The 124,297-nt window shown below is 41.0% G+C and overlaps 1 protein-coding gene across 2 annotated transcripts; it reads left to right on the plus strand.

Moving 5' to 3' along the window:
- Positions 1-22,567: 22,567 nt before the first annotated feature.
- On the plus strand, positions 22,568-114,178 carry DPY19L1 (dpy-19 like C-mannosyltransferase 1). Of its 2 annotated transcripts, XM_084619551.1 has the most exons (23): positions 22,568-23,112; positions 24,138-24,206; positions 31,353-31,377; positions 32,828-32,915; positions 33,568-33,705; positions 38,009-38,129; positions 39,991-40,084; positions 57,581-57,638; positions 64,946-65,037; positions 69,337-69,436; positions 71,220-71,297; positions 77,080-77,166; positions 79,061-79,120; positions 81,606-81,686; positions 85,977-86,078; positions 86,915-86,986; positions 87,754-87,803; positions 90,691-90,715; positions 92,381-92,500; positions 101,875-102,049; positions 104,879-104,978; positions 106,900-107,025; positions 112,171-114,178. In XM_084619551.1, exons 1-23 carry the CDS (start codon positions 22,803-22,805, stop codon positions 112,325-112,327), a joined length of 2,328 nt encoding a protein of 775 aa, XP_084475677.1. In that variant the 5' UTR covers positions 22,568-22,802; the 3' UTR covers positions 112,328-114,178. The 2 variants fall into 2 exon arrangements, with proteins under 2 accessions (XP_084475677.1, XP_084475678.1); XM_084619552.1 differs by lacking the exons at positions 64,946-65,037; positions 69,337-69,436; positions 71,220-71,297.
- Positions 114,179-124,297: the final 10,119 nt, after the last annotated feature.

The following is a 124,297-nucleotide window of genomic DNA, read 5'->3' on the forward strand; positions in this document are numbered from 1 at the left end:
AACTTTTTAGGGTCACCGTAGCATTTTGCTTTTTAAAAACCTCGCTCTCTCAAGGAACATAGGTGCAGCTTGATGACCACCTTGCTGAGGTGAAATGAGATGTGTCTGTTCTGATAGGTCTTCACTTCCCTGTCAGTAATCACCACACAGACACCACTACCACTGAAATAATGTGGTTATTGTAGGTGATGGTCACAAACTTGTTCCTGCCTCAGATGGGGAAGCAGTATAACAGGGGAACAGAAAAGTCCCCCATTAACTCATATTTTACAATATCTGTCTATAGATTCAAAGTGGAAACCCCCTTGTAATGTCTGATGAGAAGAGGATTTTTTGGACACTGTGATTGGGGCCCAAATCCAAAATATTACTGAGTTCCCTGCCGGTAGAAAACGTATAAGTAGCATCGGGGGATTTAAGTCTAACTTTTATAACCACAGGGTCATAGTTCATGATCACCTCAGGCGGTCCAGGATGACTAGCCATGGCACTGTTCATATGATCCAGTAATTTGGGTATGGACAAGTAATGGCCCTTGTGACAGAAATTCCTCACTTTTACAAGACTATGATAAATGTTGTACAAAGTATGCCTTGTATCATTTGAAAACTCATAATCTACTGGAATGGTAAAATGTGTATAGCAACATTGTATGTAAAGCTATAAGATTTTACTATATGACATTGCTGAGACATGCTCCAAGTTTAGAAAAGCAGCCGAGATCAGTTCCTCAGAGACAAAAGGATAGCCAGCACCTCAGCTAGGTGTCAACATAATCAAGTGGACTATTACTGGATTGAGTGGCCATTCTTTGGTAGGAGGAAGGGTGTGAGCAAGAAATTCACATCTTGGCAGACAGACTTGCTGTCACCTGAACCCCAGCTGGAGATGATTCTCAAAGAAGAGAAATGTTATAAGAAAGGAGAACAGAGGACATAAATCACCTCTCTCCCCTCATCTCTACTCACAATATCAACAATGTTTGAAAGGCAAAGGAAGCATCAGTGAACTGGGGGAGTGGTCCTGACTGAAGGAATTCAGCCAGTAAAAGCATGTGGTAAGAAAAACCTTTGCTTTGAATTCATTTAGCTTGTTAAGTTAGTATTAGTTTGCATTTTACCTTTTATTTCTTTGTAACCAGTTCTGACTTTTATGCCTTATTACTTGTAATCACTTAAAATCTATCTTTCTGTAGTTAATAAACTTGTTTTATTTAAACCACTGTGTGTTTGGACTGAAGTGTTTGGGAACCTCCATTTGAGATAACAGGGGTGTGTATATAATTTTCTATTAATGAAATGATGGACTTTCTATGGGCTTGTGTTGTCTAGAAGGAAAGAGCTGAGCAGTACAAGATGCACATTTCTGGGGACAAGTCTGGGACTGGGAATTTGCTGGTGTCATTCTTGAATACAATTCAGGAGTAGCTGGCTAGGAACACTCATATATATTCAGCTGGGTGTGATATTGCATGCTAGAGGCTGTGTAAGAACAGACCAGGAGTGGTTGTTCTCACAGCAAAGCAGTGTAAAGGCACCCCAGATTGGAGAACACAGCTGTCTGTCAGTTCAGATTGTATCATAGGGAACGTCATGACCTTGTTGTAGGATGAAACTGCATTTCTTAGCTCCAAAGGTGATTTTGAAAGGGGTGTCTTCATTGATACTGTGTGGGTATTGTATTTCCACTAACCCCACGTCCCAAGCCCCCAGGAGATCCAGGGGCTTAATGAGCTGAATTGTGAAGTTTGAGCTGATGTTTTGGGGAAAATCCCAGAGCTGGCATTGCTGGGCAAAGTGATGTAAAAGCTGCCATCGCTCTTTTCTTTTCATTCTCTCTTTGCAGAAGTAATCGTTTTCTTTCACATCTAAATTTCACAGAGTTGAGAAGCTTCCACCCAGCTGTTGAACTTATTGGGCCACCCCAACCATTTCACGAGTAGTCGATTTTTATTTCCTTTTCCTTTCTCAGCTAGAACTTTTTCAATCCTGTAAATCCTGTCCTGTTTAGGGTTAACCTTCTGTAATTCTTCAGGGTAAAAAGATCCAGTAACTGTCTGACCCCTGTAATCTTTTAATTGGTAATAGAGGTCTCTGGCCCTTGGTTAAGGCTTCATCCACTATGAATATCTCATCAGTAAACATTTGTTCATAAATGTTTTCGAAAGCTCCTTGATTTTAAATAGGCTCACATGACCACCTTTTCTAAAAGGAGCAACGACCAGGTTTATTTTAAAACTGTCTCAGTACACCATTTTCCATATTGTTATGAGGTGTATGTACCCCAGGCTACCCCAGCAACCAAAGGGTTAATACACGCACCACCAGCCAATGCTGATTGGCAGCTGCACAGCAGCTGGGAGGATCAAAGGACTGGGGAGCAGAAGGGCGGGGAGGCTACAAGAGTGAGCAGGCAGAAGAAAGGAACTCCTGTCAGCAGACTGCTAGAGAGCCACCCAGGGACAACACCCCAGAAAGGGACAAACAGGCCAAGAGACTGAAGAGCCTGCAGAGGCCTGAGGGAAAGTAGGAAGGAGCTCAGGACGCTGTCAGAGTTGGCAAACCCTGACTCTCCTTGTCTAGCTTGAGAGCCCTGAACTGAAGTGGGTAGGCCTGGGTTCCCCATTAACCCCCTGATGGACTTGAGAACAGTGTTTCCAGATTCCTGGACATGAGGTATGGACTGACAGTCACGCTGAGTTGAGTGACTTGGAGCCCTGTTTGGCCACCGGTGAGGGGCACCGTTGCACTGACTCACACGTACCTTCAGAGAATTTGAGGGATTAAAATCTGCAGGTGTGGTACACGTAGTTCTGTGAAAGCCCTGGTTGTAACTCTTTATAAGTTCAGGTAGCACATCAACATAGTGAAAGGTGTTGTGCGATGTGAAATATCTCCATATCATAGATTTTAAAGTTCTGTTAAATCGCTTCACAACCCTCACCTTGACTTCATTATTAGTTACAAAATGGTGAACATCATGCTGCTTTAACAATCTGCTTAAAGGTTTGTTTAAAAATTCTTTCCCCCCACTGATTTGTAATTTTTGAGGTACCCCTTTTACAACTCACATATTAGTAATACTGAGGAGATACATGGGCCTGACTATTTACTCATTCCCATTTATGTAGCCACTCCAAGCAGTGAATTTTGAGATTATTAGACTTTTCAGATGGTTAAAATGTTTGGCCTTCTTCACTCTTTCACTTCACAACACACCAGAAATGCCATGCATTATTGTATGCAACTATTAAAGTCTAACATTTGTGCCCCTGTAATTTACTTTACAAGGTTTTAATCATTTTTAGTTGTCTTTAAATGAATTAGTATGTACCATATGAATTAGTATGTACCTTACCTAGCACTCAAGACATCTTGGCATGGTTTCCAGTACTGCTGGACAGGCAGCTACTTGAGTTTTCAGTCAGTGAAAATGTCTTCTGGCTCAGATGCCCTCTGAGGGAAAAGACTAACAGATATATAGGCTAAAAGATATATAGATGAGTGAGATCATATCTTTTATTGGACTGACTCCTATTGGTGAAAGAGACAAGCTTACACAGAGCCAGAGGCTTATGGCTGGAGCACCCACAGAAAAAAATGAGTGAGTGCTTGGCACCCACTGGGAGCCAGCTCCCCTCCAGTGCCTCCCACCCACTGGCATCCCCACAGATCAACTCCTTCCCCTCACTCCCAGAGCCTACTACCCTCTGCAATCAGCTGTTTTGTGGTGTGCAGGAGGCTCTGGGAGGAAGGGGGAGGAGTGGGGATGCGGCACACTTGGGGAAGGGGGCAGAACTGGACAGGAAGAGGAGGGACAGGGGTGGGAAGGGGAGGAGTAGGGGGTGGGGACTTGGGAAGTGGGGTGGGGGCAGGGCCTGGGGTGGAGCAGGGGAGGGAAGAGGTGGATGGGGGTGGCATCTTGGGGGAAAGGGAGGTTGGGGGCGGGATCTGTAGTGGAGTGGGGAAGAGTTGAGCACCCCCTGGGCCCAGAAGAAGCTGGTGCCTATGCACAGAGCTCTTCTTCAGGTCTTCTTCAGCTCTGTGTAAGCTCAAAAGCTTGTCTTATTCACCAACAGAAGTTGGTCCAATAGAAGATAGTACCTCACCCACCTTGTCTCTCTAATAGCCTGGCACAAACGCCGCCAACAGATATATAGACTGACTTTTTCAAAACCATCTAGGGCAGTAGTTCTCCAACTAGGGTCGCCGCTTGTTCAGGGAAAGCCCCTGGTGGGCCAGGCCGGTTTGTTTACCTGCTGCGACCACAGGTTCGGTCAATTGCTGCTGCCACTGGCAGCGGTTTGCCTCTCCAGGCCAATGGGGGCTGCAGGAAGCAGCATGGGCCGAGGGATGTGCTGGCCACCCTTCCCGCAGCCCCCTTGGCCTGGAGTGGTAACCGTGGCCAGTGGTAGCCGCGATCGGCTGAACCTGTGGACGCGGCAGGTAAACAAACTGGCCCAGTCCGCCAGGGGCTTTCTCTGAACAAGCACCGGCCCCAGGTTGAGAACCACTGATCTAGGGAATTTAGATGCACAGCTTCCACTTATTTCAATGGGAATTGTGCATCTAAATCCTCTAGGGCAGCTTTGAAAATGTCAACCATAATATTTTTCAAGGGACTGCTATGTAGTTTTCTGGTTATAAAAGCAATGTTGGGAAATTGGTGGAGTTATGTTAAGGTGTAGTCAATCATTGTAGTGCTGTCTTATTTATAAAGTGGATCTAATGCAGAGTAGATCCAGCAATGTTAAAGGTCCAGCAATCACACAGCAATCATTTCTTGAAACTAGCATTTTGTTCCCCATTTTCAGTCATTAGAACATAGGAATGGCCAAGCTGGGTCAGACCAATGGTCCATCTATCCCAGTATCCTATCATCTGACAGTGGCCAGTGCCTCAGAGGGAATGAACAGAAGAGGGCATGGGTGATGGGTATCGTAGGCAAGGGGAGGCCATGCCTTCCCAAACAGCCTACGGTGGCCCTGCCCCCAGGCCAGCTTGCCTCCTGCAAGGACTCGGGCTGCCAGGGCAACTGGTGGTGGGCCATGCTGCCTGCCCGGCACTCTGGGGCTAGCCACCTGAGCACCGGGACTGGAGGCCTCCTGGAGCCCCGGGGCTTGGGGTGCAGCAACCGTGCTGCCCACCTGCCTGAGCGCCAGGGCTGGGAGAGCTATGGCCACGCTGCCCAGGGGCTATGGGCGCTGAGACTGCGGTGCACCGATGCTGGGGCCTTGCCTCCCCACCCCCAGCCGTCTGGTGCTGGGGCTGGGGTGGGGGGGCGCAGTGGGGTTGCTTGGGGCTCTTGTGGGGGAGGGGGAGGGAGGAAAGTGGGCAGAAGGGGAGGGGCCGGGGGTTAGCTTCCCCAGGCGGCGGGGTCACCAGCTGCCCATGGAAGAGGGCAATAATTGAGTGATCCATCCTATGTTGTCCAGTCCTGGCTTCTAGCATTCAGAGTTTTAGGGACACCCAGAGCATGAGGTTGTGTGTCTCACCATCTTGGCTAGTCGCCATTGATGAACCTATCCTCCATAAATGTATCTAATGCTTTTTTGAACTCAGTTATGCTTTTGCTCTTCACAGCACGTTTGGCAACATGTTTCACAGGTTGACTCTGCATTGTGTGAAGAGATTTTTGTTTTGTTTTAAACTTGCTGTCTATTCATTTCTTTGGGTGATCCCTGGTCCTTGTGCTATGTAAATGGGTAAATAACACTCTCCAATTCATGTTCTGCACATCATGGCAGGGATACCCACCTGGGAGTCGACCTCCTTACCTTTCTCTCCTATGCCACATACAAAGTTCCTATTGGAGATTCTGGCTGAATGGTTAGGAGATAATGTTGAGGCGTCCAGACCATGGATGCTTTGAAAACCCACACCTAACCCCTACAATGGAAGGTGCCAGCTAACATGACCAGCAACAAGGAAATATGAATAGGAGCAACTTTTCCCCAAATTTTATGAAATTTTCAGTGTTTCACAAGAAGCTTCTCATGTTTCTTCCTGCAGCAAAACTACTACAAGATTTTGTTAGCCTCAACAGGAGATACACACCACCTTTGTGTCACGTAACCCAGCCCCATAGAGGATCCCATGCAGGCATTCAACAGCTATTTGAGGACCTGGGTAGGCAAGTGGCTGTGCCCGTGGACCTATTATTGCACTTGGAGAGCTCCTGTGCAGTTGAGCTTCAGTGGAAAGAGCAGGCTTTGCCCTTAATGCAAAGAATCAGCATATAGTCCAGACACTGAAGATTATTTTAATTATTCTTTGGTTCTTTGGGCCATTTCATAATTTCTATCTGAGGTTTCTAGAGTCAGCTAGATACTCACCAAAATCACCTTCATGTACCAGGGCATCTGTGGATTTTCAGGTTGGTTTATTTTTTTAAGACACCATTTGCACCTGACTCACCAAAGTACAGCTATAGAAAAAATATTTAATAACTACACGTAATAACATTTTAAAAAAAGGAAAGAAGTGCAATGGATCAGTCGTGAACTCTATATTCAAGTCCTGAGTCAGTGAATCACTTAATCATGCCTCAGGGCTTAATGTGAGCCATACTCCTTCCTCAGACAAAACTCACACTGAAGATATGGGAAGAGTTTCAATCATATTGGTTCTTTTTTAAAATCTAAACTTCAGAGCAAATTTGTTAAAGCAATATTTCACAAAAAGGGAAGTCTTGTTTGTAAAAGAAGATGTGAAAAAATGAATTGTGAGTTTTTTAAACTTGAGTTACTGGAAAAATGAGTCACCAATGTGAATCTCACGAATGGAGACTTTCACCAAAATGGAAAAAATAGGCAAAAGTCCCCAACTGAGAGAAGGAAAAACCCAGATTTTTACCATACCACTATGGAAATAAATCAGAAACACAGCATCAGAGCCAGTGTTTAGTGTGAATGTAGGTGTAGATACTAAATTAAGCAAATAACATGCCATTCCCACAGGAATACTTTTGCATGCCAACAGCACATAAATGTGTACTCAGGGAAACTGGAAGGCAATGGAGACATTTATGTAACAGAGTCATAAGAAAACAGTGGGAAGAAGAAAAATTACAGAAGCCACATGATTATAAACAAATTGTAAGTTGTCTAAAGAAGACAACAGTAGCCCAGCAAGAAGACTTTTATAATAATGTAACCTGAGAAGAACCAGGGCATGCAACAAAATTTTAGTTGCACCAGTTATCATGGCTCTGATTCAGCAAAGTACTTAGGTTCATGCTTAAGCTGACTCAAGACTCAAAGGCAGGAAAAACTAACCTTTACGAACCTGATTCTGAAAGTTACAGTGTGCTGGTGGATCCCTATTGATTTCATTGGGATGCTGCACAGATGCAGGGGTCTGCCTGCATGGAGTTATTTGCAGGACTGCAGCCGAAATCAATGATTCAAACACACAAAGATAATTAATGGGGCCAAAATAATGGCTTTCTATCACATCCATGTTTCACAACATGAGATGAGCACGCATCCAGTGGAGAGATCATTCATACAGATAGAAATACAAAGAGCCCCAGAAAAGGAAGTAGAGAACTGTATATCATCTTAGTTTAAATAATGAAAACCATAAGAATTAATAAGTGCAACAAGATGTTGCAGATATGCAGAGAAAAGAAACAGACCCCTGCAAAACATCCACTAGCAGAGTACATGAAATAAATAAGTTTAAAACAAATAATGACTTCACTTTTGTTCTGTTCTAAATGTCACTGATGTTGAATTAATGGCATATTTTTGTAAATAGATTTCTCACGTGAAATGACTTTGCAAACACAGTGCTTACAAGAGCATATGGAAGTAGTGAGGAGATTCTAAGTGTTTTGTAAAAATCTTACAGACCATGCTGCACTTAATTAGGGAAAATAATTCTTAAAGAATAAAGACACTTTGACAGAGAAGACAGCAACCTGATTCTCAATGAAGAAATTGTTCTTTGTTTATGTAAGACAAAAGTACAGCTTAAAAGGTCTCTCAGTGTCTTTTCTGCAGCAAGGAAACCAGTTCATGAAAAGTAAGTGTAGCTTCAGCTCTTCTTACTGGGCTTCCAGCATAACAATTCAAAGAGCATATGAGTTGGTTGATTTACTTTGCTTGACCCATGGTCACATGACTCTGTGATCCTCTATAGTTCTGAACTGTTGTGACACAGGAAGCTAATTTTAAATCTGAATTTGAGATGGCTACAATAATCTAAATCTAATCTATAAACCAAAACGTTTCATTTCAGAATTAAAGCAACATTTTCAAAAGCACCCAGTGTTTCCAACTCTTGTGATTTTTTTCCCAAGTCTTGTGATATTTGGTATGTTTTCTTAAAGCTGCAGCTGCTGGAACCAAGACTTTCAGTTTTCATTAAAAACTAAATTTCTAGCCTCACAGGTGCAGAGAAACGCTGAAAAATGTGGACCACATGCACCCTAAATGTTCAGAAATGAGAAGGCAAATAAAAGTACCCCCAATTTATTATTTTTTAAATCTTGTAATTAAGATAATCTCATGATTTTTGGGGGCCCCTGACTCATAAGTTTTGAATGCTTGGGATGCCAGTGCTGAAGTAGAAAGGGTTTGCTGATATAGTTCAAACCAGTTTCCTGAACAAAATAAGCTGTATCAGCAAAAGAATTTTTTCTCTTACATGTCTACATCACTTTTGAAAATGGGGTGGTAAGCTCCTAAGTCACTTAGCCAAGTTTGAAAATTTTGCGTGTAGTCTGCATAGTAACAGTTTCTTTATAATATTGCAATATACAATATAATACAAAAATTATACTAAACTACAATTTTGTTTTTTGCAATATGTGTCACAATAAATGACTGTTTTAGTGTTCTTGTTTGTAATTCTAAAACTTATAAACAGTAGGAAATAAAATCTTGGTATGGCATTTTTCCTTGCCTACTAATGTTTTCAAATTAACAAGTGCCCCCTGAAAAAGAATGAATACATCCTTTTAAATTACTATATTGTGTTTATGCAGTGTAATTGTAGCTGTGTCAGTCCCTGGATATTAGAGAGACAAGCTGGATGAGGTAGTAGTATCTATTATTGGACTAACTTCTGTTGGTGAGAGAGAGAAGCTTAGAGCTCTTCTTCAGGACTATTTATTTAACAGACTCCCAGTGCCATCTGCTGGTTGCATAATGCCATTTTCACATGTAATGATTACTGACAGACCTACAGAGGCAGTGGAGCATATATTATGTGAGCTCCATGCACAGGGGATTAGGTGTGCAACTCCTATTTTTATTTTAAATTTTATTGTACACTGTTCAAGGAGGAGAGTGGGTAAAATGTGTGCAAATAGGGGTGTTCCTGCACCTGAGCTCACCAGTTTATTACTTTAAAGACTAACAGATTTATTTGGGCATAAGATTTTGTGAGTAAAAAACCCACTGCTTCAGATGTATGGTACCATGCAAGGCACCGAATTTAGCCGTATGAAGTGGAAATCCATCAACTTCATGAAAAAACTCACACAGATACAGACAGACATGTTTTGGAGACTGTAAACAGGCAAAGAAGGCAAAACATTTTTTTCCAGACAAAGGGGAAGGCAAAGACCACTTTGACTCAGGTGTAAACCGAGCCAGGTGTGACCAGACACAGAAAATGGGCTATTCATTTGTATCAGAGACTTCAGGATGATCATTTGCATCGAAGACTGCAGGACAATCATTTGCCATGTAAATCACAGGAGACTGCAATATTAACATGGCGTCAGCTCCCTGGTGGGCAGAGCAAGCTGAGCTGAGCTGAGTCCCCAGGAGAGCGTCCTGATTTTGAAGTCAAAGATAAACTTTGGGCGTATAAGGAACTTTGGGGCTCCATCTCCTGAGGGAACAAAGAAATCAGCTCTTTGATTTTGTGATGGCTGGATCCTGGCTGGAATAGCCAGTCATGCTGGAGAATGCTAGTGACTTGGTATGAGAAAGCAGTTATGTTAGATAAAGCTATATCGTGCTATAATTGTTTTAGGCTCTGGAAAGTGTGTTTGATGCTGGTGATCAGGTGCCAGCTCATGTGCTTCTAAGCCCCCTGAGTTTAGGTAGTGACTGATCACTGTTCCTAGCTCTAAGGGTCTCAGGCTCACTCCCAGCTGCAGGCCCCATGCCTGACACCTTTGTTGGGCAGGGGGACCATGCAGTCCAGCCAGCTAGACCTGGTACCCATGCCTCAGCCTTCCTAAGACCCCCAGTTGATTAAAGCCATTCTCCCAGAGTGATGGAAAGTGGGTCAAGTTGTTTTCAATAATGAATGTAATAAATGGGGGCAAGAAAACCAGACAAAGAAACTAAATTAGTCCAAACAAAAAGACACATTGATATAATTCAAGGACTATGCTGAAATCATGCTTAGCAAAAACAGAAGATGTGGAACCAGCAATTAATGAATGAAAATTGGTGTGTCAAATATGAGGCCTAATTGATGAACAAAATAATAAGAGAATGGGCTATTGAAACCATCACTCCCGTTTTTGGGTCCTTACAGAAGGAGACTTTGGGGGGATTATTCAGAAGAACACATGGAGACTAGTAGAGCGAGTTTCACCCTCAGGGCTGCCACCCTCACCATTTCCTGGGACTCCAGACCTTCTTCTTCTTAATCCAGAGAGATATCCTGACCAGACCAAGCTAGAAAGAGAGACCCAGATGACATCACCACCCTTATCAGCTCCCGCTGAATCCCAAACAGCACCTGAAATGAACTGGGATCAGACTTTAACAACAGCAGCAACAACAGCTTCAGCTCATCTCAACTAACTTCTCTTTTACCCAAAAGGAGAGTTATTACCGTCTTTGACACCATCTAAGAGACTGTCTAACAAGGGGGCTTTTTCCTTCTAAAATTCTCTGAGCAGTGTAGTTAAGCCAACTTAAGTCCCTGTGCAGACAGTGGTAGGCTGACAGAAGAATTCTTCTGTAGGCCTAGCTACTGCCTCTCAGGGAGATGGATTACCTACATCAACAGGAGAATCCCTTCTGTCAGCATAGGTAGTGTCTATACTGAAGTGCTGTAGCATTTTAAGTGTAGATAACACCTAAGTAAATGAGATGTAGGTCTGACATATTTGAGATCTGACTTCTATCCCAGCAGTGCTTTATATAATGTCTCAGCTATTTTCTTTATAAAAGCTGTACAATGTTAATTCCCTGCCATTGAAGTTGAGGTATGAAGTTTAGTCAATTATAATTGCTATGAGTGAGGTGCGTACAAATACTCAAAGAAGTCAGATGAGTATTTTCCTTAAATATTTTCCTTTGTTGGTTTAATTTAAAGTAGCTGCAATTCTGGCAAAGCATTCTTACTAGGTAGCAAATAATCTCCCCCCCAACATCCCATTTTCTGGACAGTAAAAAATCGATAATGCTCTTCAAGTCAGGTACATAGTCGCATGTAAATGTGTCTTGAGACAGATATGGATGTTTTGTCCTAGAAAATTTTGTATGCTCCTACCTGATTTTCTTTATTGAGTACATTGTCTCAAAAGCTGCAGCACTCTGTTTTACTTGTAAAATGATGTATAACACAGTCTCAGAAATAAAGAGGATGCCTTTATCAGGAAAGGGCACTCTAACTTCAAAAGAGCTCCTAGAAAGCAGCCAAAAGGCTCTTTGTGATAGTTTAACAGTTCTGTCTGTCAGAGCTCATCTGCTGAGGCATTGACAGAGATTATCTCTGCTAAAAGAAAACAATAGATGTTTGGTTCCCTGTGGTTCAAGAAATTGCTTTATTGGTGGGAGAAAAAGAGAAAAGGCTGAATAGGCAGTAAATTGGCAGACATTTGGACTTCATAAGGATAATAAGTAAGCTAATTGTTCCATTTAGATACCATAATGAAAGTGACAAAAGTGAAAATAGAAATGTTGTTCAGACAGCTTTTTAAGTATATGGGCATAATAATTTTTGCAACCTGGCTCTAAGGGTTTGAATTTTTCAGGTCATGGGACTCATAATGAAATAATCAGCAAGACAATCCAGACACAGACTACCAGACTAGTGAAAAAGATAGAGGGTATTTGTGGTGATGATGGATGAAACTGCTGACATTAATCATCAAGAACAAGAGTTCAATGTGTGTTTGATTTGCAAATAATGAATGGAAGGTAGAAAAAGTATTGTCTGTAGTCATAGTAACTGAGGCAAAAGCAGCTGCACTTTGCAATGCCTGGATCAATGTTCTTGGAAGGCCAAGATTATGATAGAATCATAGAAATATAGGGCTGGAAGGGAGATTGAGGGGTCATCTCATCCTTCTCCCCATGCTGAGGCAGGACCAAGTATACCCAGAGCATCCCTAACAGGTGTTTGTCTAACCTAGTTTTAAAACCCTCCAATGCCACAGGGATGCCACAGTCTCCCTTACTAACCTATTTTAGTAATTAAGTATCCTTATAGTTAGAAAGTTTTTCTTAATATCAAACCTCAATCTCCTTTGTTGCAGATTATGATGATTACTTCTTATCCTACCTTCAGTGGACATAAAGAACATTAGACCATGGTTCTCTGTATAACAGACCTTAACATAGCCAAAGACTGTTATCAGTCCCACTTCAGTCTTCTCTTCTCAAGACTGAAAATGTCCAGATTTTTTAACCTTTCCTCATTGGTCAGGTTTTTAAATTTTTTTAAATCATTTTTGTTGCTCTCCATTGGACTCTCTCCAATTTGTCCACATCTTTCCTAAAGTGTGTTGCCCAGAACTGGACACAATATTCCATCTGAGGCCTCACAAGTGCTGCGTAGAGTGAAATAATTACTGCTTACTTATGACATTCCTGTTGATATACCCCAGAATGATGATAACCTTTTTTGCAACTGTATCACATTGTGCTGCAATGAAAGAACAATGTGCAACTTTTAAAAGTTGCATATACAGCATAGAAAATAAGAATACATAACAAATGTATATAACAGTTGTACAGATTTGGATTGTTTCCCCCTACTCTGTCCTTAATTTGTTGATTGTCTTAGCTGCCACTCAGTTCTCCCCCACAAACAAATGGAATTGAGAGTACTGGTGCCTATTCATCTCCCTGTGATGGTCTGACAATATCCTGAATAAATTTTACTGAATTAAGTTAAACCTTATTGAATTAAGTTTAATACCTTTGGGGTCCATTGTATTAAAAATGTAATTGTGTATGTGTTATCATATGTACCTTCTCTAGCAAGCGGGGATGCTAATATAATTTCTCCAGTATGAACACTTTGAGGCTACTACCCACCCATGGAGAGGTGTGCATATATTAGTTCAAACTGGATTCTCCAGGGACCAACAGATAAAGAAAGGATATTTGGATAAATAGCAAGGTATTAAACTGGTTCAGAGCTGCCTTCTTGACCCAGCAAATGGACAAGACCCCTAATCCTTAGAGAAGGATTGGAAGGATTTGCCCTACAGAGGCCCATAAGACTGGGTGTTTTTTCTGAGCTGTGGCTATGATGAACTTGTGACCACAAAAGAAACCTCTTGAAAGGGGTTTGGAAGGACTGTTCCAGCCAGAGCCCATGTTAGGGTTGGCGTGATCTCTGGTAGGCTTATTAGCATGTAGGTCTTTTACTGTTTTTAATATGTTTTCTCTGGAGAGATTTTACCTTAATAAAATAGGCTTGTATAGAAGAACTGTGTGGTATTTATAACTGTTGACAATCCCTCTGTTACCAGTTTATGAAGAGAAAGCAAGCAGGTGTGCTTGCTTAGCCTGTCTCTCTGCTGGGAATGACACGATGAAGACCGGGAACTGTGCAGGATGGAAATACTCTGGCTGGAAGGGAGTGAGGTGCCAAGAAAGGTAACAGTTGAGGAGCTGGAAGCCTGGAGCGGGTGCCCTTGCTGGCCCACCAAGGGGAAATACAGGTGCAGTTGCCCTGAACTGTGATACTCCCAAACTACTTTACTTGTGTGTTGTATCCTACTCTGCATCTTTTTGTTGGTTCCTTGTTCGTTGTAGATTGTAAGCCCTTTGGGGTATGGACTATGCCTTATGATGTACTGTGCCTAGCACATTGGAACCCCAATCTTAATTAGGGTCACCAGTAACCCCCACAGTTCAGATAAATAATATCTTCTTATCTTTTGTATCCATGGAGCTTCAATGAAGCTCAGTGAAGCTACTCGATGACTTAAATGAAGTTCCTCCTGATTTGTACTGGTGTATGTGAGTGAAGGGACAAGTGTGTTCCCCCTTATTCTAGGTATGTCGTTGGATTTTTATAGTTTAAATTGTTTTGAAATCAGTTTAGCTAAAGGACCATGTGGCTCTTATTAGCCTTTTGGACCATTTGTATTTGCTAGAATCACTATTTTTAAAAAATCAACTTTGGATTAAAAAAAAAATAAAGAGGTTCCATCCAACATTACTTCTTGGGAATCCCAGAAAAAACATGTAATGATTGGTAAGCCGTCTCAAGACAATAAGATGCAGCGGGCATTGGATCAGGTACAGGAGCAGTACAGTACAGGTGCTTCTCAATTTCGACTGTATAGAAGAATGACAAAAATGTCATCTTGCTCAGATCTCTAGAGTCTAGCTGTTGTAACTTGCACAGTTCCCCACTGTAGATTATTATATACAATGGCCTTGAGTCTGCTGGTTATATCTGCTTAATGTGAATACAATTTTAGCAAGCTGACTATTACTAAGACCAGGTTTTAATGGTGTCAGTCGAGCATTAGAAAGACAAAGTGGGTGAGGTAATAAATTTTATTGGACCAACTTCTGTTGGCGAAAGAGATAAGCTTTAGAGCTACACAGAGCTCTTCTTTAGGCTAGTAGAGCATGACATTTCTACAAATTTGGATACTTAATGCACTCACAGATCCATTCAAACCCTGAAAACCTGACGCTAAATAATATTTTAATATATAAAGAGCTTAAATGTAGAAAATTCATTGACATGTATTTCAGTCAGTTTCATTTCCAGCTTTCATCCATTAGATTTGATTTACTACTGCAGGTTAGGGTGCAAATTACACCTGCAGTAGTAAATCAAGAGGGGGATTCACCCTCCAGGGAAAGATGCTAATACAGGGAAATACAGTAAGTGGCATTTTCCCCAGTTACTCTTTTCTTGACTACAATGGGCTGAATTCATTCCTGGTATAACTCTCCATTGATCAGTGTGGTTGCACCTGGGAAGAATTTGACCTAAATTCTATAATAGCTGGAAAATCTGTGACTCAGTGGATTTTCATGCTAAAGGTTAAGCCTGTTTTATTTACTCATTAATTGAGAAAAACATCAGCTGCAACCCACAGATGAATTGTTCTTGCAGCTCCGGTTTCAAAAAGGTTGGAAGTCTGGATCAGGAAGAGCACAGCTGGGTGGAGGATCCCCACACAGAAGAACTAGGGACCACTCAACTTCTAAGCCAGGTAAAATCAGTACAGCCATCTTTGTTATTATTATTAAGGATATTACAAGATAATTGGGTAGGTTTAGCCTATCACTCATAGATTCATAGAATTTAAGGCCAAAAGGGACTATCAGATCATCTGGTCTGATCACCTGTATATCACAGGCAATTAAATTTCACCCTGTTACTCCTGTATTAAGCCCAAGAACTTGTATGACTAAAGCAAATTTTCCAGAAAGGCATCCAGTTTTGATATGAAGACATCAAGATATGGAGAATCCACCATTTCCCTTGGTAGTTTCTTCCAATGGTTAATCACCCTCACTGTTAACATTTAGTGCAGTGATATGCAAACTGAGGCTCAGGAGTTGCAAGTGATTCTTAAATGTGTCTCCTGCAGCTCATGATATTAAAACACTGATTTAATTATTAGCTAATCTAAGTTATTAACCATCTACTATGTTATTAAGCAACTGTAGAATTTTTGGTCTGTCATTTTGCTGTGAGAATATATATATGTATGTAAATGAAGCAATGAATTCCTGAGACTATGGCTCTTTTAGGTAATGTTGATAGCTAGTTTGGCTCCTGAACCACTGAGGTCTGAGTATCACTGATTTAGTGCCTTATTTTCAATTTGAATTTGTCTGGCTTCAGCTTCCAGTGATAGGCTCTTGTTATGCCTTTCTCTGCTAGGTTAAAGAGACCCTATAGTACCTGGTATTTTCACTTTGTTAAGGTACTTATACACTGTAATTAAGTCACCTACAAATTTTCTTTTTGATAAGCTAAACAGATCAAACTCATGAAGTCTCCTTTCTCCAACTCTCATTTGTGACTCTTTCCTGCACCTTCTCCAATTTTCAACATTGCTCCTTAAACCATAGACAACAGAACTGTACATCATGTGCCAGTATCAGTCTCTCCAAAGCTGGATATAGAAGTAAAATTACCTCCCTCCACCTGCCCTTTTTGCCACAGCATTGGATTGGGAGCACATATTGATTTACTTGTCCACTATGATCCTGTGGGACAGTGCATCAGTGCAATGACTCTCCCTCTGGACAAGCATGGCACAGCCCTTAGGCTCACATAGCCTAGCAGGACTGTCAGTCTATTCGTGGTTCTCAGGAATCTAAAAACCCGTTCTTCACTCCCAAGTCCATCAGGGGGTTAGATGAGGAACTCAGGCCCACCCACTCCATTGCCTTCCAGTTCAAGACCCTCAAGCTAGATAAGTAGGTTCAGTGTTCTTCGACTCTGACAGTGCCCTAAGCATCTTTCTACATTCCCCTGAGTTTCTGCAGACTCTCCAGCCTGTCTGTCAGTTCACTCCCTTCTGGGCAGCTCTTTAGTAGCTTGCTGGCAGGGGCTCCTTTCTCAAACCTGCTCACTCCTCTGGTAGCCACCCATAGATGGCCGGTGACCCAGCGGTTGAGGGAGGCTAGCCCCTGTCCCCACTCCTTGTATCCGATGCTCTGCCCCTTCCCCTCCCATTCTGTCCCCCTCACCCGCAGGAGCCCAGAGCACCCTCCAGCCCCAGTCCAGCGCTGGGCAGCCAGGTAGTGCGGTGTAGCACCCCCAGCCCTGGTGCACCGGGTGGCCAGCTCCAGAGCACCGGGCAGTAGCCCCGGAGTGCCAGGTGGCAGCGCCCCCACCCCCAAAGCACCAGGCAGCATGGTACGAGTGCTGGGCGGGCAGTGCGGCCCCGAGTTCCTGAGGGAGGCAGACCAGCCAGCCCAGCCCCAGCCAGCCTGGGCCAGGGCAGAACGCCAGGAACTACAGGAGGAGGTCTGGGGGCGGAGTGTGGGCAGGGCCACACCAGGCTGTTTGGGGAGGCACAGCCTCCCCCAGCCTATGATACCCGCTGCCCACGTAGCCACCCCATCTGTCTGCTTCCCAGCCCTTTTTTTTCCCTCCCAGCTGCTGTGAGACTGCCAATCGGCAGTGTCTCACAATGCCTGTATTAACTCTTTGGTTGGCAGTGTCTCACAATGCCTGTATTAACTCTTTGGTTGCTGGGCTAATGTAGGGTACATACACCCCCTGACAGACCCCTTAAAAGCTTTTTAGAATCGCTGCTTTCTGGATACACTCCCCCTACTCTGTAGATGTATAATTTTGTAATTTGTCTATATTAAACACATTTTGTTTGAATTAGTCCAACTTAACAAATGATCCAGATTGCTCTGTGTAACTCATCCTCATCATTATTTATCATTCTGACAATCTTTGTGTCATTTACAAAATTTATTAGCGGTGATTTTATCTTTATTTCCAGATAATGTTGTACAGTGTGAGGCCTGGTACTGATCCCTGTGAAACCCCATTAGAAACAGCCCCATCTTATAAGGATTCCCTAATGACCGCTACTTTGGGATGTCATTTAATGTTTGCTTTATTGCTATTGTATAGTGCTAATTTTAAAATCAGAATATTGTGCATTGCTAAGACAAACACCTTACAAAAGTCTATTGCATCTAAGTAATTTCCTTTATCATCCAAACTTGTAACCTCAAAGAATGAAATCAGTAATTGACAAGACCTATTTTCCATAAAATTATATTGACCAAAATTAATTATATACCGTTCTTTTAATTCTTTATCAACTGAATCCTATATCAGCATTTGAGTACTTTGATGTCAGGACTGATTTGAGACTGATGTCAGGCTAACCAGCTCATAGTTACTTGGGTCATCCTACTCTTCCTTTTTGAATATTTGCACATTACATGCTTCCAGTCTACTGGAATTTCCCCCAGTATTCAAAGATTTATTAACAATTAACACCAGCAGGCCAGCGATCTCTTCAGCCAACTCTTAGGTCTTGCATGTAAGCAGGGGTGATGGATTCTTCCTAAAAGTGTGTGTGTGTGGGGGGGATGTATCCTGCTCCCTCTGTGGCCCCACACCTGTCCTGCCTCTTCCATGGAGGCCCATCCTCCAGCCAAGCCAGAAGGCAGACCTGGAGCCAGGTCATGCAGTCCAGGCCCCTCCACCTGCCTGGGGGGGCCAAAGACCAGCCCCCACCCCTCCCAGGACAGGTGAAGTGTCTGCAGCTCCCCACAGCTGCCTGCACGGCTCTTACCTTGACCTGGCTCCAGCTTATGGCCTGGGAGTGGGGCCTTGGGGGCCAAAGAGCCATAGCTGGGCCATGGTAAGAGCTGCCGGAGCAACTGTGGGGAGCTGCAGATCTCCACCTGCCCTGTGTGGGGACTTGGGGGGTGGAGACATGGGCTGGGGGGCTGCTTTTGGGCCAGTTCACTCCCTTCAGGATATGAACAATTCCAACTGATTTAAAGAGGAGTTATTTGTATCCTGAAGGGGAGAATTGAACCCCAGGTGAATATGTAAGAGATCTCTGCTGTCACAAATATACGTAAAAATTGCATCTCTCTCCTATCACTTTTTAAATAATAATTGTGGTTAGATCTATCGACAGATGGCTATTACTTTATTTTAAAAAAATCTGGCTCCCATTAGAAGCTGATGGAATAGTGAGAGTGAGTGTATGCCAGCAGGCTGACTCAGAACACCCTCCAGCTAGAGGATTCCAGGCCTCTTTTTATCATGACTTCAATTTTAATTCTTCAGAATAGCACAATGTCAATTGTATCAGACATGTCCTTTTCCCTTCGACCTAGTCAGTCTTATATAAACTGGGTTCTATCCCCTGACCTAGGAACTCCCGCAGGAGTTTGCTCCTCCCTACAGTTCAACTGAGCTACTTGCTGGTTTTTATGAGGACCAGGTGATCTGGTCAATAGACAAACATAGCTATGGTTTAAGGCAAACCAGGATGACAAAAATCAGATGACAGGAAGAGTAGAATAGAATTTCACAATATTCTTTTTAGCTGTTTGGTCTCATAAATAGCCTTGTTTTTATTTCAGACAAATCAAAATGCTTTAATTATTTTTCTTTTGTATAAGCTTCATATCTAATAAGATGCAGCCAAAGGGCAGAGAAATCTATCTTTTGTGTTTGATTACCACAAGTACAATTTGGAGAAGAGTTTATTTAAAATCTTAGGCTTTAAATAAGAGAAATCATTTAAAAGTCCTGGATTCCCATTTCTTGTTCCCCATCTCCTATGGTACACACTGCATAGCATATAACCCATATTAGTAGTTATCAATGGACAGATAAATGCATGTACGCAGAGCTAAGACTACTAGAATAAACAAGAAGTGGACAGAGATATAGGGAAGAAAGGACACAAGGATTGCTGCAATCGTCCAGGAGGATTTTTACCCCCTCTTCGGATACCCCTTACGGCACAAGAAACGTAAGTCCTTAGCACTATCTAGGTACAAATTTAAGAATAAAGAGCCAGGTTGTTATTCTGGGATCTACTATGGCCCCATAGACTGCTGTGGCAGTACATAGGAGCTGTAAAGGGCCTGGAGCGAGCAAACAGAGAGTTACCCCAGGACAGACATTGCATACGGAAGCTGCAGTGTTCTCTATGTTGCCTTTCCCGTAAGCTCCAGTGATAGGTTTGTTGGGGGCCACAACTCTAAGGTAATTCTGGGTCGTACTGTTGCTCCTAGGCTGGGCTGCTTAAGTTACATTGTGGGCCTAGAGAAGTCCAGAATTGGATGTGCATATATCCGCCTTTGGTGCCTCTTCCCTTTGGGCAGGAAAGTTCATGTTGTGCCTCTAAATGCTGCAGCAGAAAACTGCACTCCCAGCTGGTAAGTAAACTGGTGGTCTCCAATGGTAGGGTCTGACATAGTGTATGGCTGGAGTTGGGGTGAGGGTGTGAAAACAGGTTGCATGGGAGAATGGAATGATGGGAGGGAGGGAATGGAGTGGAGCTGAGGCTGGAGGCCCAGGTGTGGGGGACTGAAGCAGACAAGAGAGCTAGAAACACCACAGAGCTAGGCAGGAGGTCCAGAGTCTGACATGGAGAGGCATGGGTTAGATCAAAGAGTTGCAGAGCAGAGTGAATTACTGCACCCCTTTGATGTTCAGATGAGCGAGGGGTCCAGGAGGGCCCAACACAGGGAAGACTCCAGTTGGCATTTGCCCACTATTAAATCTGCTGCTGCCCATACTCCATCTTTTCCTTCTCTTTGAGTCAGACCCACTGTCTTTTCAATTGTCATGGAAACCTCTGGTCCCATGTTCCTTTACTTATTAAAAAAACATTGCTACCCTCCCTCTCCCAAATATTTTCCTGCTATACAAGAAAAGAGTTGTTCAAAGTGTGGATGCAGGGAGTGTGTGATTTTGAAATTGAAACACAGGACTACGAACCAGGAGAGCTGGAGTTCTGGCTCTGTGATGGATTTCCTGTTTGACCTTGTGTAAATCACATAACTTCCTGAGGCCTCACTTCACCCAACTTCTCATCTTAATCTTTTTACTATTTTTATTGTCTTATATATTTTTTTAACTTACATTATCATTGTATCTTTTATAATTTACCCTTTACCTTGGTAGCTGAGCCTGAGATGCAATTGTTTACTCATGCTGCTGCTATTATCATGCATTGATGGAACTTATTGATGAACAATATGATGTTGAAACTCTGAATTCCAACATTAAGATTCCTAAAAGATACTCAGGAAACAGGAGAAGCACATGAAAATTGCAACTGTTTTGGTAGTTTTAGGTTGCAAAGCTGCTGATGTGGAAGGAGAGACGTGCAGGAACCCATGAACAATGTAGGAAGAGAATCAAGAGGAAAGACAAATGCAGAGAAAATGTAGAAAACCCAGAAGCAGAAGGATATAGTAGAGAGAGAAAGAGGGGACCGGAAGATAGACTGAACAGAGATAACATACAGAACAGGACCAAGGAGTGTAAGTGGTTGGAGTAGACGTAAGTTACAGGACAGACAATAATCAGGGACCAGAGAAAAACAATGAAAGGAATCTGGGGGAGAAGCTACAGTAAAGGAATATGTATTCGTGGGTGGGGGCCCTGCCCCGTGTTCTAATTAATTATTCTAAAAATGTAAATTAAACAATATAGATTTTAACATTGTTTTCAGATCTGATACTATTTGGCCTCAGTAGTCCCCTGGTCAGATAAGCACAGTTGGGATGTAGAAGGAGAGTTATGCTGCAACACAGTCTCCTATGACAGTAGTGCCATATTTGCGCCTCTAGAGAAAGAGGAATTGTAATTCTTCCTAATTGTAATTATTGGTGTAGGAGGTGCAGTGATAGCTGTTGTGATTTACTTAAGAAGACTGATTTAGAAAGCTGTGAAATAGTATTTCAGGTTCCAGAGGTACACATACACAACAACCAGACAGACATTATGTGGGATTATCCCTGTTTCCATGCAATCAGTTATACTGTGTGCCGCTGTTATGCTACTCTCGCCATCCCCTACAAAATGAAGGAGTCAGAGTGCTTAGTAAAAAAGCCTAGAACTCAGATATTCTTTAATACAGTCTTCTGGTACCCCAACAAGTGTCCCAGTCCTACAGCACAGTACAGGCTATAAAGCGTTCTCTAGATGTGACAATTTGCATGAGTAAGATTTTTTTTAAAGAGAGTGAAGCTTAAAATGACTCACTGAAACCCATTTGAAAAAAAAAATCCTTTGCCATGAAAGCCAGAGACTTTAAATCCTGGTCCAAACTCTTAGCTGGTGTAGCTCTACTGATTTCTTTGGAGCTGTGCATATTTACACCAGTTGAGCCTTTGGCCCTCAGAAACAGCACAAAGATCTCAAAGCTGTGGGAGGACATAACTAGGCTGTTGCAATCGCTGTAACAAATGATCACGTAAACCACAGCCAGCCACGCAGCGGAGGGCCAGGGGAGCCATCTCCGTTGGCTGGGGGGCAATTGACAATTTAGCTCCGGCGAACAAAGCGAGACTGCCCGCCCCCAGGTGACATTTAAAAGCAACCTAAAGCCTAAACCGTCCCAGTTTATTGAATCAAAGAAAAGGGTTTAACGAAATCCACCAAGCAAGAGGGAGCCAGGAAGAGGGGTGGGGCAGGAGGAGAGGGGCAGCCCCGAGGAGGGGCTCATGGCAGCCAGGGGACCCGGAGAGGCTTCCCAGCAGCCCGAGTGAGGCAGGAGGCTCAGGGGAGCAGAAGGGGCAAAGGCAGGAAGAGCCGCGCGGGCTGTCAGGGTCAGAGCAGCGGGGGGGTGGAGCGAGAGGAAGGCGGGGCAGAGCCGTTGGCCTCGAGGGCGGCGCGCGGGCGGGCGGGCCCGGCGTCCGGCCGTTGCGGTGACAGTTCCCCGCAGAACGCCCGCTGCCCGTTGCCGGGGAGGGAGGGAGCGAGCGAGCGAGACTCGGCCCCGGCGCCCCGCCTGCTCCACGTGGCCTCCGGGGCGGAGCCGGCGGCGCGGCCCGGGCCAGCGCCAGCGATTGAGATTCGGCAGGGCAGGAGCGGCGGGTGACCGCCCCGGGGCGTCGCCCGTAGCCCGTCCCGCCCCCCGCTCGCGGGGACTATGCCGAGATGGTCGTGCAAACCCGAGGCAGACACAAAGAGTCGCCGCTCAAGCCGCCCGGCGCTCAGCCGCCCCCGCCCCAAGCCGCTGGGGCGCCCCAGCCCGGAGCGAGCCCCAGGAGCGGCCGCGGGCTGCAGCAAAAGCAGCCAGGCAGGCAGCTGTCCTACGGGGCCGGCGCTATGCGGAAGGGAGGAGCCGGGAGGAAAGGGGCCAAGAGCGAGCCCCAGAAGCCCAGCCGCCCCCTGGCCCAGAGGGTGAGGGCGATGCTGGGCCTGGGCCAAGAGGGGTCGCTCCGGGACTGGAGACACGGGCTCCAAGGTGAGCGGGATCGCGGGCGGGGCGGGGCGGGGGGCTGTGCACAAAGCCGCTTCCATCTTGTGCCCCCGTTGGGAAGCGGGGTTAACGGGATTTGCTCCCCTCAGGGGGCATCAGCCTCGGGGCCCCTCTCCCAGCCACGTCTCTGTGCTCCTGTCCCCAGCACACTGGGGTGCTGCTGGGCCGCTGCTGCCACAGCCACCCTCCCCGACAGGCAGCGCAGCCCCTGGGGCAGGAGAGGCTTTAACCCCCCCCCCCACTTCACATGCCCTGCTCGGGGAGCGCTCCCCGCTGCCCAAGGGCCGCTGGCAGGGTGGAAACCAGTTTGCCTGACAATTGTGTTTCAGGGTAACCCTCTAATTGAAAAAGTAGGGGGGAAACGTTTCTATCCCCCGCCCCCCTCCGTATATTTAACGGGAGTTGACAGCAGTCAGAGGTGTGTGGTCAGTTTCACTGTTCCAGCTCTAGAGTCAATTGCCCAAGGAGAAAGGACCCTGAAAGTAGTCGTGAGGAAGCAGGAGGAAAAAAACCGTATAATGTTGAAGGTTTTTATGAAAACAATACAGGACATCACACACCATTTATACAGCATCAGAAACTACATCTTTTTTAAAAAAAACGTTAATTTTATTTAGCCTCATTGCTGTTGGGATAATCTACCTGGCACTTGACTGTGCCTTGATGAAGGACTGGGGGGTTGGTTGGTTCAAAAGAAAAAAAGTCAAAACTTTATGCTAGAAAGTTGTACAATTCAAATGTAAAGCTATTTTGTTAAGTATTCTCTCTTTTGTCCAAAGTGTTTTTAAGGCACTCTGTAGAAATAAAATATTTATTGTAGTCTTGATTTTTGTTTTTAAATAGGTTTAGTCACTCTGCATCCAGTTTATCTCAGCTCTTTTGAAGCTAAGTCAAGGTGGCTGTAGAATATTAATGGTGCAGCCTGAGAACAGTCTCTTTAAATGAGCTTGCTTTTCATTGTTTGAAGTTTAAAACTAAATACTGCTAAGACAGTTATTTTCTTTTTACAGTATTTATTGAAGGAAAAGGGGCCTTCATCATGAGAGCAGATAGCAAGATATGGTTCACTTTTATCCTAGGTAAGGAGGCAAACATACCAGTTCTTAAGGTCTCACTGCTTTATAAAAATGTACTATATCAGAGTTTGTCTGGAATGTAATTTAGGGGGGAAACCTCATGCTTCTTTGCATGTTAGTTACCATTCCTATTGCATTGTATCTCTGGTGCCTGTGCACGCACAACCACTCACTCTCACAAATAAACATCTAGGATGGGATTTGCAATAATGTTTAGTGGTAAAGAGTCCTGTGGCACCTTATAGACTAACAGATGTATTGGAGCATAAGCTTTTGTGGGTGAATACGCGCTTCGTAGGATGCCACAGGACTCTTTACCGCTTCTGCAGATCCAGACTAACACAGCTACCTCTCTGATGCTTGACAGTAATGTTTAGTGTTGACTTAAATGAGAGCACAGTTAAGCCAATAATAAAATCCTTTATGCAAGCTAAAATACAAATTAAAAAAAATGTATTTGTATTTGACTGATACTTGTTACTTTTTATTAGGTGTGCATATATATATGAACATGTGCATATGTGTGTACACTTCTGATTTTTCATAATTCCCTAGAAATGCACCTGGAACTTGTAATATATTACTAATTATTCAGTCAGTTAGGTCTTTTGATTCTTAACATACAAACATTCTCTTCCTCTAACAACTTACACAAATTATTACTCTGTTAGTGTACAAGTTCAGTATGTAACTTTGGAAAAGGAGGGGGAAATAGCCCCATATTTTTCAAATTTTTTAATTTAATTTATTTATAACGCCATTGTTCCAGGACACTTGTGGGAGAAATTAATAACTGGCTGAGGTTAATGGTCTAAGATGGAAGTTTAGGGTGATCAGCTTTCTTTTAGCCAGTCATTATTTTCCAAGAAATGCCCTGGCTTGTGACCTTTATTGCTTCAATACTGTAATCTGTGGAACACTTTGTTAGTTAGCATTATTAGCTTAAGAGCATTTAAATATATGTGGATATAATATCAAACTTATTATATTTTGGGGGAGGAGAGGAAGATGATTCCTTGACATACTATGCTTGTGAGACAAAAATTAAATTTATTGCCACACTACTGGAAATCATTGTAAAATACCTGTTTGCTATGTTAAATGAAAATGCTGGATCTTAAAGTTAAAGTAAAATCAACAAACATCAAATTATTTATCTGTTAAATATCTTTTAATCTTATTTTAACACCAAATAACTTCAATGTATTGTAAAATTTTGGGTGATATTTACTGATATCTCCTAAACCTGGCTAGATTCTAGAAGAAATTGTATCAGAGAAATAGGAAGAAATTTGCTATTTTTATAAGTTATTACGACGTAATTTAAGTAAATTGTCAATAAATCGTTTCATTCACCAATGACATACAGCATCCTCTTAGACTGAAACACAACTGTTGTTTAAAAGGCTAAACAACGCTAAACAACCAGTTTCAGGCAGGAATCGAATACTTTGTTCAGCTGAAATTTCAGAGGGGATTTAGGTAGGCAGAATATTATTTCCAGAGCTGAAATTTGGCCGTGACGCCAGTGCTAACAAGTGAATGGGTCCAAGTATAAATGTCATACCCATTTATTCCTACAGAATATAAATCCATACTAATGTAAATATGTGAGGTCTACTTCAAAATCTGATTTAAAATGTGAACATTTGACAAAAGCTTGGTTTACAGTTTTGTTGGTTTAATTTTGTAATCTTAATCTTGAAAGGGCCAGACTTTCAAAAGTACTGAGCACCGACTATTGGAGTGAGATTTTTCACAAGAGCTCAGCTCCTATTTAGGCACCTAAATGAAGTTGCAGGACTTCTAAAAGTGCTCAGCGTCCTGCAGCTTCAATTGTCCTTTCTTTGGAAAATCTGGTCATTTCATTTAGATGCCTCACTGGGAGCTGAACTCTTGGAAAACCTCACCCAGTTGAATTTTCAATAAATCTTTATATAGTGAGCCTGAAAAATAGTTCACCCTTATTCTTTTGTCATAATTAAGTTTCAAGACAGAATATAACAAATTACAATATGATTGCTATTCCTTCTTGAGTTCTTGAAAGCATAAGTCATTTACCAGTACATTTTGACACTTGTATGAAGAAATCTCAGCCTCTGTTCTGGAGGCAGATCTGTGCCAAATGTTGTGACTTAAGAATGGCTTCCCTTTTCAATAGTACTTCATTCCCAAATCATATTTATGCTTGGATGCTAACATGTTTATGCTTGAATGCTAGTATGCCATTCAAGTTCTGCTGCAATAGAGTCCTTTTACATAATTATTTCTAAATCTTGAAAAAATGTGTATATGTGCTTACCGTTAAGCATGGATGTTGTCCCATTAAGCAACCAAATAGTTCTGTTGAGCTCAAAGATTTAGTATGTGCATAAATCTTTGAAGAATGGAGCATTGGGTGTTTTTTTAATATTCCAAATAAGAGCATTAAAAGCACTACAACAGGAGAACAGAAAAATGGCCATACTGGGTCAGACCAAAGTCCATCTAGCCCAGTATCCGGTCTTCCAACAGCGGCCCATGCCAGGTGCTTCAGAGGGAATGAACAGAACAGGTAATCATTAATGGTTTACCCCTATCACCTATTTGCAGCTTCTGGCAAAACAGAAACTAGGGACAGCATCCCTGCCCATCCTGGCTAGTACCCACTGATGGACCTATCCCCCATGAACTTCTTTCTTTTTTTTAACCCAATTATAGTTTTGGCCTTCACAACATCCTCTGGCAAAGAGTTCCACAAGTTGACTGCATTGTGTGAACAAATACTTTCTTTTGTTTGATTTAAACCTGCTGCCTATTAATTTCATTTGGTGACCCCTAGTTCTTGTGTTATGAGAAGGAATAAATAACACTTCCTTATTTACTTTCTCCACACCATTCACTATTTTATAGATCTCTATCTTATCCCCCCTTAGTCGTCTCTTTTCCAAGCTGAAAAGTCCCAGTCTTAAATCTTTTCTCATATGGAAGCTGTTCCATATCCCTAATATTTTTGTTGCCCTTTTCTTATCCCATGACAGCTTACTTTGCTTAAGAGCCTTTGATGAGGGACCTTGTCAAAGGCTTTCTGAAAATCCCCACACACTATATCCAGTGGATCACCCTTGTCCATATGCTTGTTGACCCACTCAAAGAATTCTAGTAGATTGATGGGGCACGATTTCTCTTTACAAAAACCATATTAACTCTTCACCAACAAATAGTATCAGAGCGGTAGCCGTGTTAGTCTGGATCTGTAAAAGCGGCAGAGTCCTGTGGCACCTTATAGACTAACAGACGTATTGGAGCGTAAGCTTCTGTGGGTGAATACCCACTTCGTCAAATGCAACAAATAGTGTTCATCTATGTGTCTGATAATTCTGTTCTTTACTATAGTTTCAACAAGTTTTCCTGGTATTGAAGTTAGGCTTACTGGCCTGTAATGGCAGGGATTGCCTCTAGAGCTTTTTTTAAAAAAAATTGGCAACACATTAGCTATGCTCCGCTGATCTGCTACAGAAGCAGATTTAAATGATAGGTTACATACCACAATTAGTAGTTCTGAAGGAACTCAAATGTGAAATTGTAGAACTCTTAGGTGAATACCATCAGATATTGGTCACTTATTACTGTTTAATTTATCCAGTTGTTCCAAAACCACCTCTAATGACACCTCAATCTTGGACAGTTCCTCATATTTGTCACCTAAAACGAATGGCTCCGGTTGAGGAATCTCCCTTACATCTTAAGCTGTGAAGACCAATGCAAAAAATTCCTTTAGTTTCTCCGTAATGGCTCTTCAGTGCTCCTTTAGCATCTCGATCGTCCAGTGGCCCCACTGGTTGTTTAGCAGGCTTCCTGCTTCTGATGTATTTAATTTTTTTTGCTGTTACTTTTTGAGTCTTTGGCTAACTGTTCTTCAAATTCTTTTTTGGCCTTCTTAATTATATATTTACACTTCATTTGTTAGAGTTTATGCTCCTTTCTATTTTCCTCGAGAGGATTCCACTTTTTAAAGGATGCCTTTTTGCCTCTAACTACTTCTTTTACTTCATTGTTTAGCCACAGTGACACTTTTTTTGGTCCTCATATTCTGCTTTTTAATTTGAGGTATACATTTAATTTCAACCTCTATTAGGGTGTGTAGAGAGGTTAGCCAGGGCTTGTCTCTCTCCGGAGCGGCAGGGAACCCCACCGCCTCACCAAATTGGGGAATAGGTCTTGCCGGGAATTAGTCCGACTACATGAGCCTTCCTCCGTGGCCTTTGTGAAGGTGGAAATACAACAGTAAGCCCAGGCCCTGGGTCAGGGCAGGGCACTGGTGAGTCAGGCGCTCAGGCAGGGCTGAGCAACAACAGTATATAAACAGTAGGCCCAGGCCCTAGGTTCCAAAGGGCCTGGGAGAAGGGGAGACTGCCACCCACGAGTTGGGTGGCCGGGGGACACAGGCCCTCCCACTCCACTGCATCCCAGCCCGGTGCCCTAGCAGCGGCAGAAGACCCGCTGGTGTGTCAGTGGGGATCCTGGCCACAACACACTGACATGGGTTCTGGCAGTGCTGCAGCCAGACTAGGGTCGGCTGTCCCCAGGCTACTTCCAGACTCCCCCTCTTGAGGTACCTGGGTCAGGGTGAGGTCCTCAGGGGGGTCCAGCACCATGGGATCCTCGGGATAGCTGGCCAGGGGTAGACTTGGCAACTCCTCTGGGTAGCTGGCGTGGGGCAGGTTGGGCCAGTCCTTGGGCTTTCTGCAGGCCGCTGGGCTTTCCCATTTGCGAGCTAGGCTGGAGGTGTCTGGCCTCCCTGCCAGCTGCCTCCCCAGTGAGCCCTGAGGTCGGGCTTTTATCTTTCCGGGGCAACGCCTGACCCTCTGGGGTGTGGGTTCAGAGCTCCCTGGCTCCACCCACTCTGGTGTCTGGAGGGGCTTGTTTCTCTCCGGGGCGGCAGGGAACCACACCACCTCACCACATGGTGTCTTTAAAAAGTTTCCGTGCAGCTTCCAGGGATTTCACTTTTGGCACTGTACCTTTTAATTTCTGTTGAGCTAGTTTCCTCATTTTTGTGTAGTTCCCCTTTCTGAAATTAAACGCTACCATGGTGGACTGGTGTGGTGTTTCCCCCCTCGACAGGTATGGTAAATTTTATTATGTTATGGTCACTATTACCAAGTGGTTCAGCTATATTCACCTCTTGGGTCAGATCCTGTGCTCCACTTAGGACTAAATCAAGAATTGCTTCTCATCTTGTGGGTTCCAGGACAAGCTGCTTCAAGAAGCAGTCATTTAAGGCATCAAGAAACTTGTCTCTATATCCTGCCCTGAGCCTGAGGTGACATGTACCCAGTCAATATGGGGATAGTTGAAATCTCCCATTGTTGAGTTTTTTATTTTTATAGCCTCTCTAATCTCCTTGAACTTCTCACAAGTTACACTAAGGTGACCTTTTTTATAAATATACTAAGTATATATTTCTGATGTAATTTAAAATATCCTGGGCCAGATCTGTCAATGGAAAACATTTGTGTAAATCTGGAATAATTCCACTAAAGTCAAGGAAGCTACTCAAGTTACAATGGTGTAAGAGAGCAAAATTGCTCTCACCACCTTTTGAAATGCAGATATGGAGGTAATGACTGCAAGCAAGCATGATATTATTGACATAGTTTCATCATAAACACACAATAAAGAATGGCATTTGTGAAGTTGAAAAAAAGAGCTATAAGAAATTATTGTAAAACCTAATGTGAGTGAATGTATTTTTTCTGCTGAATTAAAGAATATGCTTCTGTATGAAATATATATAGTACCTTTGATGGAAGTGAAACACAATTTCAGTGCTTTGTTTTAATATGTAATTAATTTCAGTTTTAAAATTGAAATACTGTAAAATTGGCTTTAATGCATTGTGAAAAACAATTACAGGATGTATGTAACTATGTGAATCTCTTCTCTTTACACTGCTCATTGTAGATGTATGTAAGGTTAAGTTAGTGGGTCTAATTATATTCAAAAACCTTTGCATTCTGCAGCGTCACGGAATCTACTCTTTGTAATAGCTTAGATTCTGAAACAAAATTTTCTTGCCATCATGGTTGAGGAGAAAACATGTTAAGGTTAACTGAATATACAATAATGCAGTGTTGTCTTACTGAGTTTGCAAACAGACTGATGTAGTAGCTTGTGGATTTTGAACTGCCCCATTCCTCTCAGCATAATTAACTCTAAAACATACTGTTGGTGATTTAAATATTAGCTGTTACATTGCTGACACACCTTATGTATAGCTTCCCTTGCAATCAAAACTTCCAGTTTTCCACTAGAATGCATGTAAACATTGTCAGTACAAAAATCTGTGACAAGCTAAAACTGTAAAATTGAATTTAATTCAAAAATAAGACCGGGACTAATAGATTACCCTTATATGTAATTTATTCCAGAAGTATTTGTAAAAATATTCTAAATTTAAGGATGGAGTGTAAATTTTATATGAGCAAACAAATATTTAAGTTTTTATTAAAAGCTGCATGTAACGTCATTGTCAGATAAATGTTTTTTCAGCTGCATTTTGTTTGCTGGGGAAGGAATGTTTTTCTGTGACATTTATATTACAGATTTTCATAGTAATTGTAAGTAACATTTTTCTTCAACATAAAACAAGCACAATGTATATGTATTTTCCTTTAGTCATACAGACTGTTTTGCATCTAGTTTTTGTTCAATGCAAGGTATTTTGTGACATACAAGATGCTAACGGTAGAATATATTACTTTAAAAAAATCTGACTAGTATTGCTGTCTTAGATGTATAAAGTGTACTGTGTCAGCAAGTTAGATGTGACATTTGGCTTTTACAGCTTATTATTTTTCTTTCTTGCCTTTTGAAGTTAAATGGCTTGAATTCTAATTGGTCCATTTGAATGATCCATGGTATGTATTGAAGTATTATGTATTAATACTGTCCATTTAATTCCAGATGCTTAAGTGTTGGCCAAAAAAGTTCATCTCAAAAGCAGCACAGGTTACTCCTATCCTTCCTTCTCCTAGAAGCCGAGTTGAGCACAGTGTGCAAGCCCATGATAACTGTTCTGTAATTATTTTAAAGAACATTTTTTAAGTTTAAATGTTTGATAATGAAGACACTTACCTCCCTTTTTTTTTTTTTTTTTTAAAACAGCTGCTTTAGCAGGAGTTTTACACTGGTAAGATTATTTTTATTGGCTTAAGGTTGATATAAGTAATTAGAAATATTACCGTTTTAAAACAACGGGAAGCATCATATATATGGATGGATGGATAGATAGATAAGCCACTGGGGTGACTAATTTATCCATTATCGTCATATCTTTCAGTGAAAGTCATCATCTTTAACATAGAGTTGTTCTGTTTTTGTGATTCTGGACTTGAAAGATTTCCCCCTAAACTTTTTGCCCAAGGGCGAAGTCTACTGTCTGGGTGAAAAATACCTATATGGCTGTGACCCTCAAAGCCATGCATATTTTCACTGGTACTCCTTCCTATCCTCCAGTCAGTTATGAGGGCCCCCAAATAAATCCTTTCTGTTCCCTATTTAATTCTGCCCATTAATAAATGTACTAATTCTGTATCCCATTTTGCCTCTTGTCAGGGCTTCTCTGCTTCTTCTTGCTCTCTTGTGTGCACAGTAGGCTCTTGGCCTCCCAGTTACTACTGTTTTTCCTAAGACCTCAGCTCCAGGTCTCACTCCCCACTTTTAAAAGGAGCAATATCTGTGAAAGGATCAGTGACTGCTTTTCTACGTATCTGTGGAAAAAAATTTAGCAACTCCAGCCATTCTGCTCCCCTAGCCCTCCTTCTTCCCTCCTCCAAAAAAAACCAAAACAAAAAAAACAGTCCACCAAAACCCATAACAAACCCCCCGAAACTAACAGTATCTAGTGCTGTGTTTCTTGCAACCCCCCTCCTCCTAATAAAGGGATAGAGTCACTTGGCTGTTCTGTTCCTTTCTTCTCCCCTCTCTTCCAGAGAAGGAGCCAACCCTACTCAGCATGCTTGCAGAGGCAAAATATATATTTCCTCTGGCAAGTGGGGGTTTTTTTTTCCCCCCTCACGATCTGTATCCTTTTTTAAGATTAAAATCACCATTTGATATCCTCATACTGGTACATAATTGTACTTTAGTAAAAAGCATTGAGCAGGGAAAACTTCCCTGGGCAAATATAAAGTACTTCCATTTAATTGCAGCATTTGCTCCACTTTTTTAATCTTTCACTGATTTGGTAGGCATACATCAGAATTTCCTTCCCTGAAGTCAGATTTGCTCATTCTAAGAGCACTTAGCTTTCGATCCACGTGTCTCTTGCACTTTATTATAAAATATTTTTTATATATGCATTTGATTTTTTAAAAAAAATCCCTTTTTAATGGTATTGCAAGAGACCCTTGTAGATTCACATTCTCTTTATTTTAGTTAACTCACTTAAAATGGATAGTGTGAAGAGAGGAGACTGGAAAGTAATCATCAGTACAACAGCAGACTGAATTACAAGTAGCTGCATTAGGTCTGCTGTGTTTTCTGATGTGAAAATATTTACTAAAAGTTTCCTAGTGTGTATAAATCAGTACTGGTTTCAAAACCTGAAAATTGAAACTGAATAGGTTTTGTTCATGCAGGTGTCATATTACAACTCTTTTTGAAAATGACCGTCATTTTTCTCACCTTTCAACGCTGGAAAGAGAGATGGCTTTTCGCACTGAAATGGTTAGATCTTTTTTTCTTCTAAATAATTTAAATAAAAAGCGACACTGCAGTCTTTAAAACTTGTCTGGAATAATTGATCTTATAATTTCCAAAATTCCACAGCAAGAAAAAATAACACATACAAATACTTTATAAGTAACATATATTTATATGTTAATTTTGAGGTACCAATTTCATATATAAATTGAGTTCCCTTTCAAATGGGTTTCAAATATATTTTATTTTAAACATGATATTGTGACCTAATATACAATAAAATATGTAAAATTTTAAATACCCTATTTCATAACTTTATAAAGTTATTAATTTAATGAAGCACACATTTAAAAAGTGAACATTTACCCCCATTTACCGGTTTCTCTGTCACTTTGTTAATGAAACATATGTCCTAACTGCATGGAATATTTTTAACTACCTTTCTCTATAGTATTTCATGCTTCTTTTGAGACAAAATGGAAGTTCTCTGGGTGTTTTGCCCAACTGAGTTTCGAAATGGTACTAACATGAAGAAACTTGGAAAATTGTGTAGTTGTGCTTACTAGCTTTGTCTGAGTCTTATAATAATGAATTCCGCTTAAAAGAAGGAATCTTATGTAGGACAATACAAATGGTACTACCTGATTAATTTCTGCTAAATTATGCATCCTTTTAGGGCCTTTATTATTCCTATTTCAAGACGATTGTTGAAGCACCATCATTTTGGAATGGAATGTGGATGATTATGAATGATAAACTAACTGAATATCCTCTGGTGATTAACACGTTAAAAAGGTTCAATCTTTATCCAGAGGTAAGCCATATTTTGAAAGGAGTACCTGTTTCTGTGAAAACTCTGGTTAATGTCCTAGTGATCAGCAACCTTTGGCATGCGGCCTGCCAGGGTAAGCTCCCGGCGAGCCGGGCTGGTTTGTTTACGTGCCGCGTCCGCATGTTCAGCCAATTGCGGCTCCCACTAGCCGCAGTTTGCCACTCCAGGCCAATGGGGGCTGCGGGAAGCGGCGGCCAGCACATCCCTCAGCCTGCGCCACTTTCTGCAGCCCCCATTGGCCTGGCACGGCGAACCGCGGACAGTGGAAGCTGTGATCGGCTGAACCTGTAGAAACGGCAAGTAAACAAACTGGCCCAGCCTGCCAGGGGGCTTACCCTGGCGGGCCGCATGCCAAAGGTTGCCGATCCCTGTCCTAGTGTTTTATTTAGAAAGTAAAAATTTTGCTGAAAAGAGTGATACTGCTATAGGGCAGAAAGAAATCTTCCCTGAAATATACATTTAATTATATTGTAACTGAATTTAAGTATTGTATGGTAACTTCTTTGTTTAAATTAGGTAGCTATTATATGTTTCTATGATTTGGTTTCCTCTGGGGTGTACCCCCTAACTGATTTCAAGCAGGCAGCAGTCAATCAAACTGTAGGCATTTTTCACACCTTAATTTTCCACTCTTCAGTTGCAATCTGTTTTCATTCTTCCCTTGTTTTCTTCCCTCTCCTGAAGACTGGCAGGTTGGTGATGCTGCTTAACTTCAGGGTAACCTGTTTCTTTCACATCACCAACAGTTTCTTTAAGAAACCGTTTAGGAGGCACCGTTGGTGAGCAGGTTGTGCATGTGAACAACATATCTCAAAGGACCACAGTTACTATAGAGTAAATAACAATTCTTTATTGGCTTGATGCAGAGATCACCGAGTGAGGATTTTTGGCTGGTGGAAATGCAAAACATGGATCTCTTAGGGCACACTGCCTGCTATTACTTTGTATTTACTAATATTTGAGACTATTTCATCAGCTGACTAAATCAAGTTTTTTATGAATCTAGCTTATATACAGAATAGGAACCTTATTCCTCATACAATTTTTCCCCTCCTTTGGTTACAAAATATGCCAGTGTATAACATTTATACACTGTTCTGCTTGAGTGATACAAAGTTCCTTTCATTCTGAAGCAGTAGAGAATTTTGACTTCAGCTAAAGAGTGACCTAGCAAAGTTGAGCCTACCCGATCAAATGTGTATCCTTAATCTGCAATTAGTGGTTAAAATGAAAGATGGCAAATAAGTATCATAAATGAGGACATCAAGACCAGGGTCAATCAGATACACAGTGGTGGCCATGCTATAAGAGCATGAATAGGCTACAGTTCAAGAAATGTAGATCCTTTTGGAATCTTGTTGGCATAACCCAGATCCCAAGCTTTCATTGACGAAGTATTTGAATGTGGTCCAGGTAGCTAAGAGGCTATAGATGTGTGATTGACACAGCAGTTTTCCTGCATCTAATTTTCCTCCATTTACATCAATCATAAGTAATGCTGCGAGTTTGTCACAGATTCCGTGACCTCCATGACTTTTGCAGCAGCCAATGCGCCTGGCTCAGGGGCAGTTCAGGCAGTACCTGCGTCAGTCACACCAGTCTTGCCCCTCTCCCCCCAGCAGCAGAGTTTGGGTGTGGGAGGGGGTTGGGGCACGGGACGGTGTGAGGTGGGCTTTGAACGGCCCCCCCAGGTAAGCGCCACCCAGAGTGCACCTCACCCTGTCCCGTGCCCCAACCCCCTGCTCTCTTCCCACACCCAAACTCTGCTGCTGTTGGGAGGGGGGAGGCACAGAGCCAGGTACGGAGCCTGCAGGCCCCGCCAGCCCCCACCCCACTCCCAGCACCAGTTGGGGTCCCAGGCTGAGCACCACTGTGCCCCCTCTCCCTCCAGCACCAGCAAGGGTCCTGGCCATGCGCCGCCTGATTTTCCCCCCCCCCCACCCCTGCCCAGCACCTGGGCTGCCCTCCCGTGGCACCCATGGGAAGCCTCTCGCCCGCCCCCCCCCCCCCCCAAAAAAAAAACCCAAACCCTAGTCAGGGGTGTATAGTGAAAGTCATGGACAGGTCATGGGCCGTGAATTTTTGTTTATTGCCCATGACCTGTCCATGAGTTTTACTAAAAATACCAGTGACTAAAATGTAGCCTTTATAATTAGCCATGTCATCTAAGGAAGCCTTTGACAAGAATATTGTTAGTGTTTAGTACCAGGTACATGAGTAGCTGTGTCTAATAATTAAAACTAGTGCAGCCCTTGAATGGACTCAAGAGTTTATTCCTGATAAAGGTCACTTACAACTTAAATAGAATTTCTTGTGAAGTATTGATGAAACAGCAGGGTCTGTCAGACAGAATTTTCAAAGGAGCCTAACTAAGATACTTACCTCACCAAGGGTGTTTGAGAATCTCCTCTGTAGTATTTATTGAGTGTGCAGTGGCACTCAGTAACATTAGCGGATGGCATGCTTCATGACAAAAGTATATCAGTGGCTCTTTAAGGTCTGGTCGACCATTTAGTCCTTTGAGAGACATTAGAGTTGGTAGCTAAGGAATCTAATTCCCACAAGCCTCAGGTTTCTGCAAGGAGGGCTGAAAAAGAGAAATGTCCTTTTTAAGAATGTAAGTTGATTTGTTTCTTCTGGTGCATACAAAGGAGATACAAAAGGGGAACCTGTGCTAAAATCCTATCTCCTCTGAAGTCAGTGGCAGAACTCCTCTTGACGTCAGTGGGGCCAGGATTCATCCCTGAAGTGCAACTTTCTTTCAACTACCTCTTATGTTAAGTCACAGTTCTCATTGTTTGGAACTTTAATTATGAGTGTGCCTGACATTCTTGAACTTCAGAATTTGCTTTTCCTCTAGTCAGTTTAGATGTTCTTTGTGATGGCAATTGGATAAATGATAGCCTTGTGATTTAAAGGTCACTTGTAATTAAAGCACAGATCTCAGTGATGAGTAGCCTAGGTTCTGTTCTCAGTTCAGCCAGACTTTCTGTCTTGCCTTGACTTTTGTGCCTTAGTATTATCCCCATTTTACAGATAGAAAATCTATTTCCTATCTCTCAGGAGTGTTGAGGCTTAATTCATTCTTGGTTGTAAAATGCATTAAGATCTTTGAATGGAAGACAGCACTATGGAAGTGTGGTGGTATTGCAAATTCTGAGGTCCTTAGTAAGATAAATTCCAATTCACTCTATAGGAATTAGCTTGAGTAAGAAGGGAGTAAAAACTAATACAAAACTTAGGATTTGTCCATTACTGTTATTCTGGCCATGCCAAGAGGTAGCCTTATCGTGTTCTCCTTACTTAGTGATCCATAAAGAACATTATGCAGTTTTTCATGTCTGTGTGATTATTTTCCCTAAAGAGATGTCTCAGTTTCATGTTAACCATCTCTCTGTATCAGATATCTAGAGGTATCCTGGTCAGATGAATTTGATCTTGTATTAGAGGGGTGTAAATAGGGTATTTGGATACTTTGTTGTTTGACAGCTTGCTCTATGCGTGCTTTGCCAACTTTGTGGGAAAAATTTGGGACCATCTGAGAGACATCTGCTAAGCAAAGTTGGCTCATAGAGCTCCTTCCATAAAATGTTCAAATATACCAATTCCTACATGGTTCTGAATACAGTGGTTCCCAACCAGGGGTATGTAAAGATCTTCCCGGAGATATATCCACTCATCTCGATATTTGCCTAGTTTTACTACAGCCTACATAGAAAGCACTAGCGAAATCGCTATAAACTAAAATGTCATACAGACAGACAATGGCTTGTTTATACTGCTCTATATGCTGTGCACTGAAATGTAAGTACAATATTTATACTCCAACTGATTTTTATAGTTACGTGGTACAAATGAGAAAGTAAGCAATTATTCAGCAATAGTGTGCTGCGACACTTGCGTATTTTTATGTCTGATTTTGTAAGCAAGTATTTTTAATTGAGGTGAAACTTTGGGGTACGCAAGACAAATCAGACTCCTGAAAGGGGTACAGTAGTCTGGAAAAGTTGAGAAGCACTGCCTTAGGTTGATGGGGGTATATAGACTTCTGATGTTAAGCAGGTATAGTGTTAAGACTAATGCTGAGCAATAGAGCTATGTTGGGTATTCAGAGTGAATCATCTCAAAAACCCTTAGTTTTGTAGAAATTAAAAATGTAGAGTCTTGGAAACACTGTCATGGCATTTTACTAGTTCCTGGCTGTTTGAAAGGTTGCCGTAGGTATTGAGATAATCTGTAAATCTAAGTTCCTACTTAAAAACTTCAAATCCTATTTTCTACACAGGTGGTCCTCGCCAGCTGGTACCGCATATACACAGGGGTAATGGATTTTATTGGTCTTCAGACCAAGACATGCTGGACTGTAAACAGAGGAGAAGGGCTTAGTCCTGTTGAAAGCTGTGAAGGCAAGTTTTTTTCCCCTAGTATATCCTTGTGGTTTTGCATGTATTTTGGTTAATGTGTGTTCATCACTGGCTCATTTTCATTTAGTTAAGCCTGTGTTTTAGCTAATTTTGCAACATAGTATATGAAATACATGGAAAAGGAGGGATTTTGTGCTGTGCCTCGTAGAGGTATAGCACAGAACTTGTAATCCAGGTAGTGAGGACTAGGGGCTTGTCTTCACTGCAGCACTAGCTTGAGCTATAACTTGAGTTTTGCCCCTAACCCAACTCTCATCCATGTGCAAAAATGTGTAGCTTGAGCGAATTGCCTGTTGAAGAGGATGAGTTGAAGCTGCAATGCTGCGGACATGGGAGTTGGTAATATAGTGGGCATGCAGCAGTTCGAATTGTAATTCCTCAGCTGCTAACCAAATTAGATTGTGTAAATGGAATGTGTCGCATTTCGGTCCATCTCACTTGAGCTAGGCTAGCTTGAGTGCAGTAAATCAAGTGTACTAACTCAAGCAACTGTTGTAGTGACAAGCCTAAATTGGTTTTAAGCCATCTTTGAGCCCTCCCAATCCTGGGTTGCTCTGAGGGCCACAGTGGCCCCTGACATAATTTAGACAAGCCTTTGGGGCTGTGTAAGTTAGGCAGCCTCCCTGGGTTGCCGTCTGAGTGACAGTGCTACTCAAATATCTGCAGTGCTGCGGCCCTGCCCTCTACATGTTCCATACACCAGTGCTTGTGAGGGAATTTCAGAAGGCAGCCTTCCATAGTGTCTTCCATGGTGATTGCACTGGGGGAATCCTCCCCTGGGGGAATCTGGATCTTTCACCCAGTTTAAATGGGCTGGGATGGATGTGAGGATCTTGTATCTGATCTTTAGTTCCCAGAGCTCAGGCATGACCAAGTGCTATTTCAGATGTGGAGGAACGTGCTTGATAATGTGTGATAAAGCTTTTTATAATACCTTAAGTATAAAAGGTGTCTTGTAAAACAACCTTTTCATTTTGTCTTTTGAAATTTAGAAATATGCTATAATTTAACTGAGCTGTATAAATCAGATTCACATTTAATTAAAAAAATCTTTAAAAACTTTTATGGAACAGACTTTAAATCCAATTTTACCTTAAGAGGTGTATTCTTTGTTTTTAAAATAAATGTAAAGGTTAAAACTACTGGTAATGGAATAAAAAGTTAATGGATTAGTTTGAATTGTAAATATATATTGTGGGATTTGTGCACGTATGAACTGCCCTATATTAAGAGAAACCTAATTCACTTTTGCTGTAACTGTTTTAATGCTTCATTATTCTTAAGCTACCCCAAAAAATAAGGGCTTTGTTCAGAGTCTGCACAGTTCACTTTTTATCTAACTTAATCAAAAGCAAGATATTTTGAATTATTCTCCTAACTTCTTTAAGAGGCAGTATATTGATGCTTATCAGGGCTTCCATACATGCCAGCCAATTCATCCTCAGTTTTGAAGAAATTCCCTCCTATGTTTTCAGCATGTAGGGAATAATGTCTGCAGACCCGGGTGTCATCTTTTCCTTGCCACCCCTTATGGATTGAACATGGCTCTTTTTTAAATTGCCTTTATTGTAGGAGAAAAGAGCTCACTTTTTATTTTTGAATGCCTTGAGATTGCATCTGATTCACACGTTTTCTGGTGGTGCATTCCTCTTCCCTACTCCCTGTGTTAGCTTGGAGATATCAAAAGATAAATTATTTTTATTTTTCTCGATATACATGTAGTAAGGTTACATGCTATATAACGTGTTATTCTGACTTTTTGTTGCTAGAATATACACATATAAAATCTGTCCTATTTTAGTATATTTTTGTCAATATCTGTATGTTAATTGCTGTTTGTTAGGATTGGGAGACCCTGCTTCCTTTTATGTTGCTGTGATCTTTCTTTTAAATGGAGTAATGATGTCATTGTTCTTCATATATGGCACATACCTCAGGTAAGACAGTTGAGCAGCAAGTAATTTCAATGGTAACAAGTTTTTCGTAAAATTATAGTGTTTGTAAACATTTTAATAACTCTTTAAAGTAAAAATGTGTTTTTTGGGATACTCAGTGAAGCAATTATTTTGGGGCATTATTTACATGTTAGTATTAAACATATACTGTTTTTGTAGAGGAGCTTGTTAATCCCTTAATTTGGATGACAACTAAGCAAATATGAGAAGATAAAAATATCAAGGAGGTAGCATTTGGAAATCAGTAAGCAGGATAGTATACATTTGTAATAATATTTGACATCATGACCTCAGTTATTAATGTAACACATTTTCTTTTAAAATGTAGTTGTTCAGTTATACCTCTAACCAAACCCAGAGTTTTAAAGTGCTTTGGCTGCAGCTATACTTTGCTCCTTTGATTTAAGCTTCTTATCTAAAAACCTTAAGACTGAGGTTTCTTTCCTTCTCAGTTGGTGCAATCTTACAGAAACAAAGAGTTGCATACATTTCCTCTTGTTGTGAATTTCTGTATTTATTTACAGTATCTGTACTCAATTCAGGAACCAAACTGGACTTGGTTTTGCTTCTGTTTTTTCTGTTGAAAATGATGTTCTTCCCTTTATTCTTATAAGACTGTGGTGCAAAAACAAATAATTGAGCGGGAGATGGATGAATTGGTCTCTTACTTCACAGATACCATACTTCTCTGCTCTTTGCTTCCCCCCTCCTCTCCTTCTGTACTCTTCTGAATATGGGATGGTGGTATAGAGAAAATGACTTGTTACACTCTGGGCACTCCCAACTACAAGTAGCTGCAATGAAGAACAACATTGGGATAAAACCGAACATAGTAGTGAAAATGGGAAGTTGCCTAGTTCAGCTAACAAATTTCAGGAGTGATATTGTGTCTCCTCTGCTACAGTGGGTTCATCTGATTTTTGGTGTATATATTTGATATTGTAATGGATGAATGCAGCATGTTCTAAGACAACAGATAACCTTTACGTACAGGGGAGGCCTGTCAGGTTGAGGATACTGCAGGCAGTTTAAAGTGAAATCCACATTTATGTTAATGTCACTCAAAGTTCATTATTGTCTTTTAAGTTCTCAGTATTTTGTCTCCTGAGTTGGACTGTGCTGGATGTAAATTCTCAAATTAGAGATTTAGTAGTGAAATTAAATAGTTTAATTTAAACACAAGCCACCTGCAGTTCAAGTTGTATAGAAGTTTATATTTCTGAAGTGTTTTCTATTGAGACACAAGATAGGGCAGGTAATATCTTTTATTGGACCAAGTGCTGCTTTTGAGCTTCAAAAAGCTGATCCTCTGGACTTTCCATTGTCATCTGTAAAGGAAGGTGGTATATCATCAGTGTTAAAATAATGCAAGAGAGAAAATACGATGCTCCTATTTTCCCTCTCCCATAATATAAGAACAGGAGATCATCCAATGAAATAAAAAAGCAACACACTTAAAACTGGTGAAAGGATTTTTTAAAACCTTCCCCTTTCCCTAATCAACCAACCAATTGAATTCATTGCTACAAGATATAGAAGCTAATAACTTGGTAGGATTCAACATTTTTATTGAGTATGAGAGCATTCATACTCTCATATATACATTTACACATACAAATAAAAAAAATTAAAGGTAAAGATGAATAAGGAAATTAAACCCTTGTTTCAAGGCATAAGCCAACCAGTAGCTACTAGGGATTATGAAAAAAAATTCCCCATGGCAAATGATTCCATAAATGTCCATTAGGGGTTTCTTGTTTTTTTTCCCTGAACCATTTGTTGTTGCCCTTTCTCAGAGACAGTATACTGGACTAGAAAAAACATTGGTAATCTAGTATGGCTATAATTTTTGACTACCTGGAGATTGAGGGGGCTTAGACATCTGCATGAGACATGAAAAAACAAAGGGAATCATGACCATTTTGAAGTGATTAGAATAGGTTGGGTGAGGTAATATCTTTTATTGGACCAGCTTCTGTTGGTGAGAGACACAAGCTTTCATGCCCCACAAAGCTCTTCTTCAGGTCTGTGTGGCATGAAAGCTTGTCTCGCTCACCAACAGAAGTTGGTTCAGTAAAAGATATTACCTCACCCACCTTGTCCTCCTAATATCCTAGGACTACGGATGGCTACAACTACACTGCATAGAATTAGCAGTTTTGGCTAATCAGTGATGGAGGAAGTGAGAGCAGAAGATCACTTAATCACCAGAAAAAGCTTATCCATCTTCCTCCATGCTAAGTTCTGTTCATGAAATAGTTCGCAGGAACCTTCTGATTGTAGGATGCAAATGATTCTATTTGTAGGGTGTTCCAGAACATGAAGAACCTGGAAGCAGTGAGGTCTTGGCTGTCTATCTTTGCCACTCTTTCAATTGACTGAAGAGTTGCTTTAGGATAATAAAAAGTACCTACTCTAGTGCCTGTGCAGTTTGTGGGGGTTTCAGTCCGTCTACACCTCTAGCCAAAGTGGTGAACAACAATAAATTTAGGCCTTGTGTTGTACCTCGGAGAACTACCACTGTTTGCTCTATTCCCTCCGCTACCTCTAAACTACAGCTTATTTTAATATTCTTTATGTACCTTGAATAATTAAATTTTTCTTTAATTAAATGTCTCTGTACTTCAGCGTAATGTATCTAGGAAATCAAAATAGCAGTCCCTTCATTGCTTTAGTGCTGGCTCTGCCAGCAAGTGGCCAGTTGAAACTTACCTAATTAGGTCTTCATTATTTCAGTACAGAACACTCATAAATATGACTTACTTAATTAAACTAAAATTTCTAGGTTTCAGAAGCCTGGAGTATGCAGCTTCCAGCTGAAGGGCCTATTTTTAAGAGTCAGAAAAAACGTAATTTTGTGTCTCTGCTCCTTCAACGCTAGCCAGTGTTTGGTCAAGAGATCCACAGTGTGTATAGTTCCTACCCTTTTTTATGTGCATGTGTGTGCTGTCCCCCTTCTGCAACTTGTGCGTAGTAGTATGACATCGTTATCATCAAACCACCAAGTTAGCAAAGTCTTTAGTATAACCTTCCTTCTCTTCCTCCAATAAACACCCCCAACGCTCTCCCCAAACAAACCCTGTAGGAACTTTTTTCCAGGAAATGATTATGCTTACCAGCAGTTCAATAGTATTCTGTGCTTCAGTATTCTAAACTGTCTTCTCATGTGTTAAGCTAATGATCCCTTTAGGCATATATAATGCTACAGCATGCATAATGCAATTAGGAGTTGGTACTTACACTGCAGTATTATATCATGGATTGTTTACCTTCAGTATATTCCTTAAACTATATTTATCTTTACTTTGCATAGTTCTTACTTTTAATTTGTTTTTTGAAGGCAGCACAATTGTTTCTTTGTTGACCATGTGTTTTTGATCTTGAAATTTTTAGTATTAATGTAACAGACAGGTTACATCTTAGATGCAGCATTGTGTAGTTCTGTAAGAGATTTATTTTTGTGACTGTTTCAGCACCCCGTTGATTTGTTTAATCCTCCTCACAGAGTTGTACCCGGAACTCATTGACTCTGCATGACTTGTGGTTTTTGGTGGCTGCAGGATCTTTGAATATTTATCTGATTTTTTTTTTTTAACCCCTAACTGCTTCTACAGAAGTTTTTTTAACTGCATTATTTTACTGATTTTTATTGTAACAGAAAATAAACTAGGATTTATCCTTTGGTCAGCATAATTAGTTTTTGTATTTTAAAAATGTATATTGCATAACTTAAGAGCTAGTTAACAATTGGACAGAAAGTATGCAAACTGAAAACACAAAGGAACATACTTTTACAGTTCTTGACCACAGTTCATGCTTTAAATGTTTAATATCCTGACCATTTTTACAATAATTTCCCAAGACATAAGTCCATGTTGTGGACCAATTTTGCAGCTTGCAAAATTTCATTTTTAAAATCCGCAATTTTTTGAGCTGTTTAAAGACAAAATGATTTCAAAATAACCACTGTTTATTCTTGGGCAGGTTTTATACTCTTGTAACTTCAAAACTCCCAAACTAATATAAATAGTACTGGTTTAAAAAAACATTACTCCAGAGCTAAACCTTCCTGTCTCTCTTTTGACCCACAACACAATTATATTTCTGAATTATAACTCAGTAAACCCTATTTTTTAGCATAATGAAGACCTTATTACTGTACGGCCCCACAAGAGGGCACTGCTGTAGTACTTCCATAATTTCCGGAAAAACAGATCGTACTATCTAGCTGCTTAACACTGTTTTTGTCCACATCAGATTATTTTTTAGTCAGTCTGTTTCAGTACTAGATTTAGTACTAAAGTTTTGGTGTAACAGTGTCCTTCTTTAAAACAAATTTGTTTGGTCTGTAGGTTTGTTCAAGTGGTTTAATGTGAAGATGATTTTTGACAAAGAATACCAAGCTAACAGAGTAATCAAAATGAGCAACGTTAGTATGGTGTTTATTTGCAACAACTTTGGTTTTTTGGGGGGGAAATAATAGAGGGAGTATAGAGTAACAAAATTATAACATAAAAGCAACAAGTATGGGGACTATTCATGGTCCAGATGAAGGTACTGGCAACAACTCACATTGACCTCAATGAAGGAGGCCTGGGCTTCTGTCACCAAAAAGTTTGATCTAGGTATTACCACGCTACTGTAACTCACTGTTCATATTAATATAATACACTCACATATTAGTCAATTTATGAGGAAATTCAGTGATCTGTGTGAGAAATTTCTTTGTTTTTCAGCTCAACTTTGTGACACTGAAAGTATTGGTATCAGGAGTCCATTTCAACACCCAGAAGGAAGTTTCCATCTTAGTTGAAACATTGTTCATGTTTGGAGACACAATACTCCTTTCCTTTCTGACTATTCTGCATTAGCAATTTTCTTTTGAAATATTAGTGTTCTGTTGGACCCTGGCAGTTCTCTGGGATATAGCAGATAGGAGATACATTGTTCTTGGTGCATCAGTGAACTGGGTGTTGCTCTGTGAGTACAGTTTCACTTCAGTTACACGCTGCTGTTACTCCAAATAAACCACTGGATTTTATTTCAATCGAGTTACTTTGATGTAAAACTGGAGTAGTGAATCAGGCCCTTAAGTTCTTCTGTTGAACAAATGAAACTCTAGAGCCAACAAAAGTCAGTTCAGTCAGTTATAGGCCCCTTCTAAATGGTTAATCACAAAATGTAACTTCCATCTTAGCCTCAAGTTTTCAAGATGCAACATCTAAGAATTCCAAATGTACGTTGTGTACAAGAAATGTAAAAACTAATTTGTCAAGACCTTAATTATAATATTGGCTATTTCTCCTTAAGAGTGAAAATTAGGTACCAGAATCCTAGATTAGGTATAAGAAATCATTGACACAAAAATGCTAATATTGAAATGTAGTTGGTTGTGTTAAACAGAGAAGTTTAATTTTTTTATTATTGTTCCTTTTACCTCCTAGAAGGGAATGTTTGAAAATTATTTGGTGGCTTACTTTCAGATAAGTACTCGGAAAAACTGTGGCCTTTCACATTTTTTTGCTTTCCCTTTCAAATTGGTAATTCATCAGTTCAATTTAGAACACAAAACTAATATTTCAGTTTCTATCCCAGTTTTATAGGATATAAAATAAGGTATCAGATATTTATCAAAACATTTAAAAGCTGAACTTGCATACACTTATTCCCCATAGATAGTTTGTACCCTTCCCCTTAAATTTTTCTAATGTTTGCCTTGTAAGAATAGAATATTAAGCATAGGAAAGTGGTGGTGGTGGGGTGGAAAGGAAGAAGGGTTTTTTCTGTTGTATGCATGTTCTAGCAATATTCAGTTGTGGATATGACAAAATCTGAAGAGCACACACGCAGGTGTTTCATGAGAAGAAAGTGAAGGGTGAACATTTAAAATATTGTAGAAAAAGCATATTTAAGTAGCTCAAATGCAATTTTGTGTTTGGACATTTCATTACCAAATTTAAAAGAAAAATACACTTTCAGACAGCCTTTAATATTTTGGTTATAGTCTTTTTATATTTTATTAATTGATTTGTTTTCATTTACTTAAACTTCACATTATAACAGCAAGTACCCCCAGGTGTTAGGATATGTCAGACTAATGCTGATGGGATTGAAAAATTCACTCACCTATTCACAGCTGGTTAATAGAAGGCTTTTCTGAATGAAGAGGAGGATCATTGCCACCCCCTTTGCAGATTTATGTAAAGCTTTCATTAAAAATAATGTCTTTGCCTTCTGGTTGCAAAGATAACTTTGGAAATATTAACTGACTGAATATATACTTTATCATGCATCTGCAGCCTCCATACTTCTGCTACTGCTCATAGTTCTACTAAGTGAAACCTAATCAAAACCTTTTGTGCAGCGCTAGCAGTGATAATCATGTCAGTTTCACTCTGCTGCTTATCCTTGGCAGAGCAATGAGGAAAGGCAGGTGCTGGAGCTGTTCTTCAGTGAGAAAGATGCAAAATGGGGATTGGAAAAGTCCTGTACAGTGATGTGGACATGCCCCTTGTAACTGCCAGGCTGCTGTGGAAGAAAGGGTAGAGTTGTAAGACAGTGCCTTGGAGAAGTTGGGAATCTCTGATGTGGAGAACAGAAATGGAGTTTCTTCTCTCACTCAGAAGCAGCTGTGCTCCCCCACCATATTTGTCCTACTTACTAGGCAGAGGCTGATATCAGAGATAGATAGCATCCTCCTCCTTCCCAAGAGGTAGGGAGAAGGCGTGTGTGTGAGAGGCAGAGACTGACAGATTTACTATTTTTTTGTATGTGTATTCATAAATGTGTCTTTTGTATTTTTATATAGAGAAGCCCAACAGTCTAGAGAGGAGTGTCATGATTTCATTAACCCTGTTTCCCTGTGACAAGGTGCTCCACTCGCTACTAGGCTTGAATGCCTTTGTCCTAGCACCTCTGGGAATTAGCTCATGTGGTCGATGACCCTTCCTACAGTTTCACACTGTCACTCCATCTCTCTCTCTGGTCTGTAGCTCGTTCCTGGAACCACAGTGTCCTGTTCATGACTTGGCCCTCCTGCCAGCTCACTCAGTGTTTTCCCCCCTTCTTGGATATAGACCTTCATAGTCTCTGTCACTCCAACAATGACTGAGGGAGTCTTCCAGTTCGCTGCCACACCAGTGCCACTTCCCTAGTAGAGGGTAAGGGAACCCAGGCCTGCCCTCTGCACCAGGTTACAGCCCAGGGTCCCTACAACACACAGCCAAGGTCTGCTCAGTCCCCAACCATGCTGTTTAGTCCCTGGTCTGAATCCTTACCTCCAGGCCCTCCCCACTCTTCTGGGTTTACTTGCTTCTCGACACCCTCCTCCCAGGGAGCAACCATGGGCTACTTCTCTCTCTAGCCCCCAACCCTACCTCCCTTCTCCCAGGGAGTGACTGCTGACTACCTCCCTGTTGCCTCCTTCCTGCTATCAGCTTCCTGGTTTTGTAGAAGCCCTGCCTATTCCCTCACAGGTGACCTTCCCCTAATTAGGGCTTTCCTCTCAACCTTCAGCCTAATAGGTTAATTGGCTCATCTGGCCTCCATTAACCCCTTCAGGGTGAGTGTGGGGTGGATACCCCATCACATTCCCCAAAAACTTACACACACACACACGAATGTACAATGTAGTATGTACTTAAAATATTGTATACAGGGTGTTACTTCTGTGCCCAATATAGAGTTGTGGAAAACTTAGATTTTCCTATTTATATTAAATACATATTGGAATATGCAAAAAGAAAAGGAGTACTAGAGACTAACAAATGTATTTGAGCATAAGCTTTCGTGAGCTACAGCTCACTTCATCGGATGCATTCATATTGGAATATGGTGACTTAAGTATCCTCAGATGCCACTGCTTTCTCGTTTGTCTTGTTTCCTTTAATCTTCTTTCATTATTCCTTTAACTGGTGAGAGAGAATTTAGCACTAATGAAAAGTACAGAAATGATGGTCCTGAAAACTGAATCCTCCATATAAGAGGTACAGCTAAAGCATTAACAGTACAAGATCCTTAACTGCCCTGTCAGCTTGCTTCAACTCTGATCGGGACAGATTGCCTTGTGATTGAGAGGGTAATTCTGTCTCCATGACCATTCAAACTTTAATCTTTCAGTTGAGACTAGTATCAAGGAGGTTTTTTTGTTTTTTTTATTGTGGTGGTATTTTCTGAAACTGATACATTTCTGTCAGAATAGGTTGTGACCACAAAATAAGTTTTGTGAAGGCCAATAAACAGGTCTTGGTGAAGTGGCAACATACAGCTGGTGTGTTGCAAAGTTCCTATCTCCCATTAACGTTCCTCAGAACCATGCATTGCTTCATCCCATCACTACTGGCTATGCTATAAAATGTGAATGTCTGTGCACATGGCTCAGTTACAAAATCCTAGGATTATTCTTTGCTTCAGTGCTATTGCTAGTTTTTCCTTTGTTTTAATCTTTTACTCATGCTCTATATATCACGAATGACAACACACTTTCTTTCTCATTTCTGCTTGTATACCTTGTTTCACAGAAAACCATATGGTTTAGTTAACTTTGGAAAGCCAGAATTCAGTGTTAATATCTCCTGAATTACACAATTTTTCCACAAGAAGTTTGCAAAAAAATATATATTTTTTCATAGTGTTGGTAAAGTGCACATTCTAATTTCCATTTCTGATAATTTAGAAATTGTAAACATGTTACTCAGGTTCTCGTTAAAGCAGTTTTTATTATGAATGGAAAATTACTCACCATTTTCAACCAGTTAGCTAGGAAAGTGGGGCCAGATCCTTCAGCTGGTATAAATCATCATAACTCCGCTGAAGTCAATGGAGCCACACCACTTGTACCTACTCAGCTGGACACTGCTTTCAGTCATAAATCCTGATGGCAAATCTTGTTGGTTTTTCAGATGAAGTCTTTGCTTTTTAGCGTCTGACTTAAAATATTAAGCAATTGACAGGTTTTGACTAGTATTCTTTCTCAAAATATATCCAGATGCCTTTACAAAGACATGCTATTATTAACTGTAGCACAAATTTAGTGTGGAAGATATTAATGTAATTTATAGATATTCAGCACTGTTAATGTTGTCTTTGTGCTGACTTCTATACCTTTTTAGTGTTTTGTTTGGATACATGTTTGTGAATGAAACTTTGAAGTCATTTAGGTCTTCTGTGAGCATTTATCATGTTCTGTGAACTCTCAAATCTGTCTTCAAAGGAAAACTGTTTCCACTTTGCTCAGTTTAGCAGTCTCAATTTTCAGAAGGTAAGCAATGCTTTTTACCATGAATAAACCTATGAAATAATTTTCAATATAATTTCAATTGGCAGGTGTTCCAGAACCTATGACTGGTGGGTGGGCATCAAGCTAAAAATGTGGTCTTATTTTTGACAATAGCATTTGGGGTCTTATTTTTGACAGTAGCACAATAGCTCCATTTTCTCTTCTCTCTCCTCTTCAATATTTGTTTATAACAGTCCCAGAAATAATTTTGTTTAAAAGTAAGATTTTATTTTCAATACAAGTTTAAAGCTTAATTTTTGGCAAGTAGGAGAACTTGTGCACCTACTTTGCATGTATGGTTGCAAATACAAATAGTATGTAGGTATATTTACACATGCCAATCCCTGATTTGTGGTAAATGAACATGCAAAGTAGCCACAAATATTTGTGGACCTTAGATCTCAGGCTTCTGAGTTTGACATATTAGGCTAGTGTCATATCACTCTGTTATCAAAATGATGACTAACTGAAGCAGGTATAATTATTTATATTATAACTAGAAACTTTTAAAAAAATAAATATATTGTTTATTCATGCAGGCAAGACTTTTCTTATTACCTGAATTTTGACTACTGGATTGTGCAAAACAGTGCAATTTTTAAGGCATCTGCATTTCTTCAAGAGCCTCTGTGCATTACCATGTGGGATTTGGTAACCCTCCTCTGGAGCTGCTTCCAAGTGCTGTGTCTGAGTGGTTTGGAAATGTTCTCATGAAAGGATGACAGTAGCATGCTACTGTGTATGAGGAAGCACCCCCCCGCTCCCCACCCATCTGCCTCATTTTCCTTGCTGCTGCTGTAGGATTAATCCTCCTGATCCTAGTGACCAGATCTTTAATCTTTTTTTGGAAATAATAGTTTAGTGTAGATAGTTTAGGTAGTTAACAGATAAATGTCATTCCCCTTTTCCCTTGGGAGCCTCCAGGTTCCTTTCCTGGGACTGTGCTGGTCCTTGAGCCCCATAAGGTCTTCCAGAGGGTACCTCATGCCTTCCTATTTTACTGGAATCTGACTCCCATGTCTGATACCTGTTGTACCTGCATGAATTGCAGTCTGCTGTGCCTTTATTGCCCAAACTAGAAAGCAAGGGATGAGGCTCTGGGCTCTTTTGACATCAATGGCTGTAGCCTGGGACTCTGACAGATCCATTGCTGGCAATGAGACCATTTCAGTGCTGAGATCCTCAACAATGGGACCCAAGACATACCCCCCCGCTTTGGTTTAGCACCACTTCTACCAATGGCTCCAGTCCTGAATCCCTCAGCTGTGTACAAGCTGTTGGTTTTGTGTGCCTCAGTAAATCTCCCTGAAAGAGACATGAGATTGAGCACTGGAGCAGAAACTGTTGCCACTTGAAGAAGTTGCCATCTCAGTACCAAACTAACAACAATTGACATGGTCACCCTCTGGACAGGTTGCAGGGCCCACAACTGCAGTCTGGAAGACCCATCAAAGGTTTGGCCAGGCAAGAAGAAGAGGAAACAAGGTCTTCCCAAAAAGGGACCCAAACAAAAGAGAGAACACTATCTATTCCCTCTCTACTACTGCTCAAATCCTCTGTCAATGGAATATTGACAGTTTTAAAGAATTGTTCATACTGGATATCTTTTGAGGCTTCAAGTGTTGTATTTTGTTGAACCTTCTCTTGCTACTTTAAGAACTTGCAAATAAAAAAAGGAGGGACTTAATGTAGGATGATGTTGCTGCAACCCCATAAACATTCTTCACCCGTATTTAGTAAGACTTTCGTTCTACTATATAACACACTAGTTGGGTCATTTAGTAATTTTGAATGCTAAAATGTAAAAGTATACTACTGATTTCAAGTAAGGAATGTGGGTGAAGCTAAGCAGCAACAATTAAGATGTTTGTACACCAATGCAAAGAGCCTGGGTAACAAAGTGGAGGAACTAGATCTACTGTTGCAGGAAGTGAAACTAGATATTATAGGGATAACAGAAACATTGTGGAATAGTAGTCATGACTGGAGTACAGATATTGAAGGGTATATGCTGTTCAGGAAAGACAGAAATAAAGGTAAAGGTGGTAGAGTAGCATTGTATGTTAATGATGAGATAGACTGTAAAGAAAATAGAAGTGATGGAATGGATAAGACAGAGTCTGTTTGGGCCAAAATCATGTTGGGGAAGAAAGCTAGTAGAGGTTCCCCTGATGTAGTGCTTGGGGTATATTAAAGATCACAAGGATCTGATTTGGTTATGGATAGAGACCTCTTTAATGTTTTTAATGAAATAAATACTACTGGGAATTGTGTGATTATGGGAGACTTTAACTTGGCAGATATAGATTGGAGGACAAATGCTAATAATAAGAGTAGGGCCCAGATTTTCCTGGATGTGATAGCTGACAGATTTCTTCACCAAACAGTTGCTGAACCAACAAGAGTTGATACCATTTTAGATTTGGTATTGGTGAGTAGTGAAGACCTCCGAGAAGAACTGGTTGTAGAGGACAGCCAAAAGCAAGGAGTGTGCTAATAAAATGTGGATAACACGAAGTTGGGAGGTATTGCCAATACAGAGGAGGTCTGGAATATCCTACAAGAAGGTCTGGATGACCTTGTAAACTGGAGTAATAGAAATAGGATGAAATTTAATAGTGCAAAGTGTAAGGTCATGAATTTAGGAACTAACAATAATTTTTGCTATAAGCTGGGGACGTATCAATTGGAAGTGACAGAGGAGGAGAAAGACCTGGGTGTTTTGATTGATCACAGGATGACTGATCCATCAGTGTGATGTGGCCAAGAAAAAGGCTAATGCAGTCCTAGAATGCATCAGGCAAAGTATTTCCAGTAGAGAGAGAGAAGTGTTAGTACCATTTTATAAGGTACTGGTGAGACCACATCTGGAATAATGTGTGCAATTCTTGTCTCCTAGTTAGACATAATCTTTCTTAAACATGGAACAGGTGCAGAGCAGGGAACAGATATGATCCAAGGAAAGGAAAACCTACATTATGAGAGAAGACTCAAAGAGCTTGGTTTGTTTAGCCTAAACAAAAGAAGGCTGAGGGGAGATATGATTGCTCTCTATAAATACATCAGAGGGACAAATACCAGGGAGGGAGAGAAATTATTTAACATAAGTGCTCATGTGAACACAAGAACAAATGGATATAAACTGGCCATTGAGCAAGTGTAGGCTCGAAATTAGGTGAAGATTTCTAACCAATAGAGGAGTGAAGTTCTGAAACAGTCCTCCAAGAGGAGCAGTGGGGGCAAAAATCCTAACTTGCTTCGAGACTGACCTTGATAAGTTTATGGAGGGCATGGTCTGATGGGACTGCCTACAATGGCATGTGGCCCATCGGCGACTGCCAGTAGCAAAAATCCCCAACAGCTGGAGATGGGACACTAAATGTGGAGGGCTCTGAGTTACTACACAGAATTCTTTCCTAGGTGTCTGGCTGGTGGGTCTTGCCTACGTGCTCAGCAGTCTAACTGATCGCCATATTTGTGGTTGGGAAGGAATTTTCCCCCAGGTCAGATTGGCAGAGACCCTGGGTTTTTTGGCCTTCCACTGCAGCGTGGGACTAGGATCCCCTACGGACGAATGGCTAGGCAGCAGTTCTGCAGAAAAGGACCTAGGGGTTACAGTGGACGAGAAGCTGGACATGAGTCAACAGTGTGCCCTTGTTGCCAAGAGGGCCAATGGCATTTTGGGATGTATAAGTAGGGGCATTGCCAGCAGATCGAGGGACGTGATCATTCCCCTCTATTCGACATTGGTGAGGCCTCCTCTGGAGCACTGTGTCCAGTTTTGGGCCCCACACTACAAGAAGGATGTGAAAAAATTGGAAAATGTCCAGCGGAGGGCAACAAAAATGATTAGGTGACTGGAACACATGGCTTATGAGGAGAGGCTGTGGGAACTGGGATTGTTTAGTCTGTGGAAAAGAAGAATGAGGGGGGATTTGATAGCTGCTTTCAACTACCTGAAAGGGGGTTCCAAAGAGGATGGATCTAGACTGTTCTCAGTGGTAGCAGATGACAGAACAAGGAGTAATGGTCTCAAGTAGCAGTGGGGGAGGTTTAGGTTGGATATTAGGAAAAACTTTTTCACTAGGAGGGTGGTGAAGCACTGGAATGGGTAACCTAGGGAGGTGGTGGAATCTCCTTCCTTAGAAGTTTTTAAGGCCAGGCTTGACAAAGCCCTGGCTGGGATGATTTAGTTGGGGATTGGTCCTGCTTTGAGCAGGGGGTTGGACTAGATGACCTCCTGAGGTCCCTTCCAACCCTGATATTCTATGGGGCGCAGGACACTTGCACGTTTAAAATAGTGTAGATGGTGAATTCTCTGTAACTTGACGTCTTTAAATCATGATTTCAGGACTTCAGTAACTCAGCCAGAGGTCAGGGGTCTTTTACAGGAGTGAGTGGGTGAGGTTCTGTGCTCTGCAAAGGAGGTCAGACTAGATGATCATGATGGCCTGACTGAGCTTTTGGTACAGTAATTTCTCGCTTAACTTCGTAATTATGTTCCTGAAAAATGCTACTTAAGTGAAATGATGTTAAGCAAATCCAATTTTCCCATAAGAATTAATGTAAATGTTGGGGTTAGGTTACAGGGAATGTTTTTTCTCCAGACAAAATACTTATATATACACACACAGTATAAGTTTTAAACAATTTAATACTGTACACATCAATGGTGATTGTGAAGCTTGGCTGAGGTGGTGGAGTTAGAGGGTGGGATATTTCCCAGGGAATGCCTTACTGCTAAATGATGAACTAGCACTGGGCTGAGACCTCAAGAGTTAGCACATTCTTGTTAATGTAGCCTCACGCTCTACAAGGCAGCACGAATGGAGGGAGGAGACACAGCATGGCAGAGCAAGATGGAGACGCAGCCCGTGTGTGTGTGTGAGTGAGAGAGAGAGAGACACACACACACACACACACAGTGTGTGTGTGAAAGAAAGAGAGAGATGCACATTGTCTCTTCAAGTTGAGACAGCAGCTGCTGCCAGAAAGTTCCCTCTGTCCTGAGCCTTGTCGAGTTTCCCCCTGCCGCCCCCGCTCTGTGGAGATGGGGTATAGGAGCGGAGGGAGGGGGACACCCTGTCAATAGCACCCCTCTTACTATCCTCCTCTGCACAGCAAGCAGGAGGCTCCTTGGAGCAGTTCCAAGGTAGAGGGCAGGAGCAGCAGACGGCAGTGGGGGATGGGACAGCTGAACTGCCAGGCAATTGATAGCCTGCTGGGTAGCTGCTGCACAGGGAACTTAGGGGAGCTGATGTCCACTCTGGTTCCAAGCCCCCACCAGCTAGCTCCAACGGGCTGCTCTTTCTGCAAGCAGTGGACAAAGCAGGTGGCTGCCAAACAATGTTATAAGGGAGCATTGCACAACTTTAAACGAGCATGTTCTCTAATGGATCAGCAACGTAACAACTAAACAACATTAACCGGGACGACATTAAATGAGGAGTTACCGTACAGGTTTTCAGTTAGGTTTTCCTACAATCTGTCATTGCTGAGGAAAGATGTAATTTAGCTTATAGGCTGATGGTTTTCACATGACTCCACTCCCATAGAGCTCTGTGTGTAGTATATTCCATTTTGAAAAAATGTGAAAGAATGATGGGAAGGCTGCAAAGTCAAGCACTCAAAAGTTAGAAAATATCAGTTTTCATGTAGTCAGTGCAATCTTAATTCTGCCCCTTGTTCATTATGGCAATCTAATTACATCATGAGACCCCTGTCTCTTTCAAGGCACAGGATGTACTGTGCTTAGCAAAGGAGGCAGCTGTTAACGATTTATCTTTGTCCTCAACATTCAGTGTGTGGATCCCATGCCTTATTTACTTCACACCATCCAAATGCTGCAATGAATCTGACATCGATTTTTTTTCATGAACTTTTCTGTGGTGCCCATTAGCGTGGCCACCTGAGTGCCTCCTACACATTAATGAATTTATCATCTTAATACCTCTGAAGTAGGGGAAGTATTATCCCTCATTTTACAAATGGGAAAATGAGGCATGTGATGTCCTAGCAAGTGCCACTCATGAGGGCTGTTGTGAGTGAAATCCAAGCCTCTGCTGCTCTGGATTCTTAACAGGTGTTTCAGGCTTCCCTCAGTCTCAATAGGCTGCAGCCCTGTTTCCTCCTTTGGCTCCTCTGGCACATTTCCTGGGCACAGGCTCAGTCTGCTATGCTTTCATGGAAAGGGACCATCCCAGCTCATCTGCCCTAGACCCCCCAGGATGAATGCTGGCCCCTGAGATAACCCAGTTACTTAAACATACCTTTCTCCTAGGACTCAACCCAAAAGATGTGAAGCTTCTAGTTACATTTTAACTCTCAGGAACGTGCAGCAGTTGTGAAACAGTGAACACACACACATACACTGCACAGGGTGTAATACATTTATGCTCTTTACTTAATCATGTAAAGCACCAGAGAATACAGATCATACAAAATAATAAACATCTGAAACCACAATATTCCTCACTAGCTCTCCCTTCCTTTGTGAGCCCTTGGGGAACCATGCGGGTCCAGCAGGCTTTCTAGAAGGCCCCTCCACAGACTATCCATATGCATCAGCCTGCATTTCTCTTGTATACCCAGCCTGTGCAACCGTCCTCATTCCCCAGGCTTCCTCTTCCTGTCACGCTCTTTGTTCCTGTGTGTGTATGTTTAAACCCTTCCTGGTCATCTGGCCTGTTCTACTCCTGGTAAGTTTGCACTGCTTCTCCCTTCCCCTTCCCTTCTGAGGAGTCAGCTAACATGTTTTTTTCTAAGGGTGCAGCTTTCCCATTGTCCCAGGTGTTTGCACCTGAATAGGGTCATTGATAAGGCTAAGATTTAGTCATGGGTGGGTATATGTAGCAAAAGTCATGAACAGGTCACGGGCAATAAACAAAAATTCACAACCTGTGATCTGTCCATGACTTGTACTATATACCCCTGACTAAATCTTGGGTGCCCTGGAGAGGGGGCGCTGCAGGTCATCGGGGACAGGGGGCAGCCTAGGGGCACTGTGGGTGCTCAGCGGTGGCCCAGGGACACTGCAGATGCTCCGGGGTAGGGGGGCAGCCTGTGCTGGGGGGTGGGAGGGGAGGGAAGGGTGGCCTGAGACTGCCCCAGTAGTGGCTAGTCAGTCACACTGGTCACTGCAGAAATCATGGAGGTCCAGGAAAGCCACAGAATCCATGACTTCTGTGAATGACTCGCAGCCTTAGCCATTGAGTCCTAAGCACTCTTCATGGAATCTGTCTTGTGTGTACCTGCTGCAGGACCTGTCAGCAATGGTAGATCTACATACATATAGGTACTAATAATACATCAGTTTTTTGTAATAGAACTTCACAATATCAACCGGTTTCAGAGTAACAGCCGTGTTAGTCTGTATTCGCAAAAAGAAAAGGAGTACTTGTGGCACCTTAGAGACTAACCAGTTTATTTTGAGCATAAGCTTTCATGCATCCGATGAAGTGAGCTGTAGTTCACGAAAGCTTATGCTCAAATAAATTGGTTAGTCTCTAAGGTGCCCCAAGTACTCCTTTTCTTTTTACAATATCAACCAGAATTCATAAGTTGTACAGAGAGAGCCCCAATTCATCACAAGGCACAGATTCAGACCAAAATTTGCAAAAGTGTCCACCAACTTTGAGTGCCCATTTTTTGGGTGCCCAAACTCAGACACCTAGGACCTAATTTTTTTTTCCAGAGGTGCTGAGAATCTGCAGCTCCTATTGACATCAGCTGAAGTTGCAAATGCCCAGCAGTTCTGAAAAGCAGGCTCTGGCTGGATCAAGTTTTGGGCACTCAGAAAATGAGGAACACCTAATTAGTTGCTGCCTCTAAAAATGTTGGTCTAAGAGGGAAGCCTGCAGCAGAGCTAGGTAACCAGATTATTCCACTGGATGTATATTAAAGGAAAATTCAGATGAGTTCTGAAGGGAAGACATACAATACAAGGGTGCAGAAGAAGGGTGGACTGTTCTAAAACTAATATTGTTTGCCTATCTAGACTCTTAACTGGTTTACATTGTAATTCTCTCTTCTACCTCCTCCCCTCAAAATAAATAAATAAAAATGTCTGTCACAATGTCTGTTTAAAAGTGAAAGATTAAATATTCTGGGGTGTGGACAAATCTTGTGAATTTGGGTTTCAGAAGATATTACTTGAATATTATGAAATTCTGTTGCACTCACTTTTCTTTTTCTTTTCACAGTGGGAGCCGTCTAGGAGGCCTAGTTACGGTATCGTGCTACTTTTTCAATCATGGGGAGGTAGGTCTTTTAGACTTCGAAATTTTTGATTGTTTTAGACTAAATCAGGTGTGTGACTTTTCTCTTAAAAATAGAGAATGCCTGTAGTTTACATCTCAACATGTGCTTAAAGGTAAGAAAACGTTATTGAAAAGAAAAAAATGTAGTATTTTGAAAGTACCTGTGAATGTAAACTTTTTGTGGTATTTAAGATGCCATTATAGATAGAGCTTTTTCACTGAATTTCAGTTTTCATTTCCCATATACCTACGTGTGGATGAACTCTTAATAGAAATCCCCTACTTTAAACTCCTTCATTACGAAACATCAATCTCAGTAACTAATATTGTGCACTGATGTCATTTATCTTTCAGCTATCTATTTTTAATGAGGGAAGGTAGAACATATAAGAAATGTTGGAACCTACAAACATAAATACTATTTAGTCATTTCTTGTTTTCTTAGGTTGGCTTAGCATTCTTGGTTGGTTTTGTTCTACTAATGCCCTTAAACTGAATTTAGATGAACAGCATTCTTATTGTCTAATAATATAATCCAAGGTTTCAGGGTAGCAGCCGTGTTAGTCTGTATTCGCAAAAAGAAAAGGAGGACTTGTGGCACCTTAGAGACTAACCAATTTATTTGAGCATAAGCTTTCGTGAGCTACAGCTCACTTCATTGGATGCATAAAGTGAAAAGTACAGTGAGCAGATTTTATATATACACACAGACCATGAAAAAATATACATTGTAAGGAAAGTGATCACTGAAGATGAGCTATTACCAATATAATCCAAGTTTATTTGAATATAATTATGAGAGCTTTCCATCAAAGTGTAGTTGGTGGTTTTTATTTGAATAATAATCTTCTGGCTTCGCTTTTCTTCCCCTTAAATATAAAAGAGATGGTATTGGAAGTGGATTGTGGAGAAATGTAGTCTGATGTATGTGTCAGGTTGAGATTTTAATTGCACAAAAATCAGGAAATTAAAAACTGATTTCCATCTCCACCCAAGAAGTAAATTGGTTACTGTATATACACTGTATATTATGCATAACTCTGTATTCAGAAGACAATACTATGTGTGAAATCCTAGCCCCAGTGAAGTCAGTGGGAAAATTCCCATTGACGTCTCAGGGGCCAGGATTTCAAACTATGTTTGCATAGTTATTGTAGCTGTAAGAATGAAAACTGTAGCTTTGAACACCATCACTGGCGCTATTAAAATGTGTCCTTAATGTTGCATTAACTTTCTTGTGCCGAACATAGTTGTTTAATGTATATTTATACGGTTGTATTATTCTATAAGGCACTTAGACCACATTTTCAAAGGTATTTAGGTGCCTAAGGATGCAGGTAGGCACCTGGTAGAATTTTCAAAAGCATGTGAGTAGGTGAGGTGCCTCACCAGCATAGGTGCTTTTGAAAATTTCACTAGGAACCTGCATCTTTAGGTACCTTAACACCTTGGAAATGTGGCTTTGACCCCTCTGGTCAGTAGACATTTCACAAATAAATGTGTTCATTCTGATGTCTAGAATATTTATTTCTCCAATTTGTAAAACTGCACCTTTCAATCTCGAGGTGCATGTACAAACCTCTAAAAATCACACTATCACTGACGCAATGAGAGTGAGTTTGTTTGACAGCCACCACTGTTGCTCATCAGTATCCTTTCAGATACTTCTTCTAACAATCCCTCATAGTTTTAGAAAACACAATATATCTTTCTTAAGAAACACACAAATGGAGCAAGTTTTATATAGATTACAATATCATTTTAGTTTTTGAAAGTAGATAATGAATACTTAATAGATAATTCAGGTTCAGATAGCCACAGTTGAACTGTATTTTCTGTCAGTATACTGATGTTTAGTCTACTATAGCCTCTATCAGGCTACACATCATGTAGAAACTGTCTACGTCTATGCAGAAAAATAATGCTAAGCTTTTGAAAAAAGCTTTATTCCTTTAGAAAATAAACATGGGATTTTTTTTCCACCACTATTGTCATCTCTCTTGTGTTTTGAAAGAATAAATGATTTTAAGTGCCCTTTGGCTGTGTTTTCTGGTTTTTTACTGAGAAACGTGTGTTCTTCTTCGAGTGATTGCACGTAGATTGCTCAAAGCACAGTCACCAGAGATTTTTCCCTTAGTGGTATCCATCACGGCAGCTCAAGTGTCCTCTGGTGCCGTGCGCACATAGTGCAGGTATAAAGCGGCCAGCCAATCTTACGCCCCCTCAGATCCTTCTTACTGGCCATGACAATCGCTGGGACTATTCTTGCTTCGGCAAGCTTTCTCAGTGGTCTTCCTTTTCCTATAGTTGTAAATAGTCAGTTTTTAGTCAGTTTAGTGTAGTTTGTGTATCTCATTTAGTTAGCAGAGTTTGGTCTGTTACCTGGTGCCGAGGCATGTCTGGTCACTGGGCTTCAAGCCCTGTGCTTCCTGCAACAATGCTATATCTCCAACTGATTTGTACGCTACTTGCCTGAAGTGCTGGGGAGAGGCTCACATCAGGGACCACTGCCAGATCTGCTGGGACTTTGTCTCACACAAAGAAGGACCAGGAGGCCAGGGTGAAGTTTTTACTCATGGAGGCAGTGTTGAGACCTTCCTCCAAACTGAGGAAGTCAGATTTGGCACTGAGTACCTTTTTGAACCTGTGGGGGTTTCCCCTCAATTACCAGATTGTATTCAAGATCCTGCTATTTGGTGGCCTCCGAAAGAAGAGCACTACCTCCCCATCAGGCAATACCCAATCCAGACTTGGATGCTGAACCCAGTGCTGAGTTCCATGAACTGGTTCTGCAGGACCCTCCAATGTGGAAAGGGAGGAAGAGTGTCCTCAGCTGGTGCTGGCCGCCTCCTCCTCTGTGAGGCTGTCAGGAGCGGGCATGTCACCTCCCCAGGAAGACTATAGGGCTCACCAAGTGAAGGAGTCCTCCCATAATCTGGTTGACATTTTAGTGGTGGCAGGCCCATCAGAAGTAGCCCTGCCTCTTAATCAGGCCATTTTGGACCCTGTTAAAGCCTTGTGGCAGACTCCTGCTTCCCTTCCCCCCACATTAAAAAGAGCTGAATAGAATATTTGTGCCTGCCCATAGCTATGAGTTCTTGTGCACTCATCTTCCCCCTCCACACCCGGCTCCCTGGTGGTACCCGCTGCCAATGGAAGAGAAAGGCAGGGTCATCAAGGTACAACACCAAAAGCAAAGGACCCCAAGAAATTGGATTTATTTGGTAAGAAAGGTTTATTCTACTGGGGGGGGTTGCAGCTCTAGGATTGCAAACCAGGAGGCCTGCTGGCCAGATATGACTTCAAGATGTGCAACACATCTTGAAGAACAGCAGGTACGGAAGGTTAGTAATTGTTTTTTGCCTGACTTACCTTTGTGTCTTGTTGTTCAGATTGAATCTAGTTGCCATATGGCTCCATCCTGAGTTGAAATTAGTTTTGCCTTTTCCAGTTTGCTCAGCTGAGTTTGGTAAAGGTCTTTGAATATGTTCAACTACATTTAATTGCATTAGCGCTTCTTTAACTGCTTGATAATGGATGTCAGATCTTATTGAAACAGTCTTGGTTTTTAAGATTAATTAAAAACCTGAGGAGCTAAATGGCTAATACAATATCTTTCAAATGGAAGTTCAAAAATAATTATTCTCTGAAGATACCATTTGTGCAGGATTCTCACTTGTGTGGGACAGGCACAACTTCTCAAGTTCTAAAAATGTCTGATTCCTAAGGGTAGCAGACAGGTATAAATGTGCCGCACCCCACCATGCAAGTTAACCATTGTCCTTTGACTTTTCCAATTAGTTCCTTCTACAGAGGTGCACACAGACATTTTTCACATAGTTCATAAAAACAAACCCCTTTGTGTCTGCCCCATCCATGCCTCCCCACCACTCTTCTCCTGGCCAGCTCTCCTATGTGGGCACTCACCACATCTCCCTGTACTAGCAGGTCTTGAGGCTGTCACTAGTGAGTCCTGCAGGCAGAGCAGGGGGGACACAGCCGCTGGAAGTAGGACAAGGCTAAGCAGGCCCCTGGCGGGGGAGCCCTGATGCAGGAGCCAGCCCCATGGCTGTAGTGAGGAGGAGCAGTGCTGGTTGCTCAACTGCCCACTCAGTTTTGGCCCTGAGGCCCGTCTGTCATGATAGAGGAGCCATAGGTCAAACCTCAGTGGCACTGTGACCCCCATGCACCAGATTGCAATGCTGCTCACTCAGTATTGGTCCGATAGTCTGCCTCCCTGTCATGACAGGGGCTGCAGGGCCAAACCTGAGTGGGCATTGAGACAGCCAACACTGCTCCTTCTTGCTGCTGCAGTGGGCCTGGCTTCGGTGCCAGGGTTCCCCACTGGCACCTTGCCCAGCCGCACCTTCCAGCAGCCTGAGCCCTGGGTGCCCTGCCAATGGTATGCTCCGTGTGTGACATGCATACAACTGTGGGCATCACTGTCCTTGACCACAGATTAACACCGTTATAGCTTCAACAAAATGCTAAAGGAGTCACATACGTGTGTGTGTGGTGTCTGCGTGTTATATCAAATAACTTTTGGCATAAAATAAAATATGCTGCTTTGGGCTATCTTGAAAAAGAAACATTTACCTTACAGCGATATTACATTTCAAGCATTGGAAAATGGCATAACCCACGGTAAAGTCAATATAGCAATAAGGTAAATGCTCCCTTTTTTTGGTTGCTCATCCTATGTATCACTTTTTGCTTTTACAGCTTTTTTCCTTTTTCCTTTCTATATCTTGCAGGTTAGGTACATTTTAAGTGTGGCTGTACTCTGAAAAATAACTAAAAAATGAAAGCACTTAACAGTATTTGTGCTTTTAACATAATATCTACTTACTTCACCAAAAAATAAGCATTTACATGTTTGTGCTGCAGAGCCAATACAGCTGAGCATGAGCGTGATTCAGTTCCTGCTTGCAAATTGTTTACTAAGTTCCAGTTGATTACACCTGTTAAAAATCATTTGAAGACTAATGGGGTTATACAGATATTACTGAGGGTTTAATTTGAAGGTAATCTGGATGAATAGTTGTAAACTGGGGAAATAATTTGCTCTAAAGATCCTTTTTATTACTTTGGTGATACAAGAGTAAGAGAAAATCCAGGCTGACCCTGATCAGGAGTTGTTTGCATAGCTGACAGTTAAAATAAATAAAAGGGCGAGAAAAAAATAAATATGTCAATTGAACACATTTGATTTGGAAATTAAGGACAAACATGGAGCAGCACAGTATTGTGTTTAGTCACTATGCTGAGTGAAACTGCACTTTAAAATGTTTTTCTTTTCTTCATATCTTTTTTCAATAAACTGTTTCTTATTTTCTAGTTTTGCTTCCGTTTCAACAGCTTGTTCCTATCACTCCATCTGTGTGTGGTTCCTTTTTTCAGCTGATGTTTTAATATTTCATAATCATTTTCATTCCTTAAATCTGGGTTTTGTTCTCTTCCCTTGATTAAACCACTTCCTCTGTTTAAATTCTCTACCTCTCTCCTTCCTCCTTTGTACAGTATCTGTCCCTTGAACTCTGTGTCTTCCTGTCTTGCGTGTTAGCAGGGGACATCTAACAACTTAAATTTGTTCCTCCACATTCTGCCAAGTTTGAGCTGCCTTTGGGCTCGTACTCTGTTTCACTGTTTTCTCTGATATTGGGAATTGCTGCTGTGTGAGAGCACAGCATATTCAGCACTAATTGGCCTCTTAAGTATGATTGGAAAGTAATATGTCAAATTTAGGCGGGAGCTTAGGCCCTTGTTGGTTGTGATACACATACTCTTGCTGCAGATTAAATACTACCATAATCTGTGCAGTCTAATCAGTTATTAATCAAGACAGACATAGATGGGGGTAGAGAGAAAATATTGCTGATACCTAAGTTAACGTGAGAATAAAAGTCCATAGAAACCCTTTGATTGCTACCAGCAGTTCCTCAGTAAAAGTCTCGGTACTAGTAAAAGTCCAGCAAAGTCATTCCCCTTCCATTGCCACAGTAAATGCATACAAAGGAGAAATGTTTGTCTGTTCAAGATTACTTTTAAAAATGTTGGATGGGAAAATACATACCTGATAGGTTTAATTACCGACAGACAGCTTTCTTCTAGCTTTGCTTGTATATTTCATGTAGTTATTAAAAGGTTTTATATTTAGATACTGTATTGAATTTGTAGTACATCTTACAGCAGGTTCTTTTCAAACAAAATTTTCTCACACAGTTAAATTGCTTATGTATAGGAAGGAACATCTTTCAAAAGTTGAAGTAACGTGAAGCCTGTTGTGTATAATTGCACAATAACATTAATTTGAAATGGAAAAATGCTGCAAAGAAATATTCAAGTTATATGAAGTTTTAGTTAACTCCTGGGTGGAATTGAATGTTGAAAACCAAGGATCTCATTTCTGCAAATCCTTGTGTAGGACTGAGCCTAAAGGCTCAACCTAGCCCATATGTGGTGGCACAGCTACATGCTTTGCTACCCCAAAAGCATTCTGGGAAGAAATTGTGGTTCAATCACAATTGGTTTGCCTTCTCATCATTTGCTCAGCGATGTGGGGGAGTAATTTACAGCAGCCATGTAACAGGTACACTTAGTTTCAGCTGCTCAATGTTACTGGCTTGTGTGTTGGTGAACAGAGCCAAGTTTCTGTACATTCCACACAGCTGTTGGGTGCAGTGTCTCTGCTTTCTTCTCTCCATGCTTAAACCGCAGTGTGGGAGACCTAACAAAGGCACACAAGTGTGTTGGCTTTTCCCTCACGCTGCTCCCCTTATGTGTACTCTTATGTGTAACTGCATTTGCTAGTCACAATCTTGCTGTTTGAGTAGTCCTTATTCACATGCATAATTCATTGATTTCAGCGAAGACTGTTTTTGTAAATAAGGGATCGCAAGATAGGAGAACCTGTGCTACTTTGGCATCTTTGTTCTTGGTGGACAAAACTGCTCCCAAGCTGTCAGATTTTTGTTATTGCAAGAGTAAGATATTGTTCTTGCTTTAGTTCTCTCATGTCAAGAGGAGGAGCCAGTAGTAGTGGTTAAACCCCCCAAACCCTCTCCCCCAACCGTTAGAGACCCGAAGCTGCATCTTCACTCAAGCATGCATGCTCCTTCCTTCCATCTCTTGTGTTTTGTCTTGTGACACACTATTTTATTGACTTATGACTGAGTCTTCATCTAGTTTGTTTTTGTACTATTTCAGTTTCCGTAGTTGATCATTTTAAATCATAAATGCATTGCTTTGTGGGGAAAAAATGAAAATGTAGCAGAACATACTATGAACTAATTTAATTCTTATTTTCAGTGCACACGTGTGATGTGGACTCCACCCCTCCGTGAAAGTTTCTCATACCCATTCCTTGTGCTTCAGATGTTGCTTTTGACCTACATTCTCAGGTACCAAGTATCAGAGGGGTAGCCGTGTTAGTCTGTATCTACAAAAACAATGCGGAGTCTGGTGGCACCTTAAAGACTAACAGATTTATTTGGGCATAAGATTTTATGGGTATAAAAACCCACTTCTTCAGATGCACGGAGTGAAAATTACAGATACAGGCATAAATATATATTGGCACATGAAGAGAAGGGAATTACCTTACAAGTGGAGAACCAATGTTGAAGGCCAATTTAGTCAGGGTGGATGTAGTCCACTTCCAATAATTGATGAGGAGGACCCCACCACACCAGCCACACCATCAGAGGCTCATTCATTTGTACATCTACTAATGTGATATATGACATTGTGTGCCAGCAATGCCCCTCTGCCGTGTACATTGGCCAGATCAGACAGTCTCTACGTAAAAGGATGAATGGACACAAATCAGACATCAGGAATGGTAACATACACAAGCCAGTAGGAGGACACTTCAATCTCCCTAGACACTCAATAACAGATTTAAAAGTAGCCATACTTCAACAAAAAAAAACCCCTTCAAAACCAGATTTCAAAGAGAAACTGCTGAACTACAATTCATTTGCAAACTTAACACCATCAATTTGGGCTTGAATATGGACTGGGAATGGTTGGCTCACTATAAAAGCAATTTTCCCCCTCTTCATATTGACACCTCCTCATCAATTATTGGGAGTGGACTACATCCATCCTGACTAAGGGCTTGTCTACCTTGGCAATTTACAGCACTGAAACTTTCTCGCTGAGGGGTGTGAAAAAACAGTGAGGCAAGTTGCAGCGCTGCAAAGGGCCAATGTAGACAGTGCACCAGCACTGGGAGCCACACCTCGCGAGTGTGTGTGCGGTTTTTTTTAGAGCGCTGGGAGAGCTCTCTCCCAGTGCTGCACTGTGACCACACAAGGCATGTAAAGTGCTGCCAGTGTAGACTAGCCCTGCATTGGCCTTCAGCACTGGTTCTCCACTTGTAACTCCCTTCTCTTCATGTGCCAATATACATTTATGCCTGTATCTGTAATTTTCTCTCCATTCATCTGAAGAAGTGGGTTTTTTTTAACCCACGAAAGCTTATGCCCAAATAAATCTGTTAGTCTTTAAGGTGCCACCGGACTCCTCGTTATTCTCAGGTAGCTTCCAATTTATGTGTGGTTATTAAGAGTGAAGAGTTAAAAAACAGAATCCCTGAGACAGTGCATTCATTTATAGGCTATGGTCTTGTACGTACTAGTTTTTTCCCCTCAGACATTACCCATTATTGCCAACACTAATGGGTCTCCACCATTGGTAGCGGAGGTGATACTACTGGTGTAGGCCAGGCTCCCATGATCACAACATTTTTAACACTGGGCTAGTGGAGCTACATTGGTGTTAGCAACATTGGCAATGAAATAAACTCATAGCTTAGACACAGCCTTACTGTACAAACAAGAAATCATATATATGATTCTTTCAGTGATTGCCCTTGTCATTCCACACTAGATGTGTGGGCACCAGTGCATCAGAGTTGGATAACTTTTTCCCATAGCAATACCCTTTGTGGGGGCTCATGAGCCCGCCGTGTGCTTTTGCTAATCACAAGAGCATAAAGGGGCCGGGGGGGGGGCAGAGCTGCCCTGCCCCCCCCGCCTTCTCCGCCCATCATCAGTAGTCATAACAAGTCTGAATGCCTCACACTTCCCCTTTGTGCTTTAGAGACCTAAATTTCAGAACAAGTGGATAAAGTGAACAAGGAATTTAAGGTTTTTATAGTGAGGGTTGTTTGCCCACTCCTCTTCGGGGTCTGTGGTGGATGAAACAGACTCAGCGACTCGTGACAGCTATCACTATGCACCCTGTTTCATGGCTGCAGGTATCGAGCATACCAGCTGAAGTCCCACACCCTCTGAAGGTTCATATTTGTTTTGGGGAAAAGCAGAGGAAGCTCTGAACACTAAAAGATTCCAGGATAACCCTGAAATCAATTGGTATTTATACCCCTGCTATAATAAAGAAGCAGTTTTGGCCTCAGGCCCAGCAGAGGTATCCATACTACCCAGTGAGACAGCCCAAAAGCTCTAGAAGGCATTCTAGGTCTCAAAAGAAGAGACCCCTGTCTTCACCTCCTTCAACTTCTGCGACCTTCAGACAACTTTAAACTTCCAAGCAGTCTTTTTGATTCTTTGGTCGAGGGCAGCAAACCACTCCCAGAGATCTACTCTCCCTTTGGCAACAGGTTGTCCCACTTCCTAAATGCCTGGACCCACATTACATCAGATACCCTAAGCATGCTGGAACTGGGATATGCCCTGCAATTCATGAATATTCCTCCATTCCTCCTGCCCCCTCTCCTGACCCTTTTCACAGACCACTCTCACAAGGTTATACTAATTCACTAAAAGATGCTGACATCCGATTCCCCAGATGTACATGGGCAGTGGTTCCATTATGCAGCTCTCTAATCAAGTCCAGCAGAGTGGTTGTGACATCTATGCCCTTTAAGGCCTTCTATAGTGCTGCTCGGTCAACTGAATCAAATGCAGCCGTAAGGTTGACATACGCTATGTGCAGGGGTTTTTGAACTCATAGTGTATCTCTGACTACAAGCGGAGAGCTGGTGGCATCTAGTGTGGAACTGTTCCTCGTAAAGCCTGACTGTTGGGAGCAACACAGAGCAGGGGCTCCAAACGTGCCAGCAGAACATTTGCAAACACCTTCCCTGGCCTGGACGATAAAGTGATTGGCCTATAGCTCTTACATTCACTGCTCAGTCCCTTTTCCTTATAAAGTGAGATCACAATACTGTCCTTCCAGCTGGTTGGCAAGGTTCCAGTTCTCCACAACAGATGAAATATGGCCAGAAGATGGCTGTTCCATGAAACTTTAATTGGTGGTCCCTGTCACTCAGACAGAAATCCATGGGGGCATTTTGAAACTTTGACACTTTTTCATTATGAAATATTTATTTGGTGACTGAGGTAACTGAAAAATGGAGTCAGAGGACACCATGGGTCAGTACAAATTCAGGTGAGAGTATTAGAATGTTTCAACTAGATACAGTTATTGCCTCACCTGCCTCATAGCCTCATATATAGTTTTGTCCCCAATTGTCCTCTTGTGGAGGAGTGGAAACATGGCAGCCATTCGTGGGCTACAGGGCTCTGCTCTCAGGCATCACTGGCACCACAAAGGGGCATGTCTGTCGGAGAAGGAGTAGAAAACTTTCCTGCTGACTTGCAGCAGTTTGGGAAAACGGGCAACCATCCAAGAGTCTCAGAAACTTCCAAGGAAGGACATGTGGGTCAATTCACACAAGCGATTATAACTATAATCCTCCCAATAGATGAAATTAAAATTTTTTGTGACATTAGACCCCAATAGAAAGTCTGGCTGCAGCTGAGTTATCTAGTTTCTTTGCTGTCTTCTAGCAGATGGAACAGTTTAGTCTGAATGAGCTGGGCATTCTTCTCTTTTTAGCATTATATCCCATGGAAACAGTTTTCTTCTTTTATGGAACTGATTGTCCTTCTTTGGAAGTTCTTGAACCTCATAGGTGGCTGTCTCCGTTTTCCCAGACTGCTACAAATTGGCAAGAAAGTTTCTACTCCTTTTCCCATAGATATGCCTTTTTGTGATGCCAGTGACCCTTGAGTACAGAACCCTATATACTCCCAAATAATTGCCATATTTTCACTCCCCCATAGGTAGGTAGACAAGTGGAGATTAAATAATTATATATGGTGAGGTCAAATTCTGAACTCTTGTCCTCAAATACCATTGATATCCCTAGTGTTTATAATACGGTACTAGAAGTATTGCACAAAATATTTGTCTGTCACTTGAGTGGTGCATCATTCTGGCTGTCATGTTGTCAATGAGACTGAGACAGGCAGTCTGGGCATCTTTAGAGAAACTTGAAGAGTTGGAACACTTCATAAAGCCTGAAAGGAATTCTAAACGAAATACTGCAGTTTTGAGATGAATGTTGAGATGAATCATGACTTACTTAGTGGGGCCACTCAGCACATTTTTTGTTTACTTCAACTTCTACTTTTATTTCAAAAGGTGAGCTATGAAATAACGAGGGTCAGAATTAATTATTTTAATTGTTCTTATATTCTATATTCTTATGGAATTAATATAAAAGTTACTTAGACTGTTTTGTTCACAGTTGTCAATTTATATTGCAAGTCCAGTTACAAAGCAATTTTTAATTTTTTGATACTATTTTCTGCTGCTCTTTTGGATGAAATGCAAAGGCCTATTATAGTTTAACTTACTGGTATCTGTTCTATTTCTTTTTTCCCAAGGACTCCGAATATTAATAGAGGAAGCTTGATTGCACTGTGTGTTTCTAATGTCTTTTTCATGCTTCCCTGGCAGTTTGCTCAGTTTGTCCTTCTGACACAAGTAAGACCATTTTTATTGAATATCAGTGTATTAAACACACCTCTGTTCCTGTACACCGGACAATAGCTTAGTGTGTATGTAGCTTCAGAATAATAAGTTCAAGCTTTATAGTGGGACACTATACACAGTATGTTTAGACAAGTGTGTAGTTCATTGCAAAATTAGATTCAGGTAGAATCTTTACCTTATTTAGATAAATTGATTGCTTTGTACAGGCAAGTGAATTCATAGGACTTCTGATGTTTTTTAGCAACCATTGTCATTCTGTAGCACAGTAACCAAAATTAGATTTTATGTTCATTCTTAATATCTGTTCTCTAAACAGAGTCCAGAATTCAGAAGCCAGACTTCTCTTGCTCTCTGGTTCATATTGCACCATCACATTCACTGCTTGTCCTAACATCTCCAAAGTTATTTCAAAATTGTCTCCTTCTTGTCCCACAATCTTAACTGTGGGGTTTTCTCTCTAAGGTGATTGAAAGTATACCAGAATGTTTGTCCTTATTAGAACATAGGTCTGCCCCTTTTAAGCCCTTCCCAGATTTCTCTGCCTCCAGAGAAATAGAAATAGTCCAAATGTAGTTTTGCAAAACCATACGTGAAAACAAATATTTTTGTGATACTAAATCAAATATTTCAGTTACAAAAATTTTGTAGGCATGGAAATTCAAGTAATTTGCCTTTTAATCCAAGAAATGCATATATTAAGAAAAAACCCTCCATCGTTAGACCCAGAAAGTGAAATTAAAATGTTTAGTTTCACTGCCCAAATTGTTTGAAGTGTAAAAAGTAAAAATAAAAATATCTGAGTACAATAACTTATTAAAATTAAAAAAATATTTTAATAAACTAAGGTGATTAATACAAATAGGGAATTATTTTAAAATGTCTTGGAACATTTTTTTATGTTTAACATATATTCCAGCATTAATTTTATATGGATAGTGTTGACTTTTGGTGTACCTACTGCTACCAGGTACAGTAACTACTGTCTGAGAGCAGCAAAGAGCTCATCTGATTTAATTGGCTTCAGAGTAGCAGCCGTGTTAGTCTGTAGTCGCAAAAAGAAAAGGAGACCTTAGAGACTAGCAAATTTAAGTACTCCTGAGGGAATTCTGTGCCAAAAAAGAAAAATTCTGTGAACTATATTTTAAAACTCTGCCAGTTTTATATGTCAATAAATAAATGTGGAGACTCCAACATGGCAGTGGGAGCACAGGCCACTGGATGCACAGAAGACGGAGATCACCCTGGAGCAGTCCCATCCTCCCCACAGGACAGGGGAAGCAAAGAAATCTGTGGGGGGAATGAATTCTGCACCTATGCAGTGGCACAGAATTCCCCCAGGAGCATATAATGTAGTTTAAAAGAGTCTGTTAAATATATCTCTAGGCAGCACATACTTATCTTTATGCATTTGTATTAGAGAAAAATGTAAGCCCAGAAGTGCTAATTAGCACAAATTTAAAAAAAAAGTTCTGTAATCAGGGGCTTTTAAGAATATTTCAGTCAATAGAAGGTAGATAAGCACTTACCTCTGTTTAGGAAAAGTAAGGGCTTGAATTTCACAACACAAAGCATTGGTCATCATATCTAGCTTCCCCACTGAAAAATTACTCTATGTGTAGCTTCTAAGCGCAAGTGCTCTGATTACCTGATTCAAAGGGTTGCTGCAATTCATAAGCCATTAGCCATTAAAAGGAGCTACAGATGCTGAATAATGTATTTATGCTGTATGAATGTATACTTTTCAATTAGTTTAATCTTCTCTCTTTAATTCCAGATAGCCTCGTTATTTGCTGTGTATGTTGTTGGTTACATTGACTTTCTCAAGTTACAGAAGATACTTTGTGTACATATGGTAATACTTCCTTTTAAAAAATCTAGTCAAATCAGCTAGTCAAGAGAAGTTAGTTTTAGATATTTTGATTAGTTGTGTAGTGAGTATAAAGAGTTACTGTAAGTAAGACTAAGAGTGAAGGGAAAAAAGGAACAGAACCCTGTCCATATATAGACCTTGAGATGCACAAAAATGACATTTTAAAATACACCACTGAGTATTTTCTGCCTTTACTAATTGTGTATTGGAAAAAAAAGAAAAAATTACTGGTTTTAAAAGAATACTATCAAACTTGGTAGACCAACATTTTAATCTGTCGTAGAAGTAGATATTTTAGAGATGCCTTGCTAATAAATAAATCTTTTTATGATTTAGACAAATATGTAAATGTAAACCAAGTATTTTAAGATCTTAAATCATTAACAGTGCACGGATTTGTTTTCCCTTTAATGTAAAAGCTAAGTTCACTTCTGCTACAATATCATGGCCAGTTCAAAGATGTTAATTGGAACAAGTCATGAACAGGGCCGGATTAAAGCGGGGCTTTAGGGGCTGCATCCCAGGGCCTCTGACTAAGGGGGGGCTCCGCAAAAATATATCCATAGTGATATACAATTCAGTGGTCACCAGCCCGCCAATTGCGATCGTCTGGTTGATCCTGAAGCCTCTGCCAGTTGATGACGATCTCTGGGCCGCTAGAAGTCCGGTGGCACAGCAAGCTCAGGCAGGCTGCCTGCATGCCTTGGCCCCACACTGCTCTTGGAAGCAGCAAGCTGCTGGCACGTCTCTGTGGCCCCTCGTGGTGGTGGTGGGGAGGCTCTGCGCGCTGCCCCCGCCCACAGCACCGTCCCCGCAGCTCCCATTAGCGGGGATGGCACTTGCAGGTGCGTGCAGGGCATGGAGACAAGCTGTCCCCCTCCCCGCAGGGGTGCACCGCCCTGGACCCTGCATCCCCCTGAAGCTCAGGGCCCCCCAAAGCGTGGAGCCTGGGGTGGTTGCCCTGGTCTGTCCTATGGACAGGACAGCTCTACTTGGACCTGTTCTGGGCACCACCAAAAATTATACAAACCTGGCACCCATGGATATTGGTCATGCATTTACAGGTTTCTGTATTTGTGTATTTTGAGAAACATCTGCTACCACATTATTTTCTGGATTTTTCCATGGTGTTCAGGATCTTCCTGAAGAGTCTAATTGCTGTAATACGCTTCATTGTCTGGGCATACCAAAAGGACAGGATACACTTGATATGGATTTTAATCAGGCTGCAACTTTATTGTATAGAGATCTGGGACTACCAGGCAGATAAAGTGTACAGTGCAGGCAAATCGATGTTTATTCAAATCATTATCTGGGGCTTTCTCCAGCCCCACTTCATTTTCCATCCAGGTCCCTCCAGCCAACCCATGGTTTGGACCTTACTATCCACCCCCCTCACAGGAGGGTTAAGGTAGCTATGAGACCGGGGAGTGGGGGTTGGCTCCCTGTTGTACCAATCATAGGAGTCCCCAAACCTCCTTCCCCCGTTCTGTTCCTTTACCCAGCACCTTCTTATGAGTCCTTTACCAGGCCATTTATTTGGTCACTGGATGCCTTCCCTATGGAGTATCCGCACTGGACATCCACCACACACTTACAAAATAAGTTGCGTCATATAGCCTACCACCTTCTCTTATCAGAAAAGGTCATCCCTGACACCCACTCTGGGGAAGGCAAAAAAACCTCACTCGACCGAAGCCAATCTGGTGGTGCAGGAAAAATTCCTTCCCAGCCCCCCTTAAAAAGGAGTGACTAGCACAATGCCCACAGCAGGTCCTAACCCGACTTGAAATTTGCCTCCACTAGGGGAGGGAGGGTGGGTGCTGCCTTGCCTGCTGCATGGAAAAAAGGGGCTTCCCACGCCGGAGCTTGCACCTTTATGGCCTCAGACCTCACATTCCTGGGGGATGAGTCTGCACTGCGAAGCTGACCACCGTTCACCTTTTGTAGCAGTCTCGGACCGCCTCCACCCCCCCCCAGCCATAAAGCACAGCTGCCCTCCCTCGGCAAGCCCAGCCAACGTTTGCCCCGCTTTAAATGCGGTGCAGTCATTAAGACTTAAGAAATATCCTATTATGCATTGTTGAACAATATACTGGTTAGGAGGAGATTATTGAGAATCCAAAGATCTGTAGTTCACCTACTAGAAGAAACAACTTAATATAGGCTTATGATTATCTTTCCCCCATTGGTTCTTTCTGTCCTTCTCTTGAATTCTTTTCTCTCTTCCCAGGAATTGATTCTCAATCTCCATCCTCCACTTCTCCCCATTCCAATATGTGTTAGTACCTCCCCATCTCTTCTATAGATTTAATGCTTTACTTTGTTATGCCATCCAGTGGGTTTTAATTTATTCTTACAGATTCTTCCCTTGCTGATTATGGTCTCTCACAGTGGGTTCAACTGATTCTTAAGGAGTAGTCTCCTCATGGATTTTGTCCTTTTAACTTCTAATGGATTTTGGAAGCACATCCCCGGGCTATTCAATATCAGCTTCTGAGACATTGGCTGGGCCTGTGAATCCATATGTTTTTGTAAAATCCAGAGTAATTCTTGCCAGAACAGCATAGTTGACAGCTACAACTGAATAAAAAAAAATATTGGAGAAAACTATGATATGGTTAAGTATGCCTATAACCAAAGTGCTGCATCAAATTTTTGGTTTACCAGTTTTTATGGTGTTATTTATTTGAAATGTACAGCTTTCTGTATGACAGAAATATTAAGTTGTTGTTTGAGTAGTGTCCCTCTGGGTGCTTCAGTTCAGGTGCACATGCATCCTGTGCCTTTGATCAGAGATTTTTGGTTGTGTTGCTTGTCCGGCCTGCTCATGCACCCTACACATACTCCTGCCCCATACCCAGGTTATTTAGGGCTGTGTGGGCAAACAGCCTTCAGTTCCTTCTAGTGGTGCTGGAATTAGGGGTACTGCTACACCCCCTGCTTGAAGTAGTAATAAACACCAAATACATGGTTTCCATCAGCAGCACCCCCACTATAAAAATTGTTCCAGCATGCTTGGTTCCTTCTCAGGTGCCTTTGGCCAGAATTGGAATTTAGTGTGTTCTTGTTTTCTCTTTAGAGTTATTATAGTAAGTAGTAGTTTAGTTTATAGTAGTTTAGTAGTTTATAGTTATTGGAACTGTTGTTCTCATTTTCTTTCTCCCCTCCAAAAAAATTTTTTTTCTGGTTCTGAGGAGTCCAGTATTTTTTCTTGAATATGGGATGCTGGGCTACATGGGTTTTAAAAGGTGCCTCTCCTTTTGAGGAGCCATTCCTGTCAGTGAGGATTTTTTCCCTAAATTGCTAATGAGAATTGGACTCTCAAGTCTCCAACAAAATAGTCCTAGCTTTGAAACCTTTTGCCACTGCAGGCAACATGGAGTGCAGAAAATTCTGTTCCAGAGGAGGACTCAGGCATCTCCTAGAGATTGAGGATTTTCTCGTTACATAGACAAAGGGTCTTTCTCTGTGTCTCCACCAATTCCATTGCTTTTAAAAAGAAAAGGAGTACTTGTGGCACCTTAGAGACTAACAAATTTATTTGAGCTTAAGCTTTCGTGAGCTACAGCTGGTGAAGTGAGCTGTAGCTCACGAAAGCTTATGCTCAAATAAATTTGTTAGTCTCTAAGGTGCCACAAGTACTCCTTTTCTTTTGCGAATACAGACTAACACGGCTGCTACTCTGAAACCTGTCATTCCTTTTAAAGGTTCTCAACAAGATCAAGCACAACCAAGCCAGGGTCATTTTGATTATATCAACTTGTCAGACTCACCTTCTGCTCTCTGTGGCAACTCCCCATCGATTCTTGACTGTCTCAGGATGTGAGTCAAACACTTCACCCCAATCTGAACATTCTGCAACGCAAAGCATGGCTCCTCAATGGCTCTCAGGATTAGAGGCATCCTGTTCATTGGGAGTACAACATGTGCTGTTAAATAGCAGGGAGAAATCTACAAGACACACTTACTTCCAGAAATGAAGATGTCGTCATCTTTGGTGTAACCTCTGTTATTTTTCACCTGTCCAGTCATCTCTTTCCACAATCTTGGATTACCTATTGGAATTGAAAACATCAGGTCTCTGAATTCCATCAAGGTTCCCTTAGCATTAATAATAGCTTTCCACACACGTTTAGGTGGTTTCTTAATTTTCATACATCTGATCACAATGAGATTCTTAAAGTCTTACAAACCTTTTCCTGCAGATTAGTGATCCTAATCTGCTTTGGGATTTCAACCTTGTTTTTAACCATCCCATGAAACAGCCTTTTGAACTACTAGCTACATGCTCTGTTACATTTGTCCATGAAGACAAGTCTTTTTGGTGATCTTCACTTCTGCACAAAGGGTTGGAGAGATTGGGGCTCTAATGGCAGGTCCTCCATTGACTGTGTTCTCCAAGGAAAATGTATCATTACAACCCCCTGCAAAATTTTTACCTAAGGCGGCTTCTGTTTCATATTAACCAGACTGTTCACTTTCCAGTTCTCTTTCCTACGCTACATTAGTTTCCTGAGTAGAATATCTTCCATATGCTAGATGTTGAGAGGGCATTGGCCTTTTACTTGAACAGAACCAGAACATCCAAAAGTCCCCATGACTTTTTGTTTCTATTGAGGATAGGTCTGGGGAATACATTATCTCCCAAAGAGACTCTTTGGATGTATTATTGCATGTAATGGTTTGGTTGATGCTCAAACGCCCCTGCAAGTGACTGCATGTTCTATTTGATTGCAGTCTGTCTGTCTAGCCCTACTCAAGAATGTTCCAGTTGCTGAGAGATCTGCAAAGCTGCAACATGGAGTTCAGTGCATACTTTTTCCAGCCGTTATGCTTTGGTTCATGCTGCTAGATCAGATGCTGCAGTAGACAGTGCAGTTCTCTCTTCAGCGCTGAACTCTGTTCTAAACCTCCCGTCTCCTTGACCTAAGGAGTCACTTTGAAGTGGAGCACCCACAGGGACACAACTCAAGGAAAGAGCAGTTACTCACCTTATGCAGAAACTGGAGTTCAAGATTTGTCCCCCTTTGGGTGCTCCACTATCTGCCCTCCTTCCACTTTGCTTTGGAGTTCCCTATGTGGGGCTTTGCAGTAGAGAAGGAACTGAAGGTGGGTTACCTGTACGGTCCTATACAGCCTCTCTTCGAGGCATAAGCATGTTGAGTGCGCATGTGAAGGCCAAACAGGCACTGCTGCCAAAAATCTCTGATCAAAGGTACAGGGTGCATGCGCATCTGAAGTAGAGTACCGAAAGGAACACATATCACAAAGAACTCCAGTTATTGGACAAGGTGAGTAACCTCTCCTTTTTTTTCCTCCTCAAAATTTCTTTACTACTTTGTCCACAGGACTCTGAGAGTCTCTGACTATCAGCATATGTAAGTGATCTAGCAAAATAACTTGACAGAATGAATAAAACATCAGAAGAAGCTTTTAAGAAAATGAAAAAAGAATATAATAGGGGTTGAAATCTATTCTGTTGTTAAATCTTTTATTCCATGTTACTTGCATCATCATAGTTGTTCACATTTGCTACATTGTCATCATTTAAAATCTTTATTACTAACCTGTCTCAATACAGTTCTGTAAACTGGGTCTCTAGCTTAGAGAGTTGCTGCATAGTATGTAGATATTGATATATTTAAAGAAAACCATGGTATTGCTGTCAGTTATTAATTATTTTATTTATACTATATGTTGTATTTGAGAGAATTACTTGATGGTTTAGATATTCTGAGATTTTTGTATTTTCTTATTTCAGGCATCTCTTGCACTGTGTTTCGTTTTGATGTTTGGCAACTCAATGTTATTGACATCATATTATGCTGCCTCTTTAGCAGTTATCTGGGTAAGTTTTGGAAGAACTCATTTCAGATGCTTAGGAATGTACTTCTGCACTATTATCTATGGATTGGCGCATTAAATGGAGAATTGTAACTTCTCTAAATAGTTAGAAAAGATTATACTTCCATGAGATCGATAAGGTTAGTCTTGGGCAATGTTCCCTCTAATTTTTGACAGGCCGTGTGCGCAAAAAATTTCTTCTGGGCAAATTGTTGTGCTTCTGTGCAAATTTTTATGTGCGCGGTGTTTCACCGTATGTGCAGGGTTTAGGGTCTGTGTGCGCGTGCACAGCTTAGAGGAAACAGTGGTCTTGGGAGATGTTTGGGGAATGGGGAAGGGTTAATAAAGTCAGTAAAATGTTGACACATCAAAGCTTTGACACAAGAGAAACTGAACATGGACTTACGCTTTTTCATGTGTAAGGCTAGAACAATCACGTTTTACAAGGTACTAAAAGTTATTTATATGCTGGCAAATTTTGTAGAACATCTGACACAAGGTATACGTGATTAACTGATTGGACTTTAAAGTAAAAGCTGTGGCTTCTGTTTCTGTTTGAAGCTTAAGCAGTATTAAAAAAAAAATCTTAAAATGTATACTTTTTCCAAAACTGCAAATAGTACAGAACAGTATGACCAATAACAGAAGCAACAATAATCAGAAATTATGCGTCAATATGAAAACAGTCTTGGAAGGCCCACTCACTCAGGAACACTCTACAAGCATTATTTAAACCATTAAAGGTTTGCAAAAAGAAAAGGAGTACTTGTGGCACCTTAGAGACTAACCAATTTATTTGAGCTGTAGCTCACGAAAGCTTATGCTCAAATAAATTGGTTAGTCCAAGTACTCCTTTTCTTTTTGCGAATACAGACTAACACGGCTGTTACTCTGAAACCTGTCATTAAAGGTTTGCCATCCAGTATATTCCTCACCACTATTTTTTACAGAGAAAACTTACCTAAGCAAATCATGTACTTACGCCAGGAAGGAAGAAGACAAAATTATCAATCAAGGCTAGTAGGAGGACACTAAAGAGAGCCTATTTCCACCCCAGTCTCTCTTGATGTTCCATCCTGGAGGCATGGAGGGTAGCCCAATGTCTGTTTTTTTATTTTAACTTTTTGTCTCTTAGATCTTTTCTGAGAAAAAGGGATGCTGAGCCACCCCATGGCTCCTTTGTTAGCTAAAATGTCCTTAGTTACAAAAAAAAACTTTGTTGTTTAATCATTTGTAATGAAATCTTGATGTCATATGGCCATTAGTCTGGTGTAGAGTAGGCTTCTTACAGCTCTTCAGTTAATGCCCCATTTCTGATTTTTATTGCTCGTAACATCCACTGACGGTAAGAGTTCTTGCTATCATAAGATGGTGAAGAGGGTATACAAGAGGAAAATTTAGAACTTAGTAACAAATTTGTAACTTAGTAACAAAATGCAGGGAAACCTAGTGATTCTGTGTTTAGTAATGTTTTTCTGTCATTCTACCTCATCTTCCCTTGGGGATTCTTCGTGTACATTTTTTTATGCTGTAATTAGTAATTATTCCTTACTTTGAAGTTTCTTTTTGCTGGTGAAAATAGGCACGCTTTCTGTGCTTGTATTGCCTTTGATGTTTTTTCAAGAAAACCTGAAACTATATAAAATAGATTCTCGCCCGGAAGAGAGAAGAGTGGTTCTAATTCACTGTATGGAAACTGCAATAATAAGAGTATCAGTTCTTATGATATTCAGTCATGTGATCGACAGGTTACATGGGTTTGAACTATACTTTTTAAGGATGTTCATTTGGTGACATGTCAAGCTCTGTAGAAAAAATACATAGTTTTTTCATGCGTTACTAGAATATGATTGGAAATATCATAAAATAGGTGCATTAATTTTTAATTATTATTTTAGGGTATTCTTGAATTGAGTCCAAAATTGCTGAAAAGGAGTAGAAGAGAAGTCAGTTTATGGGTAAGGATTGATAATCCAATTGAATTTATCAGAAAAGAACTACCACTTATTGGTCAGCCAAATCAGGAAATTATCCATGTATTTCTAATGCAGTGAATATGTGAGAATTGATAGTTTGAAGTAATATTTTGAATATCAGTATCTCAAAGTTGACTAATATCCCACAAGGAAAACTGACACAAAAAGGAATAAAATGGATAAGTAATTTGACAAAATTGAACTAAAAGCTTTCACACTGTAAGAGTTGTTAGAAGTTAAAAATACAGGAATTTTCTAATTAGTTACAATATTTACAAAATCATAAGAATTGGACCACTTAAACTAGGTTTATCTCCAAGACAGAACTATGGAAGGAAATTGAAAAATAATCCAATATCTGATTAAAAGAGCAAATTGTATGCACTCTTACTTGAGAACTTCAGGGCAATACTGACAAAGTGATTTAGTTTGAGAAACAGATATGAACAGCAAATTTCTCCAGAGGATTGAAAGAATATGATGATAGTACAAGTTGACCATCATGGAGAGAATACCAGTGGAAAAGTATGATTAAATATTGGCTCCCACCAGAGTTGCAAAACAAAATGAACACAGTAAAATTCTGGAGGGGATACCATGATAAGGGGGATCATTTCCAAATCATAATCCTAATTTTAAAGGAAGCTAGTTAGATTAAAAAATAATGGATGTAAATTCCTTTTACTTTGAGGCTAGAAAAATGTCCCAATTTGTGGAAATTAAACAACTCTGTAATTAAACAACTCTATTTAATTTCTTATAACTGGAGCCAATAAATATGATGGGTTCTCCCAGGATGCCACCTGGAACTGGGGTACCACTGAGCCCCACTGACCCACCATCTGGGTGCTCTTTACACCGTATGGCTGTGACCAGCCTACCAAACTCTCTCCCAGGCTTCAGCACACATACAGGTAGGGGCACAACCAGCTGCAGTACATACAGACTGCTGTGATCAGCTCTGCATGGGGAGGCTACAGCTTAGGAGCTACTCAAGTGCCCACCCCCCTCTGAAGTGTAAACCCAAAATTATAGCGTCTTGTGCTGCACAGGGATCTGTAGAGCGTAAGCTCATGAAATTCGCCCTCTCCCTCAATGTGGAGAGGAAATATACAACAGCTTTTGCCCCAAGTTAAGACTTCCACACGCTGGTTTGTGATAAAGCAAAAACAAATTTATTAACTACAAAAGATAGATTTTAAGTGATTATAAGGGATAGCAAACAGATCAAAGCAGGTTACCTTGCAAATAAACAAAAACTCAATCTAAGCTTAACATACTAAAGAGGTTGGATATGAGTAGCAAATTCTCACCCTAAATGATGTTTCCAGGAGGTTGCAGAGATTCTTAAGGGGCCAGTTGCACTTGCTTCCAGCTTAAAAATCCCAGGTGTTTCTTTTTCAGGCTAAAAATTCCTTCAGCCTGGATCCAGCACTTCCCCCCAGTTCAGTCGTCGTTCCTTAGGTGTTTTCAGGAGTCATCTTTGGGCGGGGAGTCAGTGAAGAACCTCGATGATGTCACTCCCCTGCCTTAAATAGCTTTTGCATAGGGCAGGACCCCTTTGACTCCAAGCATCTTTCCCACACTAGTCAGTGGAAAAACACTGGTATTCCCAAGATGGAGTCCAGTACCAGGTGACCTGGCACATGATCCTGAAGGGTCCTAGCAGCCATGAGTCAGAGATTGTTTACAGCATCCTCAGGAGGGACTTCCTGTGGTAGATTAGCCTCTTCTAAGACCTATTGTTTTCTTCTAATGGCTCATCAACCTGAATGGGCCCTTCCCAGCCAGCTCTATGAAGAATATGGGATGCAGTGTCACAAATATATTTCACCCTTTTGCTTGAAAAAAGAAATACCATCTCTAGAAAGGTGATTAGCAAGAATAAAATAATTTTAAAAAATGGAAAGACATGCTACCTACATTAGATTAACTGAACTATTTCAGGAAAGGAACAAAATGGGATATATATCAATTTTTAAAATTACCATATGTATGCCTCAACTTGTAACTAGTCTGCCTCAGTTCTGCTGTTTTCCATTAGCTTGTTTTTATTCATCCTCTTTTAATACTTACACTGTTAACCATTATGTTAATTTTTTATTAAAAGGAGCTAAAAATAAGATTCTGGAAACCTCATTTCTGCTGACTGCACTCTTGCTGTGATACTGTTTCAATGCACTAGGAGAGAAGAGGAAGTCTTAACTGTAGTGCTTGGAGCAATGTGCATAAAGCAGTACTAGATCTTTCAGTTTCAATAGGAAAAGATTTAATATTACTACTGTGTTCTCTAATTATTGGAATGTACTTTGAGTTACAAATCAAACACTTCTTGTGATTGTCAGTTGCTTTATTCTTGACACTTTCCTAACACACGAGAGAACTTTTTCCACTAACTGTACAACTCCAGTATGCTTTTTTTCTTCTGTTGTCCTCCTTCGGTCTGAATGTATCCTTTATTTTGTAGGCCATTGAAGGATTTGCTTGGTTATTTGGGACAGTCACCTTGAAATATTTGACTTCTCGAATATTTGGAGTAGCTGATGATGTAAGTGCTGCTTTTTTTAATGTTAGTCATTGTTAAAGGTTTTATTTTAGACAGTTATGTTGCTTCATATCTTATTTAATCCTTTAAACGTTTTCTTCTTTTCTGAGAAATTAAATATTTAAACTGCACAATATTTAAGATGATCGCTAATTTATTATTCCATTTTCTTTTCTTCCTAAATGACATGGACTTAAACATTAAACCAAGCCAATAAATGAATGCTGTTAATTTTTGGTAAGCCAATGTAATGTTCCAAGAAATTGAGTTAGCATGGAAAAGTGAAATTTTGTTCAGCTCTTAGCTGACCACTATTCTTGTAGGACTATGCATTTGCTAAGTAAAACTTTGACACATGGCAAACAACTTAGTAAAACTGTCTTCGGAGTTTTAAAAAATTTTAGTGACTTATTTTTAAAGACCTATTCATGCTTTATGGGAAACCCTGGGAAACACTGAATTTATAAATTTTACATTTAGATGACATTGTTCTGCATTGCTACTTTATCATTAAGGGGTTTTGCATGAAAACAGAATCTAAACATTTACATTTTATCTATTTGGCATGTTTTGATCAGAAGCATTGAAGAAGGAAAACAGAACAATGCTGTAATAAATATTACTGTAATACAGTAAAATAATCAACAAGTAACAAATTGGCAAATGTTATCCAGAACTAGAATAAATTGTTAACAATACAAAGAAGAGAGATGATAGTAAGATCTTCAAAAATAATGTTGAAGTTTTGGTTAAGATAATTGTTTCTATTTTGCTTTATTATTCTTTATTATATTATATATTTGGTATTGTATTGTCATGAGATTTCTAGGATTACTTGCACAGAAGTGAGAGAGGAATTATCACTCCAGGGTTTCATGATTTCCATAGCTATCCTCCAGGCATTTGGTACAGAAGCTGATTTAAATGATAGGTTACAAACCACAGTCAGTAGTTCTGCAATTTCACATTTGAGTTCCTTCAGAACTCTTGGGTGAATACCAGCTGGTCCTGGTGTTTAGTTTATCAGTTTGTTCCAAAACCTCTTCTAATGGCCCCTCAATCTGCAACAGTGCCTCAGATTTGTCACCTAAAAAGAATGGCTTGTGTTTGGGAATTTCCTTCATATCCTCAGCCATGAAGACCAATGCAAAGAATTCATTTAGTTTCTCTGCAATGGTCTTATCGTCCTTGAGTGCTCCTTTAGCACCTCAATCATCCAGTGGCCCCACGAGTTGTTTAGCAGGCTTCCTGATTCTGATGTACTCAAAAAATTTTTTGCTATTACTTTTTGAGTCTTTGGCTAACTTTTCTTCAAATTCTTTCTTGGCCTTCCTAATTATATTTTTACACTTCATTTGTCAGAGTTTATGCTCCTCTCTATTTTCCTCAGTAGGATTTAACTTCCACTTTTTACAGGATGCCTTTTTGTCTCTCACTGCTTCTTTTACTTCATTGTTTAACCACGATGGCACTTTTTTGGTTCTCTTACTGTGTTCTTTAATTTGGGGTATACATTTAAGTTGAGCCTCTATTATGTTGTCTTTAAAAAGTTTCCATGCAGCTTGCAGGGATTGCACTTTTGGCACTGCACCTTTTAATTTTTGTTGAGCTAGTTTTCTCATTTTTATGTAGTCCCCCTTTCTGAAATTAAATGCTACAGTGTTGGGCTGCTGTGGTGTTTTCCCTGCCACAAGGATGTTAAATTTAATTACATTATGGTCACTATTACCAAGCGGTCCAGCTGTATTCACCTCTTGGACCACATCCTGTGCTGCACTTAGGACTAAATCAAGAATTGCCTCTCCTCTTGTGGGTTCTAGGACTAGCTGCTTCAAGAAGCAGTCATGTAAGGTGTCAACAAGCTTTATTTCTACATCCCGTCCTGAGGTGACATGTACCCAGTCAATATGGGGATAGTTGAAATCCTGCATTATTATTGAATTTTAAAATTTTTATAGCCTCTTTAATCTCCCTGAGCATTTCACAGTCATTATCAATGTCCTGGTCAGGTTGTCGGTAATATATCCCTACAGCTATATTCTTATTATTAGAGCATGGAATTACTATTCATAGAGATTCTATGGTTCAGTTTGGTTCATTTAAGATTTTTATTTCATTTGATTCTACGCTTCCTTTCATATATAGTGCCATTCCCCCACCAGCACGACCTGTTCTGTCCTTCCGATATATTTTGTACCCTGGCATTACTGCGTCCCATTGATTATCCTCATTCCACCAAGTTTCTGTGATGCCTATTATATCAATATCCTCATTTAATACAAGGCACTCTAGTTCACCCATCTTATCATTTAGACTTCTAGCATTTGTATATAAGCACTTTAAAAACTTGTCAATTTTTAGCTGTCTGCCGTTACATGATGTGATTGAATGAGACTCTTTTCCATTTGATTGTTTCTCCTCAGATCCTACCCGTATTTTATCATCTTCCATCCTCTCCTCTTTACCAGGATACAGAGAATCACCATTAATAGATCCTCCCCTAAGGAATGCCTCTGTCCAAGCCACGTGCTCCTCCGCACCTGCTGGCTTTCCCCCAGCCCTTAGTTTAAAAACTGCTCTATGACCTTTTTAATTTTAAGTGCCAGTATTTTGGTTTAGGTGGAGCCCCTCGTTCCTGTATAGGCTTCCCCTTTCCCAAAAGTTTCCCAAGTTTCTAATAAATTTAAACCCCTCCTCCCTACGCCATTGTCTCAACCACACATTGAGACCCTGCAGTTCGGCCTGTCAAACTGGCCCTGCGCATGGAACTGGAAACATTTCAGAAAATGCTACTATGGAGGTCCTGGACTTCAATCTCTTACCTAGCAGCCTAAATTTGGCCTCCAGGACCTCTCTCCTATCCTTCCCTATTTCATTGGTACCTACGTGTACCATGACCACCAGCTCCTCCCTGGCACTACACATAAGTCTATCTAGATATCTTGAGCAATCTGCAACCTATGCACTAGTTGGGCAAGTCACCATGTGGTTCTCCTGGTCATCACAAACCCAGCTAACTATGTTTCTAATGATTGAATCCCCCGTAACTATTACCTGTGACTTCCTAATAACTGGAGTTCCCTCCCCCAGAGAGGTATCCTCAGTGCAAGAAGGTACCACATCATCATCTGGAAGGAGGGTCCCAACTATGGGACCATTTTCCTCTGTCATGTTGGATGTTCTCCTTCGCTGCAGCTTTCATCCTCTTCAATACACAGGGGCTGTCAGACCGGGGGTGGGACCATTCTACTGTGTCCCAGAAAGTCTCATCTATGTACCTCGGTGTCCCTTAGCTCCTCTAGTTCAGTTACTCTGATCTCCAAAGCTCGTACATGGTCTCTGGGGGCCAGGAGCTTCTTGCACCGAATGCACGCATACGCCATCTGCCCATAGGGCAGGCAATCATACATGCTGCATTGGGTGCAATAAACTGGATAGCTCCCACTCTGTTGCTGGACTTCTGCCTGCATTCTCTTTTTACTCCTGCAACTCGTTCCTTTGTTAATGTTTTGTTTTTATTAGGAGGTGTTTTTGGCTTTAAGTTTAAAGAATGTTAAGTGTCTCTCGCCCTTCCTCACACTTCCTCCTCAAAACTCCTCTGTTAGCTGCTCCTATTCCCTAGCTCCTCTGGTTACTTAGGAGCAGGCTTTTTAAAACCTTGGTCTTCCTGAGTAGCCCTACCCTCTGGTTAAGGGTTGATAGGTGCTAAAGGGCTTAGGGATCAAAGCCTCTTTAAGAAGCTCTCAGCCTTGCCACTAGGTTCAGCAAATGGTCCCCCAAACAAACATACCATGTGGTATATTTCAGCCAAGCAACAAGCACACCACAAACACACACACTACAGATAACAAACCTACCCCAAACATCATGTAATTGTCCTTCCTTCACCTGGAGAACTCCCTTGCAAAGCTCCCCTGTTAGCCGCTGCTGTTTGCTAGCTAGATATTCCAAGATGTTCCCAAAGTTCATGGGTATTAGATGGGGACAGAAGATAGGAAGCATGCATCCCCTAAGTATGAATATGCAAAGTTCTTTATGAACCACAGTTACTTGGTAATCAACTTTTTTCTTGTAATCTTCTGCTGTATGTATTTTGGCAAACCTAACAATTTTGTACCTGAAAATCTCATTTAATCTATCCAAATAATGACTTGGTGCATTTACGCTTGTACTATAAATAAAGGGTTTTTGTTGAACTAAATTGAAAAATGTTTAACGAAAAAAGAACTTTGTTACAGCATATGAGATCAATTTCTTATTTACTGATGGTTTTTGCTTTATATTTCTTACCAGGCTCATATAAGTAACCTGCTAAAATCAAAATTTATTGGCTACAAGGATTTTGACACATTAATGTACACCTGTGCTGCAGAGTTTGACTTCATGGAAAAAGAGGTAACTTATTGAAAATTGATTTACAAAAGAGGTAACTCGTTTATATTTTACCTCAACTGTGATTGCTTCTGCCAACAAATCTGAGGGTCCAATGAAAGTGTTTGTGTGTGTGTTTGTTTTTAAGTCCACTTAACTTCATTGTAGATTTTCGTGAGGGTAGAAATAGAAACAGTATGATTTCAGACTTGAAAGCTCTTAGATTTGGATGAGAGAGTAAGTACTGTATAAGGAGAGATTCTTTAAATTTTGTAATACTGCTTGTTTTATATAATTAGAACTACGTAACAAAAATGTTGAGGGGACAAAAAGTAGGTGAGAACCATATCTTGAGGTCCAATGTCTTGTGGTTTGTCTGTGCAGAGAATCACTTTGGCTGGATGAGTAAAAATGCTTTTAGGGCCAGTAAACTTGTCTTGGCGCAATCATAAATTATGAATGCTAAAAAATGAATTGGTGAGTGTTTGAGATGATCCACTGTTTAGTTCTAGTCTTATGACCGATAACTAAAGAAAATAAGCTGGAGATAAGATTGAAGCCTCCAGAAAGATTCTAAAGGCAATTGTAAAATGGAAAAGAACTTTATGTAATGTTAATGTCTAGCCTTACTTAAACATAGGGGGACTAATTTATAAATGCTGTATCAGTATTAATTTGGTAGCTAGATAGGGCTTGATGTCTTGTATCTCCTTTCAGCTCACCTCGTTTTTGCTATATGTTGAAATTTAAATCTACCCTCAGGAAAAATATTTCAGGACTAAAGCATGGTAGCTTTCAAAGTGAGACTGGTAGTAAATAAAACTAAATTTGAAGGAAATAAAAATTTCTTTGCATTTCAGACTCCAATAAGATACACAAAGACGCTACTACTTCCCATTGTTCTTGTGGTTTTTGGAGTAATCATCATGAAGGTAAGTTATTCATTTAGTGAGTTAACTATTTCCTCTTTTGGTGGTGTACTGAAAAGGGCAGTACATTCATCCAAATAAGGAAGAGCTAGGTAAATTACAGTAGAAATGATAGCCAGATTTTTTTTGGAAGAAATGGTGTACCATCTTCTGTATGATATAATCCACTGACCCAATCCTACACCACCTGGAGTGAATTCCAAAACTTCCATTTTGCCTTATAAAAATCATGCCTGTAAAAACAGCCATTTAAAAATTAATGGGTAGTTTTAAACGTTTAATATACATTTAGGACTAATTTGCTCTCCCTTATGTACCCCTTTTATTTTGGGGGCTTGTAGGACCTTTGTAGTTGCTTGGGGCCAGAGTTATTCCTAATTATCCTGTTCAACTTGAATATTTTTATTCTAAACAATTTAAAAATGAAATTTTATTAAAAATATACTGTAGTTTTATTTTGCACGTATTCTGTACCTGATTGACAGACTATATAACTAACTGTTTTTTGTTATTGTATATTGCATTATGTGTAAAACATTGCAGTTTAATCTACTCAGGAACAGACAGGCTAGATGCAGGCTGCTTGTCTAGTAAGAATTCTTTGTTGGCATGTGTATCTAAAACATATTGAATGAAAACTGCCTTTACTAATGTTTTAACCGTACCATCTCAAGCCCTCTTAATTTAATTTTAGAATTTTAAAATGTTCAGAAATGCTTTAGAATGATGCTAATTTGTCCATATTTTGTTAACTTTCATTGTGTTCACAGGCAATTAAATATACTGTGTGGGTTTTATCTCAGAAAGACCTCTGTGAAAGGTAAGTATTGCCTTTAAGATGTTAAACTTAATGATGATCTTCGAGTGGCTCTGCATATTCCCTCTTATAGGTATTGTGGTGCCTAATGGTAGAACCTTCTCCCAGTAGTGTCCACTAGTGTCCCTTCTACCTCTTCCCCCACCCCCCACATCTCTGAGGGCGAGGCCATGTAGGGATGCACAGCGCCCTCTATCACTTCAGTTCCTTCCAACCATGTGCCTGGATGAAAATGAACCTTTCCGGTCCCTTCAGATCTGGCATTTTACTCCATGTGTTTATTGTGAGTTATTTAGTGATTTGTATAGGTAAGTAGTTAATTTGTTAGTATCTTGGTTCCAGGTTATGGTGGAACTGAAGAGGATAAAGCCAAGAATGGAGAGGTGTGTTTCATGCCCTGCTGTTTTCCCAGCATCAGACATTAGGTGTCTGAAGTACCTGGGAGAGAGCCATTCTCCTTCTGGGTGTTCCATCTGCCAGACTTTTACACTCTGAGATTGCCAGGAGAGGCAGAATAGATTCCAGGTGCTTCTCCGTGAGGCTAAGCCCTGTGGACCTGGACAGTGATTGGATCTAGGGTCCAAGAGGCCAGTTTTGTCTCCTGTGACTTCCATCAAAGCAGTTGAAGGGTTCCAGGAAGTCAGAACCAATATTGGGTCTGGCTTTGGTTCCCACTGCTTCATCCATCAGGCCCTCAGAACCGCCTGTGTCAGAACCTAGGATCATGCTTTCAGTTCTGGGTGTCTTGGTTCCAAAGAGGGAAGAGGTCTACAGAAAAGATGGACACTGTTAGCAGTGCCGGATGATTTGCCTCATCATCAGATCCATCTGATTCCAACAGAGTCTCTGGCTCCAAAATCAGTCTGTTCCGGTCTCAGCTTCAGGATCCAAAAGGATGGATTTGAGGATTGTGTCAGATTCGTCCCATTTAAGTGTTTGGGCCTGGCCTTAGTCCCAGTTCCAGGTCCATTTTCAGTTCCAAAGAATACTTTGGTGGTGGTAGCTGATGTGTATTGTACAGCAGTGGTTCTCAAAGCTGGTCAACCGCTTGTTCAGGGAAAGCCCCTGGCGGGCCGGACTGGTTTGTCTACCTGCCACGTCCGCAGGTTGGGCCGATTGTGGCTCCCACTGGCCGCGGTTCGACGCTCCAGGCCAATGGTGCTGCACCCCATTTTATGGCCTTGCCTTTAGAACGTGTTCAGAAACACTGAGCGGTGCAGCGGAAGGTGGTGTTGGAGGAGATGAGAGAGCACTCTAAGGGACACTGCTTGGAGAAGGTTTTACCGCTAGCTGGCCTAATACCAGTAAGTGTGAATATGCAGAGCCATCTCAAAGAGCTGTGGTTACCAGTAAGTAGCCTTCATTTTTGCTACAAAAGAAATGTTAGGATTCTTTCTTTTCATTTGAATTGATATATGTCAGATACTTTAGATCCAAAATAGCATATTGACATGTTTTTGGACAGCTGTTTGCTATTCACTAAATGGAACTGGTTTTCCCTTCACTGTATAGCATTCAAAAATATTATTTGTATTTGTGCTTATTGATAAGTTAAATTACCATAGTTTGTTTGTTTGCTGTACAATCTTAGGCTAATATTTCTACTCCTTTGCCCTTCCCTTTCTCTCCTGCAAATAGTGAATGTAAACATCATCTTCATCCTTCCTTCTGGAGTATCAGGTTCAAGTTAGAAACCCCAGGATATTTGGGTTTAATCTGTAGGAAGTGCTCCTATAAAATGTTCATCGTATTTCCTAAACTGTCTTCATTTATGGTTGGATGGTTCTCCTGTGATCTGGCTCTCAGAATAAAGAATGAGCAGCATCTACAGATACAAACTTCCCCTGCTGAAGAGCTTCTTAACACAAAGTCCTTTTCTGATCGCAAAATATGAACCTTTGTTCTGTCAGCGTCTGCACTCTTAACTTTCTCTTCTGGATAGATAATAAATTTAACATGGGGTTGAGAGGATAGTCAAATCCTCATTTTTTGTTGTGTTGCTGAAACGCTTTGGAGTGCTTCTTAAAGTACTGAGTGCCTGGTGTTTCGCTCCAAAGGAGTCATTGTCTTCCTATCCAGAACCAAGATTAATAATCTATGTCTATTACTATCTGCTCTTTTCCATTAAATCCATTTTGGAACCGTATTTGATACTAACGTATGACAGTGGTGAATTGGGCAACGAGATTTTTGTCACTTCATCCTACACATTCAGCTACACTGAGAGTTTTTGTCTTTTTTCCATAGATCATTACTGGGACTTGTTTGCTCATGTGGTCTTTATCAGATTTTTAACAAATATGAAACTCATGAGCTTGAGGATTTTTTTCTCACAAGTATCCTGCAAGAACATTAGGCATACGTGCATCAGTTTATGGAAACAGATTTACAATAATTCAATAGCAAAGTTAAGGTTCTCTGGAAGTATCTTTTTTAAGGTCTCAACAAGCTTCATAAGTTGCTGTAACAACGTTTCGTTTACACGGTTTCCTCCTAAGGAGCCAGAAACCATGCATGTCATAACTAAGTAAATAGTTGACTTGTTTTAACAATACATAGTAGGACATGTTCTGTGTATTTATCTTTTGATAGGGAGTTTCTAGCTCTGTGTCCAAATAGCTAATCTGCTGTAAAGATTGTTTGTAGAAGTAATTAAAGTATTAAAGCACATTTTCAGCATTGGAGATACGCCAAAACATAAATATGGGACAAAGATATTTATCCAACTTGTAAAGAGCTTTGAAATCTGTGGCTGAAAAGGGCTATATAAGTGATGTATATATTTATCAGATTATTTCATAAATGAAACTAGTGCACTTCTATAGGACATATTAATGATTCTGTGCTATGAACAAATAATGTATTTGTGGGGTATTTCTTTTTTATCCAGAGAGGATCATTTTAACCATGGTGAGGTAAGACTTTCATCTTTATGATTTCATGTGTGACTCCTTAATTTGAATAAGTACTGGTACATTTTTAATATAATTTAAATGAGAATTATCTTTTTATGATGTTTCTCAAAAGTTTATTTTTTTTGGTCTATTTCCCTACTCCTTGGTTAGTGTCACCAGAATAACTTCTTTAAAATAACAAATACAAAAGACCTCCTATTTGTAATGGGGAAAAATATTATGCTTTATTTTAATGATATAAATAGAATATCCTGGATTCCAACTTCCATTTTTTTCTTGACGTATTTGAAGACTATGTGTCTATAGTCTTGTTTGTAGGCTTAACTACCACACACAAATCCTATTACTTTACTTTCTGCTCTTTGTCAGTTACGCCTAATATTTTATTAATGCAAGTAATTCAGTTTTTCAGTATTTGGTTGATTTTGTTATTCTTAAGTGATGGCTTTTCTTTGAGGGTTTTTTCCATTTTAAGTTCAAAAAGTCAGCCCCACTTAATATGACATCTGTGTGATGATGGGTGGAGCCATCAAAGTTTAGGTAGACAGGCTTATATCCCATCTTGGCATTCAAATCCCTAAATTCAAATTCGTTTGTCCAGGAGGCCAATTGAAAGACTAGGTTAAAATGAGGGGTAAGATCACTAGAAATTAAGCATTCACTCAGTGCAATTTGCACTCAAGAAGCCTAGACTGAAGTGCAAAATCCTTCCATATTTACTACAGTTAGAAAACTAATTGGAATCTAGGGGCTAGCATGTAGAAAATAGCTTCCAATAAGCCTACGCCCCTTAGACAATTGCTTCCAATTTGGAGGAAGGAATCTCTTTCAATGCAAAAAAAAAAAAAAAAAGGGGGGGGGGGAGTGGAAGGGGGAAGCTTCCTAAAGAGCTGCCTGGCATCCAATTATTTATTTTTCCTGATTTATTTAGGGACACTGTGCTGTTTTGCTCTTTAGAAACATCTTAATTCATCCAAAAATATTTAAATGATTCAAATAGGTAGAGATATTGATTGGAGTGGCTGCATTTTTATCACAAGTTCTCCTCAGGTAATGTGTGTCTGAGGTTAGCTGTGTCGAGAGATAAGAGTCTGGCACTGGTACTCTGAGTTGAACTTACTGATATTTGATTTTAAGAGTATCAGAGCACTATGTTACAAATAACTGGCCTTGTCACTAGATGCACAATTTAGTAATGGTGACAACTGTATTTGTCACATCTTTCATCTCTGGATCACTAATTATTTTAGATATGTTAATAAATAACCGTCTCTTCCAGCCTGTGAGGTAGGAGACGGCCATGCAGGGAATATTGCATCTATCATTGCCTGCCTGCCTGCCTGCCTGCCTTCCTTGTAGCTTGCCCTCCTGATTATCCAGCCATCTCTCCAGCTAGCCCTTCTATGCTGCTTTTCCTCTTTCCTTTCTCCTTTGTACCCGCATATAAGCATACTTAAAACAAAAAACCTCAATCCTCAGGGAGGACGAGTAACAAAACCTACTTCTGCATTGCTGTTGCTTAAATTTGGAAGATTCTTTTACTTTGGCAGTACATAAAAACTCTTATTTAAGTTTTGCATTTTTCAAAATGTATTTTGAATATTAAATGAAAATGTATCAAAATGTTAGCTTATGCTTTTGTATATGTTTTTTTTTGTTTGGCAGCTGGTATACCATGCATTGCAGCTATTGGCATATACTGTACTTGGTATTTTAATTATGAGACTGAAACTGTTTCTGACACCTCACTTATGCGTTATGGCTTCCTTGATTTGTTCAAAACAGGTAAGATGTTATTTAACGCTGCAATTCTCTCAACCCTTAATGTTACCGTAACACATTGTTCTCTGAACTGTTATCCAAAATTATATAAACTGCTCTATTGTTCATAACTGCTGAATCTTTTAACTGTAATATTTATTAGTTAAAAGGAAAACACAAGTTAATTTTAAAAAATCAGCATTCCACTTATAGTATTAAAATTAAAACAAACACTTGGAATTGTGTAACTACAGCATAAGTCTGTCTTATTGTGCCTTGTACTGAGCTTAGTTATAGGACAGCACGTGTTACATTTTGTTTTTAAGTATACATTTAATTGCTAGTGCTGGTTTTGTATCACTCTAATTTTATCAGAAATTAATGTTGGTGTATAATCACATTCCATTTTTCCCTGTTAGATTCATTGTCTACATATCAATTCTCAGTGGAAGTTTAGTTTTAGATAGGCTTGAATGTTGAAAGCATATTCTTGCTTTGAAGTTGAACTGGGATGCAAAACAAAGATAAGATTTTTCTAGTTTTAAATCACCTATAATGGAAAAGCAGACCAGATTTCTCCAGATGTGGAATATTTGTTGGAACTGGCTATTCATACAAGTATTCTACATTTTTGAAGGGTGATCCTCACACCCAAAATACAGATTGAGTCTTTAGAACCACAGCTAAATATCTGTTAAATGCATTCTGCCTGATTGTCATTATGTACAGTACACACAGTACTGTAGTATACAACAATATTGTTTTTAAAGGTGTGGTCTAGCAATTTCCAGTGTACACCCTGTTTTCACTTGCTTATAACTTTGCCAAATTTTAACTGTTGAGATGAAATCTTCCATGCCCGAGTGTCTGTCTCAGGCTGAGTTTTGAAAATTTTCGACCAAAAGAGTTCAGCTGTTTACAAGAAAAAGGCTAGCGGAAAATACATTTTGCCCATGTTTAAAAATTCTGGCAAGTTGTAGCACCGCCATGCATTGAAGCAGGGTATTGAAACGTGTCCATTTTGGGGCAGAGTTTGGGGATAAGCCTTTGTATCGGGGATAAGCCTTTTGCCATCTGTCACTGAGGGGCTGCCGCTGCACCCTATCTTCAAGTATGCGCTGCCACACCCAGTCTCAGTTAAGGAGATTTATTCTTTTATAACAAAGGTTAACAAACAAACAGAAGGCAGTCTTGAGTCAATACCTGGTCCACAGACTTCAGGGCCACCCCTTCCAGGGGTCTCTGGCTCTCTAGTTCCTGGCAACTTCTTTGCCTCCTCCAGCTCCTCTTGTTGCTGCAGCTATTGGGTTGCTCCTTAGATTTTTAGCAGCAAATCTCCAAAGATTTCATCTTCACTGAGCATGCTTGAGCCTCTGTCAGTTCTTTGTGCTGACCAGAGTGCACACTCCCTCCCTCACAACTCGTGTGTGTGACTGGACTGCACGTGTGCCATTTCCACAGAACAACTAGACATGCCCCAGCTCCTCAAAGCTTCTGTATGTAACAGGATTGCACATACGCCAGCCCCACAGAGTGACAGAATATATTTCAGTGCGTGGTAGCAGGGGCAAAGCCAGACTTTCCCAGTAATGGCTGCTCCCAGTGCTCTGGGCTGGGCACTGGAACTAAGAATGGAGTGTCTGTGCACCTGTCCTATCAATGACCCCCTGTGGGCACTCAGGCAGTGTGGAGAAGGAAGCTGGTCTGATTCAAATGCAGAAGGGACAAAAGCCGGACTGGGGGTGGAAAGGAATAGGAGTCTGGGACTAAGGGTGGTGGAGGAAGAGCAACTATGACTGGGGGTTGGAAGGGAGAGACTGGGACTAAACCTTTGTGTGTGGCGGGGGGGTAATGGGCAGAGGTGATGGATCTGAAAAAGTGTTGGGGTGGAGGGGGAGAACTGGAATTTGCTGGGTGAAGAAACTGGGACTTGGATGTGAACCCTGAGTAATAGAGACAGGGACTAGGATAGACAAAGCGAATAGGACTAGAGCAAGGAGGTGGGGTGGGAAAGGGAAAGGTTGGAGCAGATAGGGCAGGAAAAGCATCAAGCTTGAGGGAAACAGGTAGAAGAGTCTGTGCCCATTAAAGCGCACACACTTCCAGAGCCTGGAATGGAACCCAAGTTTCCTGAATCTCACCATTCCACTGCTGTAAGCAAATCTATGTGAAACGTACTGGCAAAGTGTGTATCTCCTCCCGCTCTAGTGCTGGTCTACATAGTGATTAACAACCTAACTATTTTTATCAGTTCCTCTCTTAGCTTAAGGGCCAGAGGTCTGTGTAGTGGATCTACATGTTCCAACCCTGCTGATGAACCACGTGGGTGTCAGTATGGTATCACATTTGGAATATTTTTCAGTTTGTTTTTTTTAGGAAACCTAGGAAATTAAACAGTAAAAACTGTTAAAAGAACATAATTCAGGTTTCAAAGTCAGTCGCTCCATTAGGAAGTGCCAGTATTAAGGTTACTTATAATTTTAATTCAGCCCCATTGTGCACATGCATTATGATAGTCTTTTCTTTTTTGAGTGATTACGCATGTCCATTCCACTTCAGGTGCGTGCGTGTCCAGTGCAGTTGTCAGAGATTTTTTCCCTCAGCAGTGCCTGTCAGGGCAGCACAGGTGGCTTCTGTTCCCTCATGCTGCTGTGCAATGGTATAAAGGGCGGCGCCATGCCCAACCCCATGAGACTTCTTACCATCTATGACGGTTGTTGGAGAGTGTGGTCTTACTATCACAAGTCTTTTCCTTGTTTTAGTAGTTTATAGTGTTAGGTAGTTATAGAATTACCTATTCTTGGGTACTGCTACCTCAGCCGGGGCATGACTCAGTCACTGGGTTTTAAGCCCTGCCATTCCAGTGAGTGACCCACACTCCAGTTGTCTGAAGTGTCTTGGGAAGACTTAGGTCCATGTTTTGGTGCCTACCTTGCAGGGATTTTGAGCCAAGGAGGACAGGGAGGCCAAGTTTCTGCTGATGGAGATAGCCCTACATTCATCCTCGGAGCCGTCTCGCTCATAGTGGGTACCAAACACATCTGCATGCATCAGAAGTGCTTCTCGTCATCTTGCTAATTCTTGGGTCCATACTCCTTCTCCAGTACCGAGAAAGAGTCACAGGAAGATGGCATCTAATATCAACAGGGCTGGTGCCAGAGTCAATGGTCTTGCCTGAGCAGATGACTGCTTTGGAGAGTGCAGCGTCTCAGCGTCTCGAGATGATGCCAAGTTTGAACATGTGGTCCTTCAATCTGAGGGTGGGATCGGAGTCTTCCTGAAATGAAATGCACATGTGCAATCGCTCAAAGAAGAAACAAGTTACTAACCTGTTCCATAACTGTTGTTCTTCGAGATGTGTTGAATGTGTCCGTTCCACCACCAGCCCTTCTGTATCGGAGTCTGACTGGTAAGGACTTGGGGAGAGTTTGGAGCAGTTCCACACTTTATACCATCATGCAGCAGCATGAGAGTAGCAGAGGGCATGTGTGCCACCCCAACAGATACCGCTGAGGGAAAAATCTCTAACAGCTGTGCACTGGGCATGCATGCAGCTGAAGTGGAATGGGCATGTGCCACACATCTCAAAGAACAACAGTTATGGAAGAGGTTAGTAAATGTTCCTTATTATGTGACCACTTTTTGTGTTCTTTCCCTTCCTGCATTCCCTTTCCTTGTTCCTTAAACAGGATAGATCTGTTCTGGGGGTTGTGTAGAAAAGGAGGTTGTTGTCTGTAAGACCCTTGCCTTGTTTGTTGCCGAAGTTGGAAGGTGTGTAGTAAGAGTCAAGGAAGATAAAAGATGATCTCATGATTACCAGTTTCATGGAGCCCTGGAGAATTGGCTTCTTTTCTTGCCTCTCTCACAGAGTTCCCATGTGATGCTGGGCAAGTCACATAAATCATATTTTTCACAGGTGGTCACTAATTGTGTCTTTATTTTCTGGGTGCCTGTCTTGATATCCTGGGGTCTGATTTGCTTAACTGCTGCACACTTTCAGCTGGAACTGAAGTTGGTGGGAGCTGTGATATGAACATAGAAAGTGTTATATAATGCTAAGTACCCTGAAAAACTAGGTCCTTGTCTCAAATTGGGCACCCAAAATGAGTGCAAAGTTTTGATCTTAATCTCTCTGTGCCTCTGTTCTGCATCTGTAAAGTGCACTGGCAACATAAGTTTTTTTAAGTTTTTTTGTGAGTAATAGTATTTTAACAAAACTTCCATTAAGATTCTCAAAATAGACATTCTAAAGCTGTATCTTCAGGGGTCTGTAAATTAGCAAAACAAATGTCAGTGTATTGTAATTTGAAATAAAAGTTGCCCTTTGAACCAGAAAAGCAATAAAATAAATATTTAGTCTTTTTTTTTTCTGTCTCTTCCTACTTCTAATGTGCCCATCACTGTGATATGTCTGTGGTGGTTAAAGCATTGATTCATAGTGAATTCTGTACAAAATAGGCCTAAATTCTTCTTCATTCTTCCCTTATTTTAGTTGTTGATTTCTGTTACCCAGGAGAATGCTGTTGGGCTCTTTTGCTGCTTTGTTATTGTTGGAAAGCCTGTGTAAACGGATGGATCTTTATATCTTGCTCAAATCTTGACAAGACTAGAACTCTTCCATTACAGCATAGGAAATGTGTGCCACAGTTTAGGACCTTCTGCTACACCTTAACCCAGAGTGCAACTCAGGGGCTAGTCTGCTGTAGCCCTCTGGTCAATCATAACTACTCTGGTAAGTCATGAAGGGAGAAGTGGTCTCAGAGAGAAAAAACAGTACTTTGAAATGGATGAAGAGTTGAATGAGGAGCTATTTAGCATGCAAAGTACTGGTGAGATGTAGACTCTTTAGCCTTTTTGATTTAGTAGGTGAGTTGATTTAGTAGTTGAAGTTTTCATGTGATAGTTGCCCTCAGTACTAGAGCGAGAGAACTACAGTAATTCAGCCCGGATCATTGTGGGTTATGTTACTCCACCAGAGCAAAGATCTCCTTGTCAGTTGAAAATGAAAGATAGTATTTCTGATACCATTTGACTATTCAGGAGCAATGAGTCCAGCAGGAACACCCCCACACCTTCACTTGTTTGAACACTGGGAGGATGAGCTTAATAGTATCTTATTAATATCAACAGCTTTCGTGATTTAGTTTATGCCGGTGGTTTTCATCCAGTTCCAACTTCCTTTGAACACTGAGACAGCTGGGAGCTAGCATTGTTTGCACTAGATAAGATGTGCCTGTAGAGATGTCATCAGTTTATTGATGTAGTCACTTACTGTTTCCTTCACTGGTAATAGTAAGAATGAAGCCTGCAATGCTCCACAGGTGGTGAGAACCACCAAGCAGCTGCCCATCATGACCATCTGAGATCTGTTGGAGAAGAATGAATGAAGCCAGCAATGCAACCCTATCAGCTTTTTAAGTTTTTCTTTCTTTTTTTAAAAATTTAATGGTTGGAGAAAAGACCAAGATTATTTATATTCATACGAGTACAAAAACATTTCTGTAGAATCATCTTCCCCCATTTTCCCAAAAACTTGAAAATGGAGACAAAATTCATGACATGATATTTTTTTCATATTTTTTAAAACTCTGTAAGTGCCTAATATATTACGTTCTGCCCTTTCCTTTCCTTGTATTTTGCTCATACATTTGATAAAATTATGAACAACCTCTTAAAAAAATAGCATAAGAAAAAAGAGTTCAGATACATAAAGGAGACCAAGAGAAATTGGAGTTGGGGCTGCGGGAGGAATAGCTATTAAAGCCATGAAAATAGGGTACATATTGTTTTCTTAGAATGTAGTATTTCATTTTACACTTAAACAATGTCCAGTCAGTTAGGACTTCCTTTTTCTTAAATCCACACTCTATACAAAGAGTGCTATTTTTCTTTGTCAGATTCACAGGAATAGTTGTTTGGTCTTACTGTTCCACATCTTTAAGAAATTATTAACAGATCTGTTTAAATTAGGGCTGTCAAGATATTAAAGAAATTTACCGCGATTAATCGCACGATTAAAAAAATTAATCGCATTAAACAATAATGGAATACAATTTATTTAAATATTTTTGGATGTTTTTTACCTTTTCAAATATATTGATTTCAATTACAACACAGAATACAGAGAGTATAGTGTTCACTTTATATTTATTTTTGATTACAAATATTTGCACTGTAAAAACAAAAAAATAGTATTTTTCAATTCACCTCATACAAGTACTGTAGTGCAATCTCTTTATTGTGAAAGTTGAACTTACAAATGTAGAATTATGTACAAAAAATAACTGCATTGTTTTATTTTTCAATGTAAAATTTTAGAGCCTACAAGTCCACTCAGTCCTACTTCAGTCAATCGCTCAGACAGACAAACTTGGTTACAATTTGCAGGGGATAATGCTGCCTGCTTCTTGTTTACGATGTCACCTGAAAGTGAGAACAGGCATTTTCCTGGAACTGTTGTAGCCGGCGTAGCAAGATATTTACATGCCAGATGTCCTTTCATCTTTAACCACCATTCCATAGGACATGCGTCCATGCTGATGATGTGTTCTACTCGATAAAGATCCAAAGCAGTGCAGACCAATGCATGTTAATTTTCATCAACTGAGTCAGATGCCACCAGCAGAAGGTTGATTTTCTTTTTTGGTGGTTCGGGTTCTGTAGCTTCCACATCTGAGTGTTGTTCTTTTAAGACTTCTGAAAGCATGCTCCACACCTCATCCCTCTCAGATTTTGGAAGGCACTTCTGATTCTTAAACCTTGGTTTGAGTTCTGTAGCTATTTTTAGAAATCTCAGGTTGCTATCTTCTTTGCATTTTGTCAAATCTGCTGTGAAAGTGTTCTTAAAACAAACATGTACTGGGTCATCATCCAAGACTGCTATAGCATGAAATATATGGCAGAATGCGGGTAAAACAGAACCGAAGACATATAGGTCTCTCCCAAGGAGTTCAGTTGCAAATTTAATGAATGTATTATTTTTTAACGAGCATAATCAGCATGGAAGCATGTCCTCTGGAATGGTGGCCAAAGCATGAAAGGACATACGAATGTTTAGCATATCTGGCATGTAATACCTGCAACGACGGCTACAGAAGTGCCATGCAAATGCCTGTTCTTACTTTCAGGTGACATTGTAAATAAGAAGCAGGCAGCAGCACCTCCTGTAAATGTAAACAAACTTGTTTGTCTTAGCGATTGGCTGAACAAGAATTAGGACTGAGTGGACTTGTAGGCTCTAAAGTTTTACATTGTTTTGTTTTTGAGAGCAGTTATGTAACAAAAAAACTACATTTGTACGTTGCACTTCCATGATAAAGAGATTGCACTACAGTACTTATATGAGGTGAATTGAAAAATACTGTTTCTTTTATTTATCATTTTTACAGCGCAAATATTTGTAATAAAAATAATAATATAAAGTGAGCACTGTGCACTTTGTATTCTGTGTTGTAATAGAAATCAATATATTTTAAAATGTAGAAAAACATCCAAAAATATTTAATAAATTTCAATTGGTATTCTGTTGTTTTAACAGTGCGATTAATCACGATTAATTTTTTTGAGTTAATTGCATGAGTGAAATGCGATTAACTGACAGCCCTAGTTTAAATCAAATATTCTCTTTCCTGCAGCAGTTAGCTAAATGTTTGTTCTCTGCAAATTTAATTGAACTGTAGCAAAACAGATTTTTTTTTAGACAAACTTGTGCATGTGTTTCAATTTTCTGTAATTTCCAATTCACTCCTAAGCCTTGCTCTCACACAGTATGCTCATGTCTGTCTTATTTAAAGTAGATGTGAACACAGCAAAGTTGAAAGCTTAGGTACTGTTGTTTGTAACTGGTAACTAATATTGCAGTGTGTTACAATTTAATTACCAAGCAAGTATTCCTGAATTTTAAACAACTGCCTTGTTTCTGCTTAGGAGTTTACAGCAAGATAACTATCATGCATTAGTTATCTCACTGTAAAAAACCCCCCACCTTTTGAGGTTTTATCTTCACTGACAATCTCCTTCCTACTACTTATCTTGGGGACTAGATTAGATGGTCCAGATCGCTTGCTGTTCTGTCTTATGTTCCTAAATCTTTGTAAACTGTTTTCACCCTTACCACTCTCATAATTGCTTAATCCTGACATCCATCCCATAGATATCAAATCCTCCCAGAACCTTATTCTAGACAAGGCTGGACAATCATTTAGTCCTGACTCCCCTCTAATCCTAGTCGGACCAAAAAGCAGTTATTCCGTCCAGTTCTTTTTATACATATACAGCCAGATTCTTGAGTTTGCCTGAGCTATTCTTGGCTGAGAACCCAATGGGGGAGGCTGAAAGCCACTTTTACACTTCCTTGGTCTTGGAGGTAGTGCGAGGTCTTCTCATCCCCTTTGTGTAAGGTAGGGCAATCTCATGTCTGCTCTAATCTATGCTGGATGCAAGAGCTCCTAGGGCCATTCCAGTCAGTGTAAGGCATGTCAGCCATAATCTTTTATAAGATTATGTCTTATCTTTTATAAGATTATCATAATCACAAGCCGCCTCCTTGATGCATGAGAAAAATGCTCTAGGAAGAAGCTAGACTCCATCTGTCAGACTTACGTACTAAGCCCCAGTACCCTTGCTTTTTTAATTCAGAAGTTGCCAATAAAAATTAAGGGATATGTTTTGTGGGTACTTGGGGGGTTAGGGAAAGTGTGGCAGGGATTGGTTGTCCTTGATCAAGCAAAACAATAGAGCAGTAAAACAGAATTCCTGTTTCCCTACACAATACTCATTTTACTGAGATGTGCACTTCAAAGTCTGCTTCAAACCATTTGCACTGTTGTTCAAACAAAGCCTATGTCTTTCAGTGTGGGAGAGGGAAAGAATAGATGTGATGTAACAGTAAATTTCTAACCATTAACTCTTTCCTTTCTGATTTGCTTCTGGGTTCTTAAAAAAAGTTGACCTTCCCTGTATCTTTTTATGAAATACATTTAAAATGATCATAAATATACTGAACTGTTCATTTGACAAGAATATAAAATACTACATATGTGAGATTTAGATGACATTGCTGAATGAACCTTAACTGCTGCATTCCCTGACTTTATGATCACTGAAAATTTAAAGTTGCATTAATGCATATTTTCTTATTTTATAGTATAAGAAAAGTAGGAGCAGCATACTCCAGTGGAGTCAACTTAAGTGAATACTTAAGGTCTTAATCCTACTCTCACTGAAGTTAATGGCAGAATTTCCATTGACGTCAATAGGAGCAGGACTGGGCCCTAAAAGAACATCTGTGATTGATTGTAATATGTGTGACAGGTTCTACTGGAGAAATTAAAATCATAAGACATGAATATTGTATAATACTGTAGGTATTTTGGAATTAACTGGCTTTTATATTTCAGTTGTTTGGATGGCTCTTTGGCAAAATTCAGCCCAAAACATTGGTCTTTGCTATTTTAGCAATAATGGCAATAGAGGGATCAGCAAACCTTCAGAATCAGTGGAACATAATGGGAGAATTTAGCAATTTGCCACAGGAAGAACTTTTAGAATGGATAAAATCCAGTACCAGACAAGGTAAACTATTTAGTTGTGTGTGATGATGTCCTTATTTGAGCTGTAACTGAAGGAATTTTTAGCAATAATCTGTCAAAATGCAGTCAGTCAGGAGCAGTTAAACCTTATTAGATGCTGGAATTGAATCAAGATTAAGCCAATTAAAATGCTAACTGCATTTTTCAAAATACTATTGTGCTATTACACACATGGTTTTTGACACAGATTAAATTAAACAATTTTTTTAACTAACATATTTGGAATGCTGGGATACGTTCCTTGTATTTCACTTATGTTTAAGTGAGAATCCTCTGTTCTGCAAGTGGCAGACATGTATTCCACTCAGGTGCACCAAAGCCAGAGAATTTTTCTTACAGGTAACTGTAGGTGCTGCACTTGTGTCCTCTGACCCCTTAGCTCCTCCTCAGGTTATTTAAAGGTGGTGCTACCCTGACCACCATCAGTTCCTTCTTGCCATGCATGGCTAGAGTTGGAGCAATCGGTGTGAGAGTTTACTTCAAGCTTCTTTATCTCAGTCTTTCTGGGATTTTGTTGTTGATATCCAGCTCCAATCAGTCGACATCTCACCGCATGGATGCCGCATGGTTAGATCAGAAGGAGCACTGTTCCACAGCTGTTCAACAGGTTCAACTTAGTAGTAGAAAGTCCTTTCGTAGGACTACATATTTGGCTAAGTGGAAATGTATTTCAACTTAGTTCTTGTCCCCAGGGAGTTCAGTTGAGGCAAGCCTGCATTCAGGACATTTTGGAGTTCCTATTATACCTTCAGTCCTGTGGTCTGTCTTATCAGTTCGTTGAGGGTCCTCTGAGCAGCAATTTCAGCATTTCATCCTCTATCCAAGGGAAATCAGTTTTTCAAATGCCATTGTAGCCAGATTCATGAAAGGGGTCACTCGTTTCTTTCCATTGGTAAAGGAAGTGATTCCTCAATGGGACCTTAGCACTCTGTTGGCTGCCCTCATGGGTTTTCTATTTGAGCCCCAGGCAATTTGTTCTTTGTCTTTTCTACGCCAAAAGACAGTGTTTCTTGTGGCCATGACTACTTCAATGAGGTCCCAAGTGACATCCGTTGCATTTCTCAGTGATATTTTAATACTGGACATTTGCAGGGCTGTTGTTTGGTCTTCCATACATAATTTTACAAAGCATGATGATATTCTGCAAATTTTGGGAAGGCAGTCTTGCAGTTGCTCTCAGAATAGACTGTGAGCCACATGTCCTGATAGTGCTTGTCAGTCACCTAAGTGAAATACATGTCTGCACTCACTCAAAGAAGAAAGGACAGTTATTTTAATGTGCTGTTACTGTTCCTTTTGATGTGGGTGCAGATGTGTATTCTATGACACACCCTCTGTCCCCTCTACATAGGAGTTTCAATTCTTGATGTTTGGTGTGCTGAGAGGGAGGTTGAGGCAGCACTGCCCCTAAATAACCTGCGGGGGGGGTGGTCTAAGGAGCTAGAGGATGTGTGCACCGCCTCTATGGGTACTGCTAGGCAAAGTTCTCTGGCTTTGGTATACTGGGTGCATGTCTGTACCCACATCTCAAAGAACAACAGTTAGTATAAGTTAGTAACATCTTGTATGCCTTTTTTCTTGAAGACAATCACATTTTGGCTAAAACCTCAGTATAATTCTATTCAGAAGAAAAAAATTCCTAAAGGAAAGTTCATTATTTGTCTCAAAAGTTTCTCCTGAAATATGATGAACATACTTTTTGAAAATGCTTGTGTTCTTAAGTGCAACAGCATTCACGTACTTGGGTATCGTTCATGCAGTTGGAGCCATGTTTGTGGACCTTTGTACATATACAGTGCTCAGTTGACTGACGCATCATGATCTAGTGGATAAAATACTGAGCTGGGACTGAGGAGACCTTCATTTCAGTCCTAGCTCTCAGTGACGTGCTGCATGACGTTGTACAAGTCACTTGGTTCTGTTTCGCCTCTCTATTAGTTTTATAAGCTCTTCTGGACAGAGGCTGTTTTTTACTATAATTTTGTACAGAGCCTAATACTGTTGGGCTTCAAACTTGTTTGGGACCCCTAGGCACTGCTGTAGTATCACTAATAGACTTAAATGGACTCAACATAAATTGTAGGGTTCTATCCACATGGATCCATATGCAGACTTGGGCTTTGCTCTTCATTTCATCAGTAGAGCACGCCCTATTCATTCTAGGGCATGTCCCTGTTTGTTCCTCTCCTGTTGTTCAAAGGTAGACGGATAAATCAGAAAATGAGCTGCTTCTCCGTAAATAGATAGTTATAAAAGTGAAAGTATCTGCATGCACTAAGGACTTATATCACAGTCAGGTGGGAAATACTTGGGTGTACATGCATCAGAAATCAAGTAAAAATCGACACTGGCATGAATGTGTCAATATACAGATTCACGACCAAAAAGACTTAATAAAATATATTAAGTCCACAAATTTAATAGTTTAATTCCGTAAGACTGATACAGTACTCAAGACTTTCCAAAATGACCAGTGATTTTTGCATGCCTCGTTTTGGGTGCTCAACTTGAGTTGCTTTAATAAGTCAGATTTTTTTTTCCAGAGGGTGCTTATCATCCCAAATAAATAGTTAGTTTTGAAAATCCTTGGCCTTTGTCTTTTGAGCATCTCTTCACAGGCTATTTGAACCAAGCTTTCAGAGCAATTAAATTTAAGGATTTATTTATTTATTTATTTTTAAAGTGCAACAGATCTCTCCGTCCTTACATTTATTCTGTTGTATTGTCCTGGTTTGACTATTTGAAACTGAATCTCTTCTCCCCTTTTCTTAATTATCCCTGCTTTAAATAAGTCTTTCATTATATATTACAGATGCTGTTTTTGCAGGAGCGATGCCTACAATGGCTAGTGTCAAGTTGTCTGCCCTTCGACCGATTGTAAATCATCCCCATTATGAAGATGCAGGGCTGAGGTAAATTTCAAAGTTCAGTTTTATTCCTCTAACATTAATTATTTTAGCCTTGCGATGTACAACAGGAATGATCATCATGTTGTCTAGTACAATCTTTTAAAAACCCATGAAGTTCTAGGTCATATTTTTATTTGACTAATCAACATTGTTTTAAAATAGTCATCAGCAAGTTGAAGGACAGTAGTCCATTGTGGGATAGAAGTAGTAGAGACACTGTAATGGTTCAGACTTAAGGCTGGTCTATGCTAAAAAGTTAGATCGACTCAGCTGTGTCGCTCAGGAGTATGAAAAATCCACACCACTATATGGCATAATTAAACCAACCTAGTCCCCAGTGTAGACAGCTCTAGATCAACAGAAGAATTCTGCCGTTGATTGAGTTACCGCCCGTTGGGAAGGTGGATTACCTACACTAACGGGAGAAGTCCACGCATCAGCATAGGTAGTCTCTACGCTGAAGTGCTACAGTAATGCAGCTGCAGTTGTGCCACTGTAGCATTTAAAGTATAAATATAGCCTTAGTAATCAAAAATATTGTGTAATTATGAAGTCTGAAGCAACATCCTGCTACTAAATCTACCTCTTGTTGCTCTGTTTTCCCATGGCCCAGTGAACAGACAAGTTCTCAAGATTGCAGGTTTTACTTAGTTATTACTGGAAGCAAGGGTTGTGTTTTCTTGAAATATTAAATCCATATTATTTAAATGTTGATTATTAAGTTAAGAACTTCTTTTATTAAGACTGATTGAAATTCAAATTTTGCACAGACTTTTTTGATCAGTTCATTTCATATGGCATTTGACGGCTTAATTTGTTTTCCTTGCAGTTTTCGGAACCTGAACTTTTTGTGTAAATTGGCTTCTGAAATTCATTTATTTAAAAAGTTTTAACATCTTATCCACAAGTATCATTGCAACAGTCTTCAGCAACTCAAGTTTGTGGAAAGAGGGTAGGGGAAGGGGAGCACACAGATAGTGCCACATGTTTATAGTATATTTCTAGTCACATGTAAGATCCAACTATAATCATGTTGCTCTCTGTCTCCAGACAATCCCCTTCAACTGTACTTGGTATCAGAGCCTTAATATTTTGGGACAAGTCTGCAAAACAGCTATTTGCCTTACTTCCCCATCCCACAATCATATGAGCACTAGACTGACAGGATTTTGTAGAGAATATTCTAAATGATTCACTGCATGTCTTCAGACTTTCACCAACCTTCTCTTTTACAGGACAAATAGAATTCTATTAAGGTTATTATATGATTATGTACATTGCTTCAGTGCATTGACAGTAGATCACAATGCCAGGCTTTCCTTTTTAGTGATTCTGCTCACCCTTTCTTGTCTTTAAACTAAAATCATGTTTTGTTCAGGCTAGTGGGAAATGGAAAGAAACAAGTTCTGTTTTTGAAGTTTCTCTCTTTACAAATCGAAGGAAGTTCACTTTCCTGGGAGGGCAAACGGGTCCACCAGGAAATTCATCTTGTTTCTCATTAAACCAGAAGAAACATAACCCACTTCAGTCAAAATCTGTGGAATGAATCTGAGTGAAGTTAGAACAAAATGTCTGGAACTGAATCATCTAAAATATAAATGTGTCTTAAAGACCAATTCAGTAGAAAGTCGTTGCTTCTCTCCCACAAGTGATACACAGTCAGTATGAAATAAGAAGCTGCAGTGTTTCCTGGTGCCATGTCTTAAATAGGAGGGCAAATAACTTAAGAAATGTTAAACCCAAGTACTCTAACATAAATATAATTTTATTACATGCTTTTCTTACAAAGCGGTCTGCCTTTTTTATACAATCCCCCTCATTATGGTATCTCAGGCTGGCTATTTTATTCATCCTAAATAATTTGGTTCTCCCCACCCTCCCATCCTATTTCCTAACAGCTTTTATGGATTTTTTATTTTCAAAGGGCCAGAACTAAAATAGTGTATTCCATGTATAGTCGAAAACCAGCAAAAGAAGTCAAAAAAGATTTGTTAAAACTAGGAGTGAATTATTACATCTTAGAAGAGTCATGGTGCATAAGAAGAACTAAGTAAGTATTAGTATTCAGCATCAATAGTCTGTCCAAAGTATAGCTGAGGATATACTGGATCTTGTCTTTGGATTGTGGAGATTGATGAGAGAATTACGGTAACTGTGTCATTAGAACTTGCAGATTTATTTCACATTTAGCACAAGTTCTTAAACTGTATGAATTGAATTAATACAGACAGAGCCAGGCTCTCTATCCACACAAACAAAATTAGGATGTGTGAATAGAAAGATAGACTTTACAACCTTTACAGTCACTGAGCCTCTTTATGTCGGGGTATGTTGTTCAAATATACCCACAGGTATATGAACATTAGGTATTAGATAATTTGTGTTTGATATGCAGTTTGAATTTACATTTATCCTTAACCATAATTAAGTACCAGAAACAAATTTGGGCCCAGATCCTTCAAATACACAAGTAACTCTACACACAGTAGTTCTATTGACTTCATTCATATGTGTAAAGTTAAGTTTGTGTGTGAACCTTTTAGGATTATAACCTTAAACATAATTGTAGAACACAATTAAAGTTAATGCAGAGCAAGCAGATAGCTATGCTGTGAAGGCAGTTGCAGATGTGTATGTGTAAGGAGGTCCAAAGATGTTGAATTTTTTCTGCAAAATGCTAATTAGTCATGGAAATGAAATAGATGTTACAAAACCCAAACAAGACTTTTTCTGACTATACGCTTTTTTCTTTGATTTTGTAATATAATTTCTTCTTTGAATGCTTGCTCATGTCTGTTCCATTCTAGGTGTGCGCACGGTTGTCGGATATTTTTGCCTTACCGGTATCCGTAGGGTCGGCTGTGGCGCTGTCTTGAGTGCCGTGCTTATGCGTCGGTATATTAGGCACCGCCAGCTCTACACCCTCTCAGTTCCTTCTTACCACTCATGGTGGTTCGTCAGAGTGCCTTTTCCTTGCCTAGCAAGAGCTATCTGTTTCGTTTCTACTGTCTTCAAGCCTTAGGGCCTTGTAAGCAGTTTGTTTATAGTAATCAGTGTTTAAGTGGTTGTTACGTAGTGTAGTTAGAAGTTAGAGTCCCAACGGGGACTTCGCCCCAGGTGGAGCGTGCCCCAGTCTCCAGATTTTATACCCTGCTCTGACTGCAACAGGCCTATGCTTGTAAGTGACCCCCCATAGCAGCTGCTTGAAGTGCTTGGGGGAATCGCATGTGTCACAGCTGTAAGAACTTTCGACCAGGACGCAGAAACAGCATGACATCCATTGGACGGCCCTCCTCATGGAGGTTGCTCTCCGCCCGGCGTCGGAGCCTTCCTGGCCAGACTCTGCCCCTAGCACTTCGGCCTTGGTGCGTAGTGCATGCCCAGCACTGGGTTCTGCCCGGCATTGCTCTCCATCACCGGTGCCCAAAAAGAAGTCCAAGAAAGACTGCTCCCCAGTACTGAGCAAGAAAGGCCATGGGGTATTGTGCAAAGGACCCAGTTCAGGCCACCCACCCACACCAGAGCCACATGGATGTGCCTCCCCAATGGGGGGCCCTAGCCCCCCAAGGGATCTGCCACCAACTCCCAGGAGCGGTTGGGGACCCAGGCCTATGGCACCTTCCAAAGCTCTCCTGGCACCCAGAGAGTAGAGGCCTCTATCAGCATCGCTGGCACCATGTGCATGGATATCATGCTGTTTCTGCGTCCTGGGTCGAAAGTTCTTACAGCTGTGGCCACAGTAAGCCAGCTGTCAAGCCCCCCAGGGGGCAAGTGAGTGTCGCCAATCGCCAGAGCCAAGACAATGCGCTCTGTCTCCACGCTGCAGATCTCCAGCTTTGCAACGCAGGTGCTTTGCAGGTCGCCTTAGATCACCGGCACCATGATTGCGGTCTCTGCCCTCTCCACGCAGATCCCCTGTAGGGAGGCGCCTGTCACCGTATCGTTGGCATCGTTCATCCTCTCACCGGTCATCTTCTTGGCACAGATCCCCGTCCCCTGCACCTTGGGAACAGTCTCCATCGCAGTACCAGTCCCCCCCATCCCCGGTCCTCATATTCAAAATGCAGGCATCGACAGCCCCACTGTGGTCACCGGAAGGGGATTCCTCTGGCACAGAGAGGGAATTCAGTCCCTCACCGAGGCATCACTGGCGCGATTGGGCACCCGAGGCTTCATCGACTTCTGCGATGCCATCTTGGCCACACAGCCAGTGGCCGACACAGTGGCCCTACTGGAGTGCGTGGGGCATGCCTGTGATGCCGATGCCCCCTTCGCACCATTAATTGGCTGCCACCTCGGAGCAACAGCAGGCGGCACCAGGCTTGGTGTGCAAAGTGCACTCAGAGGGCAGGGGAGAGGAGCGAGTGCCCACCCCAAAACCCTCTTCCCCCATGGAGGATGATGTTCTGGAGCCTCCCTGGTGGTCCAGTCATCATCGTCATTCCCGGATGAGGTGGTGCAGGGTCCTCAAGTGCCAGGCTGCCGGACAACTTCAAAGAGCACCAGGCCCTGCTTCAATGGGTGGCCGAGAACTTGGGCCTAGAGGTAGAGGAGATGCTGAACAGGTGGACATCCTATTCAGTGTGCTCTCGGCATCTACCCTTGCCCGTGTTACATGACCAGTGCCCCACAGGGTCTTAAAAATAGCCCAGGTCCTCTGGCAAACCCTGTCATGCATCCCTCCCACCTCCAAGGGGGCTGAGAAAAAGCACTTTGTGCCAGCCATGGGATTCGAGTACATGTATACCCACCTGCCTCCAGGCTCGCTGGTCGTCGCTGACCCTGGCCTCTGATGCTTCGGATCTGGGCTGGGGAGCCCACCTGGGCAAGCTCAGCATGCAAGGCCACTGGTTGCAGGATGATCTGGCCCTCCATGTAAAAGTCAGGGAGATCAGAGCGGTTCACCTGGGCTTTCAGGCTTTCTTGTCCCACCTGAAGGGCAAGGTGTTGCAGGTCCTGACTAACAATACTGCTGCAATGTATTACATCAACAGGCAGGGTGGAGCTATGTCGTTGGCCCTTTGCCAAGAAGCTCTCTGCCTTTGGGACTTCTGTGTGTGGCATGGCATTCATCTGGTAGCCACATATCTGCCCGGGACCAGGAACGTGTTAGCAGATCACCTCAGCAGGACCTTCTCATCTTGCCACGAGTGGTCACTCCATCTGGAGGCGATCAGTATGATCTTCTGGAAGTGAAGGACTTCCCAGGTGGACTTGTTCCCCTCCTGTCAGAGCAGGAAATGCCACGTATTCTGTTCAATCCAGGGGATGGATAGGGGCTCCCTGTCAGACACCTTTCTGTTCCCATGGTGATTTATGCCTTCCTGCCAGTGCCGTTGATTCACAGAGTCCTTGTGAAGATCAAACAGGACAGGGCGAAGGTTATCCTGATAGCCTCCACATGGCCTCGATAGCACTGGTTTGGCACACTGCTGGATCTTTTGGTAGCTGCTCTGCTGCAGCTACCTCTCTGGCCAAACCTGCTATCCCAGAACCATGGCAGTCTTCTGCACCCAAACCTGGTGGTGTTGCACTTGACAGCATGGCTACTGCATGGCTGAATGCGGAAGAACGGGAATGCTTGGCCCGGCTTCAACAGGTCTTGTTGGGTAGCAGAAAACCTTCCACCACACCGACTTACCTGGCCAAGTGGAAAAGGTTCACATGCTGGGCCTCGGAATGATTTATCCAGGCCTCGCTGGATTATCTTCTGCACCTCAAGCTCCAAGGGTTGTCCCTGTCGTCGATCAGGGTCCACCTGGCCGCTATTTCAGCCTTCCACCCTCCACTCCAGGGCAGGTTGGTCTTCGCTCACAACATGATGGCCCGGTTTTTGAAAGGTCTGCAGCGTGTCTACCCTCACGTCTGGGACCCTGTCCCTCCCTGGGACTTGAATCTGGTGCTGTCGCGGCTCGTGGGGCCTCCCTTTCAGCCTCTGGCTTCCTGCTCTCCTCTTCTCTCCTGGAAGGTTTTGTTCCTGGTTGTGATAATGTCTGCCTGCAGGGTGTCTGAGATCAGGGCACTTACTTCAGAGCAACCCTATGCAGTATTCTGTAAGAATAAGGTCCAGCTGTGGCTGCACCCAGCATTCCTACCCAAGGTAGTTTCCCAATTTTATACCAGCCAGGACATATACTTACCTGTCTTCTTCCCAAAGCCTCATAAATTGGAAGAGGAACGCAGGTTGCACACCTTGGCTGTCAGGAGGGCGCTGGCCTTCTACATCGACAGGACAAAGCTGTTTCGCAGGTCAATACAGCTGTTCGTTGCGGTGGCAGATAGGATGAAAGGTCACCCAGTGTCTGCTCAGAGGATTTCATCCTGGATCGTGGCCTGTATCCGCTACTGCTGTGAGCTGGCAAAAGTGCCTCTGCCAGCAGCTGTGACGGCACACTCGACTAGAGCGCAAGTGTCATCAGCGGCTTTCTTGGCACAGGTGCCAATCCAAGAGATCTGTAGGGCCGCTCCCTGATCATCTGTCCACACGTTCACGTCTCATTGTGCACTTACCTAGCAAACTCGAGACGACGCTGGCTTTGGCAGAGCAGTGCTGCAAGCTGCAAGACCGTGAACTCCAAGCCCACTTCCATGGATACTGCTTGTGAGTCACCTAGAATGGAATTGACATGAGCGAGCACTTGAAGAAGAGAAATGGTTACCTGCCTTTCGTAACTGTTGTTCTTTGAGATGTTGCTCAGGTCCATTCCATTATCCGCCCTCCTGCCCCTCTGTCGGAGTTGCTGACAAGAAGAAACAGAGGGCGTAGGGCCAGCGGTGCCTAATATACAGACACGTGAGCACCGCACTTGAGGGCGCCGCAGCCAACCCTATGGATACTGCTAAGGGAAAAATCTCCGACCGCACATGTGAGTGCGTGCACTCCCAAATTGAATGGACATGAGCAACACATCTTGAAGAACAACAGTTACGAAAGGTAGGTAACCATTTTTTCACTAATTCTCCAATATGACCTGTATTTCCAATATAAAGACAAATGAAAAAAACCTTTAAAGAAGACCTAAGTGCTTTCCGTAATTCATCATAAAGGAGCAAGAGTTCAGAAACCCTTTTTTCCCCTTTGTAGGTCAGTCATTTTAACCCTTAGTTTATAAAACAAACTTGCCATATGTTTCTTTCATTACATTTCCTTACTTGTCCTTCTTTATTTTTGTTTACATATTCAAATATTTTCTAGGCCCGGTTGCAGTATGCCTGAAATTTGGGATGTGGAAGAACCTGCCAATGCTGGCAAAATTCCTTTATGTAACCGTATGAGTAAGGACCCCAGGCCATATTTCAACACAGTATTCCAGAACAGTATTTACAGAGTCTTGAAGGTTACTAGGGAATAACACTTCAGTGCAAAGAACTGTCAATCTTTTTCAACTTTTTAACTGGTAACTGTATAAAAAATCTAAATCAGAAACACCTTTTATACTAAACTTAAAATTAGGAAATGTGTATTTTTAAATATTTGTCGTTTTAAAGGAATTCTGATTATAGAAGTACCTTAACCTGACAGTTTGGATTTCTATTTCAGAGTCAGTCTCTTGAGGTTTGCTATGCAAATGATTATATGTTTGCACACTCTTTAATAAATACTGCTCCAAACAAAAGTTAAGTGGCTGTAGAAAGTAACTACAGTTCTCAAAACCAATCAAATTGTTAAAAAATGCTGTCAGTCTGTCTTAGCAAAGCAAGGTTATTTAAACCATTGGTGCTAGTAATTAGGAACTAATGGATGGTGCTATAGCACCTAGCAGCAGACTTCTTAAATCACCATCACAGTATAATGATCCTCCCAGTATTCCTCTTTGGATAATGTGATACGGTTCACACATTTCTGAAGAAGTGTCACAATTTCTTTAGCCATATCTGTCTGAAGGATGGTTTTATGAGAAACTGAAGAAGGGTTGCTGATAAATTTTGGATCACTTTAAAAACATGTCAGGCCTTTAAGTTTGTCTTTTAAATGGAAATAATTTTTAAACAGTCTTGAAACTGCACATTTTAGATGATGTGCACTTTGCATGTGCAGTAACTTCAGTATTAATTTTTCAAAAATAATTAAACCAATGAGAGGAATATTTGCAACTGAGCGGTAGCTTAGCCTCTGATTGCCCAAGGATTTTTAACATTCTAGTACATTCAAAACAACCAGACATGCACATGTGAAGTTTAATAAGGGAAAAAATATTTTATTCAGGCAAAATCCATCATTTATTCTTGTTGTTGTGTAGCTTTAGTAAGGTAATAGAATAAACTCTGCACTGCCAGATGTGCTAAAGCTACACCTTAACTCTGTAGGAGATGCTATTAAAGCCCGTTTAAGGATTCTGTTGTACATTGGACATCTAGCTTTATTTAACTAATGCTGGTTTTTAAAAATATCCAAATAATACTGAAAAAAACCCTTGTAACAAAATTAACCTGACCTTACTATGATTATGGTCAAAAGTTTGTTTAAATGTAATCACTAAACCAAATGTTAGATATACTTTCCTTGAATTGTCTGACCATGTAGAGTGCAATTATCCTTCCTGCTTTGAAGTTTTTTCTTATTTCTATCACCATAATGTGGCCCTGACATTGTGGATGGTACAGGACTTAATTTCACAGAGGAATTCACTTCCCAGTGTACTGGAGCAAGGATATTGTACAGACTATTAACAAACAAGATGTTATAAATTCTATATGTTACAGCCACTGGAAAACATCACAAGTAATCTAGATTTGTAACTGTTGAGACTATATAAATGTTCAGTCAGCAGCCTAATGACATGACAGTGGTCTAGGTGGCTGTACTGGATATTCAGCCCAGACTGCATCTAGCAGTAATAGATGCTGTAGGAATAAACCTCTTTTACAGTAGTAATAAAATGTTGAACATATGTGAAGACTGTGGAATAAAAGCTGATCAGTATTTTATGTATTTGATTTTTTTTAAAATTTGCTTTTTGGGAGGGTTCAGATAAAGGGTTGAAAATACATATTAACTTTTTAACTTTTACAAAAACACATTTTGGTAAAGTTTCTATTAAGGAAACAATCACTAAAAAGGGCTTAAGAGAAGAGAGAATTTTTTAAAAATATGGTGATGAGTTTCAAGAAAGCAGTAAAATGGATATCTTTCTATATAAACATTGTGACTAAATAGTGTTACAGCTCAAAAAAGTACTGTATTTTTATGGGGTTTATTTCAATTGTTCACATGTACTTATATGTAGTTAAATAAAAAAATTCATGGAATGTGTTTTTGTATTTTTACTCATTATAAACATCACATTTTACAGAATTTATTATAATGATTATGTCAGGTACAGGTATGACGACTGCATAGATTAATAATCTTTGCCAAATGATATGGAACAGATCAGGAGTCTCTAATGCTTTAAAAAAATTCTGTCAACCTCCATTTTCCTTTCCTTACAAATGTCACTTAGTAATGTAGGTACAAAACATAATCATGAGCCTAACCCCCAAATGTTGATTGGAGTGGAAATTCATTCCTAAATTTCAAGTTTCAATTAGTCAATTTACTGAGATTTGTTCTTAATAAAAAAAAATATTGTAAACATTAGTCTTCAAAGAGGAACCTGTAGAGTGTCAGTGACTATACCCCCAGCCATTATTTTGAGACTGATTGAGGCACATCTCTCTTTGAAAGTGAGTAATGCATCTTGAAGGTGACGCTATCTTGTCCCCTTGACCTTTCTTGAGTGGCAAAGGGATTTTCAATTTCAAAGCCAAAAACATCTTTTAATCTAATACTAACAAAATATTAGTGTAAAAGTATAATAATGGTTTTGGGGTGCAGGAGGGGATGGAGGAGGTGCTGAGAAGCATCGCAGATTGTCAGCCCCCCAGAGAGCCTGTGCCAGTACGGACTGGGGCTCTACATCAGGACTTAGATTTTTCACCCAGGAGGAAGAGGGATTGTTCCCCTTCCTCTGCTCCCCCAAGGAAAAGTAACCTCGCTGGATGCAGTGGATGCCTTGTCCATCAGCTGTGAGAATGAGGAGGGGCCTCGTGGTTACAGAATTCTGGCACAGCTCCTGAGGTTCAACAGATCATAGAGGATCAGTTTTTGTTTTCTGAGAAAACTGATGAGACATTGCATTCTTTTAAGGACTCCCAGGCTACTTTACCGTCTTTGGGGGATTACACTTGGGCCTCAGAGAGACATCATTTTGAGGGTCAGCAGCAACACCAGCAAGATCACCCCCAGCAATACTTCTGTCAGCCATCCTACCTTGATAGGCAACAGAACTTCCCTAGAAAAAGGCATAGATCACAGAGATCTTCTGGTTCTAGTTTTACCCAACCAGCCCGTCTTCCTCCATCTTCAGGCAGGCATCCTATTTGACATTCATATCAAGAGCAGCTTCCCAGTTGTGAATGTTTCAACCCTGTCTCCTCAGTTCCAGGAGAGGCTGGCTCACTTCTACAGTGCTTGGGATACTATAACAATGGACAGATGTATCCTAAGCACTGTGGGATCAAGTTACGCCATACACTTTCTCTCCATCCGACGCCCTTCCACGTTGCTTTTCAAGGGCCCCTCTCACAAGTCACTGCTCCTTCACTAGGTCCAGATTCTGTGTGCTTTGGAGCTATAGAGGAGATTCCTCATCAGGGAAAGGGATTTTACTCCTAGTACTTCCTGATCCCCAAGTTTCAGGGATGGATGAGACCTATCCTCAATCTCTGCAATCTCAGAAAGTTTATCAAGTACATGAGATTCCACATGCTTACCCTGGCAACTGTTCTTCCCATATTGAATCACAGCAACTGGTTTGCTGCTCTGTCTTCACGATGCCTATCTCCACATGGCAATTTTCCTAGGTCACAGGAAGTTCCTGAGATTTTTTTTTTGTCGCTGGCCAGCACTATCAATATACTGTTGTCCCCTTTTGGCCTGTCATCAGCCCCGTGTTTCTTTTAACAAATGCATGACAGTGGTAGTACTGTGTCTCAGAAGAAGGGGAATTCATGTCTTTCTGTACCCAGACAACTGCCAACTCAGAGGCACATCCAAGGAACAACTCTTCAGTCACACTGGACTTTTTCGATTGACTGGGGCTGGTTTTGAATGGAGCAGTCAATTTTGAATCCAACTCAAAAAATCAAATTCTCTGGGGCCCTACTAGAATCTACAAATTCAAGGGCCTTTTTTCTGTTCAAGTCATTCCAAACAATTCGGCACCTTTGTCTAGACATCCTTTGACCATGTCCATCTATGCCTGAAGCTACTGAGCCATATGACCACATGCCCTTATATGAGTCAACACACAAGATTGTATCTTTGTTCTTTTTAGTCATGATCGAAGTTGGTCTATTGCCCAAGTTACCAGACATTGGACAGATATGTCCAAGTGCCTCCAGAAATATTGCACTTGTTAAAATGGTAGGCAGAACAAAACAACGTGTGCAAGAGTTTCCCCTTTGCCTGTTTTTCTGCTGACCAGAACAGTAGTCACCAATGCCTCCACGGTAGGTTGGGAAGCACATCTAGGGTCTGTGGTCAGAGCAGGAAGTGTCCTGTCATATCAGCATATTGGAGCTTTGGACCATTTACAATGTGTATCACGCCTTAAAGAATCAGATCAGGGAGCAACAGTTCACATACTCACTGACAGTGCCATCACAATGTAATATCAGAGGAGGAGGAGGAACCCATTCCAAACATCATTGTCAGGAGGCAGTGGAGTTTTAGAACAAGGAAGATATGCCCACAGCGGCATATTTATTGGAATCTCAAAACCTGTTGGCCAACCAACTCTGCAGGACTTTCTCAAACAACAGCAAATGATCTTTAAAGAGCACCATAATGAGGTCCATTTTCAGGGAATGGGACATTCCATTGGTTGACTTGTTCTTAACAAAGGATAAGAAATGTCATCAGTTTTGTTCCTGAGCAAGACTCAGTTCTGGGTCCTGAACTCGATGCCTCCCATCTGAACTGGGGAGTTGACTTAATGTATGCCTTTTCCCCTTATTCCTCTCATCCCTCAGGTTACCATCAAACTCAGGTTGGACTGTGCCAACCTGATACTTATTGCACCAACCTGGCCAAGACAGTGTGGGTTCTCTGACCTTCTCAGTTTGTCTGCTTGACCTCCCAAACCTCATTCTCTCCTTTCTAATTCGCTGACTGAGCGCCACAGCAAGTTGTTCATCTGGTGTTGCACAGTCTGCCCCTCACAGCATGGATGGTACTTGGAGAGATGAGGAGGAAGGGCAATGCTCAAAGCAGTTCAGAAAACCCTGCTTAATTGTAGAAAACCATCTACTAGGTCTATTTGGCTAAGTGGAAACATTTTTCAATTTTGTCATCATTTGAAGATTATAGGCCATGGGGGGGGGGGACAAATGTTATGAACAATTGAGGATATGGGAATAATCAAGAATCACTTCTGGGATCTATCTGGAAGGGGTATTAAACACTGAGTTGATACTCATGCTCTTCTCTAAGATCTTTGCGGATCTAGTGTAAGCAAAGAATCTAGTACTGGAGACTAGCTGGGTGAGTTCTGTATTCAGTTCTGATACTTTATTAACACATAGGTAGTATGGAGAAGAGCAACAAAAATGGTTATGGGACTGGAAAGCTTGATTTAGAAGCAAAAACTAAAAGGCCTAAGTATAGCCAGCTTTAGAGATGACTAATAAGATTGCAGGGGCGGAGGAAGGTGTAAAGATAGAAATATATGAATAGTGTAAACATTAAGGAAGGATCATTATTTTTATGGTGATAATCGGAGCAATGGGATAGAATGAAATGGAAAATTATGCTACATTTATTTAAAATCTCCCTACAATGAGAGCTAGTAACTGTGGAATAATCTTCCAAATAGTGGAGGATCCTTCTGCATTTCATTAAACCCAAGCCTGAATAAAGGACCAAAATGGACACTGTGTAGAGTCAAGCACAGGAGTTTATTATGCACTGCACTGGCAGAGTGTCACCTTGTTTATCAGGCTCAGAGACACTGCAGAACAATTAATTACAATAGATTATATAGGGCGCTCATTGGGCGGAGAGAAGCAACGAGGATGGGTTTTCCCCAATTCCCTGGATAGGTTCCAGCAGCAAGACAAGATAAGCACAGTAAGCCAATGGTCTAAAAGATTACATAATGTCTCTGTCCAAGGACCAAATTAACATATTGCTGACACACAGGTAATTACCCCCAAGCTATGTCTATTAAAGTATACAGGTTAAATCCTAATTTTGGGATCCAGGGGAATGAGGTAGCAGCTCTCTCGGTTGACCAACAGGTACATTCCTAGAGATTTAAAGCAAAAAAGCAGTAATTAGTACTTAACAATAACAATTGTTTAGAAGTTTACCCTTGCATTTCTCTGGGCTAGGATTGGCATACATCTGTGAGGGGAGGGTGTCATAACTCATGTCAATCATATTAGGCCTCTCCCCAAACTCTGTCTGGGATCTGAGGGGTATTGTACCACTATCTCCTCCCTGCATTAGGGTGTAACCATGAGGCCTTTCTCAGTGCTTCATGTGGCTATAACTCACAATAAGGACACCCAATTACATTTGAAGTTATGCTGACTCTGCTCACTGACTTGAAACACACAAGGTTATCTGATGACCCCAGCTTTCTCTTAGCTATGTATTGTTCTTTGTCAGCTAGTCCTCATCCAGGCCTATATAAAAAGTTCTTAGCAGAAACTGTAGTTAAGATCTTACATCCACAGCAAATGGATTTGGGCCCTTCACTGAACTAAGGACTCGGAATTATATTGCAACGTACAAAGTTGCATTGGCAGAGAATGACCCTAAATGGCCAAAAGTTCTTTTTCATCTCTATTATGGCTATTTAAAAGCTTTTCTACAGTATCCTAAAACATCACAGAGGAGGTATAGATTGTACTTTGGACACCATTTTTATGTGATATGAAATATAATTCATGGGGAAGTGTGATCAGAGAACATTTTATGACTTTAGGCAATGGTGATGGGAAATGTTAGCATCTTATTGACTTAAGTTTGAATATGCAGTAACTTTTTTGTCTCCACAAAATCATGTGATGTAGGCATGAGGGACTAAATTCATGCTTTTATAATGCAGGAAGTGGTGGTGGTGTTGTGTTGGTCCTGGATATTGGAAAGACTGGGCAAGGTAGTATCTTTTATTGGACCAACTTCTGTTGGAGAGACAGACAAACTTTTGAGCTTATACAGAACTGCTCTTCTGAATAATACCCAATGGGTATTATTTGTTTGTATTACAGTAGTGCCTAGATGCCCAACCTGAGTGTACAAATACATGAGACCATCCCTACCCTGAATAGTTTACAGTGTAAACAGACCAAGGATTGGGGAGACAGAAGGACAGAGAGATTAAATAACTTGCCCATTTTATCTAACAAATCAACGGTGTGATCAGATGTTGCTAGATGTTCGGCTGCGCATGTGTGTTCTCTATGTGTGCCGTCTCAGCTCTGCGCAGACAGCTGGTGCAGCAGACCTTGAGCGAACTGCCCAATAACCACAAGATCAGTTAAGGTACGAAAGCATCCAGCCAGGTTTATTGCCGATGAAACACAGCCCTAGCTCCCTGGATCAATGCCTGCAGTTACACTAGCATATGTATGCCTGTGACAATGGATGCAGCTCTGTCAGTGGCAGGACTTTCCACTGCTCCCTAGGCTGGCCAAAGATACTCCCTCTGAGACTCCATTTCATACATGAATGCAAACAAGTTAGGTACTGCCCCTCTGACGTAGTGAGCTGACACTCTCTGACCTAGCCAATTACCACTCATCCCCTTGTACATCTCTATCCATCACACTGTCATTCTGACTTCATCTTTAGGATGCATCACTGTGTTCCTGTTATCTTTAGGGACTGTGTTGGTATTGAGATGTTCTGGTATCACCCTTCTGGAATGTGCCTAGCACCTCTTAGAAATGTGTTTCTGCAATATCAGCCCTGTTCTTGCAAGATTCTGAGAGCTTGTAAGCAGGCAGAGCCTGACTTCTTCTCATTTTGCTTTATATCAGCAAAGCTTCAGTATTACTTTAGTTCAGGCCTTAGGCCTCACACCAGGCCTCTGATACAAGGCCTTATGTTTCAGGCTCTTTTTCTACTATACCAGAAATAGAATCCGAACCTTCCAGTCCTAGTCTAGAACTCTACCCACTGGACTATGCTGCTGGGGAGGCCCTAAATTCTAGCCCTTCTTAAAGTTCCATAGGCTAGATCAGGTTCCTCTTATTCCCCCTGGTAAACTCAACAGGAGGAAAACTGGTTCTGTTTATGGAGTGTCCTCCAAATTCTTATGCTGGAGAGCAGGCAACTTCCATTTGTCAGAAATAAACCACTAACTTGGCCCCCTGAACCTCCCAGATTCCTCCCCTGCCCCTTTGCCCACTTGAGATCTATAGGCGATTAGGACATCTGTGCCAACTCTGAAACAACCTATAAGTCTGATCTGTTCTTCACATTATTTTTTCCTGTATTCTACGTTGATTCAGCTACACTTTGATTTATATCATGGCTATTGTGTTTGATATACTGTCTATTCATCTTATATTGTTAAAAGCCTGGCATGTTATGTTTAATAGGACACATGCTCACTGTATTTGATCATATAGAAATATACTTCATGGCTCCTTGAAAATGAAAGGTTTACACATAAGATTGGGGGTTTTTGTATGTTTTAATACCAAAATATCAGAGTTTAATTTTGTTTCTTGGTTGAAAAACTCTTGCTGATCCAGCTCTGTTTTCTCCCTGGGGGGGGAGGAGGGGTGAAGGAACATTATGTTGAGTAATTCTGAAAGAAAAAACCTTATCAAAATAATTCTGAAAATACATCTGCCACTTTCAAAGACTTCATCTTCCCTCTGAGCAAATTGGCAACTTTTTCAAAACCAGCACTTTGTGTTTTTAATTCTAGATAAGATTCAAGAAATGTGCAAAACAGACAGACCAGCTATTTGAGAGGGTTCATAATTTAGCAGTTAAGCAGCTTTGTTACCTTCTATTAAAATATGTGTCTCTGCCAAGAGCTCCTCTGCTGAGTAACAAGTAGAAAAACATGCTGCAGAAATTGTGGCTGATTTTATATATGATTTAAAAAGAGAGTGGCTAAAGCCTGGAGACTGGCTAACCTGCCTCCGAGCTGTTGAAGTCAGGCCCTAGGAGCAGGTTTCTTCTAACAAAAGCTTATTGAAGTCTATAAAAAGGCTATCCTGGATTTTAATGAGTTTTGGATTAGCCCTCTAGTGCTGCAGCTGTAGCTTTTGAGCTTGACCTCACTGAGCAGCCATTGTATGGCAGTTCCCTCTCCTTTTGCTGTTAAGAGACTAGAGGTGGTTAGATTAATGGATACATTTCTGCAACTATGGAACTGTTGGTCTAAAGTTTCAGTAAAACCTTTTCCTGCAAGATAACTGCAGCAAGATTTTGTCCTTTTAAGTCTAATTTGTATGTTACTGCTCAGTTGAGGTACAAGGGAGATAAGATTGAAAAAAAATCTTAAAAATAAAAGGGGAAATCTAGCTTTTGTCATCATATACATTTTCACCATTAAAAGTCCGCTAGACACCTATATTTCACCAGCTGAGAATGTACACAGCTGCTTGAGTTCTGATACCACCCAGTAATGCAGTGCCTAACTGATGCCCAAACCTCATCAGGATTCACAAACTAGGTGTTCCCTCACCTACCTTATCTTCAGGGCCCAGACCAATGAATGCATTCAAAACAAAACAGGTGGTGGTAGTTAATTTTCATCCTAATGCTTAGAGCACTCCCCCAAGACATGGGACACCCAGGTTTAATTCTCCATTCTGCCTGATGTGGAGAAGGGATTTGAACTTGGGGTTCTATTCTCCCAGGAGAGGTCCCTAACCACTGAGCTAGGTCTCAATCACTTCTGTTTGAAGCTGTTCCACTGTGTATAAACAAATACTCATTGGAGCAGGGGGACTAGAACCTCAGACTTCATCTGGGATGCTGTGTGCAATTCTTGTCTCCCACATTTAAGAAAAATGAATTCAAACTGGAACAGGTGCAGAGAAGGGATACAAGGATGATCGGAGGAATGGAAAGCCTACCTTATGAGAAGAGACTCAAAGAGCTTGGCTTGTTTAGGCTAAACAAACAAAGGCTGAGGGGAGATATGATTGCTCTCCATAAATACATCAGAGGGATAAATACCAGGGAAGGAGAGGAGTTATTTAAGTTATGCACCAATGTGGACACAGCCCTCCAAGTGGGGGCAAAAAACTGAACTGGCCTCAAGACTGGGTTTGATAAGTTTATGGAGAGGATAGTATGATAAGACTGCCTGCAATCGCATGTAGCCAATCTGCGACTGCTAGTAGTAACTATCCCAATGGCTGGTGATGAGACGCTACATGGAGAGGGCTCTGAGTTACTACAGAACATTTTCTCACAGGTGTCTGGCTGGTGGGTCTTGCCCACATGCTTAGGGTCTAACTGATTGCCATATTTGGTGTCGGGAAGGAATTGTCCTATTTGTCAGATTGGCAGAGACCTTCAGGATGGGGGGTGTTTTGCTTCCTCTGCAGCATGGGGCACAGGTCACTTGCAGGTTTAAACTAAAGTAAATGATGGAATCTCTGTAACTCGAAGTCTTTAAATCATGATTTGAGGACTTCAGTAACTCGGCCAGAGGATATAGGTCTATTACAGGAGTAGGTAGGTGGTGTTTTGTGGCCTGCAATGTGCAGGTCAGATTACATGATCATTATGGTCCCTTCTGGCCTTAAAATCTGAGCCTCATCAGTGAATGCCCTAACCCCTGGGCTATACACGGTCTCTTTCTGTTGCCCAATAAATATTTTATGTGCAGTGGAATAGCTCCACCAGAAGAGATTGAGAGGGCTCTGTCCACCATAGCCCAGAGGTGGGTGGGAGGTAGGTGACTCAAGTTCAAATCCCTTCTCCGTATCACATAGAAGGGGAAATTGAGCCTGGGTCTCCCACATCCTGTGGGAGCGGTCTAGCCATTGGGCTACAAGTTGCAAGGGAGACCCCACCTCATCCATTTTTCTTGAAAAAAAAAAAAAAGCTGACCAACCATAGGTGCCTAGCTCTGGGAGAGGGCACACAGCTGTGAATCCTGAGTGGAGAGAGATGCCTCCCTCTAACCTAACTTCCTTTTGGGGGTTGGAGCATAGGTGGCTCCCCAGTCAGCATGCTATCTTTTGTAAAACCCATTTTTATAGGCACATGCATTGTATAGGGAGCCTGCATGCCTAACTCAGGACTGTGAATTCCCGTAGGCTGTAGGGCACCAAAAAATTAGTCCCACTTGTGTATCCCACCCTTATTGCCTATGTATGTAGTTAGACTGAGATTGTGGATTTTGGGTATTTTTCAGTGCAAACTTTGAGGATTTTGATTTTCAGAAAGTAGTGTGCACCCAAGGTGACTCAGATTGAGTACCTAACAATTGACCCCTACAATAATGAGTCATTTTTGAAAATCTTGCCCTTAGACTAGCCTTAGGATACAGTTTGGAAAATCGTGGCCTTTACTGTTAAACTCTCTCTGGAAAGATTTTGATGAGCCTCCCTTCAGATAGCCGAGATATTTAGAATATCCAGGAATAAGGTAATTCCTAAATTTCTTGGTAAATTAGTTGGCTGGCACTCATTGTTGTACTCTCATCCCCATTCAATTAGAAACGCGTTATGCAGATTGTGGATGGAGGAAATATTTAATTTAGTAATTGGAAAAATTCTTACATTCCTGTGGTATTTCAAGGGCCATTCAAGCTAGTCGCAAGAAAATATTTTTGGCAGATCAAGTAGTAGCTTTAGCATTTCTGCTTCAGCATTTTTTCAGCAAAATCCAAGGCTGTACAAAGAATGCACCTTCGTTTACTATGGCCTTGCCTGCCCTCGAGACCTTAAATGCACTAACCATCGTTTGGTGACCTTGTTCCACGTCTTTTAGCTACATACACACAAATGCTTTTAGTAGGACACAAGCATCACAATCAGCATTTTGGTTAGACTTCCTTCAAGCAAGGCTAAGCACTGTATTGTGTTGCTATGACTATTTGGAAGAAGATTTCTTCACTGATTGTCAATTTAAATTCATCAAATATATTTTTGAAAGGAGAGAGAACGTGCTAAATCCGTTATCAAAGACACTTTTTTTATATCGTAATCTTTATGCTTCTCTAGTGACTTGTTCTCTTTGCTTCAGCTTCTGCTACCCCTAAAGCCTTGAAATCAGTGGGACTCCTTCCAGAATGAATGTGATGTCTGAGTAATGATGTCAGAATCTAGCCCTTAATTGATGAATTCACATC

The sequence above is a fragment of the Lepidochelys olivacea genome (genome assembly GCF_965140295.1).
Source record: "Lepidochelys olivacea isolate rLepOli2 genome assembly, chromosome: 2".
Classification (NCBI taxonomy): Eukaryota; Metazoa; Chordata; order Testudines; family Cheloniidae; genus Lepidochelys; species Lepidochelys olivacea.

Excerpts from the sequence above, each read along its gene's own strand:
- DPY19L1 (XM_084619551.1), top strand. The coding sequence starts at position 22,803 with ATGGTCGTGCAAACCCGAGGCAGACACAAAGAGTCGCCGCTCAAGCCG. Across the intron at positions 57,639-64,945 it reads ACTTTTTCAATCATGGGGAG|TGCACACGTGTGATGTGGAC; the intron begins GTAGGTCTTTTA and ends TCTTATTTTCAG. Across the intron at positions 92,501-101,874 it reads CCTTGATTTGTTCAAAACAG|TTGTTTGGATGGCTCTTTGG; the intron begins GTAAGATGTTAT and ends TTTATATTTCAG.